The 143,130-nt window shown below is 48.7% G+C and overlaps 1 protein-coding gene across 2 annotated transcripts; it reads left to right on the plus strand.

Moving 5' to 3' along the window:
* The first annotated feature begins 1,293 nt into the window (after nt 1-1,293).
* On the plus strand, nt 1,294-116,073 carry AMOTL1 (angiomotin like 1). Of its 2 annotated transcripts, none has more exons than XM_079786952.1 (13): nt 1,294-1,697; nt 40,884-41,033; nt 46,996-47,920; nt 62,522-62,813; nt 71,247-71,391; nt 73,035-73,124; nt 92,307-92,452; nt 96,179-96,328; nt 101,221-101,411; nt 105,126-105,251; nt 105,880-106,106; nt 108,841-109,116; nt 109,971-116,073. In XM_079786952.1, exons 1-13 carry the CDS (start codon nt 1,577-1,579, stop codon nt 110,075-110,077), a joined length of 2,946 nt encoding a protein of 981 aa, XP_079643078.1. In that variant the 5' UTR covers nt 1,294-1,576; the 3' UTR covers nt 110,078-116,073. The 2 variants fall into 2 exon arrangements, with proteins under 2 accessions (XP_079643078.1, XP_079643079.1); XM_079786953.1 differs by lacking the exon at nt 1,294-1,697 and adding an exon at nt 19,048-19,279.
* Nucleotides 116,074-143,130: the final 27,057 nt, after the last annotated feature.

Raw genomic sequence — 143,130 nt, forward strand, 5'->3', positions numbered from 1 at the left:
TGATGTGCGCAAACATTCACCCAAGCACATTCGCTTCTTGGATTTGGGAGCTCAGATTGTCAGGAGTGGGGGGGAGGGGGGGAAGAAGATAGAGAGATAGCGAGGCAGCTCAAGAATGGCTGCTTCCCCATCAGCAATGCTGGCTAGAGAGGCTTCTCTCTGCCCCCCAAGGTCATTTATAAACCAAAAGCTGACCCTGGAAAAGCCAGAGGTGGCTGAGTGTTTGCACAATTACAGCGCATGGGCAGAGGTTCCGTGGCCTCAGGCTGCGGCAGCTGGTGATCTGATCACGTTGAGATTATAGAAGGCCCCAACAGGTTGCCCAGGCTGTTGACTCCAACTGTCCGTCTCCAATGACAAGGACAGAGAAGGGAAACCATTTTCCATGTTTGCTTCTACCTTCCTCTTAACTCCTTCTGCATCCCCTGCATCCGTGTGGGCGCTCTCTCTGGAGCACATCCCCAAAGCCCAGGGCCCTCCCAGGGAGGGTAGTCCGTTAGCCCTGGGGGAAAATACATAATACATCCTCCCCAGTTATTCTGGCCACTGACCCAGAGAGGAGATTCCCTCAATTGGACATGCATTCCTTTAGTACAACTCGGACGCTCAAACCATAACTTCTGCTTCTGCATTATGTATTTGAAACCGCCCAGCTCTTTATATAGTAGAAGGAACACTGCTCTGCTCCCCTCAGACACTCAGACAGACAGACAGACAGACAGACCATCACAGTGCTGTGCAGTCATCCATAAGTTACTTCCCAGGCTCAGTTTCCCTGCCTGTGAGTGGAGACATTACCTTCCCTGCTTGCACCAAGTGGTGTCTTAAGGGGACGAAATGTTTGGACCCAAGTTAAGAATTCAGGTCCATGAACACGGAGGGGGTGGGAGCATTTGAAGCTCCTCCTCCCTTGCGGCGAGACCTATTCAAGCTCTAAAAATCCTGCATGTCCGCACCGAGAAGCACAGACCAAACGATTTCCCAAGCATCGGAGTAGGGCAGACACAATATAAAAGAGCAGGAATCATTTCAGAACTGGGTATGCGCTAATTTTTAATAACATGGTCAAGGGGGTGGGAGAGGACCCCTCCAGCCCAGAGTTGGGAGGAAGCGCGCGCGCCGCTGCCCAGCGTGACGGCCGCGGTCGCCTAGCAACGGGCGGCGGGGATGCGCGCGGGGCGGCGGGCCGGGTGGGCGCGGGGAGCTCCCGCAGTCGCCGCCCACACCGCACGCCCTCCAGCCTCCCGGACTCCACGGGAAACTTTGGGGCTTCTCGGCACTGGGGCGTCGGCGCGAGGCCCGGCGGGCGCAGCGATGAGCCCCGCGGGCTGAGGGCGGAGGATGGGGTGGCGGCGCGCGCTGGGCCCGGGGACCGCGGGTCACACCCGGGGAAAGTTGGCGCGCACCTGCCCGCGGCTGGAGACGCTCGGTCCCGACCGAATTGCTCCCGGACTATCTTTGGCCATTTCTTCTCCCGCGTGGATGGGGCGGCCCGGACCCTGCGTGGCCCCGGGTTCGCGGATTCTGACCCCTGGGAGAGAAACCGCGCTTTTCTCGGAGACCTGCGCGGTAACTGATGCCTAATCGATCGGCGCTGAAGGGTTGCAATTCCATTTTTGTTTTGTTTTTTTTCCCTCTCCCTCCAGACAATGATTTTGTGGAAGCCTCTCCCGCGCCTTACAACCCGGAGGAGTTGGGTAAGTCCCCCTTTGCCTTCTTCTCTAATTCTGCACGAAAACCACGCGTTTCGGGGGGCGCCCAGACGAAATCCTTGGGGGTGGGGGCGGAGGGAAAGGGCCAGGGGACACTTCCTGTCTGCGTGTTCCTTCAGGGCGAGCACTGGCTTTTTCTGGGTGTGTGCTCCGGGGTGGAGGGGACAGGGTCCTCTGTGCGGTGGGGGCCAGAGGGCGGGGGCCACGCACAGCAAACTTCCTGACCTGGGGCCTCTGTCAGCATCCAGACTCATCCTGGCTGGAAGGGCGCGGCGGTGGCAGGTTCTGCTTAGCCACGTACCTGGCTAGTCCTTAACCTGAATTTAATGAAGTCCAGGACCGAAACCGGCGATCCAGTAATTAAATTCCAGGACCTGGGCGCTGCATCCCTTCCTGGTTTCTATTCCTCGTTTGGCCTGTAGGTGTCTGGAGATAGGGCATTTCATCCTCCTAGGCGGAGATTTGTGGTGGGTGAATCAGACACTTGTCAGACAGACTTCCTTATGTGAAGAGAAGGGTATTTGCACTGTCAGGAACCCCCTAAGTATTTCTGCCACCCAGTCTCACTTGGTGGCTTAGTGGTCGTGGTTTTTTGTTTTCTTGTGTGTTTTTTTTTCTGCTGCTGCTTCTCTTATTCTTTTCTTCTTTTTTCTCACTCTGTTTTAGTTTAGCTGCTAACGATCTGGGCTCTCAGGCCTGCCCTTGCTGTTCTCTTATCACTGGCTTAAAATTCTTGCCTTCCTACGGTGAATGACTGTTTAACAATGTTTATCCAGAGTGCCCTTCTCAGCCTTGGGTACTGAGTTTCCCTCTCAGCCTGGGGTCAAGTCCCACATCGCCTGAAGTAAAATTCCATCTCAGCCAAGCCTTGCATTGGTTTCTAGGTCTGGGTCAAGGATGGCATTCTGAGGCAGAGACCGGTACCTTGTTGTATTCAGATGTGTTTCTGACAGGTTGTGAGGCAATCCCATCTCTGTAAATGGAATCATAAATTAAGCGCGTGAGCAACACTAGCTTTTAAAGACAAACGACGGTGAATCCTTTTATGAAATGAAAATGACATCTGAACTATAGCTTTGCATGAAGTGATTTTTTTTTTTTTTGAGAAAGCGAACTCTTAGTGATTTGCTCCACGTGTGGATAATTGTATGCTAACGTCGCCAGCACTGGCACTCCGCAGTGTGACAGAAGCTGTTTGGTCCTTTTAAAGTATAGATAAGCATAAGCAGTGGCAAGAAGGGCATTCCTGCGCTGAGAAACCATGCTAAATCGTTTGCATTCACAGAATGATTTATGTTCCAGAAGGGCCCAGGTGTTTGACCCTCTTCCATCCCATCTCTCTCTCTGAGACTGACAGGACTGCCCAGCTGAGCCACTGATAAACAGGGGAGCCCTTCCAATTACCGGCAGAGAATAAGAAAACAACCTTTTTTCTCTACAGCTTTCCTGTGGGGCAAGTCCAGTTTCTCACGAGGAAATGAGAGTGTTAGAGGAATCATGAGGCTCTGGGCGTCCAGGGTGACAGGGAATATGAACACACGTCTGAGAGTCTGAGACCAGGGTTCTCGCCCTCACTCTGCTCCATCTTCCTTAGTAGATATGCTAACCAGCCTGTTTTCTCACTGTGGAAAAGCCGGGGTTGAGACAGGTGACCTCTAAGGTGTCGTCCAGTTCTAGCCTCCTGATAGGCTGCGAGGGGCCTGAAGCCAGGGGTGCCCGTAGCTATTGGGTATTTATTACTCACATTCTAGTGCCATGCTGTTTGGGAGCATGGTGTCCTCCGAAGGGTTATCCTCTCTCTGACAGAGCGGCTCACTGGATGGCACTGCATTGTTTCCATGCTATTCGGGTCAAAGAGGGAGCCGGGTTTCTCCCTTGGAAAGAATCGGGATAGGGTTTGGTGCTTGTCTTAGACACAACAGGAACAATGCCTCTTATAGCCGTCGATGAGCTTGTCAAGAAGTCATCCTTTCTGGAGCACAGAGGAGCACAGAGTCACCCCTCGCTAGAATATAAGGGTGGAGGGAGAGGTAAGTCATGAAAACTTAGTTCTATCACTGCACTTACTGTGACCTTGGGCAGGTGTCCAAAGTGCTCTTGGCCTCAGTATCTCAGCAACCCACTGGGAGACCTTGCATGGATGCTATAATGGTGCATGTCAAGCACCACGTGCTGTAAATGCAGGTATGCAGGAAGTATTTGTTGTTGTTGTCTTATTACCATTATTTGTTTGAAAGATATTTATTTCCCATGTGTGAAGGATGGAATAGTTCTTATAAATTGTCCCGCCTCGTAACCAAAACCATCTTTATTTCTACAGTTTTCTCAGCAGTGTCGCTAGTTCCCAAAAACAGGTGCTCAGGCAGAGCGGTCAGGTCAGTGTAATTGTTCAGTTATTTGTCCCTGAAGCAGCACATGGAACGAGGCCTTTGGTAACAGCCCCACCACTTGCTTGTGGCATGATCTGTAGTCTGTTTCACCTCCAAATTTTCATATCAGTCTCCCAGTGTACCACAGCTGGCTCCTTGAGGAATTCATTCTCAGATCACATAATGAAATTAAGTTACCAGAAAAGGGGTTTTTTGAAAAGGCATATATCTCTGGATGAATGCTATGTTGAAGGCTGCCCACGATAGAGAGTTCAGAAATATGGACTCCCTCCTGCAGCAGTTTCACTGGGTAAGGAGGCAAAGCCCACACCTCTTCAAAGCCTTTCTGTCGTCCCATCCACAGGTAGAAGTGATGGCCATCTCAGGAGGTCAGAGAGATGCCTAGGGAGTTGGTGTGAACCCAGTTGTGACCATGTCTGCCCCTGTCTAATAGCCTTGATCGACTCCCCACTACTTAGAGGATTGGTTTGGTGTAGAAGGACCCCCACCCTCTGCATTACCCCCACTCGCTATAACCTTCTGGTCATATTGAACTATGGGGAGGTCTCCAAAATCAGATCGGTTCCCTTTGTCTGTGGGCCTTTCCACCTCTCCGCTCCCCTCCCATGGCTGGTTCCTCCTCCTCCTTTGACACTAAGCCCACGTGTCATGTCCTGCTAGTGTTTCTCAAGCCTGCACAATCGAATGGGCAGAGCTATTAAAAGTCCTGACTCTGACCAACTGTACCAGAATCCTTGAAGTGTAGTCCCAAACACCAGTGTTTTATCAGCACGTGTGGTTTTTTAAAGTCATCCCCCCAGTGATTCCCATATGTAGCCAGAGTGTCCGATACCGCCCTTGATTGTGGCCCCCTCATTCTTCTTGGTAAATCTAGCAGCCACCACAGTGCCCGGCCCAGGTAAATCTTCAATAAATGCTTGTTGCACAAGTGAGTGAGGGAGTCGGCCTGGGATGCTGTGTCTTTTCATAGTGATGATACAGCTTTAAGATTGGCCTCTCTGCTCGTAGTGATGGTGCCTTGGGGACTGAATCCTTTGACCTGTGACCTCTCTCTCTCTCCTTTGTTCGTTTCTTAGGCTTATCCAATTTATCTTCTATTATTCTTAAAAATGGAAGTGTTAAAACCATGTTTAGTGCTTAAGAGCATGTAGGTTTGGTTTTTGCCCCACCTCTGATTTGCCTTACGACCATGGGCAGGGCACTTAATCCCTGTCCCTGCTTCCTAACCTGTAAAACCATGTGCTGGCTATGTTCTGATACTCTTGTAGACCCACTCACCACCCTTCAGCGCTCTGCTTTGTGCCCTGGAAACCTTACCTTCTGGAACGGGTCACCTTCTGGCTTGCAGTTGGATTTGGCCAGTGAGAGGCACTGGTGGGACATGGGAGGGTGGAGAGAAAGATGTCTCGCTGCTTATTCCCTTCCCTTCAGGAGGCTGTGTTATTCTAGGCCTCCGCTCCTCTAGAGTCACCCTCTCTTATGGCATCAGCTCTTGCTGGATTCTGGAACCTTCCTTTCCGACTGAGGGGTGGGAACAGCCCCGGGTGCTTCTTCATCACTTGTTTTCCCTTAACCCTGCCCTCCCCACACACACTTTTGTCAGCAGTCCCTTCTTCACTTTGTTCGGTCACTCCTCGTGGGCACACTATCCATTCTGATAGGGCCCTGACTGGTACGATGGGGATGAGAGCAGCACCAGCTTCCGAGCGTGGCTGTGAGGAGCAAATCATTTTAGGAGGAAGGCGCAAATGAAATAACCATCATTAGACATTTACTATGTTTTCATGTCCCTAGGCAAGTGCTCTGACACCTTCGGGCATGGTCAAAACCTTCTGAAAGATTTAGTTTTTAACATATAAGTTTTAAAAAGGTTGCCATTCATCTCCTCTTCCCCACCCAGTATTGGAAGGTTCTGCCAAGACCCAAGAGTTATGAAAAATCTGTTCCAAGTCAAATATATCCTGAATCCAAAGTTTCTTCCCTCCCATTCCTGGGGAGGAATAAGGAGAAAGGTCCTAGACTTACTCGGTGCCGGGCTCTTTACATGTGTAAACAGTCTGCTCAGCCTCCCAGCCTGGAGTTTAAAATCATGGCCCCTACATTAGTCCCGCCAAATATAATGATTTCTGAGCATGTGCCTGCCCATATTGCTAAGAAAGCAAGTCTTTCTTTAAGGCGATTCCCCAATTTTATGTCCAAGAATTCTCAGGGGGTGCTCCTTTGCATCCACGGAGTTAGTTCTGGCTGCTCCAGCCTTTCACCAGGGAAGCTGAGGCTCGTGGTCACCGTGACAACTGCTCCAAGTCCCCTCTTAAGAAACCAGTGACCACATGTCTCCGGACATCACTGCTGCTGCCCCAGCTCACACCAGAACCTGGAGGCTTGGCATTCGTCTGCTGGGAATCTGACTGGTTTCCCCTTGTCCTAACCTATGCTGGCCTCAGGGGTGAGGACACTGCTCTCCTCTGTACTCTTTCAGCCTCAGAATGGACCCAGGTCCTTCTAATTACTACACAAGCCTAGCCCCACTGAGAGTCTGGGGTCAGGTTGGCACCATGGGCAGCTCTGAGCCAGCCTCCAAACAGCCAGGGCCAGGCACCCCACCCCTGGACCCACCCCAGGTCTCACCACCCTTGGAAGCTATTTCTCCTGCCTTCCTCCCGCCGCAATCCCAGGACATAGCTTCCGAGAGGAAGGGAGTTTTCACCCCAGTTTAGCTTTTTCTCAGGGTGATTGACAGTGGAAAATTCAATTCCCTTCACAGGAAACCTCACCCTACGGCAGGGGTGTGGTCTGACCTCCAGGCTGCAACAAAACATTCACAGAACTGTTCACCATTGTCCTGGTTCCCTAAATCCCGGCAACTCAGTCTGTTCTATTATTGATCTTGTTGGGCATACTGCTCATTTCATCCTCAGAACAACTCAGTGAAGCCGCAGAAATGATTTTCACTTCATGGAGGAGGACACGGAGGGTCAGGAGGTTAAATTATCTGTCCAAATCATCTAACACAGCTGGTTAGAGGCAAAGTTTAGATTCAAAATATAATCTCTGGCTCCAGAGCCAATCGCAGCTTCCTGCGGAGGAGAATAGACAAGTGCCCTCCTCCCAGGGAGACCTGGTTGTGGGTTAAATACATAACATGCGAAAGTAACCAGCACAGAGCCTGGCAATATAGTATATGGCTGTTCAGTACATATACTTGTTGAATACGTGAATGGTAGGTACTCAAAAGATACAAATATTTTATTAGACCATCACACAGTGATCAATATGCGCTAAAGGAATTTTCTGTAATGGGATTTGAAGAAACAACCAGAAAGATTTCTCTGAGCTTCATTCACGTCCTGCTCTTCCTGCTCTGTACACCAGTGTAGAGTACCTGGGACAGGAAACCTCATAAGGCGCGGAGGTGATTTCTAGTTTCAGATTTCTCTCATTTCTAGTTTCAGATTTCTCTACTGACCTGCCCTAAATGATGCTGCTGCAAACATTGCAGCAGCATCATTTAGGGCAGGTCAGTAGAAGCCTGTAGAGAAATCTGGACGCATAACTGAAGGCAAGTGGACTCAGGCTCAGGTGTAAAATTCATCACGGCTCCCTAGATGTGTGTTTACAAAGTGATACTACACATTGCCCAGGAGGTGGAGTTTTTTTTCAGGGAGAGAATGGAGTAGGACAGGGAAAATAATACATTCTGAGGGTTAAATGCTTAGCTGCCTTGGCTAAGAAAAAAAGAGCAAGGGAGATAGGGAATAGTGGGATAAAACACACACACACACACACACACACACACACACACACACGCACGCGCGCGCGCGCGCGGTGCGCATGAATGCGAAAATGGAAAGGACATTTTCTTGCCAAAGCAATGTTTTTCCTAGAAGTCTAGAAAAAGACTGTGTCGAGTTATTCCTGGATCTTAAATACAATCACGACTACCTAGAAAGGATGGTATTTCTTCCCGTGTTAAGGACACTGGAGTCTAAAGGGTGTTAATGCGTAGCCTGGTCTGCTCAGGAGAACTGTGATTCTGGTTTCTGGGTCACATTCTTACTGGAAGATCATTCTGGAACGTGTCCTGTTTGTTTTTGTTTTCTCTCAAACTGGTTTGGCCCGGGGTGGGCCCATCAAAAGGATTCGATACCATTTGTTTCTCTCTCTCCCTGCTACCCTTTGCTCTTTTCTCCCCTCTTCTCTCTGGCCTCATCTCTCTCTCCCTGCCCCCTTTCTGTCTCTGGTCCCCCAGGTCAGTGTCCTTCCGCTTCCTCCTCTAGCTCCCTCCTTCCTTTTCCCATCTTCAGCTGGAATGTGGACAGAAAGGGCAGTGCTTGCCTTCCTGGGGCTCTCTGCCAGGAAATGGAACAGGTCAAATTATAAAAATGATTTAGAAAGAATGCTTTTTGGCAAAATGGGGAAACAGCTGTTCAGGGGTGGGTTTGCTGTCTCTCGCCGTCTGCTGCCTGCTGCAACGCCCTCCTTTGCAGGACTGCTAGATGTGACACTCCTCGCCAGGGCACCCCTGGGGTTATTTTCATGTCAAATATGCGTGTACAGTTATCGCTGCTTAGTCCTCCTCTCCCGGTGACCTTTGTACCCCCACATACAGAGTTGGCAAGATTTATTTTCAGCCTCTTCTCAGAGTGGACAGGCGCTGTAGCTGCTTTCAGGTCACTGTTTAATAGTCAGCACTTTATGGAAACTTCAGATTCTTTATTTTTTTTTCTGGAGGATATTCTTTCCATTGATTTTTAGAGAGAGTGGAGGGAGGGAGGGAAGAAAGAGAGAGAGAGAGAGAGAGAGAGAGAGAGAGAGAGAGAGAGAGAGAGAGAGAGAGAAACATTGATGTGAAAGAAATACATTGATTAGTTGCCTCCTGCATGTGTCCCAACTAGGGTAAGGGATCAAACCCGCAACCCAAGTACGAGGGCCGACGCTCTAACCATTGAGCACACCAGCCAGGTTCTTAAGAAAATAGAGAAAGGACCTGTGGGTGTGGAACCTTATCTGAAATGGACTCTAGGGAAAGCTCGGGGTTGAAGGGGACTGAATGATAGTCTACTGCTGGGACTTGTAACCTGCCAGGGCTCCTTTCTTTCTGTCCCCAAAGGTTTGCTGTTTCTGACTGTTGACCAAAAAGAAAAGTCCATTATTCTGGCCCTTCGTGGCTGACCAGCCAGAGAATTTAGATTATTCCATCCTTTTTAAAAAACATATTTTCCTTTTGGCTCTAAAAGCCATTTCCCCCAAAACTCAAAAGAGGGATTCCAGATTTCCCTATTTGCTGTAGACTGCGTTCTTTTTTTCTTTATATATTTTATTGCTTTTTAAAAGAGAGGAAGGGAGAGGGATAGAGAGTTAGAAACATCGATGAGAGAGAAACATCAATCAGCTGCCTCCTGCACACCTCCTACTGGGGATGTGCCCGCAACCAAGGTACATGCCCTTGACTAGAATCGAACCTGGGACCCTTCAGCCTGCAGGCCGACGCTCTATCCACTGAGCCAAACCGGTTAGGGCTAGACTGCGTTCTTGCTGGACACCTGCCACCTCCAGCCCCAGTGGAGGGTTGCAATGTTTAGGGTGAGTGCTGTAAGGGCAGTATGCAAGGAGGGCAGGGGGCCCCAGAGAAGAGGAACCTGACCCAGTCGTGGAGGTCCAGGGAGGCCAGGCAGGCTTCCTGGCGGAGAGCAATCGTCCCAGTGTGACCTGAAGAACAGAGGTCCATGGCATGAACAGCATCGTCTGCCTTAACAGCTGGCCTCAGCCACAGCAGCTCCTCCTCCAGGGGCCGTGTCACTGATAATGGAGTGCCAGTGAATGACACTGAATCTTCTGCCTCAGGCCAGTCTGGGGTTAACATGGAAATGCTACACAATGGGACTGTAACCGTATTAACTCCTTCCTGAAATGCGCATATCTTCACGGCTCAAGGAGTCTGTCCCACCAGTAAAAGGTCCTTACATCTGGCTAAGTGGGGTTCCATGGGAGAAAGCATGTGAATTTCACTCCTTCCCCATTAGGATCATCATTGTTGTTTGTACTGCTCTCAGCTCCTGGGAGCTGCCATTCCACACTGTTTACCACATGAGAGACTGAGGAACCCTCTCAAGCAGTATAGGGACATAGCCTAGCCTAGGAAGGTATTGTCAGAATTAGCAAACAAAAATACAGCATACCAGTTAAAGCTGAATTTGAGGTGAAAAGCAAATGATTGTTTGTAGTATATATGTGTCCCCTGCAACTTTTGGGATATACTAAACTAAAAACTTTTGTTGCTTATCTGAAATTCAAGTCCGACTGGGGGTTTATCTGGCAGCCCTGGGTGTGGGAGAATCTGGGCTGCTTTGCCCTTGCATGGCGTTTGGCTTGCTTTGTTAGGAGGTGAGTTCAAGCACGGCTCCGTTCCTGTCATCCGTACTCAGTCCCCATTGGACTCCATTCGGGTGCTTATGTCAATGAGATGCGATTGCTCATAGGTGTCTTATTTTATCACCTCACTAGAAAATGGATGCAAAAATTAACCCTTCTTGCAGCAGAAATCCTGGACAACTTCAGGGATTTGATGTGTACTCCATTTCATGTAACACGTACCACGGGCCAGTCCTTCTGGACTGGCTGCAGGACTTACAGAGTCTGCATATGGAGGTTTCCATTCCCTCTATTCTCTCTTGTAACCTGAAGCTGAAGTTTAATCTACTCCATTTGGAAGAGTCAGAGCATCTTGGCATTCTCATCCCCTGAACACCCAGGGTCCTCCTTCCTTAATGCATGGTCACTCAGCCTGTGCCAGGTCGTCACCAGAGGGGGTGTTGTGTGTATGTGGGAGGAGCCTCCTGAGAAAACCTGGTCTAGATCTGCAGTGACCATTCTTACAACACTTTCTGTGTCGGCAGCTGAACCCTGACTTCATATTCTTGAACCCAGTTCTCCATATTTGTGTTCTAGACCTTTAAAAAATTTTTCTTACCATGATCCAACATAAGGGTACATTTTACATTTAGACTCACATGTACAATTTTTAATATGAATACAACCAAAGGTGAAGTTTTGTGGAATAACAATTATACCCTTACTAGATGGGCTGCATCTGATGTTTTCTAATATGATTTATTTTATTTATTTAAAATGCTGTTCAATGATTTCCACTACTGGGTTGCCAACTGCTCTTTGAAAACAATGCTCTGGTGTGTTATATAGCGAATATAGAATAAGTTCATCCATAAGTTCATACAATCTGGCTATCAGATTGTATCTTAAACATCTCTTCTCCATGCTGGTTATCTTCCTAATATGCTCTGGTTTCTCCATCCATTCCCATCCTGCTCGACATCGGCTGACTGCCTGACAGTTGAGGAGTGTTTCCCTTTAATCTGGCACTGAAAATTGAGCACATGATCTCACTATATAACTTGACCAATACTTGGCATAATGGGGTCATCAGACTCCTTGATATCAAGCCTGCAACGACGTTACTATCACTCCATGAATTGATACCTATTAGCGATGGTTATTTAATTATTTTAAACTAGAGGCCCGGTGCCTGAAATTCCTACATGGGGTGCTGGGTGTCCCTCAGCTTGGCCTGTACCCTCTTGCAATCCGGTACCACTGGCTCCTAACCGCTGACCTGCCTGCCTGCCTGATTGCCCCTAACTGCTTGCCTGCCTACCTGATCACCCCTAACCACTCTGCTTGCCTGCCTGATCACCCCTAACTGCTCACCTGCCGCCTGATCACCCCTAACCGCCTCTGCCTCAGCCCCCACCTCCATGGCTTTGTCTGGAAGGACGTCCGGCATGACATCTGGAAGGTCATACAGCTGTCCGGTCTAATTAGCATATTATGCTTTTATTATTATAGATTTGCCTAAAATATACAATCTAGACCATTTCCCCCCTGTTTTGTCTATAACAATATCTGGAGATATTTTTCTTAATTGGGGCGGGGGTGGCGGTAAAATCAAGATGCCCATCATTCATATATCTTGGATTTACCTATTAAATATTCCAAAACGCAGGACATGTAAACAAAAAGAAACTGTGTGTCTAGCACAGTCTATCAGAACAATAATTAAAAGTCCTCTAATGTGACCATATTTTGAAAGAAAATGGATAATAAATTGGTAATAATAGCTAATAATTATAGTGTATATGCTGCGTGCTAAGCACTGTGCTGAGAGCTTTACATGCTATTGACTCATGAATTTCTCACAACCTTTAAGGTGGATACTGTTGTTAACTACTACTTATTAAAAGAAGGAAAACCAAGCTTTAGAAAGGTCAAGTGGGTTAACTAGTCAGATAACGAAAGAGTGGCAGAAGGGGCGTTGATCCCAGGCCCATCTGACTTCTCAGCCTGTGTTTTAAGGTACTTAACTGTGCCCCACAGACTGGACACCACCTCTGGTGGTTTAGAAAAAGAGGATGTTTGTTACATGCCTAGCATAGTGATTTTGTGGAGGCTTAATAGATCTTAGTCCCTTCCATAAGAAGGGAAAAACTTAGTAGACGTTCAGGTCCCTAGCAGCCCCCAAGAGTCTGTGAGTCCCTCCATCACTAGCTACACTAGGGTCAGGCCGCAGAGTGCTTTCCACTGGTTCACCCAGGCTGGACTCGGGGGAGCAGCTCTCCTGTCCAGGCGAGCTGAGGGGAGGAACTGCTTGCTTGTCAGGGAAAGTAATGCAGTGGTTAAAGCAGGCTTGAATCCTGCCTCTGTCACTCATAAGCCACCTGACCTCGGGAAAGTCACATAACCTCACCTAGACTTTTCCCTCATGTGTAAAACTTGGGTGATAATACCTACCTTTCAGGTACCGATAAAATGAGATCGTGTTTGAAATCACCTGGCACAGAGGAGACACTACTCTGTGCATGCTAGATCAGAACTGAGAACTGGGCTTTGACTCTTCTTCTCCTACAATGACTCTTGCCAATTGCCTTACTTAGGTTGGGATTCTGCGTTCATAGAAAGGTAGGTTCCCCCAAATGTTCTACACCAGTGGTGCTCCAAGTGTGACCCATGGACCAGCTGCATTAGGGTCATCTGGGAACTTGTTAGAAATGCATTTCTTGGGCCCCACCCTGACCTACTGAATCAGAAGCTGTGTGTCAACAAGCCCTTCTGGTGACTGATGCAGCTAAAGTTTAAGAACCACTGCCCTACTGCACTGGGGATCCTGGTCTCCCCCTTTTTTAATGGGGCTCCCTGGAAGCCTCTAGAGAGATTGCGTCTTTTGTATAAATATTGTGATCAAATGCATAGACTGTGGAGTTTACTTTCAGGTTGTTTCTATTTAATCCTTTTATATTTTACCCCCAGTTGGTCCTTTTCTGATGTTTCCTTTCTCACTTCCACTTGGTTTGAAACTCATCTGTATAAACCTTCTGTCATAAAGGTTGAATAGAAAGGGTCTATTCCCAGACACTGGATAAGGGAGACTGGTGCCATGGCTAAGGAATTCTTCCTGGGCCCATCCCTGGATCCTCGGTACCGGGTACCTGCAGGTCCTCTCTCCCTTTGCCTCCTTTGTTTCTAACACTCATTGAGCTCTTTCCTACTTCGAGATCTTTGCACCTGCTGTTTGCTCTCCCTTCTTCATCACCTTCCAGAAGCTTCCCTTCTCACCCCCTCTAAGAAGCCACCCTTCTCCTTTGTTAGTCTCGGTGATTGCTCCTTTTCTTCATCACACATGGACAAATTTGTATCATAGATTTATTTATATACATTTGGTAAGACAGAGCCCATACCATATTTGGGCAACTAGTGGAGTGCATTCAATGTAATTGATAATATTTTTTGAATGAATGAATGAATGAACCATTGTAGTGCTCACATAGTTTTGCCTTCTTTCAAACTGTATTGTGCTTTCCTTTTAGTTAATCCTTCTGTTTAGGACTTATTTTTTTCTGATTATTTCTAATTATTTCACTTTCTACCTTGGACTTTTCTGAAGACTGTTCTGCATTGTATGATATTGGCTCTATCACAGATACACAATAAGTACTTCCTGATTTCCAGATGAATAACATCATTTAAATTTTAACACCTCACCCCACTCTGAGTTTATGCTGTAAAACAAGTTTTTCTCCTGAACTGAACCATCCAGAGGAGCTGAAGCCACTAGGAATGGTGAGAGCTTCCCCATTTCTCTGTCTTTGGCATTTAAAGTACAAGACATGACGGTGTTAAGTGTATATTCTAGAAAGAACTGTTGTATAAGTTGTGGAGGGGCTATTCTTCTCACTGTTCCTTCTAGCTATGGGCAGAAAGGACATGTTTTCCGAATAAAACACCCAAGCATCCTTTTCAGAATGGCAACCACAAGGGATCTTAAGTATGAACATTCTGACCTAAGTTATGTCCAAGTATTGTGACAATCTTTATTTTTAATAGTGATCTTGTGTTACTGTTATTTTAGGAACTCAGTACGATCCCAGTTTTAGAAAAAAAAATTGTCTATATCATCTTTGGAAATAAGAGAGTAAAACATGATTAGTTTTTTGGCTGGTATTTTATAGTTTTTAAATTTATCTTTATTGTTGAAAGTATTACACATGTCAGCTTTTTTCCCCATTGACCCCCTCCACCCTGCACCCATGATTAGTTTTTTGCTCGTGAAAAGAGGGAAAGGGAGAAACTATTATAGTGTGATATACTACAGGATAAATGAAACCGAGGCTGCTTCTTATTAGTATGCAATTGGATTCACCCAATAACTCAGTAGAATGATCAATATGGTTAGAAGCTTGGGAGCCTGTAAACTAGGCAACATAAGTTAGTCAACTAACTCAGTTCTCAACCAGGGGCAGTTTGTCTCATAAGAGACATTTGGCAGTATCTGTGGGGGTATTATTAGTTACCACAACTTGGTTTGGGGTGGGGTGTTGCTACTTGGCATCTATTGGGCCTATGTTGTTAACATCCTATAATGCACAGATCAATCCTTCACAACAAAAAATTATCAACCCAAAATGTCAATAGTGCCAGGGCTGAGAAACCCTGAGATAATCAACCAAAAAGTATGACCTTCAATACTCCCAAGGTTTCTGTAGTAATAGTGGCAAGTACTAATTAAGATGCTTATCATTTATTAAATACCTGCTGTATGCCAGGCTCTTTATATTCACAGCTACTCCGTATTTCAGTCAGGAGCTGACCTCGGGTTCGTTTGGGACCAATGTCTCTACCTTCCTCTTTAGCTATTTGGTGTAGGTGCATTTTCCCTGGGCAAGTTCATACTTACTCTCTGTTTCTTATGTTTTATATAGAACAAATGGTGTGTTTAGTGCATATCAGTAATAAGTTCACAGGAGAAAGTCGTGAGGCAAGAAGAGACGGGTGTGTCACATGGGCATGAAGCTAATAGCATCCAGACAAACAGGCCGATCCATAGCTTACTAACTGAGCCAAACGCCTGTGTAGGTTGGTATAGACCCTGGCCCTTAGGAGGTATTTAATACATATTTGTTGGGAAGTTTGTTCATAACCAAAGAGTCTTTGGGTGAGTTTCAAACAGAGCAGGGTTTCCAGATTATCTGTTACAATACATCTAAATCCTCCTAGGAGCAGTTCCCTCATATCTAAAGCATCTGCAATTTCAGAACTACAGAGGTGTCTCACCTGTGTATCTTCCACTTGCCTTTCGCATGCTCCTCCTCTTCATTTGTCACTCTTCCATCTTCATTACTCTGGCCTGGCAAAAGCTCATCCCCTGCCCTTCCTCTTGTCAGAGCAATATCCTCCCTGCACCCTCTACTTCAGGCACTCCCAGTAGTCCCTGAATTCTGTTCCTGTCAGTAGTTTGCAAGATGAGGCAAGGCGTGTGTCAGAATCTCCAGAGGAGGCAAATGCCCATGTGACATGCCCATGCCTTTGCTAGTAATATCTTTCTCTCAGTACATGGATTTTTTGGAAACTTCTCCCTGCCTTCCCCCCTCCCTTCTCCAATCCTGCAAAATCGGTCACTCCTTTGTGCTCCCATAATGCTTTGTTGTAACCTGTAATATGGCAGCCATTTCACAGAGGAGGAAGCCGAGGATCTTGTTAGGTTACTCTCCATAGTTGGAAATAGGTGGAGCCAGGACTAGAACACAGGACTTACTCTAAAGGCCAAGTTCATTCTCCTTTCCCTGGATGCCTATTATCTTACCCTTCTTCCGGCCTCTGTGCTTGTCTGGTACATCCTGGTGCCTGCCCGGTTTGGAGACAGTTCTCTGAGCTGTCCCTGAGAACGCTGAAATCGTTCCATCATCACCTTCCTAACTTTCCTAGCGGTGAGTAAAAGACAACCCGTGTCACTTTAGAAAGGAAAGATGCTGACCTTTAGAGTGTTTGTGCAGATCCAAAGAAAACACAGATGCTGACTGGTTCACCTGGCTGAGAGTGAAGCTGCATTCAGTTTTTATTATTAACACACCTTCTTCCTATTTGGCCCATACTTTGGAATCTCCAGCCAAATATTATTGTAAAGTGGTATTCATGATCTTTTGCTAGTCAGACCCACAGTCTTTTTCTCAGGCCTTAGTTCCTGAACAATAGATTCAGATGTAATTGATGTAGAAGATAATTCACTTTCCATATTTGATGTAGTGATTATTAATAGTTGAAGTTAAGGTATATGGAGGGGGGGGGGGGATGGGCCTCCAGCAGGTCTTTCTGCCGATGCTGCCATGCATTTGACTTGTGTTATCCCTTGATATTCAATTAGGCTGGTCCACCTAATTGAATCAGAAGATTCCTGAGCCCACAAGCTGTGCCTGTCACTTCATCAGAAGTCGAGGCATCTGTAACTTTTGAGAATGGGACCAAATTCCTAAGTTTCCTGCCTTCCATGCCTTTAAACCTGCCCAGTTCTCTACTTCTCCAACCTCTTCCTCTTCTCCCTCCTTCTTTCCCTAATTTTTTGTTGTGGGCATGCCAGGTAAACCAATCTTCACAGCTTCATTTTTTCCCCTCTATACCTCTTTTCGGCTTCTCACCCAAGCTCTTCTTATTTCCTCTTGCTCAGCGGACAGTAAGTCTCTTAACATCTTTCTCAGACAAGTTTCCTCTCTCAGTCTCTCCCATGCTTCCATCATGGGTCCAATGACCCATTCTTCTAAGAACGGTTCATTCTCCCTACGACGCAGGTCCAAAATCTGGGATAGCTTGATTGCTTTGCTCTTTTTCCCAGGATAGCCATCTAGTCCTCGAAAAGAGTAAAATCTTGCTCCAAAGGTTTGGTATCTTTCTTCATTGTATTTGGTATCTTCAAAGACTTGGTTTCTACATGGTATCTCTTCCTTCCCATCTCCTTTGCCCCAACCTCTCAGGTCATTGCTTCTTACAACTATTTCCCAGATCCTCTCTGCCTTACAGGGCTATTGGAGGCTTGGTTGAAATAATAATGGCCAGTCTATGGTGAGCACTTACATGCATTGTGCTAAATATTCTACGTCTGTTACTGTATTCAGTCCTACAACCACCCTGTGAGGCTTAAGTGCTATTTTCATCACCGTGTAAACTGAGGTTTAGAGAAGTTAGGCAACTGGCCCAAGGTTACACAGATGGTGAGTGGTTGCACTATGACTCAATCCATGCCTGTTTTGTTCCCAGGGGTGCTTGTAACTTACAAATTCTGTTGCCTCCTAGGATACAATATGGTATCTAATAGAGGCCAATTAATAAATGTGAGTTTCCTTCCTTCCTGCCCTCCTTTTTCTGTCTGTTCTTTTCCAGTCTATGCTAAAAGGCTAGCTGCCTCTGAGCTCCACCACGCTTCAATGCTCTCCTTTCTCCTGCACTCAGAACTTCTCTCCACCTTTTCCAGGCACCTCCAGCCCTTGTGTTGTTGCCTTCCTGTTTTGTTTGCATATCTTGTCTTCTGAAATAAATCTTTGAAGGGCTTAGCTGCTTTTGTGTGCTACCAAGTACCAGGATAGCTGACTTTAAATAGAGTAGGCATTTGGTAAATAATGGTTAAATTACTGCATTTGGACTTTATCTGGAGAGGTTCCTGAGCTAGCCATCCTGGGAATCAGAAGACTAGATTGGAATCATCAGAAGATCACACAATCCAAGAGGAATGACTGAAGGGGAACAATTGCCACAATCCGGCAGGAATGCTCGAAGGGATCCTGGTCTAGTGAAAGGGCAGGGAAGGAGAGGAGAGGCACACCGGAGGTGTGCGTGCACGGACTCTTCCTGCGCAACCGCAGTCTCACCTGGCCTCTCGTCTTGGGAGCAGCAGAGCCGGCCTTTGAAAGCCAGGGAGAAATGTTACGGTGGGGCGGTTCCTTGTCTCCAGATCAAGGCTCCCAAGGCCTGCCCTGTATAATTGAATACGATGGGGTGGGTGAATAATGTTCCTTAGTAAGGCCTGGTTTAATAAGAGGTGGGGGAGAAGCAGCCACATTTTCCCAGAGTCACTGTCTTTGCCTCCACTGGGGCAGATAACGGCTTGGGGTTTGTGGCCACAGGATGTACAGTTTTCCCAGTACATTTCATAGCTAAGGCTGTAAGATCTGTTAGCAGCATGTCGTCCAATCTCAGCGTGTGACGGAAGCCCTGGGGCCTGGGGAATAATGCAAAGAGAAAAAAGTGTGTGGCCACTTTTCACCTGGAAATTCCACTTAAGAAAAAATCCTAAAGGGAACCTTAGCCTGGACTTAGAGGACCGATAAGAAACCGATATCTGCCTGGCGGAGTAGCCTGGTGGGAAGGAAGAGGAACTGGCCAGTCTGACATTAATTAAACCGCAGCGGGGGACAAAACAGGGCGGCTATCGCCTTCCTAACTCTGGGAGACATGTCAGCTGGCGCTTCAGGCCGTGGCAGCAGGCCGGCTCCCGGACCCGAGGACTGTGGAGCCGACTGTAGGCGGGCTCTAGGGCCCAGCGGCCGGGCGCCGGGGCGGGGTGGAGTGTAGGGTTACAGTGACGGGCCCGGACGACCCTCCCCGACGCTCTAGGACCCAGCAGCGGCGGTCGGGCTTGGGGCTGGAGGTGAAGCCCTGGCATTTCCCTGCTTCCTGTGTGAATGGGGCTGATTGTCGGGCGCCGCTTCCCCGCGCAGCCCCACGCCATGCCCTGCGCGCTGCCTGGCGGCCGCCTTTTCCCACCGCGGCACTGAACTAGCCATGATCGCCTCATGTGGAGGGCAAAGTTGCGCCGGGGAACTTGCGAGTCTGCGGTGAAAGGTAACCAGTCCCCGCTCGGGATGCGCCTCCGCGTCTTCCAGGTCTCCCACGAGAGGGACCCAGTGTTCCCCGCCCCCTGCTGCTCGAGGCTGGGTGCCCTCTGCGGGGGCTCGGGGCTGAGATAGCCTCGGCTCGGAGAGACTCGGGCAGCCGATTCGGTGCCAGGGGCCCGAGTGATCGCCACTGGAATCCTGCTCTCTTACCCAGATTTTTTTTTTAAAGAGCAGAACTCCGTCTCCGCGCCACCCTGTAGGCCCCCAGTGCCAGCGGGTTGGGTCCCAGAGCCCTGTTGCTCCGCGCCCCCTCGAAGACTGGGAAGTTGTGTCCGCCCGCGGGGCCCAGGACCCCGGGGTGCGGGGCGCGCCCGGACGCGGGGACTGGCCTTTCCGGAGGGGCCCTGCCATATGGCCGCACTCTCTGAGCCGCGCCCGCGCCCGGGTCTCCGGACTGCCGAGGCAGGAGGCGGAAAGGGGGTGGCGGGGGGCCGCTTCCCTCCGCGCGAGACAAAGGCGCGCACACCCGCCGGCCCGACGGGCTGCGCGCTCCCGGCCTGACCCTTCCTGCCGGCGGGGGAGTCGGCCCTGGCGGATGGGGGAGAGGAAGGGGTTGCGCCCCGGACGCCTAGGCTGGGATCGCGTTAGCTTCTTCTCTCCTTCTTTGTTCTCCCCAGTTTATTTGACAGAAGCCGGGGAGTTACATCTAGCTCTCCCTTGCTGTTCATGCCGCCTTGAAAAGAACCTGGTTTCTAGGGGGGAGGCGGGGGACCAAACTTTCCAAGATGAACTGTTTTTTACTTGGATTGTGACATTTGTGGCGGGAGGGAGATTGGCGCGTCGCCCGATGGATGACAGCCGAGTGGAGCCGAGGCCCTGCGCGTGGGCAGCGGCCTAACGTGCCCAGTAGTCAGCCCTGCTGGACTGACAGCCCCTGCACGCACCCACCTCGAGGGCCCCCGCCGCCTGGACTGAGCTGGCAGCGAAGGTGCCCGGTTTACTTACCCCTGGAGCCCCAGCCTGAGATTCCCGACTCCGCCTGCCCGCAGCTCCCTTGCCTCGCCACGCCTTGCTCTCTAGTATCTTGACGGGTGGAAGGGAAGACTTTCCCTTTCCAGTTTTGTTCGAAGGTTTTTTGCCTTTGTGGCTTCGGGGTTGGTTTACTGTCTCCAATTGGCAAATGCTTTGGAAAATGCCCAGCTTGCTGCATGTGGATCACCTGGGTGGACTGGGGTTTCAGCAGCCGGGGCCTCCGCATGCAGCCTCCGGAGGCTTTGTGGTTTGGACTAACATTTTGGGCGCCTGGGCCCTGAGCTCCCTTGCCATCGAGACACAGTGCGGACGACAGGGTTGCCCATGACCTAGGCATATCAGGAGAGTCGAGTTTTTGTAACTGCTGCTAAGTCCTGGGTGGTGGTGGTAGAGAGCCGTTTATGATACCCAGAGATGCCTCTGACTACGCCAAACAATGTTATTTGCCATAAGCAAGTAAAATCAGAATGGAGGGATATTAATAGCTACGATTCCAAAAAAAAAAAAAAAGTCCTTGCTTTTCGGGAAGTGAAAAGTCAGGGCTTGACAGAATGACCTCACTCAGCTGGTCCTGTGTAATATAATTAAAAAAAAATTTTTTTTTTCTTTTCTGTTTTAAGCTGGAAAAAAAAGAGAGAGAGAAAAGAATAGTCAGGGCTTGAAATGTTGAACAGTCATGGCTTTCTGCTTCCAAACTGCTGCCTGAGTCCCTGCCAAACTGACAGATTTCCTCTGGCTGCCCAGCACTCCTGGACACCCCTACTCCTGACTGCCCAGCACTCCTGGACACCCCTACTCCTGACTGCCCGGCACTCCTGGACACCCCTACTCCTGACTGCCCGGCACTCCTGGCGCCCACCACTTGTGGATTCTGGAAGCTCCCTGTGGTGGTCAGATCCAGGTTCACAATTAGGGGTCTGTCTAGATTGCAAACTCTTGAAGAATCTAGACCAGTGATTCCCAACGTAGGGCACAGGCCCCACAAGGGGGCAATTCGAAAATGGGTTATTAACAGTGAACTTTTTGCATTTCTTACGGTTCTAGGGGCCTCATATACAGTATATAAATATATATTGTGACATATTTATGCATTTCAGTTCTCTATAATATATGTTTTGAAACTTCATTTGCTATTTTTCATATCAGTTCATATTATTATTATTTTATAAATAATTTCTTAGTGATTTCTTCCTTAGTACTTCAACTGTCCTTTCATTCTTTTATTTTTCTCTTTCATGGATGCCATGTTCTTTGAAGCTTGTTAAGTTAATGGCCTTTTAGGCTTTCTCCTCATGAATAGGAGTTCACTTTTGAATAATAAGAATTATATGTCACATGAGGGGGCATCAGGATTTTAGACATGCCTAGGTAGGGCATGGCCCGAAAAGGTTGGGAACCACTGCTCTACACCAATGTGAAATTTATTTCCCATCACATTGCTCTGAGCAGTATAGTGCCTTTAGTATGACTGCTCTTTATGGGGCTTATGGGAACAATACTTAAATACACTTTGAACTGTTTACAGAGGCGTAAAGGATTGGAAGCCACTTATTTGACCAGAATGAAAAGGAGTAGGGCATAGAGTAGAAGGCTTTAAAGATGCTCTACTCTCCCTGGTGAGGTGTTGATGGGGGAGTGTTTAGTTTTTGGAGAGATACATTTTCAAGATAAGGAAACCCTTGTAACCTCTGCAAGTGGCTAGGAGGGGGAGAAGGTGCTGGACTTAGAAGGTCCATTCCCCCCTCCCCTTCTTTTTAAAGTGCACAGACGTCTTGGTCTTTTAAGTTCTGCGCAGAGGGAGGGTGAAGAATACTAATGTATGGAAGGGCACATGGAGATCAAAGCATTTAAAAATACATCTTTTCATGGAAGTTAATGGAGGACATTAGTTTAAATGATATTTTAAAGTGCTGTCCTTAAGAAAAGCACATGAATGCAGGAATGTGAGTGGTTTTATGGGCAGGCACACTGCTGATTAGACTTGAGAATGCCTGCCTTGGCCAGTTCGTCTGGAGGCATCTGCCTTTTTTTGGTCCACCCTTGTGCAGGAGTGTGGACCCAAGCCTGAGAGAGGTGGCTGAGCTCATTGAAATTAGATGGCAGTCTGGCTGGTGAGAATTCTGTTGAAAAGTACAGCCCCTCAGTACCAGTGCTGTTTTTACTTAGTATTTTGTGGAAGTGCTCTGAAAATGATAAAGTACTACAGTACTCCCCCATTACCTCCCAGTGGATGCCTGAAACTGCGGATAGTACTGAACGCTATGTATACTATGTTTTTCCTATATATACATCTCTATGATAAAGGTTAATTTATAAATTAGGCACAGTAAGAGATTAGCAATAACTAATAATAAAACAGAACAGTTATAACAATATACTGTAACTAGAGGCCTGGTGCATGAAATTCATGCACGGGTAGGGTCCCTAGGCCTGGCTGGCGATCAGGACCTATCAGGGCCTTCCTTCATTCTGTGCTGACCCCTGGTGGTCAGTGCACGTCATAGTGAGTGATCAAACTCCCAGTGTCCTGGTCAAACTCCTGAGGAGACACTTTGCATATTAGCCTTTTATATAGATAGATAGATAGATAGATAGATGATAAAAGTTATGTAAATCGCTTTGGGGCCATTATTAAGTAAAATAAGGGTTACCTGAGCACAAGCACTGAGATACCAGGACAGTTCATCTGATAACCCAGCCAGTTAAGTGACAAATGGGCAGGTAGTGTACACCCTGGATGAAGGGGCGGGTCACGTCCTGGGCCAGATGGAGTGGGATGGCGTGAGATTTTATCACACTGCTCATAACCGTGTGAAATGTTAAACTTATGAATTGCTGATTTCTGAAATTTTCCATTTAATATTTTTAGACTAAGGTTGACCTGAGGTTACTGGAACCTTGGAAAGCAAAACCATGGGCTACCGTATATAATGTAAGCCTTTTAAAGAAAAAATAATGACTATGAAACAAAGGAATTGCTAGTAAAAATTGTAAAAACCTGAGAGATTTTCCAGGCCCATAAATTAAAAGAAAGAAACTTTGTAAGACCTATTAGTATTTCTGATATGCACAATTCTTTGGAGAATTGTAATACCCCTCCCCCCACCCTGCCCAAATGTGGCTGCTGGCATTTTAAGTGCATGTGGAAGCTCAGGTCAGGAAATTCTCTAGTGTTTTGAATATTTTTCTCCTATTTTTTTTTCATTCATTTTTGTAGGCTCTTAAGTCCCAGAATCACTAGGCAATGGAATACTTGACAGGCAAGGCGTAGTTTGGAGGTCAAGTACGAGGACATCTTTGATTATAGGGTTTGTTGGAAGTAGTCTGGGGTTGTTGGAATTTTTGTTTGTTTGCTTAGCAATTAAAAAAAATTATTCTGTTGGTTTGACTTTGTTTTGTCTTGGAGGAAAAACAACATTTAGATGTTGGCCATTGTGGGTAGGTCAGTACACTACTTTTGCTGGCGGGAAGCTATGCCTGGGCTTGTTAGTGTGTTGGCACCATGCTGAGTTCTCTAACTTGGGAGGCCCTTGGCCTCCCTTCTTGTGAAACCTTAGGGTATGTTCATTCCTAGCACTTAGGACAGGACTCCTGGGCTCCCAGAGGGGCTCACACATCAGGCATCGGTTTTCCTTTTATGAGGGGGGTGTGGGGGAATAGCTCTAAGGCAGCGATTACCAACCAGTGTGCCGCGAGAATTTTAACACACGCAGTACCTGACTTTATGGTCAGGGGCACTGATCGCTTTTCCCTTAGATTGTCAAAAAACAAATGACAACAGCTAACACAACGGTAGCTGTCCAGTGTGAATGAATCAACTATACTTTTTTTGTGTGTGTTTTTTTTTTGTTAGCTCAGCAAAGAATATATTTTTTGGTGTGCTGCAGAATTTTAGTATTTCGTTTATGTGTGCCATGATATGAGAAAGGTTGTCAATCGATGCTCTAAGGTGTTAGGAAATATATCCCTGTTAAGACCCTAGGGAATTGGATTTACTTTTTAAAAAAATGAAGTCACGTAATCCTACTGTGTATGTTTAAATCTGTGTGTGGGACCTCCTTAGCCATTAGTGTAGCGGAACCAGGAAATTGACATTGGTACAATCCCCAGAGCATATTCAGATTTCCCCAGTTTAACATGCACACGTTTGTGTGTGTATATGTCTATGCAGCATTTTTACATGTGTAGATTTCCTGAAGCCACCACCGCAGTCAAGGTACAGAACTATTCCATCACCTCAAGGATCTCCCTGGTGCCAGCCCTTTATAGTAACATCCATCTCCCTTCCCCCCACGCCCCTTCTCTATAATTTTGAGAATGTTATATAAATAAAATCATGTGCTATGTGACCTTTAGACATTGGCTTTTTCTCTAAGCCCAATACCCTTGAGATCCAACCAAGCTGTTGCATTTTCAATAGGCCATTTCCTTTTATTGCTAAGCAGTATTTCATGGTATGTATGTGCCACAATTTAACCATTCACCTTATTGAAGGACATTCAGGTTGTTTCCAGTTTGGGGGTTCTTAATATTAGATAAATGCCGGGGAGTGTTATTGCTTGATTCCGTATGGTAAGTGTATGTTTAGTTTTTTGAGAAACTGACAAATCCTTTTCCACAGTTACCTGTATTATTTTACATTCCCATGAGCAATGTATGAGAGGGCCAGTTCCTTTGCATCCTCACCTGCATTTGCTTATTATTCTAGCTGCTCCCATGAGGGTTCTAGTCTATCGTGGTGTTAATTTGCAGCCCCTAATGGCTGCTGATGTTAAACATCTTTTCATGAACTTATTTGCCATCTGTAAGTCCTCTTTGGTGGAATGTCTGCTCTGTCTTGTGGCCATGTTCTAACTGGGTTGTTATTTTGTTTCACTATTGAGCTTTGAGAGTTCTTCATATGTTTTAGGTACTAATCCTTTGTCAGATATGTTGCTTCCACATTTTTTTCCCAGCATGCAGTTTGTCTTTTTGTCCTTTTAACAGGATGTTTTGCAGGAAAAAAAAGTGTTTAATTTTGATAAAGTTCACTTTGTTGATTTTTTTTTTTGGGGGGGGGGGGGTTGTGCGTTTGGTGTCACATCTAAGAACATTTTGCCTAGGTCTATACCCCAAAGATTTTCTCCTACGTTTTCTTCTAGAAGTTTCACAATTTTACGTTTTATAATCAAATTGTGGTTCACATTTACCCTCCTAAGAATTTGTATGTCTTCTGTCATTTATTATGTACTTAGTGCTCTGGAAGCTCACTGATGAGTGGGGTTGTGTGTGGACACTCCCGTGTGTTAAGGACCATATCGAGACCGGGTGATGAGCACTGAGCAGAGAGGGCTCACTTTGGTCCAGGTGGCCAGGCGGGCTTCCCTGGGCGTGCTGCCTGAGCACAGTGGGAGTAAAATTGGTTCTTGCCTTTGATCCAGTTTTTGGATATCTTTATTGCCACGGATTCTTCAGTGTGAGGGTCATCCTGGTTTCTGAGTACACGCTGAAGGATGTGGGTGTTGGTGACTTTTTTTTAATAGCATGTGGATACTTAAAAAATGCATAAAGAGTATGAATAAGGTTGAATAGATATAAAGTTTGGGTATATATTAAAATGTAAAAGGGGGTGGTATTTTGGACTGTTTAGGAAGAAATAGACCTAGTTTGCTTCCTGGTCCTGCCTCTTCCTTGCTCTGTAACCTCAGGGGATTTGATTTGCTGAAGCCTCGTGGATAAAATGGAGACAATAATAGTTCTTACCTCATGAAGTTGCATGAGGGTGAAATGAAATAATGCATATGCAGCACTTAGCACAGTGCTGGGCACATTGAAAGCATTCAATAAATGCCTGCTACGATGATGATGATGATGATGATGATGATGATGATGATGATGATAATTGCTATGATTAAACAGCAGAGAGACAAATGGTTTGATAATGTTATGTGTGTTCTCATATATCTCCTTTCCCTGAGAAACTGGAATCCCAGTTCCTACTCATAGAAGCTTACCTTTTCACAGTTGGAAACTTTGTGCCATGTACCAAATATTTATTGAATGAGGTTAGGAGCTAGAATACTCTATTCGCAATCTAGTACTGCCCATAAAATATGCCTCTTCCCCACCCATAAACCCAGATTTTTCTGAATAAAGAACGATTTCCTCTCTGCCCTGACCACAGGAGGTGGCGGGAGGTGTGTCTGCTGTTGTGAGCTGGTTCGGAGTTCATTGCCCGAGGTACAGAAAGCCGGGACTCCTGTCACCAGGGCACGTCCCAGACTTCACAGCTGGCAGCTCCCTTTCCTTTCCCTTGTTGACCAGGTTGTTTCTTTCCCAGAGGAAACGCATGAGGCCTTAGATGTACATTTCTCCAGCAGAGGCTCTCAGACGTGGGTGGGCATCAGAATTATTGGGAGGACTTACTTGAACACAGACAGCAGAGCCCCACCCCCAGAGTTTTTGTTTCAGATCTTGGATGGGGCCTGAGAATTTGCATTTCTAACAAGTACTCAAGTGGTGCTGCAGCTGCTGTAGCTCTGGGGAACGCACATTAAGAACCACTGTTTTAGAGCCCAGTCCTCTTTTAAATTGGACCCATACTAAAGTGCTTAAGTCTTTGAAATTGAGTCTATTCATGTTAACGATTGAGATGGAAATAAATTGATTGGTGTCTCAGGTTGATGCACATAACTATTCTCTCTTCTAATCACTCTTTTGTTCCTTCCCCCTTCCCAGCCCCATTTTTCCCCTCAATTGTCTTATGACCTCTCCTTACTTAGAAGACATGCCAAGTTAGGGTCTGTGGCTACCATATACAAACCATATTGCTTTATCTAGTCACTTAACCTCTGTGAAATAAATGTGTTTACTAAATTCTTATATCCCAAGGTTATTGTGAGGCTTACATGAGATACTGCATGTGAAAGGGCTATGTAAGAGGTAAAACGTGGTGCAAAATTAGTTTCTTATTATTTTGTGGGATCTCGATGTGCCTTTGGAACAGTGTCCAAAGGGACTTGGGGATGGACTTGCCTCTCCTGAGGTGAGTTTTATTGCTGCTGGGGAGACCTGGTAAAGAGGAATCTGCAGAGGGGTCCCGGAGAAGGCTCCTGGCTGGGCCGTTGGGCTGGGGGCTCAGAGTGCTTCTAAACGTATTTTGGAGGCACATTGATGTGTAGTGTAGTAATGACCAAAGAAAGAAGTGTTTGGTGCTGGAAAAGAGCCCAAGTAGATGCTGGACTATCAAGATATTCAGCTTCCTTGTAGTTGAGAAATAAAATTCTATCCTTTTTTTTTCTTTTCTTAAGTTCTAGGCCTACTCTGTCCACGGTAACCACTAGCCAGATGTGGTATTTAAATTACTTAAAAGTAGGAATTCAGGTCCTCTGTCACACCAGCCACAATTCAAGTACTGAATAGCCATTTCCACCATCGCAGCAAGTTTCATCGGCTGCTGCTCTTCTAGAGAGATATCAGCCCTGCTTACCTGGTGGCAGCATCACTGGGTTTCGTATGATGGGACAGGGACACCATTTTTGTGTGTGTTTTTATTGATTTTTGAGAGAGAGGAAGGGAGATGGAGAGAGAGAGAGAGAAGCATCGATGCAAGAATGAAACATCGTTTGGCTGCTTCTTGCATTCAAGCCCACAACCCGGGCATGTGCCCTTACCGAGAAACAAACCGGTGACCACTCGTGCACAGGGCGACGCTCAACCAACAGAGCCACACCGGCCGGGGCAGGACAGGGACACATTTATGAGTGAACTATATCCCTTATCTCTCCCTTGGAAGTCTGGTGTGGACCTGATTGGGAGGAATAACAAAGGATGGCTGCGCCAGCAGCTTGAACCTCATTTTGCCACTTCTGGTTTTGGAGGCTCATGTCACATGGAAGGTGGGTCTGCATGGCATTTGCGTTATGCTGGAGGTGGAGTTTACCAGGTTAACAGGCTGTTATCAAGGTATCTACCATTTCTAGTGATGGTTGAGGCTTTGGTTTAGTTCTGGGGACTCTCCCTGGGATCTGGTCCTTGAGAGAAGCAAATAGAAATGCTAGGGTGGGTTTAGCAGTAAGAGGTCCTTCTCAGGAGAGGTTCTGCGGCCAGCCTGGACTCCTCCACTTGGGTCTGGTCCGCGACTGAACCGGCCTTTGTCAGGGAGAGGCAGGGGGCTGCCCTGTCCACCTTGCCAGTTTGGGCTTGCTCAGATACCATCCCACACACCTCATGCTAACAGCTGCCTCCTCTGAAGTGTGCTGTAAACCGTAAAGTTCCTTTCCTTACTTGCCCCACACCCAGTCACTAGGTCCTTTGCAGAAAGTATGCAAAATACTTCTTGCATACTTCCCCTTCCTTTGCGTGTCTCTACAGCCCAACCTACCTCCGGGACTATTATGACAGCCACATAACAGGTCTCCCCAATTCTGTTCTCTCACACCTCTTCTGGTCTACTCTGTCCTCCCTTTTCCCCTCCTTGCCTCCACCTCCGCCCCCCCTCCTTTTCAGAACAGGCAGAGCAGGACAAGGATGATAGATATCCTGTCCTCCAGGCTCGCTTTGCTTCCTCGGTGTGAGGTGGGGCTTTGCACACGCCCAGTGGCCCCGTGCCAGGGTGGAAGGAAGGCATCTCACATTCAGCCATGCTCTGCTGTAAGGGCTTCTCTGGATGGTGTGACCCCCGAAAGCAGGTGAGAGGCAGGCCCTTCCTATATTGTGAAGGGCACAGAGAACCAAGTTTCTGATGAATGAACCCTCTCTACCTGGGGGCCTTGGGAAAGCAGAGAATAGGAAATTCTCTGTAAGGCCCTGTGTCCTGAGGAACTAGTCATGTCGGAAAAGGTTGGAAGATACAAGGGCAGACAAGATTGCTTGCATGGGGTGGGGGAGAAAGATGAGGAAAAACAGAAAAAGAGAGTAGGAAACACAAGCTTAAAGTAAGACACCTGGGAAAGTCAGGTAAACAGCATCACAAACCTTGAAGATTGTGGGAGTGTCAGATAATAAGCAGGAAGTTCATTAAAAGACACAATCCTGTCGGACTTACTTCCCATGGTGGTGACTGCTCTGGTAGAGCAAAAACGAATGGTGGTGGCATGAGAGTGAATCAGCTTCCTTTAGCTAACTTTTGGATTTGATCCTTTAAAATACTCATCAAAAAAAAAAAAAAATTAAGAATAGATGTCTAAAAAGTCTACTCTGATGTGGATAATCTTAGAGAAAAAAATATCTGAAATTTTAACTTTCTCCAACATAAATTCCAGGAATTTGGAAGAGGGTGGGGGGAAGCCTGAAGTAAATACAAATATTTACATTTTAATAGCATTTATTAAGTAACTAAGATCACTTTGTTAGTTTGGTAACATAAAATGGGTTATGTGTAATTAAGCTTGTTTATAAAGTGAACAGAATGTAATATTAAATTTAATAGTTTATTTAGGCAGCCATCACAAACATTCTAATTGAATTTATGTGAAATATTTTCACTTTCTGTTAAAGAAGGTACATGTTTGAGTATTAGGGAGCATGACATTGCTTATTTTTGGACAGAATATAAACCTTGGTACAGAAACAGTCACTGGTCAGTAAGTATCTGTTGAATGAGTAAGTCTGGATTGTACAAGTCAATACTGAGATGGAGAATTTGGGAAGAATGCAACAAAAAAGGATACAGTTTCTCTAGCGGACCTTTTCCCCTCCATCTGACGTTTTAAAGTCTGTCATACGCCTGGCACTGGACTAAATGTGGGGTGTATGTCCTTTGTGCCGATGGAACTTATATTTTAAAAGGGATGTAATGAAGTACGATGTTAGAAAACAGAAGGCAGATGAGCTGGTGTATTCCACTCTGAGAAGGCCAAGACAGGATTTATAACTGCTTTTCAAGTATTCTGTCTTCACTGTGAACTGACGAAGAGGAAATGGGTTTAAATTACAGATATGATTTCTAGAAGTATGGAAGGGTCCCTATCAGGGAGCTTGGGAGGATATGGAGATCAAAGATGCAGTCAATGAATTACTAGAAGTGTGGGAGTGTCTCATTCTAGAAATCCCTTTAAATTGGTTTCATATGCCTTAATGTGGTCCTGTCTGATTGTGGGACATGGACCAAATGGGCTAGTTGTGATGTGTTCTTCTGTGGAGCTTAATGAAGACCCCAGAGCCGAAAACCTAGATTCACTTCCCACCTGTGCCACTCACTGTTGTGGTTTTTTTTTTTTAATTTTTATTTATTGATGAGAGACAGAGAGACATGGATTTATTGTTCCACGTATTTCTACATTCATTGGTTGCTTCTTGTATGCACCCTGACCTGGGATCGAACCTGCAACCTTAGTGTATCAGGATAATGCTCTAACCAACTGAGCTACTTGGCCAGGGCTTCACTGGTTTTATATTCTTGGGCAAATTACTTAACTTGTCTGTCAAGTAGTCTCCTTGTTTGTTAAATAGAGATAATAGTAATGCCTACCTCAAAAGGTCATTATAAGGATTACATGGATTATGTGAGTTAAAACATGCAAATTGCTAAGAACAATATCTGAAGGAGTTATATGTGTTTACTATCACCATTGTCCCAGTTCCGGTTGCTGTGTAACAAATGGCCTCAAATCCTCGTAGCTTCAAACAACCATTTTATTATCTTACAGAATCTATGGGTCTGGGTGTCATGCATGGAACGGAGAAGCGACTTGTTTCTCTCCCTGAACCAGGGGCTTCGGTGGGAAGGAGGCTGGGGTGGACTGGATGGTTTGGGATTGGGTCCTCTGGCGGCTTCTTTATCCACATGTCTGGAACGGCTAGAAGGCTAGGTCTGTAGAAAGTGGACTTTCCGTGTGTCTTTGCCTCCTCAGAGCATCAAGCTAGTCATTTTGTTTAGCTGCTATAGATGTTCATTAAAAAGCAAACAAACTTAAAGCTCATCCATACAGCAGTGAAACTGATGCTCCTGTCAGTGATTTTTGTGCTGATTTGGACCTGAGATTCAGAATCTCCAAAAATTTTACATTATGTTCTGGTCACATTGATTCATACTTTTCCCCCAGAGAATTCTTCAGTTACCTGTTGCACTGGATACTAGAGAAATGTAATGGGTCTTCCAGTCAACTGATGATGCTCTATATCTTGAAGTGAGGCCAGCTGCTTTTATTCTTTTATTTTTCATCGTATTGGCCAGGCCATTATAAGACTCACTGGGGCCCCAGCCGGTGTTGCTCAGTGGTTGAGCATCAACCCATGAACCAACAGGTCACTGGTTCGGTTCCCGGTCAGAGCACATGCCCAGGTTGAGGGCTCGATCCCCAGTAGGGGGACATGCAGGAGGCAGCTGATCGATGTTTCTATTTCTATCTCTCTATCTTGCTCTCTCTAAAAATCAATAAAATCAATTTAAAGAAAAAAAAGACTCACTGGGGGATGAAAATAGTCTTTAAATTGCCACATATGTTATGATCCTGAAGGACTGGGCTTTCTCCCACCTTGGTACTAAAGGGTCAGTTTCTCCTCCATTGTCAGTGAAAGGGGATAGATTCACCACAGTCGGTGCAGAGAAGGGATTCAGGGTTCACACCTTGACCTTCATCCTGTTACATCACAGGTGGAATGAAAGTTATGGAACAAAGGTGCCAAGGAAAGGAGAGGTTTTTCTTATTTGTAGTGCTGGGTACAGTTGGTACAGTCACACTCCCGGTAACTACCCTGTTGTCCCCTTTGAAGGTGGAGCCTCCTGGCAGCTGAGGGTTTTCAGGTTCGAGTCCTGGTACCTTCTCCAGACCCACCTAACCCTAAACCTGAACACCAAGGTGGCCAGACAGGTTAGGAGTTTTGAAGAGCCTTGGGATAACACTATGTACTCTTTTATTTTGTTATTCCAGTAGGACCACAACGCTAAGCTTATTTTCAGAGAAATTGTGTCTTTAAGACTTTTCTCCTTTCAAATTCTTGGAAAATTGAAAATGTAATTTTAGTCTAGTTTGTCAGTCAGCTGAACAGTCTGACCTAAAAAAAACTCTAAAAGCCTTCATCTCTGATCTGCTTGAGCATCTGGCTATTTTTAAAAAGCTTACCGATTTGATCTTCTTTGGGAAGAGACTTTTATAGCAGCGATTCCCGTTCCATTTCCCCATAGAATTTACTGAGCACTTACTATGTGCAGGAACACTGTGATAGCCCATTCTGTTGTCTCATTTAATCTCCATAACAGCCGGACATAGTAGGTCCTATTATTACTCCCATTTACTGAAAAGGTAAGGGGCACCAAGAAGTTAACTCATTTGCTTAAGTTCACAAAGCTCGTAAATGGTCCACCCTGGATTCTTGCACTGTTTCAGAAACAGATTACCAAAACAAAAGGCACACATAGCCGCTTTTTCCATTTAGCAGATATTTTCTCCTCTGTCTTTTTTATTCGTCCAGTCCTTCTAATCCTCCAGTCTTTTGGCTTGACAGCATCATCCTCTTTCCTCTCCAGTCATCATGTCTCAACATTCTTGCCTTTGTTCCAAGGATTGCCTGACTTCCTGCTGGGCAAGTTACTAGCTTCTTTTCTCCCCACCTCCTCAAACTAATCTCGTGGAGACGTTTTGCTAGTGAAATATCATTGCAGGTTTGTATTCCTTTTTATAAAAATTCCTCAAGGGCAAGGAGATGCATTCATGTGCAGGTGTTTTCTGGAGGGGCCGCTCTCTCTCTCTTCAATACATTTTCTTTAATCAGTGGGTCCATTCACCTGACGAGCCGTGTTCAAGCTGTGCTTTACAACAGAGGGCCTCTGGGCCTTTGTCAGGTTTCACCATCTTCCTTTGCCTGGGCAGGGAGGTGACTCAGTTCTAACTGGTTTGCAGCCATTATCATCTTAAGTTTTGTAGGTCTTGGTCCCTTCCCCCTAGAAGAGGCTACATCACATGGAGCAGTGTTTCTCAAAGTGCCGTCTGTAGAACCTTGAAGGTTTCTGAGAACTAAAAGCTATCTTCATAACACTACTAAGACATCCCTGCCTTTTGCACTCTTACTGACATTTGCACTGAAGGTGGCAGGCAATGCTGGGTTGCCCGGGCGGAGTGGGATGAAACAGCACCTTTCTGTAAATGCAAGCATTTCATTGAAACTCCTAATTTTAATGTAAGAAATTAGTCAGGGAAAAGACGATTTAGGATTAAGTGAAGGATTCTTGAGGGCCTTTGGAAGGCATAGTGAAAAGACCTTCTTGTTGGAGGGGTGGTGCTGTGCCTTGTGCTGTGGCCCTGGGCATCACCTGACCAACGTGAGCCTAGTCCCCATCGCCAAGAAATGGGAACAGGGTGGTGATCACGAACGATAGCTTTATATCATCCCTGCACTTAATAGGCCCTCAGTAAATGGTAGCTCCTGCTCATATTGGTTGTACTCTTATTGCTATATGGATGTTTAGTTTCTTGGGAATATTGGTTGCTTTAAATTATGTAGTTCGTTTGGGAGCTGATGTTGACTTATGAGTTGGGTGAGTGTGATGAGAAGACATGAACTTGTCTCTTGAGAGTCCCAGTCCCTGTGAAACTGCTCCCTGATAGACATGGCGCTGTCACTTAGCTGTGACAACAGGTGCTGATGGGACCCAGGAAGCTGGAGGAGTCAGGGGCAGCGAGAGTGTCTGACCTCTCCTCTCCCTCCTTAGGGTGGGTGAGAGGCAGATGTTGTCATTTTACGTCTTGGGTTTATCTGAGGGCTTTCCATCCTGTTTGTTTTCCTTTGTTCAAAAAATATTAAGTACTTGCTGTTTACACACAGTGATGGAAGCATGTTTAAGCAATGGAGCTTACACACTAATAATAATTATGTGTGCCACGGCCACCCCAAAGAGTTCCCTTTTGGTCCTGGGATAGGTATAAATAAGTATGTTTAAAGATTATTTAAACCTCAGTTATTTAATAAATATAGGGCTTATTTGTTAAAACTTATCTGCATGAATGAGTCCTAGAGATCTCTTGTACAGCACAGTGCCTGTAGCTAACAATGCTTTATTATTGCTAAGAAGGTAGATGTTATGTTAAGTGTTCTTACACAAACACACCCAGATAATAAACAGGGTGGGAGGAGACGGTGGGAGGTGATGGTTATGTCTGTGGTCTTGATGGTGGTGATGGGCTCACGGGCTAATACTTTCATCCCCAGACTCATCGAGTTGGACGCATTAAACCTGTACAGCTTTTTACATGCTAGTCATACCTCAATAAAGTGGCTTTAAAAAAACTTACCTGAGGAGAAGAATCTCCAGAGTCTAGATACTTCTAGTTTTAGATAATTTAAGAACCAAATATCTCAACATGAAATATGAATTTTGGTATTGTGTGCAGTTTGAGTCAAGATATTTAAATAACCTTTGGATTTTATATTAAGCTCCAAATTTAAAAAATTATTACCTCTTTGTAGATAAAGCCCTTTTATTATGGACTAGAGGCCCGATGCATGAAATTCGTGCAACGGGCTCGGCCCTCGCAGCCCTGGCTTCGTCTGGAAGGTCGTCCGGATGGTCGTTCCGCTGTTCAGCCGTCCAGTCTAATTAGCATATTACACTTTTATTATTATAGACTAGGGGCCCGGTCCATGAAATTCGTGCACTGGGGAGGGGTCCCTCAGCCCAGCCTGGCCCCTGTCACATACTGGGAGCCATCAGGGGATGTCCTATGGATGGCTTAAGCCCACTCCCCATTGGGAGTGGACTTAAGCCGCAGTCTGGCTTCCCTTTGCTTGAGGCGACCGGGCTGATCAGGGGAAGGCGCCCGCCCCATCACCCCTCTGCTGCAGCCACTGCCAGTCACCACAGCCGCCCAGGTATTTTCATCAACACAGACCCCAGTCCCTTCACCATGAAAAAATGACAACTTTCTTTAAGCATTTTCAAGATGTGTCTTTCATAGAATATGACATTTCTTTATTTTTCTTTTTATCCTCACCTGAGGATATGTTTCCATTGATTTTTTTTCCCCTTCCCTCCGATCCCAAGCTCAGCCCCTTCCCAAGCCAAAAGCCTCCTCCCCAGGTTTAGGCTTGGGAAGGGGTCCCCCCCACCTCTGATCTCAGGCTCTGCCCCTTCTTAAGCCTAAAGCCTCTGCACCAGGTTTAGGCTTGGGAAGGGGCTCCCCCCAGCACTTCCTCAAGCCTAAAGCCTCTGCCCCAGGGTTTATGCTTGGGAAGGGGTCCCTCCCCACCCCCCCACCTCCAATAATAGGCTTGGCCCCTTCCCAAGCCTAAAGCCTCCGCCCCAGGTTTAGGCTTGGGAAGGGGTCTTTCCCCCCCATCCGCCTGGAACCTCCGATCACAGGCTTGGCCCCTTCCTAAGCCTAAAGCCTCCGCCCCAGGCTTTAAGCTTGCGAAGGGTTTCCCCCCAGCACCTCCCCAAGCCTAAAGCCTCCACCCCAGGATTTAGGCTTGGGAAGGGGTTGAACCTCCGATCACAGGCTCGGCCCTTTCCCAAGCCTAAAGCCTCCTCGCCAGGTTTAGGCTTGGGAAGGGGACCACCGCCCCTCCGATGGCAGGCTTGGCCCCTTCCCAAGCCTAAAGCCTATGCCTGATGGCCGGCTGGGAGTGAACTGGGTGCCAAGGGGGTTCCCCAGACCCAGGTATGTATGCAAATTAATCGCCATCTTGGTTGGGTTAATTTGCATACTTGCCCTGATTGGCTGGTGGGTGTGGCTTGTGTGTAGCAAAGGTGCGGTCAATTTGCATATTACTCTTTTATTAGGTAGGATACTTTCACTGTGTACTCCCTTTGATTCTGTGTGATTGGTAGGCCTGGGATGGCTCCTCTGTTTATGGTGAGGGAGTGCATGTCCTCTGAGGTCTCCGGGCTCTGCTCCTGCTTGCAGACCTGGGAAGGACGCAGGAGCCAAGGGCGGCAGAGGGCCCGGCTCTGAAGCCTGGCCCTGGGCAGGGTGGCCCAGGTGGAGTGGGCCGAAGCAGCACCTTTCCGTAAATGGAGGCTTGTGATCAGGCTGCAAAACCCCCGTGCGGTTACTGCAGCATCATGTACAAAGCCCCTGCAGGAACCGGATCACAGTGCACTTGTCATTCATCCGTTTTAGCTCGAGATGGCTGTTCCTTTCTTCCCAGTAGCTTTTACCAGCCTTGGTCTCCTGAGAAGTCTGAAAAAGACAAACTCACCTTTGGTTTAAGCTCTGTAGCATTAAGAATGTGTTCATAACTGGTTATTTAAAAATGTATCTTAATTCCATTAATAAATATTTATTGAGTGTCCATATTGTGCTCGAAACTGCTAGGTGCTGTGAACCTTTGTAGATGATTCATTGAATCAATAAATATGTATTGAGCACTTATGGTGATCTTATTTCTGCTAGAAACTGGAAATACAAAGATGAATAAGACAGAGTCCTTGCTGTTAATCAACTGAATGGTCAAGGAAAAAAACCGGAAGACATAGGCAATGTATTATTTTGTGGCATAATTGTTAGGGGAAGAAGGGTAGATGACTTCCGGGAGGAAGTGGCACTAGAGTAGAGCTTCTGAGGACGTGTTTCAGCATTTAGTGTGTGCCAAGCAAGCGTTTCCTCGACTCATAGGGGAGGAAGGCCCCCCAGATGGAGGAAACCTAGGAAGAGCTGCCAGTGTTTCTCTAGAGTTTGCGCAAAGGCAATAGACATGAGTTGCTATGGTTCAAGGCAGATTGTGTTGTCATGTGGTGCTTAATGTAAAAACAATGCTGTGTTCTTAGAATGGGAGTCAGCGGTTATGATCGGCGGCATACCACAGCACTCAGCCCTTACCCACCAACCGCCTCGTGTTTTGCAGCAGTCATTTGGCATAGGCTGGTGGTGCCGCCCTGGGAATGCTTGAAGATGGGCACCACACATGTGCGTGCTACTTTCTGCGAGCAGTGTATATGGTGCATGCCCTCTTACTACTTGCTGATGGAGAGCATGGCACTCTCCTCTGGGATGGTCTCTCTACTTCGTTTATAGACAAGGTCAAAGATCCCTCCAAATCCACTCTCTGAGAGCAGTTGACATGTAAGTGCGGAGTTGTGTGCTTCCGATCATCATCGCTGTGGCAGTTGAGGGGCGGAAGGACAGCTAGGAGAAGGTGTGGAGGCAAACTGAAGGGGTCAGTGGACTGGAGAGAGCCTTACAGTAGCTGTGGAGGGGACTGTGAAGCTAGAGGATGGCTTTGTTAGCCGGGAGTTGGAGAACGAGGGTGACCCGTTCACGGGATGCTGAGGGGACCAGCGAGACTGACGGCATCTAAAGGAGAGGTCTGGTTGTAGGCAGCCTTGGAAACCCAAGATCGGAACTTGAGGCTGCAGCCAGGGTGGTTATGTGCAAGCCAGTGGCATGTAAGGCCGGGTGATTTCCCAGTTGTGCGTGTTGGGTGATAGTGGGGTGTCAGTTTGAGTGTCCTACAGTGTTTACACCTAAAGGAAACTTCTGAGCCTGTTACGTTGGCCTGGTTACAGATTCAGGGTCCGATCTGAGGCACGTAACTAGTCATGGTGGAGGTGAGGCGGTTGAGCAGGTCACCAGGACTCATATTGTGCCCCTGACTCCCCAGAAAACTACTTCATTTTGCCTTAATTCATTTTTTTCCCTCCAACACTGAGGCCCTTGGTTTTTGCTACTGTTGAGTAAGGAAAAAAAGTCTTGTTCAGGGTCATATCACGTAAAGGCCTCTGGACACTTAGAAAGTAGCAGCATAAGACCATAATGGGAAAGAAGGATTTGGTGCTTTAGGAGCAAGCCAAAAGCAGTCACGCTCAGACGGAGAAGCAAAGAGTCTTCTTGCTGACAAATGACATGCAGATGTTGTAAAGAAAGGAAACCATTCGTGGTGACATGGGTCATAGTCAATATAGGGCTGAAATGTTGAACCCTCCAACTGGAATTTCCAGATTCCCCCCCTTTGTCAAGTGTGGTGCAGACAGATCTCGAGCTTTCCTGCGGGGCTGGGCCCCTCCCCCGAGGGAGAGCCCGCTGAGCGCTGACTCCTGTACGCTCACCTCAGCTTGCTGTCCATTGCGGTTGTCACTCTCCCCAGGCAGACAAGCTGTGTGAGTGGCCATCCTCAGACAAGGTGCTGGCTAGAAAGAAACAGGTGACTGCAGGCTCCTAAGCACAGAGGACCTTACATGGAAATAGTCTCTGTGAAGCCCCCAGAGGCAACACATGAGTGGATTACACACTGTTGAGCCCGCAGAGTCCTTGAGTGGCGCAGATTCCTTTAAAAGCTGGACCATTGCCCAGACAGAGTGGCTCAGTTGGTTGAGCATCGCCCTGTGCACCAAAAGGTTGCCGGTTTGATTCCCAGTCAGGGCACATACCTGGGTTGCGGGTTCAATCCCTGCTCAGGGCATGTATGGAAGGCAACCAACCGATGGATGTTTCTCTCTCACATCAATGTTCCTCTCTCTCTCTCTCTCTCTCTCTCTCTCTCTCTCTCTCTCTGCACTCTCTTTCCCTTCTCTCTAAGGATTTAAAAACAAAAACACAACAACAAAAAGAATGGAACCATTACTTAGTCCCTGGGCCCGAGCCATGTTATAGGGTGGGAGTGATACCCTGAGATTTCAGTGGTTTCCCCAGTCTCTTGCTCCCAAGTGTGGAGAATCAGGGTACATTGTAGTGACTGGGGATGGCTTATAGCACAGTTCTTAACTGGGCTCCATATTGAAATTGTATATCTTCTCTCTCTCTCTCTCTCTCTCTCTCTCTCTCTCTCTCTCTCTCCCTCCCTCCCTCCCTCCCTCCCTCCCCCCTTTATATACATATGCACATACACATATATCCTTAGTTAGGCCTCAATTTTATTCGCAATTTGCTCTCCGTTACCACTTAGAATTCTTAGTCCATCCCTGACCCTGATCTACTATATATAGTATAAAAAAACCCCACACACTCTTTTCTTGAAGTGTGTGGGTCCTCACTACCTCTCTGACTCTGATTTGGTGGGGAGTGGGACTCAAGGTGCAGAAACGTGTTTTTGTGTCTTGCTGTTTTGCCTGTGTGTGCTGTTCTCCGCTAGCAGAGGGCTTCTCACTTTGGCTGCACATAGGAGTCATTTGAGGAGCTTTATAAAATACGAGTGCGTGGGGCCTGTCCCCGGAGATCTGACTGAACAGGTCTGGGTGAGGCCTGGGTACTAGGCTTTTAAAAATTCCAGGTCATTCTAACGCATGGCCACGGTTGTACCTTGCCCGTCTGCAATTTTCCACCAACATTTTCCACCGGCCTGAAGTGGCAGCCAGGTCAGGATCTGCCTTTGGGTCTGGGCCATCACAATTCCTAATTTTAGCCCTAGGCTTTTAGATTTATAGATGGAGGGGACTAGGCCCAGAGAGTGAGTTTCTTTCCCAGGGTAGCCCCTGCAGGTTGGCCAAAGGGAGAACGCTGACAGGTAGCCGCCACACGCATTGGGACTGTAATTTTAGGCTCATCTTCATATACTCTCTCCTTCACACTTGGTTCATTTTCATTTTTAAGGTGAAAGTCACAAACGACATTATTTATGTTTAGCTCTATGGGATATTCTACTTGTAACACTGTTTTCCCTCCAGTCCAAACATGCCTGTGATGCATGTGAGCACACATACAAATATGTCATGAGGGAAGGAAACTCAGAAAGACTACGAGTACGTTCCCATCTGTGGCCTCAGAATAATGTTATTTCCTACTAGCTTCGGCCTCGTGGGAAAGGGGTAGATAGCAAACCTAAGCAATACATTTCAAATTACTAGTTTGAAGTGACTGCGGAGAAACATTTTTCTGACGATAGAACTATCTTTCAGGCAAGGACTTTAATTTTAAAAACTAGCAGGACTCTTTCCCCCAGAGTGAACTAAGTTCCTGTGCCAAGGAGAGCCATAAGCTGGGTGCCCACACAGGGAACCCAGTGCCGAGAGAGGACGGCGGGCCCCTCCTGCTGAGTGTTCCCACGATGTCTGTGCGGTATCCGTGTCGTGGCAGAGGTATCTCGTGTCCAGTGACTGGGATTGACACGGTGTCACGTTTAATTAGAGCAGGAAGCACACCCTGCTTTGTGTGCGAAGCAGATAAACTGGAGCAAAAGGCCAGTGTTTGGCAGAGGGCCAGAACCCACAGGCTGGTGCCCCGCTGCCGTAGGGGGCTCCAGAAACATTAGAGCAGGGCCAGTGCTCTGTCCTGGGCTGGGACGCACTCCTGCTAACACATGGCGAGAAGACCAGCCCTCTCTGTCCTTTATATTCCCAGAGTCCGCAGCTCTCCCCGTCCTGGAGCGCCTTTCCTGGCCTCTCCACCGCCCTGTCCTGTCCCCTCCTTGCCTGTTCAGAGCTTAGTGACCTGTCCACGGTCACAGGGGACTTGGTTCCTGTTGGCCGTGCTGCCGTTGTGTGCCAGTGTCCGAGCCTCCGCTCGGCGCGTCTTGAAGATTGTTGTTTTGACTTTGTGGGTCATTTGGTGGGTGGCCGGGTGAGTGATCATTCTGAATAGTAACTTTGGAATTTTATGAATCAAAAGGACAGAGCTCCCACTGCACGTTGAAATGTGGGAGCGTGCCTCGCGGGCTCTGGTGAGTCACACAGCGGGGAGGGAGAGGTGGACTTGGCGCTAACGGACACTTGGCTTTTTTCTCCCCCGCAGGTCCCCCTCCTGCTTGTTACAGTCCCAGTAGTCCCGCCCAGATTCTGGAAGACCCCAGCTACTTCTTCCCAGACTTCCCGCTCTACTCCGGGAGGCATGAAGCGCCTGCTTTGACGGTGGAGGCTGGCAGTACCATCAGGGAGAAAGTTGGTGAGTCCTTTTACTGGCACTCGTGGTGGGAACACAAAACGATCTTAAGTGTCTCATTTTTAGTGCTTTTGCATAATTTTTTCCCCTCTATGCTCATTTTAAAAAATCAGCATGTGGGATTATTGGTTGTCTCTTTATTGGCAGGTGCCTTATTTTTAATGTTTGTGCTATGGGTGTTAATAGACTATCTTACTATAACTTGTGATTCAGCAGAGAGAGAGTTCCTAGGTAGGTAGGAACTTAAGAATTATACCATTTATTCCCTAAATTTTCTCTAAGGAGTACCATTGGTACTCCTTCCTAGAATCTTTCCTTCTTTATTTCTTTCTACTTCACTTTAATCTTTTTGCAAATAACTCAGAAGTTCAGAAGAAATTCAAAACTATAGTAGGGAGGAAACTGTCTCCTTCGTAAAAAACTTCCTGCCTATTTTTGAGGACTTTTCAGGTAAAACTATGAGGGAATTTTTATTTTTAAATATATTTTTTTTATTGATTTCAGAGAAGAAGGGAGAGGAAGAGATAGAAACATCAATGAGAAAAGAGAATCATTGATTGGTTGCCTTCTGCCTGACCCCCACTGGGGATTGAGCCCGCAACCCAGGCATGTGCCCTTGACCGGAATCCAGCCAGGGACCCTTCAGTCTGCAGGCTGGCGCTCTATCCACTGAGCCAAACCAGCTAGGGCATATAAGGGAATTTTTAAAACCACTTTAGGGAAGGATCTCAGGGCCCAAATATGCTTATGCAAAGAGAATGTAATCGTTTTCATGCCTGATGAGACCCTATTTCTTTCATTATTCATCCAAAAAAATCATTTTCCTCTGGAAAATACATTTTTATTTTAATAGAATTTTTATTCATTTTATTAAAAAATGATTTTTATTTGATTCTGCTTGTTCCAGTAAGCCTTTCAGATCAGTTATCCTGAGGGTAAGGGCGTCCTTTTTACTCTCCTGCCCCCGCATCTGTCAGGAAGCCTGAATATAGCAGGTTTCAGTCAGTCTTTGTTTAGTGAGTGTGGCCCAGTTCAACCCACACTGATCACTCTTTCCATGGGTCGTTCACCACTTACTACGATTATTTGGCAGTTCATCTTGCGTGGAACTTCCATGATCTGTTTTTACTGTTTAAAATGTTTTGCTGTTGAACTTTGGATTTCTATTTCAGTTGCAGTTACCTGAAGGTAAGGACTAAGTTTGAATGTACTCCACGTGCAATCCTCTGAGGCAGACAGGAAGTCTGCCCAATTTACAGGGGAGAGAGGTTCAGAGAAGACAAGTAATTTGCCTGAGGTCCCAGGTGAGGTTCTGGGGAGACGGGGAGAGTGATATGGTCAGCGTTGAACTTCAGGAACCATCTGTAGAGCTCTGTAACTTACTCAGCCATTATTTCCCGAAGGCCTTCTGTGGATCAGAGCAGTATTCTAGGCGCTGGCAATGCAGCGTGTGAATTCAGCAAATAAACTCCCCACCCTCTGGTGCTTGGGTCTAGTAGAGGAAGACAGGTAATACATAGAATTTGGATTGGAAAGAGAAGAGGCCAGAGGTTAGAGATATTCGGAGGCTATTCAGGACATCTAAGCCACTGGTCAGGAGAGCCAGACCTGAGGAGTGGCCGAGGGCACGGGAGCTAGGGTCACAGTCTTTGCTACTGCAGGGACACTAAAGATGTCATCTACTGTCACCTTTCCTCATATTGTAATATCAAAGAGAATAAGTGGTATATAATCCTTGCCAATAGAAGACAGTAAACCTAATGGAAGGTGTCTATGTGCGTACTCATGTAAACGTGGGAGTATACGCATATTTATATATTTACTGGTAGCCCTGTGCACGAGTAGCTTGCTGCCGTTTGCCTCAGCTGGCCACCCACCCACTGCTGTTGGTAGCTCTCTGCTGCTCTTAGCTCGCTGCCATGCCCTCCTGTAGCTCTCCACCTCTTGTAGATTGGTTGTGATGTTATGGCATACGGATAATTAGCATATTCCTCTCTTATTATATAGGATAAGCCTATTACACCACTTTCATTTTTTTTCTCAATTCACTGTGGAATAAGAAAACCTAGCTTGGCAGTTGATTAAATGGAGGGAGCAAAGAAGACAGAAGGTCAGAAGTAAATCTAAAATTTCTATCAGGATGACTCATACGAGGATACCGTTTATAGGTTTAAAAAAAAGGCAACCTTGGGAAAGAAAGACTGCTTTTGGGGAAATGACGTGGTCTATGTATATATAGAAACACAGAGCCATCGTTGCATGGCATTGTAGAACTGAAGGCTGCTTAGCGATGATCTACTTCATCTTCTTCAGTTTACAGGTGAGACTGTTGAGGTAGGAGAGAGGGAGTGATTTGCTCAGGGTCATGCCAGTAGTAAGTGGTACAAATGTTACTATCACAATGCTACATGGTATCTTCAATATACTACTTACTAGTACTGTTGTGAAATGGGGTAAATTATATAAGGTTTCCCACACTTTGAACAATTATAAAGACAGTGTTAATTAAAATACATTTCATTTTTAAAATTGAGCTATAAGCTGTTAAAGTGTGTATACATTTTTTGACACCCTGTGTGCGTATGTGTGTATTTAATCTTTACCCAAGGATATGCTTTCATTGATTTGGAGAGAGAGAGGAATGGAGAGGGAGAGAAAAAGAGAGAGTGAAATATCGATCGGTTGCCTTCTGTCCACACCCTGACCAGGGGTCAAACCCATAGCCTAGGTATGTGCTCTGATTAAGAATCAAGCCCACAACTTTTTGGTGAATGGGACGATGCTCCAATCAATTGAGCCACCCAGCCAGGGCTAAATTTTATATTTCATGGAGCTTGTGTAGGTATCTTTTACTGGTTAAATGTTTGATCCCCCTCACTGGGTTGTGTGCCAGGGAGACCCAAATAAGAAGGCATGATCCTCACCTTTCAGGAGTTTAGAGTCTGTGTAGGTAAATAATTGCCATCTCCGGTGTTCACTGACCTACTGAGATCTGTGCCAGTGGAGTAGACATTGGAGGAGGGCTCGGGCCTGCTGGGCTGCAGCAGGCAAGGACTTCCTCAGAAAGTAGCTCTGGAGCCATCGCATGCAGCATGGCTAGGAATCCCCAGGAGGACATGGTGACATGCATCTTTCTAGGCAGAGGGACAAATGTGAGCAAAGGCTCAGAGGCCAGAGAGAGCCAGCATGTCTGGGATCTGTATGTTCTTAGGTGCGTTAGAGCTTAAACTCCAAGGGCTTGCCAGTGAGGGTGGGGTGGTGGTGGCCTGAAATGTTATTGGAAGGTAAGGCAGCACCCGCTACACCAAGCATGTCAAACTCAAAGGCTAACACGGGCCAAATAAACAAGGTTTAAGTGTATGTGGGCCTCAAAAAAACAAAAGCTTCAATTTTCATAGAAACATAGGTTTATTTCGATAGAGACATGCTGAATACAAAGGGCTGAAATAAATGAGTAATCGTTAACATAAAATAAGAGAACATTTTAATAAAAATTAATATTTTTTCTTGAACATGAACTTACCAGACACTGAATAACTGCATAAATTAATAAGCATAATGCAAATAAACCTATTTTTCTTGTTCTCCGAAAGCGAAATATTATTTCCTGTTGCGCACACCAAACAAGTTAGTCCAAGACTAATGATGTGGCAATCGGCTGCTAAAGTATTCGCTGCTAGTATTAGTGGAGAGAAATGGTGCGCCTGCGCATAAGGTGCGTAAGGGACATGAATGCAACAGGATTATAGTAATCAGTCATTAGCGAACGTTGTAGTGCATTATTAATTATCCTATATAATAAAAGCGTAATATACTAAGTCCGTGGTCGGCAAACTGAGGCTCGCGAGCCACATGCGGCTCTTTGGCCCCTTGAGTGTGGCTCTTCCGCAAAATACCATGGCCTGGGCGAGTCTACTTTGAAGAAGTGGCGTTAGAAGAAGTTTAAGTTTTAAAAATTTGGCTCTCAAAAGAAATTTCAATCGTTGTATTGTTGATATTTGGCTCTGTTGACTAATGAGTTTGCCGACCACTGCCTTAGCAGCTAAGTGTCTGACCGTTCATTCGACTGTTTGTTCGACCGTTCCATCAGTTGCTATGATGCGCACTAACCACCAGGAGGCAGACGCTCCAACCGGTAGGTTAGCTTGCTGCTGGGGTCCAGCTGATTGGGACTGGGCAAAATGGGCTGGACCCGCAGTCCCTCCCCGGTAGGCCAACCTCCCGCAGTCCCTCCCCAGTTGGCCAGCCCCTATTGGCCCAAACAGGCTGGGCAAGACGGCCCCGATAGTCGGCCAGGCCGAGGGACCTCACCGTGCACTGGGCCTCTAGTTATGTATAACAGGATATTGTAAAAATTAAGTTACGAAATTTTTATTAAAACGTTTCTCATATTTCGTTATATTGTCTAGGTCGCAAAAATATTCGTTGCGGGCCTCGAATTTGACATGCTTGTGCTACACCATGTTATAGAATGTCAGTTTCATCCTGTAACTAGTTACTGAGGAATTTTGTGGAGAGCATTGATGTGATTAGGTTTTCCTAGTGGAACAATCTTCCAGGGTAGCGTGGGAGACAGGTTGCTGCCTGAGGGGTGGGTTTGGAAATGGGAATGAGCCCAGTGTCGGAGAAATAGATGAGCAGGCTGTTGGAATGAATGGTCTGGGGATGAGACGCCAAGGGCTTATAAGTGTGGAATGAACACAGATCTTGTGCAATGAATCAGATCCTGGCTCTGTCTCTTCCTACCTCTGTGACATCTGAGATTTACCTTTTCTAAACCTCTCTTCTTATCTGTAAGACTGGGGGAATTAATATCTGCCTCATATGGAACAAAAGAGTATCTGGAGAGAATTTAGTGCAGTGGCATATCATATGCACTTTAAAATGGTTCTTGTGGTTGTATTGTGGTTATTAATAATCATCTTGGAGATTGGCATGGGAATAGAGAGGGTTGGGAGGGATATTTTGGGGGTAGAATTGACAAGCAGTCACTGACTAGGTGTTGGGATAAGGGAGAAGAAGGAATTTTGGAAAACTCAGGTTTCTAGCTTGGCAAAAATTAGACAAAGCAGGGATGCAGAGGGCTGGGTGGGTGAGTAGGCCTCTCGGGGTGAGGCGGACATGTGGAGTTTGAAGGACTCATGGACCATTGGCTGGCAGTTGTAGGTATGTGGGTCATGAGTCAGTCGTTGAAGATGAGCAGTGGATGTGATGGCCCCGAGATTCTGCTGAGTGAGGGTGGAAGAACACTGAGGGCAGAGCTGTGGCAAACACCGGAGTTGAGGGGCAGGTGGAGAAAAGGTAGGCCGGGAAGGAGTGGGCAGAGAGGCCGGAGCCAGGACCTGGGTGCCGAGTTAGGAGAGCATTTCAGGAAGTGGGCGATCACCATGCCATATGCTTCAGGGAGGGTTGGTTGTGTCGTGTGAGAGCTGGAAAATTCTCGCTGGGCTTGGTTAGTAGTCGGAGCAGGAGGGAGGGCAGTGCCTGGAGCATTTGGAAAGTGGAGACCGCAAGCGACCATTGCTTACTGAGGACAATTAGGAGAAAAGGGAAGGAGAGAGGAAAGGTGTTAGAGGTACATGCAGGGAAGGCCAAGGGAAGGAGGCTTCCTTTTTGTTTGGTTTTGGTTTCGTTTTTTTGCTTGTATTTTTTTAAGATGGAAAAGATGTGGCATGTTTATATGAAGAAGAGAGGGGGCCATGAGGGAGATTAAAGGAAAGGGCAGGGGTGAAGGATGGAGCAAGACCTAGGAGGAAGCAGGAGGCCAGAGAAGGGAGAGTATTAGAGACACTTAGAATTGGAGAAGTACTTCCATGAGAACCTGCAGGGTACATGGAGGTGGTGGTGGATTTAAAACCTTGTTACATGCTACTCCCGTTAGAATGTTAATTATTTACCACATACTAGCAGACTTATATTGCTGTGGAACAGCCTGATACCTTTTTCTCCTATGTTTACCTTATAGTTGAGGATCCTCTTTGTAACTTCCACTCCCCGAACTTCCTGAGGATCTCAGAGGTGGAAATGAGAGGTTCCGAGGATGCGGCAGCTGGAACAGTATTGCAGCGGCTGATCCAGGAACAACTGCGCTATGGCACCCCGACCGAGAACATGAACTTGCTGGCCATTCAGCACCAGGCCACAGGGAGTGCAGGACCAGCCCACCCGACAAACAGCTTTTCTTCCTCTGAAAACCTCACTCAAGAAGACCCACAAATGGTCTACCAGTCGGCACGCCAGGAACCGCAGGGTCAAGAACACCAGGTGGACAATACGGTGATGGAGAAACAGGTCCGGTCCACGCAGCCTCAGCAGAACAACGAGGAGCTGCCCACCTACGAGGAGGCCAAAGCGCAGTCCCAGTTCTTCAGGGGGCAGCAGCAGCAGCAGCCGCCGCAGCAGGGGGCCGTGGGTCACGGTTACTACATGGCGGGGGGCACCAGCCAGAAGGCCCGGACTGAGGGGAGGCCCACGGTGAGCCGTGCCAACAGCGGACAGGCGCATAAGGACGAGGCGCTGAAGGAACTTAAGCAGGGCCACGTCCGCTCGCTCAGTGAGAGAATCATGCAGCTGTCGCTGGAGAGGAATGGTGTTAAGCAGCACCTCCCTGGCTCAGGGAGTGGCAAGGGGTTCAAGGCGGGAGGGGGACCCTCCCCAGCCCAGCCTGCAGGTAAAGTGCTGGACCCCCGGGGTCCTCCACCCGAGTACCCCTTCAAGCCCAAGCAAATGATGTCCCCGGTCAGCAAGACCCAGGAGCACGGACTTTTCTACAGCGACCAGCACCCGGGCATGGTCCACGAGATGGTCAAGCCTTACCCTGCTCCTCAGCCCGCGAGAACGGAAGTGGCCGTCCTGAGGTACCAGCCACCCCCGGAGTATGGGGTAACAAGGTGATTATCAAGCTTAGCCCTTTCACTCGGCTTTTCAAAACCCAGCAATCAGGCTTTTAGCATTTGTCATTTTCAAGGCATGTTAGGTTTTTGTCAGCAGGGTTTTGTTTTTTTCCTTCTCTTGTGCATATTATTGAATAAGCCAGTTTTGGACCAAAATATGTCGAGTGGAACAGATCCGAGGGCAGTTGGGGATTTATGAGTGTAGAGGAGGAGCCTGAGTTGCTAGCCGTCCTTGGGCGCTCTGCCTGGTGGCCAGGCAAAGGAGGAATTTTCCTGGCTGGCTCTGTGGAGAGCGGCCAAACTCCTGGAACATATTATTACTACGGGTTTCACAGGGTGTTTCTTCATTGTAGGTTTTAAAGAAAAATGTAGTCTAAATGCTTGGAACGGTGGAGTTAAAGGGACCGTAGAAATCATATAGTCCCATCCCCATATTCCGCAGATGACAAGCTAAAGCCTGGAGAGATTAATAAATTTCCACAGTGCACACTCCGAGGCAGCTGGAGCTCGGATCAAGTGTCCTGATCGCCAGAGTCCTTTCCCTCCATTACCCTTAGTCGCTCTTCTGACTGGCGGATGGAGTCAGCAGCACTTACCGAGAGTGTATCCTGTGCAGCCCTGGTTCGGAGATAAGGAAATGGTCCTTCCTCTCGAGGACCTACAGCACTGTCTCCAGGGAGACGGGCATCTGAGCACATCATTGCAGTGCAGGGTGCTGTTTTAGGACAGGAGTGTGAGAGAGCGCTAGGATGACTCACAAGCGGAGGGAGTGGGGAGAGCGCCACAGGGACGTGACATCTGAGTTGGGTCTTCAGGGATTAATCAGAGTTTGGGGGTTAGAGGTGAAGGAGCAGGATGTACTATGCAGGGGGATTATCGCTTCTTCAGACGGTTTAGGAGGTTTTGTCTGAATTGAGCTGCCGTCCTGCAGAGCACTGGTGGGATAGGGTGTGGTAAGAGGTGGAAGAGGTGTTTGGACATGGAAGTTGAGGCCAGTGGGTGAAGGTCTTTAAGCGTCATACTCAGAAGTTTAGAATGTATCCATAAACAATTGTGGTTTTGGCCCTAGCCGGTTTGGCTCAGTGAATAGAGCGTCGGCCTGCGGACTAAAGGGTCCCAGGTTTGATTCCGGCCAAGGGCACATGCCCCTGTTGCGGGCTCCATCCCCCCTCCCCATTAGGGGGCGTGCAGGAGGCGGCCAATCAATGATTCTCTCTCATCATTGATGTTTCTATCTCTCTCCCTTCCTCTCTGAAATCAATGAAAAAATATATATTTTAAAAAATTGTGGTTTTGTTTGTGTTTTTTTAAATATATTTTTATTTATTTCAGAGATGAAAGGGCGGGGGGAGAGAGAGAAACATCAATGATGAGAGAGAATCATTGATCAGCTGCCTCCTGCATGCCCCCTACTGGGGATCGAGCCTACAACCCCCAGCATGTGCCCTGACTGGGAATCAAACTGTGACCTCCTAGTTCATCATCTGGGCCATAAACAATTGTTCTTAAGTAGAGACTATGCTGGTGTTTAATAAAAAGGCTGACTTCAATGGCAGTAAGGGCAAATTGGAGGGAAGAGAGAATGGAGGCCGTGAGGACCTCCGGGGACAGTTTCAATAGCCCAGATAGGAAATGGTGAGGGTGGCGTAGGTTTGAGACCATGGTCTAGGGCCGTGGTTGGCAAACTGTGGCTCGCGAGCCACATGCGGCTCTTTGGCCCCTTGAGTGTGGCTCTTCTACAAAATACCACGGCCTGGGCGAGTCTATTTTGAAGAAGTGGCGTTAGAAGAAGTTTAAGTTTAAAAAATTTGGCTCTCAGAAGAAATTTCAATCGTTGTACTGTTGATATTTGGCTCTGTTGACTAATGAGTTTGCCGACCACTGGTCTAGGGGAGCATGATATGCTAAGGGAGGAGGGGAAATAGAATGGACAGGATTTAGTGATTGTCTAGGTATGGAAGTTGAGGAATAGGGCAGTTGAAAATAAGGTGATTGGCAATCGCTCAGGAGGGAAATGGGGATTTGCCAGCATTTAGATGTTGCTGACTTTGCCTGCGGAGAGAGAGCATGGGGCATGAGGAGAGAAGACCAGCGGCCACGGCCTGTTTATTGGACAGTCTTCATTCTCACAAAGGACTTATTTATCTGTTTCTAAATCGAATGGGCTGAGGCTTCTCCTTGGTGTGCAGGGCATACCTCGGTCTACATCTTCTGAAAGGGAGTTACTGGCCTTGGCAGAGAGAGAGCTGGCCTGCCGTCCACTCGCCGCCCAGCTGCTGACACCTTCCCCCCGGAGGTCGGGAAAGCCAGCTGTTCAACAGTGTGCCAACATATAGACTCCTGACAGGCGCAGAACTCCTTCCTAGCGTGGGCACAGTCTGACCCCACTGGGGAATCCAGGATGGGGCTCCTGTTCTTACCCTTTCTCAGTTCCTTAGCCAAAGGAGAAATTTAAACTCAAAAACAATCAGGTTTGAAGAGGAAAATAAAGCAGTCTTCACGTCTCTGGTGTTTGTACCACATTGGCTGACCATAGCTGCTTAAAATAATCCATGGTGTTTTAGCCCATGAGGATGGTATCAGAGTTTGGTTTGGGACAGTTCACATTTTTCCCCTGAATGTTTAACTCAACCTCTAGAGCTCGACAGAAGGTGAAAATATCCCTAGGTGAAGTCTCCTTCCTTCCCTTTGGAGTCACTGTTTGTTAATAAGGCGATTGGCAATGCGTAAAGTGGACTGTTTTGCTTTTTCTTTACTTGGCAGTAGGTGTGATATAAGGTGGGAGGCATAGTAAGAGGAGGAGGAAAGCACTTCTTGGAGATCTACTCCTTATTTGTGGAAAGTGTCATTTGTCTCAAATTTGTGACGTCAGAAAGAAGAAGAAATGCATGAGGGATTTGAGCCAGTTGCCAGACTTGGCAGCCAGATTGACATGACATCAAAATGTCCCGGGAGACGTAACAGACAGGCCATTGAGGCTGGGCCCCAGCACCACAAGGCCCCTTTGTGAGCCTGGCCATGGCCAGCCAGCGTGGCTCCGGCGGCCCCGCCTTGGCTGAAGGGGTAAACAGAGTTGCCTCCACACCATTTCTGCTTCAGCTGCATTCGCTGTGGCCTGAGCTCCAGGGGCTGGATCTGAAACTCAACACTGAGTGATATACAAGTCATCCCTTCTGCTTACAGGGTTTTCTGTTTGTCATTAATGGTGATGGTTTAGAAAGCTGCAGGCTATTGGGGCAATACACCATAGACTCCTGGCGGAGGAGAGGCCTCTGAGTGAGATCGCTGGGTCCATATCCTTGCCTGGAGCTGCAGAAATGGGCTCAGTAGGTTGCGCATACTTATTCTCTCACCTGCTCTGATCTGCAAAGATGGACATGTGTGGTGGATTTTTGTAAAGCACATTAGGCTCCCTTAGTGGGAAGCGCCATGGAGGGGCCACTAGCGAAGGCCTAGTGCACACCTCGACTGTTGTTGTGGGTGAGCTCCTGGGGTTGGTGACGTGGAGACTGAGGTGAGCTCACCTTGCTGAGGTCGCTGGTGGGGCCCCGGGACCATGAGCCGACATGGATAGGGCTCCGGTTTGTTCCTGTGCCCTCTTCCCTTTCCTGCATCCTGAAAGCGGAAATGGGTAGGAATGAAGACAGGGTGAGAATGGGGCAGGTTGTTTATGGAGAGCTGTGTCTTTAAAAAAAAAAAAAAAAAAAAAAAGACAAGCATTTGGATATTGATTCTGACTCTCGCTTTGTGAAAATAGAGCACTTCCAGGGTGATGGATGAGTTGGCTCATGCTGGCTGTGCTGCTGACGGAAGTGAATGCATGAATGAACATCGGTGGACGGTCTGATTTTTATCAGAGCAGTTTGGAGTAGTCAAATGCATGTTTATTTTCCCAAAAAAATATCAACAGCGATATTTCCAAAGTGGAAACTAAAGATACTAAAAAAATCACTTAAAATATCCTACTTTTGTAATATGCCCACTGTTAACTTTTTTCCTATACAAATTAATTTTTTCACATGTTATAATCATAGACTATACTGAGTTTAGTATCTTAGCTTTTGTTGGATAGTATCTTATCATGTTTTTCCACAATGTTTGTTTCCATACCATCCTTTTATTTCTGCATTGCATAAAGCATATAATCTACATCACTTTATGAATAACGTTGTGAGCATCATCATGCATATCAAATTTTCCATATTTTGGTTTCATTCCTTAGGAATCCTTATTTAGAAATGAAATTATTGGGTAAATTGTAGTGAACATTTAATAAAAGACTTCTGATACTGGATAACTTTGCAAAAATATTACAGTGCCTGATCACTGTACTTTGACTAATACGGGTCAGTACAATTAGAAAAAGCTTTGCTAATTAGTGTTAACTCCTTATTTTAACTTGCAGTTATCAGCAAGGTTAAATTTGGGGAGGGTCTATTGCAGTAGTTAGATTGTTCTGATCTGGAACGTTGGTTCTGACACTTGCTCTGATTCCCAGTTTCCAGAACTCGGTTGCCACCCTTAGCAGGTAACAGTGGAGCACAGGTGGTGCTGGCAGGAGGCTGCACCTCCGAGCGCCTGCGGTGTGCCAGGCGCCTGGTGTGGGTTATCCTTAATCTTCCCAACACTTCTAAAGGGTGCATACTATTAATATCCCTGTTTTTACAGGTGGTACACCTTAGGCTTAGAGAGAGAGATTGAAGTAACTTAGTCACGGGCACCACCTGGGAAGTGCAGGAGCCAGGGTGCCCCCTCGGTCAGTTGTCACACACTGCGCCGCCCGTGAGTTCACACCGTATGGATGTGTGTCTACTCTGTGCTGCCGTGGATGCAAAGATTTGCGTTTTCACTTGGTGTCACCTACCTGGGTGAATTTCTAATCAGGTGTACATATCGCACCTGATGTCCAGCCTGCACTTTGTCTACCTCTGTTTTGTTCTTTGTCAGGAGGACCAGAATACTGATTAAGTATTCCGGACTTGCCTGGCCAGCGTGGCTTGTTGGGCATCGACCTATGAACCAGGAGGTCACTGCTTGATTACCAGTCAGGGCACATGCCCCGGTTGAGGGCTTGATCCCCAGTGTGGGGTGTGCAGGAGGCAGCCAATCAATGATTCTCTCTCATTGATGTTTCTATCTCTCCTTTCCTCTCTCTGAAATCAACAAAAACATTTAATTAAAAAGAAAAAAAGAGAAAAAGTCACTCCTTTTGGTAAAATGAGTGTTTTCTCCTCTCTGAGCCTCCCCATTGCCGTTTTCGCCCTTTCTCTGGGCTAAATCTAGCAGGTTTGACGTACTAGCTGCCTGGAAGCAGAGAGAAGAGTGGAGGCTGTTTATATTAATATTTTATTCATCTAGGAATATATGGATTTGCTTTCTAGCATGTAGATGGATACTTGATAAAAGCATGGAGAGAGGAAAGGAGAGATAGAAACATCAATGAGAGAGAATCATTGATTGGCTGCCTCCTGCACGCCCCCCACTGGGGATCAAGCCCGCAACCGGGGCATGTGCCCTGACTGGGAATCGAGCAGTGACCTCCTGGTTTATAGGTCAACGCCCAATGAGCCACGCTGCCCCGGCAAGTCCGGAATACTTAACCAGTATTCTGGTCCTCCTGAAAAAGAAAAAAAACAGAGGAGGCAGGGAGCAAAGGGGGACAGAGCCCCAGAGGACATGTGGCAAATTAGAAAGAATGCCTCTCTCTCCACAAGAAACCCATATCAACCCAACAGTGCTGCCAGAATGTAAATTAAATCGTGAACAAGCGTAAAGACATGTGCTAAAGGGCAGGGCGGACTCTTGGCGGGCCTGAGGTTTGGAACGAGCTGGAGAAAGCATGTTTGGTGATCCCGTCTTCCTTGAGTCAGAAATGGCTGGAGGAGGAAGGAGAATGTTTGCAGTAAGTGTACATTACCAAAGTGGGGGGTTATGATTTGCAGTTTATATAGTTGTGAAAATAAGTTGCTGTGTGGGGCCAAAAGGTAAGCCAGGCCCACAGCTATGGGATGAAAAACTATGCATTGTCCGTAACAAAATGAGGCCGTGGAGCCTTGTTTAAATTCCACCAGCTAAACATGTGTTTTGAATACCAGCATTAGAACTCAGGAGTTTCTCCAATTTTTAAGCTGAATTATAGCTGGGTGAGCCAAGTCAAATGCCCTGTTTATCCTGAAAAACAGCTCTGCAGTATGGGAATTTCAAAAGGCGAGGGTCAAGTTCAGGTTACTTTCTCAGGAAACCTAACGCAATTCCAGCTGTACTGAATTAAATGAGTGACTTCTCCAAACAGAGGATTATCAATATCCATCCTGCATGGCAATCGCATGACCATAGTTTACCCAAAAGTTGAGTCTTGATATGAACATTTGTCAGTTTTACGGTGTCCGCACAGCCAAAGGGAACACACTGGGAAGCTGTGGGTTTGAAGGTTCCAGGGGGTTGGAGTTCTGGCTCTTCCTCTTTGTGACAAATTGCATACGTTCTCTGAGCCTCAGTTTCCTTATCTGCAACTTGTTACAGCTCATTTTCCCTAAAACTAACCGATTTTCTTCCTTACATAAATAACACTTATTCGTTATAGAAAATTTAGAAGGACAGATAATTTCTATTCTTACCACCCCCCTAAAAAAAAAAAAAGCAGAAGAAGGAAAATAGAAATTGCCTATAGTCTCATTACCCAAAGATAACCACTGTTAAATACTCTGTTCATTATGTTACTTTGAGGGTCAGAAAAGTATAAGAAAATACTGTAAGTTGGAAAGCTCTATGTAATATGTATCTTTAGTGAGTGAGAAATCATAAAATTTAAACCTACTCATAGCCAAGAAGCCTTTTATTATTTCACCTCATTTTTTAATTCTTTTATTTCACTTTGTTTACTTTTCTCTGATTACTAAAACAACTATGCTGTTTTTGCTTATCTTTATTTTTCAATTTTCTATAATGTACATGTATTACTGAGATAATGAAGTGCTTTTTCAAATAGCCATACATGTTCACTATAGAAATTATATAAAGAATAGAAAAATATGAGAAACCAAAAGAAATCCATAATCCTGTTACTCTGAACTCTTGTCCTGGTTCCTTCTAGTCATTTTTCTATGCATTTCATTTTACACAGATGAAATCCTAATATGTATCATATCTTGGGAATTTAAAAAGAAACCTTTGCCAAGGAGTTCAGTAAAAGCTTGTTGAACTGAATTGTTAATGTTGATAAACTGAAAAAAGTTGTTTTGATTTTATTTCTCTATTAATAAGTTTCCTTTGGAAAATGTATTTAGCTGCTTGCATTTCTTTGTTCAAATTACCTGATCACATCTTTCATCTGTTTATCCATCTATTTATCTTGTCATGTTTTGAAAAAAATTTTTCAATCACACAAGCCATATTTATTAGCACAATGGCCTAATCTATAATAATAAAAGTGTAATATGCTAATTAGACTGGACAGCCAAACGACCTTCCGGACGTCATTCCGGAATCCTTTTGGACAAAGCTACGGTGGCGGGCACCAAGGTAGAGGTGGTTAGGGGTGATCAGGCAGGCAGGTGAGCAGTTGGGGGCGATCAGGCAGGCAGGCGAGTGGTTAGGGGTGATAGGGCAGGCAGAATGGTTAGGAGCCAGCAGTCCTGAATTGTGTGGGAGGGATGTCCTACTGCCAGTTTAGGCCCGATTCTGCAGGGATCAGGCCTAAACTGCAGTCAGACGTCCCCCGAGGGGTCCTAGATTGCTAGAGGGTGCAGGCCGGGCTGAGGGGACATCCCTCCTCCCCCGTGCACAAATTTTGTGTACCAGGCCTCTAGTTGTAGACAAACATCTAGATTAACACACTGATCACTACTGATGCTTGGGGACCTGGAGACAGCAGAGTGGGGACTGCTGGTCTATTTGCATAAATTGCTCTGATGCTCACTGGATTCTGGAATTATCTCTCCAAAATGAGGCCTTTGGTATACGGGCAGTGTGGTGCAAAGCAGTACTGTCTAATAGAAATATAATGTGAGCCATTGTCTAATTAAAAATTTTCTAGCAGCCACATTTTTAAAAAGTTAAACAGGTGAAATTAATTTTAAAACATGTTTTAGTTACCCATTTAAAAACATTTTTAAAACCCATTATATCTAAAACTTTATCACTTCGATAGGTAATCAACATAAAAAACTATTAATGAGCCCTAGCCATTTTGGCTCAGTGGATAGAGCATCAGCCTGTGGACCGAAGGGTTCCAGGTTCGATTCCAGCCAAGGGCACATGCCTGGGTTGCAGGCTTGATCCCCAGTGGGGGGTGTGCAGGAGGCAGCTGATCAATGATTCTTTCTCATCATTGATGTTTCTATCTCTCTCTCCCTTCCTCTCTGAAATCAATAAAAATAATATTTTTAAAAAATTACTTAAACTATTAATGAGATATTTACATTTTTGTACTAAGTGTTTACATATTGGCGTGTATTTGACTCTTCCTGCACATCTTGATTGAGACCATCCACACTTCAGGTGGTTGGTGACCACGTGTGGCTTGTGGCTCCTGTTTGGATAGCAGAGGTCTAGAAGAAGTGAGCATCTGTGTCCAAGAGAGAGTGTATGGACATCACCTTGAAGCTACGCTCTTGTTCTGCATTGCATTGCAAGAAAACTACAGGAGGGGAGCTTTTAAGGTCTCAGGTACGCTTTGCTTCCTCATTGAGGCTTTAGGATTTGGGATTGTGGTTCTCCATCACATAGAAAATTTAGAAGGACAGATAATTTCTACTCGCCCCCCCTCAAAGAAAAAGCAAAAGAAGGAAAATAGAGTACCAAGGGCAGTGTGTCTTGCCTTTTTCCTAATACCCATTGACAATGTGCAATAAAACAACATAGGCTAATGGTTATTAAATCCTTTCCTAAAGATAGACACTGTATAGCCCTAGTCGGTTTGTCTCAGTGGATAGGGCATCAGCCCGTGAACTGAAGGGTCCTGGGTTTGATTTCGGTCAAGGGAGTGTACCTCAGTTGCAGACTCGAGCTCCTGTCCTGGTTGGGGTGTGTGGGGGAGGCAACCAATTGATGTGTCTCTCTCACATCGATATTTCTCTCTGTGTGTCTCTTCCCCCTCCCTTCCACTCTCTCTCTAAAAAAAAAAAAAGACACTGTATGCAATGCTGTATGTGCATTATCTCACTTACTGCTTACAGCAACTCTACTCTATAGTTACATGGCTAGAAAGAAGCAGAACCAGAAGAAAAAAAAGAGAGACCCCATATTAAGGAACAGTGCTGTCCTATGTCAACATGGGAGAAAGCCTGGTAAGGTGAAGTGTGGTGGGTTCAAGACCCCCAGTTCAAAGCCCAGGTTTTTGCTTTTTTTAAAAAAAAAAACAACACACGTTTTTATTGATTTCAGAGAGTGGAAGAGAGAGGGAGCGAGAGAGAAAAACATCAATGATGAGAAGGAATCATCCATTGGCTGCCTCTTGCATGCCCCCTACTGGGGATCAAGCCCACAACCCGGGCATGTGCCCTGCCTGGGAATTGAACCGTGACCTCCTGGTTCATGGGTCGATGCTCAACCACTGAGCCACACTGGCTGGGCCATGTTTTTGCTTTGTCAAGACTGTGATATCTCTGGTTTGTGAATGTTCTGCGCCTTAGTTTGCATACTTTAAAAATAGGGCAATAATATATGACATGAGAGCAGTGAATGCCCAAGCTTGTGAGAATTAAATGACACAATGGATTTAAAGTGTTAGGCATGGAACATTTACACACAGGTATAATGTAAGTACATAATTTTAAATAAGCTTGTGTATGACTGCTTGTTAAGTGCAGAGAGGAGCAAATGGACTGTTGACTAGATGTCACAATGACCTTATTTCCCTAATCTAAATGACATCATCACCCTAGTTTTGAGCTGCATTTTGTGACCCCCAAATACAGTTGAAGGAGGGCAGTGGCAGGAGCTATATTATTATATTGGCAACTCCGTGGTCTGAGATTCTGCCTATATTATGCAGAACAGACATAAATGCCAGCGGTCTCTTCCTTAACAATACGATGTTGTGGGGATAGCCATCCTTTGAAAGCACATCAGGCACATGTGGTCTCCTGACTTGCTCTTGGGCTTGGGTCAAATCCATCGACAACATTAATGGGTATCAACTTAGTATTAAGTAATAACCTTTTACCCTCAAAAAAGCCATGCTAAAAATTAGGGAGAAAAGAAATACGTGTTTGAAAAATTAAGTGTTACATTTAAATAAAAATTCAAGAGAACAAAAAATTCAAATGACATAAGACCAATGGCAGTAGATTGTCGGGAGTGTGATTCAGGCACGGTTGTAAGCTCGGAGGAGAGACGTGGGCGCACATTATGGGGTTGGGCTGTGCGCAGCTTGGCCCACATTCACAGTGGAGGACCAGCCTACAGGGCTTCCCGGTATGGCCCCTATTCTGTCTCTTACATGTGCTCTCTAAAAGCTGACCCCTATTCTGTCTCTTACATGTGCTCTCTAAAAGCTGACCCCTATTCTGTCTCTTACATGTGCTCTCTAAAAGCTGGCCCCTATTCTGTCTCTTACATGTGCTCTCTAAAAGCTGACCCTATTCTGTCTCTTACATGTGCTCTCTAAAAGCTGTGATTCTTGTTTTCAACCCATCACGGTGGACTTGGGGAGAAGAGGCTTCAGCCCTGCTCAGACCTCTTCAAACAACTGGCTAGTTCATGGCAGATGGAAAAAGGTCACTTGCTGCGGTGTTCCAAGGCTCATTGATCCCTTGAGAAAGGGAACCGGACAGGTTGATGGCACCTGCCTCAGTTTTTTGTAATTTTTTTTTCAATTGATGAGAGAGAGAGAGAGAGAGAGAGAGAGAGAGAGAGAGAAATTGGTTGCCTCCCCCACATGCCCCCATCCGGACTCAAACCCACAACCTGGGTATCGAACGTGTCACCTTTTGGTGTAAGGAATAACCACTCCAACCAACTGACACACCTGCCAGGGCTACCTGCCCCCGTTTTTATAAGGATTCTGCAAGGTGATGAAATGTGGTGCCCGGCAGGTAGCATAGACCCTCAGGTTAGTTGAATGTTGTCTGGAGAGAAGACTTGAACCGGTGAAAGATGCTGACGTTGATTGTAAGAGAACCACTCAGGCCGGTTTCTAGCCTTCATGTTTCCCCCGGAGGATGTTGGAGCCTCAGGTGTCAGGGTGTGAATCGTGGACACGGTGGTGGCTCAGACTGGGCCACAGGAACCCAGGAGCAGAGGACCACAGGGGCTGCCTGCCCCCTCAGCTTTCACCAATACAGGGCAGTGGTGAGCTGCATAGACCCTGGAGTCAAAAAGCCAGGGCTTGGAGCTCCTTTATGTTCCTCATATCTCTGTGACAGAGTTACCATCCCGTGCTGTGCCCTTGTCATCTAAACAGAGAGACTGCGGTAGGTCAACATGAGACGGTGCATGTACCAGTAGCCGTGCAGACCACAGTGGTTGGACTGTAGTAAGTGCCCGGTAAATGTTAACCGTAACAGAGAAATTTTATTGGGCTTCTCATGAATGCCGCACTCAGCGCCAGGCTCCGAATTGGGGCTGTGGGATACAAATGATGATTATAGTAATGGTGATTACTAGCCAACACTTGTCCAAGGCTTACTTTGTGCATACTACCTTCTTAAGTCCTGTAACAGTGAGCTCAATGGCATCTAGTCCCAGGAAACGGAGACACGTGATACCGAATAAGCTAGCTCTCTGACTTCACAATCTAACGGGAAATAGGCTCACAAAGTGGACAATGGTGGCATGGAGTTCTGTTCGCAGGTAGTTTCTCAGTAAATGATGGTTCCGTCCCCCCTCTTCCCCTTTTCTCTATGTCCCCATTACTATAAAATACGTATCCCACTGGTGGCTGATCAGTAGCATTCTCTCTGGAAGTTGGGGATAGGTTCTTTCATAGCACACGGACGATCTCGTGTGAAATTTTCCTATTCTTTCCCAACACACTTTCCCCCTCATTTACTCTAAGCCCGAAGCTGGCTGAGTAGTGGGACCAAAAAATAGGGGTTTGCTCTCCTGCCTGCACTTCGTCCGTTATAACGTGGAGTTTATTGAATGTGTAACTGAGTTATCTGTGAGGCCAGTGTTCTCTGTTTAACAGAAGACTCCCCACTTTGGAAAAGCCTATTCTTTCCTGTCCCTTGAGCTTGGCAAAGCTGCATGGGTCGGAGGGAAGCCCTGGTGCTCCGAAAGCCAGGACTGTCGGCTCGCCTGGGTCCCTCAGCTCCCAGGAGACTGACACGTGTATCCCTTGCATTGGACGCAGCGTGAAGTGGGTGCTTAGGAGGTGGGAATGAGTCGAGGCAGTGTAACGTGTGGTTATTTTGTCTTTTGCCAAGGTAACCTCTTTCCATGAGACACGATCAGCAGGATTTAGCCGGCCTTCAGGAATGCACTCATTCAGGAACAGATCTGTGGTTTTGTGGGTTCACCCCAGACAGGAGTACCTGGAACCTGGGTGAAAGCTGGGCATTGTGAATGGCCCTCGGGGGCATTTCCCTCTTGGGATGGAGTTGGACCTCATACGCACAGACCTCCTCCCGCACACGGGCTGACACATATTACACATTTCCATCAAGATGCACACACGTTTCACTTCTAAAGAGATGACCGGATCGTTGTGTGATAGGGGAGGAGAGGGGAGTGAGGGCTTACATCTCCCACGGGCAGCATTCCTTTCTGAAATCGGAGGGTGGCTGGAAGGTGAAACTCACTTAAGGACTAAAGAATCACATCAGCTCCATGGTTCACCTTGCCTTGGGGAACCTGGATCCCAGCTATTTTCACAGGAAATGGAGGGGCTCCTGGATTGAAGGCGTGAGGAATCAGGTGGAGCCGCTGATGTTAGTTCCCTACCCAGGCAAGGCCTGTGGTCAGTATTCCGTTAGGATCTGCCAGGTTTATTCTGTGTCCATCTTTATGAATAGCTGGGTGTCCGTGTAGGGAGGGCTGAGGAGACCCTTGTCAAATTGTCTTCCAGAGTTTGACATTTAGCTGCCAGGAGTCAGCACTCAGAGGAATCCTGGCTACAAGAAATGCTTGTAAAATGTGAGATTTGGAGGCTGGCAGGGTCCAAAAACATTCCAGCAAGTATACTTGAAAATATAAGGCCAGACCACCTCCTGGGAAAATTGGGGGTAGTCCTGAGCTTTGGCTATGGATGGCCACAAGTAACAGGAGGTAACACAGGCTGACTGTTATGGGTTAGAAGTAGCTGGATCTCCAGAGGACCCAGCCCTTTGAGACAGAATGTTGATGATTTGGGGGTTCCCAGATTGAGACCTGAAGGTTGAGGGGGTCAGCAAGGAATCTCGTTTCCCCAAGTCCCTGCGGAAGAGAGGCAGTTGGGGAGCGAGACATTGAGGCTGTCTTTGCTGTGTTTATACCGGTAAAGGTTGTTGTTAGGAGGCCTTGGCTTAGGCTGAAAGCAAAGCCGATGGTTTTTATGAAACAGGTTAACAGGAGTGAGGAGGGGGGATTGTTAGGGAGTAGAGACAGGAAGTGGAAATTCATGATTTAAATGTAGAGCTAGACCCGGAATTCGAAAGATCAAGGGGACACCTCTATGTGTTCTTTTCAACCTGGCTAAAATTAGACTTGATTTCCAGACCTCCTCACCCCGGCAAATCAAAACACAAAAAAAGTAGTTCCTTCCCCAGGACTTCCCCCATTTCATTAAATGGTACCCCATTTGTGTGGATCCCAAAATCTAGGAGTAATTTCTTTTCTCACTTACTTTCCCCATCCATGATATATATAAAATCCATCCATTATTTCTCTTCTGCTACTACCCTGTGAGCCTTCGTCAGTTCCCACCCTGACCTCACCTCGGCCCCCTCCGCGGTCGCCTTTTGTCCATTCCTGCCACCGATGTGCCATCTGTACCAAAGTCAGGGTAAAGGCGGCTTTCCCGCTGGCCTCTGTTTACACCCTAGGGAACGGCGGGCCTTGGCTTGAGAAGGCCCTTGTCCATCCCTCTGGTCTTAGCTTTTACTGCTTTTGCTGGTCGTGCTTGCATCAGATCGCATTCTTCTACTCGATCTTGCCCACTCCCATCCCTACCCGAGCCCCGAGCACTAGCAGTTTCCTACCTGGAATACCCTTCCCCACTTCTCCCTCCCACAACCACTAGTCTGATATTCAGACTTCAACTCAAGCATCAGCTTCTCGCAGACTCCTCCCCTGACCTCTCAGTGTGAACTAGCCACTCAGTCATCCACTGTCCCACCACTCTGCTTGGTTTTTGGAGAGGACTCATTCCTCTTGAGTACCCGGCTTTGTTTGTTTATTGTTTGGTAGCTCGCCTGTCCCTCTCCCTGAGACTGTGAGCTTCGTGAGGAGGGCCTTATCTGTCCCGTTCACTGTACCCCCAGTGACCAGAGCAGTGCTGATTCGGAGGGAGGCAGTAAATCTGTGGCATGAAGGACTGAACCTGCTGTACTCAGCCAAGCACTGGGAAGTTCATTGATGACCTCTGGTCGTGGAAGCATCGATGTGCATATACTGTTGGGCCTTCCTTCCTCCTGCACCACTTCCCCGGGTCTGATTGCTGGTCTTGTTCCCTTGCAGCCGCCCATGCCAGCTTCCTTTCCCGTCAACAGTGCAGCAGCACAGCCCCATGTCCTCCCAGAACTCCTCGGTCAGCGGGCCTCTGCACTCCACCTCCTTGCCGCTGCCACTCCCGGTGACCCTGGCCGCCCCGCAGCCCCCGCCTGCCGCCTCCCCCAGCCAGCAGCTCGGTCCCGATGCCTTTGCGATTGTGGAGCGAGCCCAGCAGATGGTGGAGATACTAACAGAGGAGAACCGCGTGCTTCACCAGGAACTTCAGGGTTACTATGACAACGCTGACAAGCTCCACAAGGTATGTGACTTCCCAAGGGAAGCGGAGGGAGAAGGTTCTTTAAAAGGGACATAATTCTTAATATATATATATATATATATATATATATATATATATATATATATACGCATACACACACACACACACACACACACACACACACACACACTGAGTGGTCAGATTATTATGATCTCTGAACGCATAATAATCTGGCCACTCAGTGTAGACTGACCAGAGTTGAGATTTTAAAATAAGGTTTTTCCATGTATAAGAACTGCATTGTGGGTAGTTAGAAAGAAGCAGAGGACTTACTAGCCAGAGGCTGGGGGCCACTATCTCCTGGTCCCTTGACATATCAAGATTTGCAAGCTTTTGCCGAAACCGGTTTGGCTCAGTGGATAGAGCGTTGGCCTGCGGACTCAAGGGTCCCAGGTTCGATTCCGGTCAAGGGCATGTACCTTGGTTGTGGGCACGTCCCCAGTGGGGGGTGTGCAGGAGGCAGCTGGTCGATGTTTCTCTCTCATCGATGTTTCTAGCTCTCTATCCCTCTTTCTTCCTCTCTGTAAAAAATCAATAAAATATATTTAAAAAAAAAAAAGATTTGCAAGCTTTTCCTTATACATAAGTACACTGAGTGACCAGATTATTATGCGTTCAGAGATCATAATAATCTGGCCACTCAGTGTGTGTGTGTGTGTGTGTGTGTGTGTGTGTGTGTATAGAGAGAGAGAGAGACATCAATGATGAGAGAGAATTATTAATAGGCTTCCTCCTACCCTCACTGAGGATTGAGCCCGAAACCTGGCATGTGCCCTGATCAGGAATCAAACCATGACCTCCTGGTTCATAGGTCGACGCTCAACCACTGAGGCACACTGGCTGGGCAGGACAGAATTCTTTACCTGCTCGTGGGGGGTTGATTCGGTGACCCCTTGCCAGCAGTTAACTAGATCCCTTTTTGTGCCAGGTACTGTGTAAGGCTCAAAGGAGACAAAACATAAATATGACGTGGTGCCTGCCTACAGCTTACAGTCCAAAAGGGGAGAGTTACCTAAGCTCATACCCGCAGTGGCACTTCAGGGTCTCCAGTGGGGACAGCGGAGGTGGCCCTGGACTGGAGACTCAGAGGCTAAGGAGTATTTCCCCAGGTGGACAGTGTGGAAGAGGGAATGCCCAGCGTAGCACAGGGAATGAGTGGAGAGCAACAGGTTTCCATTACATCTGGGACTCTCAGGAGCCCTCTGATCACCATGCTAGTTTCCTTAGCTGTCTCTGCGAAAGCAGCTAGCCTATTCTCAGTGCTGCCTCAACGCTGAGGGTCGAGGTCGAGTTACTGTGTCCTCTCTCTGTGCTTGTGACTTGTCAGGTGGGAAGATGCTGTGTAATTCCAGCCTGTGTCGTATTGTGGGCATATTAGAGGGTATGGCAGCCTTCAGCCTTAGGGCTTGAACCTGAGAGCCTGAGTCGATAGGAAAACATCCAGCAAGGTCAGCACTCGAAATGCTGCAGGTAGAACAGAAGGCGTGAGGGGGGCAAAGGTAATGGGTGTTTTAAGGCAGCAGAGCCACGGGGCACTGGAGTTTCCTCTCTGCGGGCAAGGAGGCCTGTGTGGCAGAAGGCATCTTATAAGAGTCTAAGTCCCCGGCTCCGCCCTGGACCATCAGGGGCCTTTGTAAAGAGAAAGGGAGGGATATAAACCTTCCCAACCACAGGATCACGGTCACTGGGTTCTGTGTGAAAGGCAGTGCTCCTGGCTGGCCATTTGGTGGTCACTGTTTAGCACTGATCCCTCAGGGGAAGCCTGCCCGCGGTGCTGGTCAGGGTGTCAGCCCAGTCAGCTCCTCTGAGCTTTGAGGCTGGTGTAGACAGCTGGGAGCAGTGGGTTGGTGATAAATATGTGAATCTGCCCCAGCGCGTCTGTGCGGAGCTTCCACTGAAATGGTCTGGAGTCAAGACCAGGCTTGGCTCAGAGAGCTCTGGCTGCCTTTATTGGGGGGGGGAATGAGAGCCAGAAACACATGGGCTGCGTGCCGCCTCGCTCCGGGCACACCCGCAGGAGGCGGGAAACAGCCTGCGTCTCTGGCCTTGGCTGTGGTCGCTGCTCAGGCCCCAGCTTGCCTCTGACACCTCCCAGGGCACCGTCTAACACTGGAAAGCACCAGCTCAGCACTTCTGCGAAATAAGCGGTTCTTTCTTCTCCCTAATGGAGCTCTGTGGCACACGCGTCCAGACGCTACGCAGACCCACCTGAGGGCAGAGTTTGGTTCTGACACTTTTCACATGGGTGTTTTTACTCTGGAGGGAGCAGAGATTGGGAGGTTTTGATAGTCTCCAGTGACTTGTTTATTAATATATACTTTATTGACTTGTAACATGCATTTCTTTCTTGATTTTGATGCACATTTCTATTTTTTAAATTTATTTTTTAGAGAGAGAGAGGAAAGGGTGGGTGGGGGGAGAGAAAGAAAGAAACAGAAACATCAGTTTTGTTGTTCTACTTATTTATGCATTCATTTGGTTGATCCTTATATGTGCCCTGACCGAGGATCGTATCCACAACCTTAGTGTATCTGGACAACGCTCTAACCCAGTGGTCGGCAAACTCATTAGCCAACAGAGCCAAATATCAACAGTACAACGATTGAAATTTCTTTTGAGAGCCAAATTTTTTAAACTTAAACTTCTTCTAACGCCACTTCTTTAAAATAGACTCGCCCAGGCCGTGGTATTTTGTGGGAGAGCCACACTCAAGGGGCCAAAGAGCCCCATGTGGCTCGCAAGCCGCAGTTTGCCGACCACTGCTCTAACCAATTGAGCTACCTGGCTAGGGCTCACATTTCTATTTTGAAAAACAAAATTCATCTCCCAGTGACTCAGTTCCCTGCACAGGGGATGATTCTTAAACTTTGTGACCAAAAGGATTTTGATGACTTCTGAAAAAGGAGAAAAATAAAAGCTGTTTGCCTTCTGGAACCCAAAACTTCTCCAGTCCCTTGACGACCATCAATAGTTCTATAGATATTACCTTTCATTGATCTACCACACATCAAACTGGAAAGGCTCATATGTCAATTTAAAAGCTCAGATTTTGACAAATACTGGCCGTGCCCATCACTAGTTCTGCAGCCGTTCTCATCGACTTAGGACCACGCGCCGGAGGAGCCGGTGAGGTCTGTGACAGCATCCCCCGGCTGCGCGCCCAGCTCGTCCTGCCCCAGGCCTCCCTCGGCTCGGCCTCCCTGTTCAGGTGTCTCTCGGCCGCTGCGGAGGCCTCAGGTCTGGGAAGGGGACTGTCAGGTGGACGAGGTGACGACTTCGCTTCTCAGTGATGGGGACTGTCACTTTGAGGTGGAGCCACTGTGCTGACTGTAGGATGTGCTGCCCTGTGCCAGCAATAACATCCGGGCTGGATCCTCGCGCACTGGGCGTGCTCAGAGAGATTCAGTGGGAGGGCCGAACCGAAAACAGAAGAATGTTTGATTGCAGGCTTAGCCTGTGCACGCTGTGCCGGGAACGACCAAGCTCAGAGACGCCAGCGCACAGCCCAGACGGGGAGGCCCCTTCCAGAGGCACGCGGTGGCCATTTTCCCTGTTAGTGTTGGAATGAGGGTTGAGGACCCTCAGGAAGGGGGGTTGTTTCCTTTTACTCACTCATTGGCTTCGCTTTCCTCCCAGTTTCCCTGAAACAGAATCAGTGGACAGCACTTCCAGCAGGACCACGCTGTGTTTTGTCGAGTGGGTTGGCCTCAGAAGCCATCAGGGCGACAGACATTTGGAGGGAGAGGGCTGGACGGCACGCGAGGCATCGCCGGCTACCCCAGGCCTGCTGCTGGGAAGCCCCCCTCCTGTCAGCTCAGCAGTGGTGGCTCTGACCCGGCAGCCTGGGACTCAGCATTCCACACCTTGTGTGCCCAAGGTCGTCCTCGTCCCAGGCCTCCCCTTGGCTCGGCCTCACTGCTCAGTTGTCTGACCGGGCAATGCGGGACTTGGACAGTAGACCTGCCCTGGGTCCTGTGGGTCCCCGAGCTGTGCATAGGAAGGTGCTCAGGGGAAAAGCCAGTACCCAGAGCTTGGCAAGGCTGGGGTTTCCTCGGGGCCCTTGTCTGCCTATTGGCTTCATGGCGCCAGGGCTTTCCAGTCTGCTCGTGGCTCTGTTTCTGGGAGAATGAGTGCTTCTCTGTGAGTTCAAGGGCCCTGAACGACCTGGCCTAAGAGCTTGCTGACATCTGGGCTGGAAGGGAGGATGGAGCTGTGGAGGCAAACCCAGTATTCTCTTCGTGAGATCACACTCAGGCTCTGACCTGGCCCAGTTGGTGTTTAAATCAAAGCGAGTCTGTCCAGCCTGGTCTTCGTCTTTAACAAACGACAGGGAGGGCTTAAGATGCTCTGAACATGAGGGATTGAAGAAGCGGGTGTGGTTCTTGTTCTGAAGGAGTGTGCAATTAGAACTCAGAGAGCTTTGGACTTGGAATTCTGAGAATGGTTCTAGTCCAATTTCCCACCCCTTTGGAATCCTTGCGTCATGTCCTGAAAGGAGGTCATTTATTTATTTTTTACTTGAATGCTTCCAGGGATGAGAAACTCCCTACTGAGCATAGTACGCTTCTGGAAAATGTTAGGAAATTCTTATGTTGAATCAAAATCTGCATCTTTTTAACTTCCTACATATAGTCATCGTTCTGTCCTCTATGACTACAATAAAGGAGACTAATCTGTCTCCATTGTGACAGCTGACAAGTCTCACAGGAAGTGTCTTATTCTGAACTAAGACTCTTGCCCTTTCTCTCCTGGTAGCTACAAGCACATAACCAAATCCAATCCTTGATTGTTTCGTATTTGAGATTATAAACTAGGCTGTCAGAGGGATCCTGCAGTTGCCTTTCGTAGTGTGCAGAGAGAAGTTATTTTAATGAAAGGAAAGAATCCAGGATCAGGTGTCATTTCTCCGTGCCCAAGACTGTTTTCGAGGAGGTATAAACTTAAAGCTTAAATTTATTTTTTTCACTGGCAGGGCACAGTGCTAGGCCTATAGGCTGTTTCTGCCCTGAAGGAATTGACATTCAAATCAGTCACAAAAGGCATGTGCACATTTGAATTCAGTCGGGTGGATACAGCAGGTGAACATACAGTGGGAGTGCAGCCGAGGAGGGCTTCCTAGTTGTCCTGGGCGTGAAGCATTGGCACTCTGTTACAGTGGATGGTGGACACATCAGGTTGTGTGGTCCGCTCGGCTTGCATAGCGACTAGGTGATGCCCTTTGGTCGTGACAGTCACTGTCCCTGCCCATCTGTCCAAAAATAAAAGCCACCTTTTATAGGTGACATTAGCATAGCAGTGGTGGTATTTTGGAGCCATCTCTTTTGAAAACAAAATAGGTTAAAAGGAAAGAACATGATTTGTGATAGAGCGACGAACAGGATTCAGGACATGCTGTTCCGTCTGCTGCCGCATTACTGACAGTCATAATCTCTTTAGAAGAAACAGGCCTTATGGAAATGAGAGGCCGTGGAAGTATCAACTCTGGTATTAGGAGGCCTTGGAGAAGATAACCTAGTACCGACAGGAGCCCTAGTGTTCTCGACTCCGCCCTAGTCAGCTGCCACTAAAGAAACCCTGCAGCTCCCCAGCCTTTCCCCGTCCTCTCCTCGGATGTATCTTGGCTCTATTGTAGCTTCCTGGGGCACTAACCACATTCTCTCTCCTTTAAGTTTTGGCTTCCCGGCTCCTGGCATCACTGGCTTCAGTCTCTCCCACTGGCTCTTCTGCCGCCCCTACTCCTGCAGGGTTGGTGCTCCCCGTGGGTGGCCTCTCCTCTGCTGTTGCTCTCCCTAAGTGGTCTGCACTGTATGATTTCATGTCTTCTGCACCTGACACAGTTCCTTTCCTTACTTTCCCACCTGTACCTCCTCCTGCTCAGGGGAAATCCTCGCCAAGATGTTCTGCTGGCTCCCCAGACACGGTAACTCCAGCACTGGACTGGTTTTCTTTCTTTGCTAAACCTGTTGCTCTTAACAATCAACCATTGATCTTGGTCAGTCTTATTGCTCCATCTTCTAAGCAATGAATGTCTGTGCTGTCTTTGATATCTTTCTCCCTTCCGGTTCAGACCGTCACTAAGACCTGTCGATTCTACTCCTCAGGGTCTTTGGAATCTGTCCTTGTAGTTACCCTAGTTCACGCTTTGTCGTCGGTCATTGAGCTGTTTACGTTAGCTTCTTTCTTGGACTTCTTTTCTCCTGCCTTGTCTCCCCACCCCCACTCTCCAAGCCCATCCTGAGTTTATCTCTGTAAAACCTCAGGTAAGACCATGCTGCCCTTATGCTTGTATGGGGGTTTGTCCTCCCATAATTCTCCCTGGCCCATAAAGTCCTTCCACTTGGCCCTGGCTCGCAGCACTTGCCCCTCGCGCTCATCAGAGACATGCACTTGCATGGCGTGGCCTTGGCTCAGGTCCCATCTTCTGCCTCGGATGCCAACGCCCTTTGGCCTTTTCTTTTCTGCTTGGCAAATCCCTATTCATCCCTCAAGACTCATTTTCAATGGCATCTTCTCTGAAATCTTATCTAAAGAAACTCCTCTCAGCCCTGCAAAATGACCTTGTCTCCCGGCTCCGTCATGGCATTACACCACCACACCCCTTATAACTTTGTTTTATTGAAGTGGATGTGTCTGGGTGCAGCCAGCTCTAGACATTGAGTTCCTAAGACCAGGTATCCTTGGCACCCAGACACACAGTGAGTGTACAGTAGACACCTGTTAGGACATGTTTTGTTTATAGGAACCTCAGCAGGGACTTTTGATCAGGGCAAGTGGGGTGCCTGCCTCATGGTGACATAGCTCTCCAGTGGAGACCAAAACCATGGTGCAAGTCCCTTGGTGCCCAATGAGGGGCGCTAGTGCTCTCAACCCTGCCTTCCTTGCCTCTGATTCCGACTTAGCAGTTCTTCAAGGTTCTGTATTTGCAGGCACTCTTTATCCTTTCTCCTGCATTTATTTAGGTCACACAACACTAAAAAGGGGTTTATTGATAGCTACTTCAGAAACTCACTATAAGTTAGACTCCTGTTACCACAATTATAGCTACCAATTATAGATTTATATATGCCGCAGATTAAATGCTCTCCCAGTTACAGCTCTTGATTTAATGAAATACAAAAAAAGAACAAAAAAAATGGTTTAATCCCATATTTTCAACTCCTTCATACAAAGAGATTATCTGTGGTACATTTGTTTATAATTAGATTCAAGTCCATTAGTCCTTTATATAGATAGTTTCATAGAAAAAGGAGTAAAAATGCTAAGTAAAGCAGCATCTCCTCAAGTGGGTTTTATGTTCCTTTGGGGATGGGAACATAAAAGGAAGTTTTCTGGATGAGCACTGTATTTGGAGTCTGAAAATTTGGGTTCCAGTTGTGGTCCTTTAGTTGTTCTGTATTTAATATTTTCCCTTATGTTAACTGGGAATAATAATCTATATATATAAAATCCTAAGCAACCGGACGACCGGCCGGTAGCTATGATGCACACTGACCACTAGGGAACAGACGCTTAATGCAGGAGCTGCCCCCTGGTGGTCAGTGCGCTCCACAGCGGGAGCTCTGCTCAGCTGACCGATGGGGGCCAGATGCCAGGCTCATGGCTGGCAAGCACAACTGTGGTGGCACAAGCCTCTCCCACCTCCTCTGCAGCACTACCTAGCAGCAGCGGTGGCGGCAGGCACAGCGGGCTGGGATGAGCAGGAGTGGCGCGGTGCCGGCCCTGGCTCAGGCTCCTCCGGCCGCCTGCCGCTTCACGCACTACTACATCCCTCGAGGGGTCCCAGATTGCTAGAGGGTGCAGGCCAGGCTGAGGGACCCCACCAGTGCACGAATCCATGCACCGGGCCTCTAGTAACAGTTGTAAATTGCTAATAGTTGTAAAATGTAAGAGGCTTAAAGTTATGTTTAAACTCACCCTTTCTGGAATTGGTACAGAGAGATTTTTCCAAGGTGACATCAGATAGTCCAACCAGACTTGTGAGTCTGCTATTTGCAGGAACCTAATGTAGCCCTCAGAAGGCAGACAGGGGTGGGGGTGAAATCGATTACACCATTTGGTAAACATGAAACTTGAGATGCAGAAAAGGCCACATTGAAGATACAGCTTTCACACTTGGAATGTCAAAGAGTCAGTGTAGACTGGGCCAGTGTGGCTCAGTGGTTGAACGTCGATCTATGAACCAGGAGGTCACGGTTCGATTCCTACTCAGGGCATATGCCCAGGTTGTGGGCTCCATCCCCAGTAGGGGGTGTGCATGAGGCAGCTGATCAATGATTCTCTCTCATCATTGGTGTTTCTCTCTCTGTCTCCCTTCCTCTCTCTGAAATCAATATAAACATTTTTTTAAGAGTTGGTGTAACTAAGGCACCGATGGGAATGTCAGAGTCCCACTTTCATGTCACTTCTTTCTTGTAGTTTGAAAAAGAGCTTCAGAGGATTTCGGAAGCCTATGAGAGTCTGGTCAAGTCCACCACCAAGCGAGAGTCACTGGACAAGGCGATGAGAAACAAACTGGAGGGCGAGATTCGAAGACTTCACGACTTCAACAGGGACCTCCGAGGCATGTCAGCTTCCGTTCGTGTTTTCTCTCTATCCCAAAGCGCTGTGTGACCAACAGCCTGACTTCAGGTCCCGACTGTGTGAGATAACCTTGGGAAATTCCAACCACCTGGGAAAGGGCTCTCAGAGAGCAGAATTGTTCCTTTCTGCCTTGTAGGGTGTAGGTTTCAGCACTGAGCCTGAGAAGTGACAGCCTATATGCTAAGTGAGGGAGTAGGTGTGCAGCTGCTTCTTGCTTGAAAAGTCCCGACTGTGACTTGTGACTATGTGAGTGGCAACTTTGAAAAGACCAGTGTTAGATGCACAGCTCTTCCCACACATGCTGAGTCATTCGGTGGCATGCTGTAAAAGCCCATGCTGAACACTTGCTTGGTATAATATAGAAGACAGACTCGACATGTGTCCCTCTGGTGGAAAAATAAAGGTCGATAGGCTGATAGATGTGTAGCTATAATAATAAAAGTGTAATATGCTAATTAGACCGGATGATCTTCAGACGAAGCCAGGGCTGCGAGGGAAGCCCGGGTCCTGGGTCCCGGGTGCCAGCCAGCAGCCGGAGGGAAGCCCGGGTCCCGGGTGCCTGCAGGGAGCCATAGGGAAGCTGGTTCCAGCAGCCAGGGGACGGAATGCCTACTCTTGCACGAATTTCGTGCATCGGGCCTCTAGTATATGTATATACTTCCCAAAAACTAGGAGTCAACTGCTACAGGGTCTTGGCAACCTCCAACATGCAGAATGACTCAATGCATAAAATTTAACTTCACTTTCAGTCAGCCAAGCCATTTTTCACTTGCCTCGTATGTAGTCTCTAAATCAGTGATGGGCAACCTTTTGAGCTTGGTGTGTCAAACTTCGCCAAAAAACTGAGCATAGCTCGGGTAGTGTGTCACTTTGAGGAAAAAACTAACTCCAAGACTCTAGTCACAAATGTTTCATCCTCAGGAGCAGCAAATGTTTCATCCTCGGCATGCGGCCGCGTGTCATCAGAAATGGCTACGCGTGTCAGTGCTGACACGCGTGTCATAGGTTTGCCATCACTGCTCTAAATCTAACTTTTTCTATTATTACAAACCTTTTTATCTTGTATATTGTGTACATTCAATGAAGACCTATTAAGCCGAATTATTTAATTGAATACATGAAAATTTGCCAAGTGGTTTGAGCAAATGTAGAACTGTGTGAATTCTTCATCCATTAGGTCATTTTGACTTTTTTTGGTATTTAATTGTTGTTTTAATTTTGGGGGGTAGTTCCAAGATACAGGTAGCATTCGCAGGCTAAAACAGAGGGCTCATGGTCAGGGTTAGACTAGGGCTGGGTTTGGGGCCAAGGAGTCAACCCTTTGCAAGGACTTCAAATCAGAGGTTTGCTCATAGGCAGCAAAGCGCTTTTTCTTGGAATCTGTCCTTAGCTGCCTCCTGCTGGTGCACATCTTGGCATTCCATTGCACAAAGGCACAGCGTGGCATCTGAAGACTTCTTTTGACATTTTGGAATGTATTGTTCCTCCCCAAAAGTTGTTCAGCTTGGGGCTCCTGCCTGAGCATCTTTTCATACCCAGCTCTTGGCTCCCATGTCATTTCTCAGTTGATGATGACTTCGATCCGTATGCATTTCTTCATAATCCTTTTCTCTCTGTGCACAGATCGACTGGAGACTGCCAACAGGCAGCTGTCCAGCAGGGAGTACGACGGCCATGAAGACAGAGCTGTGGAGGGCCTGTATGCTTCTCAGAGTGAGTCTCCATGTTTATCCATCCCAAAGTTGGTATTTTTAAAACCCAGGGGCCTGAACAAAGAATCATGTTCATTTTAAGTAGGTTTTGTGCTGTGTGCTCTTTGGGTTTTAATTTAGCACATAAGCTGTTGGGCCTCCTAGGTCTGCCAGATATAACGCCGAAGTTATTAGGTATTATTTCAGTAACGTTTATTCTGACTTCCTGACCTGGGCCACTTGAAGGATTACATCATATATCTGCATATGTGACTCTCGTTGCCAAAAATCACTGAGCCCATGTCTGCCCAGAATGAAATAAACAGTGGCTTCCTGTGCCTCCAGATTATTGGGAGGATATTGTGTTAATTTCACCAAAGGCAAATGAGAGGATCAAATGGGTTTTGAGAAACCATCGGTCAGGGTTAGAATTTCTGCAAATTCATTGTACAGGTCAGAAATGTAAAAATACAACTTTCTTTTTTTAAGACTGTTTAGAAAACTGAATTCATTTATCTGGCATAAATCTCAACAACATGGTGAGTTAAGTGTTTACGAACTAAAGACAGTCAAGCAACAATGTCACTTATCTGACATTGACCATCCATGCGGGGTGGTGGTGGTGGTGATGGCGGTGGTGGTGGAATTCTGATGCCGGTCCTTCAATACAGCCCTGCATTTTCAAGGCGGGGAAATCATTGGTTAAATTTTCAAAGTGCAGTACTATTTAGTTGGGGTAAGCTCCTTTGTTTCCCCCACATTTACTCCTGATCGCACTCCAGGGATTAGTCTCAGCTTCATCTTTAAGTTTTGTTTTGGCGAATGGACACTATTGCTGTCCAGGGCTTTTGCATCAGAGCCTTTCTTGTCGTCGTGCAGCAGTTGGCCTGCCCTGTGCTCCAGGTTCCCATAGAGAGCTCCATCAGCATCTTGAATTATTTACTTTCCTACAGAATGTATCTCTTCCTGAGGGTACAGCAGATTTACCGCCTCCTCTGAGCTTTCCTTTGAAAAACAAGTCACCTGTGGTACCTGCATGTAGCACCTGGCTGTCGGATGATCAGCTGCCTGAGTAGAGTCGATGTCCTTGTGGTAGTTCTGTCAGCAATGTCGCTCTGCTGATCCTCTGCCTTCTTGTTGGGGGATATTATTCTCTCACTTAGTTCAGGCCAACATGGGAAATCCAGTTAGTTCCATCTGGTGAGCATTGGTTCTAGCCTCTTAGCCCAGGCTGTGGGCTCATGGAATAATAGGGTTTGGTGTTGGGTGAGTTCAGAAGATAAAACATTAACGATCCAGGTGAAGAGGCTCTTCTGGCATTATGGCAATGATTTGTTCTGTGTGAGCATGCTCCATTGTGCTCCAAAGGCAGAAACAGAGTCCAGAGGCATTTTTCAACTGCTTACAGGTGTCTCATTGTTGACGTGTGATATAATTGAATCTAGGCAAGGCATTTGAAGCAAGTTTGCTAACAGTGATATCTAACCAATGTTTTAATACCTGTCTCTACAGGACACTTTGTGCCATAGTCACGCTTCATAATTGTTTGCATTAGCTTTTGCTCTCCTAGTGTGGCGAAGAGATGGACTTGGTACGTTATTTCAAATTTACAGATAGGTATTTTTCTTAGTGAGTTGTAAGAACTCTTTATATATTAAGGAAATTAGCATGTCTCCTGCCATCTGTGTTGCCGCTACTTCCCCCACTTGTTTTTTTACCTTTGATGATAACGTCCTCTAGTTTATAGATTTTTTTAGTAACTATATTTATGCCTTCTAGATTTTATGTTATGCTCAGAAATGCTTCTTCCCACTCCAAGATTATAAAAAATATGCACCTATATATTTTTTCAAAGGTGTTTATGAATTTATTGTTTGCAAGACTTATATTTTAGAAGCTTGTTAGGAAGGAACAGTAGAAGAGACATTCATTAGGAACTAACCTGGAGGCAAGGAGACTAATAACAGGTATTTTAGTACCTGGGCAAGAGAGGTAGAGGTCTTAACTAAGACAGAAGTAGTAATGGAGAGTAGGGGAAGATAAACAAGTGACAGTTAGGGACTGGATGACGAACTGAATAAGGCAGTAAAAGAGAGACAGGAGTGTGACAAGGACAACCAGGAGGAACAGGTTGGGATTAGAGAATGAGTTGAAGTTTGAACACGTGGAGTCATCTGACACTGCGGCCCATAGCTAAGTGAGCAGGTATAATGGCAATTGGTGCAGACCCGCCCCGAAGGCTAGCGATGGGCGGTGCTTTCTGTCCGACTTTGATTTTAGCATGTGGGTACAGAATGGCAGGCATGAATTACTACCTCGCCTCAGAGTTATTCATGTGTTTCATTATCTATGTATCCTCTTGAAACTCTATTATTAAAGCACTTTCCAAATGCCTTGTAACCATAATTATTCACATTGCGCACTCCAGAGGAGCCACCCTTCTCAAATGAGTCTTTTGGAATGCTAGCCTTTGGCTGAGAGAAAGGCAGGCCCGCCAAGCCGAGTAGTGATTTCTCTGGGTGATGCCTAGCAAGGAGCTGAGGCTCGGGTGGGAAGCCTCTGACAAACACCTTGGCCAGTGGAAAAGTTAGAAGGGAAGTCAGAGAAGAGAATAACAAGTTTGGCTCTTTTGCTAGGTGTTCATGGGGAAGCTAGGCATTCCGTCCAAGAACACCCAAGGCACTCTCGCAGAATGAGCTGTCGGTAGGAGCTCTGTAACGCCCTCTTAGTTAATGGAAGGGGAAGGTCCTTCCTGGCCTGATTTCTAAATTTCCCTGCTGTCCAGGGCAGTTTTCCTTCAAAGACTGAACTCTGCTCTTTAGTTGGAGCCTGATGAAGGCCTTGGTGGAGTGCCTGGGCAGTCGCCGCTGAGCTGTGCAGGTTGGGGGAACATTAAACAGGGCGATTATTGTGCTCCTCTCAGTTAGGAGATGGCTCCATGTTAAAAAATCTCACTGGATTAAGTGCTTAGGACTTTGAGGACTGTGACAAATTGTTTTGTCTATCACATTGTGGTGTTGCATTCAGAGGTTTGTGTGTTTGTTTTCTGCTTTTGCTTGCTTGTTTGTTTTTTCAAATATTTTTGCAGCCAAATTGCTCCTGAAAAACAAGACATCCTATTTGGTCTGTCTGTGTGACACTAGGGTGTCTTTGTCCTTTAACTTCTTTAACTTACTGAGATTTCTGCTTCTATTCACTTATTTGTCACACACACGCACATGCACATACAGATAAGCATGCACATGCACACACACATACCAAGTCCTGGGAATGTCTGTCATCATTCACTTTTAGCACTGTCTTCTCAGTAAGTGAAACTTTTTAATCGTTTCTTTATAAAAAATTGGTGACTGCAGAATTTCCATCATCATCAGACCAGAAAGCCAAAAATAAAATATTAGATGTGGGGAAACTAGGTGGGTAGAGGGAATCTTATTAGTTTCTTGGGTTGAGTAGGAGCTGATTTGCTCTGGCGTGCTTGTGTAATTCCAGGATAAAACCAAGTTGTGTTCCAGGACACCCAAGAACTTACCTCCCACCCCTTTGGGGTTCTTTAGGCCATATGTGTTCAACATATTTGGTTAAAATTAAGTCTTTGTGAGTTGGATTATGGCTGTTAAAAGGTCTCTCTCAAAGAAAGAGAAATTTTTTTTGAGCATTCATTTATTTATTTAAATTGATGAGTAATGTGTGTAAATGAGTCAGAACTCATATATACTTTGGATTTTCCTCATAATTCCTATAGGTTTAAAAGTTAACAACAAAAGAATGTGTGGGACCACCTTGTTTTAAAAATAATAGTAATTTTCCCTGGCCCGTGTAGCTCAGTTGGTTGGGCGTCATCCCATGCACCGAAAGGTTGCCAGTTCGTTCGATCCCTGTCAGGACACAGTGGGAGATTAGCTGTTTCATGTTGCACTCTCACATCAATGTTTCTCTCTCTCTCTCTTCCTTTCTCTCTAAATATCAATAAAAATATTTTAGGAAAGTAATAGTAATTTAACATTTTCAGTGAATCTTGTAATCATCATCTTACCCTTGGATCTTATTTTAGATAATTTTATTTTCTGTCTCTTATAGAACGTAAAAGAGACTAAAATAATTTTCTATAAGAGAATCCCTCTGGCTATTTTTGTATTTCTATAAGGGCCCGTGTGAAGCAGAAATTACAGTGACGTAAACATGAATTCCGTTGACCTACATGGAGCACAAGGAGGTTACTCTGAATGCCCATTGGGTTTCATTGTACCTTGTGTGGGTTTCTCTCAGGCGTCGTCAGGGAGGAGGGGTTAGGTGTTGTCACATATGGGCCCACTGGTTTACCTCCTGTGGGCTGCCTGCGCTTGCAGCTCCTCCTGAGTCACTGCAAAGCTCCTACTACATACAGCACCTCCTCTCTGCATTCTGTAGGGGAACCCTTTAGTTGCATGGAACTCCTCCACTCGGTGGTTGAGTACCGACCTATGAACCAGGAGGTCATGGTTCGGTTCCAGGTCAGGGCATATGCCCGGGTTCTGGGTTCGATCCAGCTGTGCAGGAGTTAGCTGATCAGTGATTCTCTCTCATTGTTGATGTTTCTCTCTCCCTCTCCCTTCCTCTCTGAAATCGATAAAAATATATTTTAAAAAATCATTCTTTTTAGCTCAGTATTTCCTCATCATGTTGGGAGATATACCCAAGTTATTCTGTTATTTCAAGGCATTTGGCAAAATTATTTTTTTAAAAACTGCTATCAGAATAGGAGCAACTCAAGAATGCTTGAATTCTTCTTTGCCTGCCTTCTTCCCTCCTTCCTTTTTTTTCCAAGTAGGAGGATATCCAGGGAACCTTTCACTATGCGGCACTCTTCATGAAAATTGGTGTAATATAGTTGATCTCTGACTCCTTTGACTTCTCTTTTTCTCTGATGGAGATGTGTTGGAGTAACCGTTGGCTGTGGTATGGAAAGGTTTTTGGAGCAGTGGGCAGATGCTCACACTGGCCAATCCATGGACCATGCCAGACACCCAGACCCACCTGGGCAATGGGGAAGGAATTGTCCGTGGAGCCTGCCAAGGTGGTGTCATTTAAATCAAGAACATTTTCTTGCCTTAAGTTAACAGATCCTCTTTAAAGATGACCCCTACATTTAGTGGGACTGTGCAGTTCAAAGAAGTGAACGGTTTTGTAGGCATGGCCTCAAGCAAATAATTTTGGATCAGTTGCTGCATCTTCTAAGGCCTGGGCTCTCATTGACATGCTCCTGACCTGAAGGTAGATCCTGATCTCCCTGCACTTCCATTTCCTCTAAACAGAGGGATCAATTTGCTAATTCAGCCAGTAGAGCTCTGAGGAAGATACCAGAGATAGCAAGTGTGAAGAAGACTTTATAAAATACCTTTATTCTGCAACACTTCTTCCTGCTCCTTACATCTTTCCTCCTTCTATTTTAACACTCACCTTGTCTGGAAGGACCTGCCAGTTTTCAGGGTTGGGGAATGGTCCGTGTTCCCAGAGAATGCTGGCGTGGCTCAGCAAGCCTTCGCGGATTTGGGAAGCAGAGCATGTGAATGCTTAAGCCACTTGTTCAATCTTGACAGGCAGCACTGAGGAACTTCAAACCCACATGACAGCCAGAAGTGCCCCAGAGCTTCAGGGCATCTGTTTATGCTCCATCAAATCTTCTCCCCAAGTGGAATAGTCAGTGTGACTCAGTGAGGCTGGTTGTCTGTGCTTAAAGGCCCGGAGCTGGTTAAAGAACTGTCTCCCGGTCACGTGCTGGTATCAGGGCTCCAGCAAGTGCACATGACTTATGGTTGATTTATTGGCTTGGCTTTCCTGCTTGGAGATGGAATAGTCAAGTGTCTTAAACTTTATCACAGTCCCCGGTCCTGGCACTGCATGGCTAGTGGCATGGATGGAGTAAGCCCAGACTGGAAAGCATACTAGAGTTCATTCCCATTTCATGTGGCATCCGGGAGCCCTCACGTTCCCTGCCAGTTCAGAGCCGGGAAAATCCACATCCAGGTCTCAGCTTAGATGAAATGGCAGTTGCTCGGGAAAGCCCTGAGATAGGGCCGGGTCTTGCTTTTATATAATCCTGCAACACCCTGTACTTTTTCCTTTTTAAACACTCAGCACAACTGTGAATAAATAACTGTTGGCTGTGCCTGTTCTGTCTTCCCCGACTAAACTGCATGCACCAGGGGGCAGGGGCCCTGTCTGACACCCTCACCTTCGTGGTCCCATGTCATGTGTTTCCAGAACCTGGCACTTAGGGGCATTTCATAAATATTTGATGGGTATTGAATGACGTGATAGTCATTACTATTTATTCCAATAATGGGCTACTTCCTGTGAGCTAGCTGTGTTCCGGGCCACAGGGCGGCAAACGTTTTCTGTGAAGCGCCAGGTGGTACGTGATCTCAGGCCACAACCACGCAGCTCTGCCCTGTAGCCGAAAGCCCCACAGATGGTCTGTAAACAAGTGGGAGCGACCGAGTTCCAGTGAAACGTTATTTATGGAATCAGGCTGTGGGTGGACCTGGCCTGCAGGCCATGGTGGGCTGACCCCTGTTCCCGTCATGGAAGGAAGAGAAAGAAGGAACCTGAGCATAAGGAGGATGAATAAGAAAGAACTGCAGAAGTTCTCTAGATCTTACTTTGTAAATTGCTTAATTTATAAATTAGGATGCAATTGGTATTCTTTCCTGAGAGAGTTTCATGGTCATTTTATATATACACCTAGTGGCCAGATTATTATGATCTCTGAATGCATAATAACCTGGCCACTCAGTTTATATCTTATATAATAAAAGGTTAATATGCAAATTGTCCCCTCGACCAGGAGTTCGACCAGCAGGCAGGCCGGCCAACCGCCCATGTCCCCTCTCCCTGGCCAGGCTGGCCGGACCCCACCCATGCACGAATTCATGCACCAGGCTTCTAACTAACCATATATATATATATATATACACACACACACACACACACACACACACACACACACACACACACACTGAGTGGCCAGATTATTATGTGTTCAGAGATCATAATAATCTGGCCACTCAGTGTATATATTTCAGAGAGGAAGGGAGAGAGAGAAAAATCAACGATAAGAGAGAATCACTGATCGGCTGCCTCCTGCACGCCCCCTACCAGGTATCGAACCCGCAACCGGGAATTGAACCGTGACCTTCTGGTTTATAGGTTGATGCTCAACCATTGAGCCACACCAGCTGGGCTCATGGTCATCTTTTCCTGAAGCCCTAATCAGGTGAGCATACCATTTTCATTTTAGATAAACAGACACATGCAAATGTAGTCACAAACCTTAGTTATCCAGTTGGGATCCAAAATTGGCTAAAGTTGAAAGATAGGGCTGGGCAGGACTAGCCCTGGGGTTCGTAGTTAACTGCTGGATAGTGAGGTCTTTCGGGGTGCCTCTCAGCAGTGCCATGTGTCTTACCATAAGCGTCCTACTGTGAGATGAGGTCTGCAGATCTTAAATGCCAGGGTTGGGGAGGACCTTAAAGGTCACAAGTCTGGCCTCTTCAGTGCATGTGTCCTCTGAACTTGAGCTCATTAAGAGCCCATTTGATTGCCCCTGGGAATGACAGTTTCTCCAGAGGCTGATGGTTAAAAGTTTATCCTCGGGTGGAGTTGCAGGGTGGCTCCCGTTTGCTCCCCTTTAGGTCTCGGTTCAGGCTGGCCTGCTGTGGCCATTTTACAACAGTAACGGCTGCCAGCACTCATTGAGCACTTTGTGTGAGCCCCGCGCTCAGCTAGCCTCTGCGGGTGCATTGTCTCTATCTGGTGCGGGCGCTGAGGCACAGGAAGGTAGAGTAACTTGTCCCGGGTCATCAAGCTGGTGAGTAGAGCACGCGGGTTTTGAACTCAGGCCATTCTGAGGCCGGAGCCCAGAGTCATACTGAGATGCTTCGGGGAGCCACCCCTGTCCCGGGGAGGTGCAGAGACGTTTCGGGGAGCCACCCCTGTGCCGGGGAGGTGCAGAGATGTTTTGGGGAGACACCCCTGTGCCGGGGAGGTGCAGAGACGTTTTGGGGAGCCACCCCTGAGCCGGGGAGGTGGAGACACATGCTGATGTGAGAGGTGGCAGCTGTGGACTCCCAGTGGTGTTAGAATTCATTGAGCGTGGCCTTCATGTTTCACTGACGAAGAAACTGCAACCAAGAATGAGCGAATGGTTTGCCCTTAGTCGCCTCCGTTGGCTCTGGGGGTGATGAAACATTTCACATTTTACCCCTGGAAGTATCAGGGCAGTAAGTGAATGTTAAATAATTTTTGTACTAAAAGTCTTCTTTGGATTCAAATTATTTAGCCCTGTACTGTGACTTCGTAGTAATGTACCCATTTCTCCTCAGGTGAGTTCTAACTACTGGAGTTCACAATTTGTCCTTCTGATTTCTACATCTGTCTTTGAACCAGAGCCAATTATAGTAAAAGGCCTTGTTTGATAATCTAGTGTATCTCTTCAGATATAAAAACAAAATTGTTGAGACCAGAATAAAGTTTAGAGTCTTTAAAAAAAAACTTTTCTCAAAATGTCTGTGAAATTAAAGCTTTTGTTCTCTGATAAAAATAAGCAGAATGCAATGAGTGACTCTGTGATGTCGGTTCTGTCAGTTTGTTTTTAAAACTATTTTGGGCTCATGAATTGTAGTGAGGGCAGGCAGCTATATCTTAATGGAATGCAAAACGTTGAGGGACAAAGTGTTTGTTTTAAGTCCAGGAAATTTGGTTTTAGACCATTAAACATAAGCTTGCATCTGTTACTAATTTTCTTTTTTGCTTACAAAAGACTGGTCTTTTGCTTACAAAAAGACTGGTAGAAAAAAAAGAGGGGGAAAAACAGAGCAAGTTACAACAGTGATCATGGGAGGGGTTGCAGAAGTTAAAGAAAGGGAGAAAATATAATTGCAGGCAACACATTGCTTTCTCCCTGATCAACCCAAAATGAACTGCTTTTTTATCCACATATAACAATTTCCCCAGCATGAACTTCTATCTTTGGGCCAAGTTTGGGGGTTAAGCCATTCAAAGGGCCCATTTAAAAAACACAGTTCTGTAGGTGGGTATTATAATAATGACCCAACGCCTTATGTAAAACTAACCTATGAATATAATTAATAATACATACCGATAAATATCTAGGCATTTACTTAGATATATTTACATACAACAAAATAAATACTTACCGTACATATAATAAAGTAAATGTGCACATTCTAAGGGTGCAGTGTGGTGAAATGTAACCACCGCCACAGTCGAGGCGTAGCACCTGCCATGCCTGTGGGATGCTTCCTTTCCTCTCCACGTGAGCTGCACTCCCACCGTCTGTCTGCACAGGTTCACTCTTCACTGCCTTCAGATCGCTGCTCTTTGTTCTATGTCCAAGTTTTATGGTTGTTTCCTGCATGAGGAGCCAAATCGTCTGGTAGGGTCTTACTTTGTCATACCTGGAAAGAGAGGTGTCTGTTGTATATCTTTTTACATTAAGGAAAGAGAAGGCAATAAAAGGACCTGTTCTGTGGTGGTTATGGAAAGTTTAAGTCTTCAGGTTTGTTTTCTAATTAATTCCCGAATAGGTGTCTAGTCAGAACCATCTGCCCTGCGCATCCTGTTTTTATGTGGCATTATTAACTCGCTGCCCAGTTGGTTATTAAGCTGTCAGCAGTGATATGGAAGCCGCAGGACATTTTTATTTTAGGTAAAAAAGAAAATAAAGTGGAAGGTTGAGCAGTACATATGGAAGCTGAGCTGGATGAATGGGTGTGTATTCAGTCGAGCAAGTTTGCAAGCTACATAGGTAAAAAAAACAATGAAGTTTTACAAAAACTCAGTTACACCTCAATGTGTAAGTACAGTTTTTAGAAATAGAATGCAATAGGATATAGGTCAGAGAAAATTACTATATTCAAGACAACTTCTACTGATATTCAAATAAATACTTTACCAGATCTTACCTGCGATATATTTCTTTCGGTGCTACACACTCACTTTGGGGCCTAGATACTAAAGAGCAATAGGTAAATTTCATAACGTAACAAAAATACTATGTGAAGACCAAAATGTTTTCCTCTGTTAGGTCAACAGAAGAGTTGGCGGTTGGGCTTATTACTTTCAAAGGATAAGTGTCTGAAAACTGTCATTTAAAAAATTTTTTAGTTTAAAGACTGAGTTGGAATTTGGTCCTGTATCAACAGCATCCTCTTATTCGATAAGCTGTTGCCTACACTTGTTGCATCTCTTCATAAATGAGGCACTTCCACTATCTTAGATTCTCCGAATCCTACAGAGCCAGAAGGGTGCAGACAGGCGCTGAAGTGCGCCGCTGAGGGAGAACGGGACACGCCGACGCGCCTCTGCGCCTGGGATACAGGTTAGAGAAGCACTGCTCCCACCCGAAGCACTAGTACATGTGCGGGTCCTCCTGTCCAGGGGAGACCTGTCATTGAAGGGATCAGAAAAGCTTCCTGAGTGTGTGGCCTTTCGGGCAGGCCTTGGAAACGGACTCGTCTTTTAGAGTAATTTTGCCGCCACAGTACTATGTAAAAGGGGAAATGTCTATTTTCCTCCTTCATTGGGGCAACCAAGTTTGAATAAGCCTTCACACGTCAGGCTCACTTTCTCATATGGATTCATCTCCAGGAGATTTCTCCCCTGCATTTTTACAGGAGTCACTTCCACAACTTTTGTTCCTTTTTGTCATGTCTGATCCAGTGGCTCTGAAACTCGGAACACTCGTTTAAAAGAAAACTTACTTGGAAGCTCCGAATGTAAAATGCATAAGAGCTGAAGACCAATTTTGGTTCAGACAGGGGTGCGTTTTTTAGCTCCACCTCATTCCTGCCTGGCCCCAACATTGCTTCTCCCCCTCCCTTCCTTCTCTCTCTCCCAGGGCTCTGCAGGACAGTTTGGTTTGCACTCCTATCCTATATAATAAAAGAGTAATATGCAGATTGATCATCACTGCAACACACAATATAGCTGCCCCCATGTGGTCAAAGATCCTGCCCCCATGTGGACACAAGATGGCCACCACAAGATGGCCAGCAGGAGAGGGCAGTTGGGAGGCACCCGGCCTGCAAGGGAGGGCAGTTGGAGGTGATCAACCCTGCAGGAGAGGGCAGTTAGGGGTGACCAGGCCGGCAGAGGAGGGAAGTTGGGGGCAAACAGGCTGGCAGCAGAGTGGTTAGGGGGTGATAGGCTGGCAGGCAGAAGCGGTTAGGGGCAATCAAGAAGGCAGGCAGGCAAGCAGTTGGGAGCCAGCAGTCCTGGATTGTGAGAGGGATGTCCGACTGCCCATTTAGGCCCGATCCCACCTAAAGAGTGAGGGCGAGCAGATGTAAATGGGCAGTCGGACATCCCTTGAGGGGTCCCATATTGGAGAGGGTACAGGCTGGGCTGAGGGACAACCCCCCTGCGTGCACGAATTTCGTGCACCGGGCCTCTAGTTTTTAATATTCTTTATTACAAAACTCATTTAAAAACAGTTCTCTCTCCCAGCCACCTAAGACAAGCCCTCACTGGAGTGTACCTGTGTTGGTTAATAGACCTAGTCAGCCGCCCGCTCACAGCCTATGTCTCCAGTTGCCTGGCAGAACCTCGGCAACCTGCAATGGCCTACAGGGACCGTGGAGAGCTAAAGACCCTTTCCAGAAACAACAAGGTTCCTTACCTGAGAAACTTCATCCGCAAAACTTTAAAAGACATCAAAAAGCCAAGCCAGGGGCTCGTGGGTTAGCTTTGTATTATATTGCTTTTTCACTGCTGAGTTAATGAGTGTGTCGCCTTTCACGTGGTTTTGCATCACATAAGCCTCGTGTGAACAGATAACTCTTAAATGATATGGACAGTGCTGTGTTCGGTTTAGTTTGAGGGGTCTCTTTCTGGGTTCATCAGTTTGACTCTCAAACTGGGGTGAGGGAGTGAGGGCGAGCAGATGTGAAGAATGAGCTCTTGACTGTGGACTACCTTTGAGGCGGGATGAACCTAAATAGTGAAGTAAATGAAATTCTTTCCCATTGACGTCCCACTCCCACAACCTCAGAGAAAAGAAACCCCTTTTGGTGTCCACAAGATCGTCCAAATGGATCTGGCTCTTCAAGTAGGTTGTAGCCGCCCGTGGAGTGGACTCCTTGCCAGCATCTGTTCCGTATTACAAGATACGGTGCCAGGGAGCTCCGGGCCGAAGGATCCTTGAGGAAGGAGCAGGAGGAGAGATTTTAGGGAGAGATACTATGGCAAATAAGTGTCCTGACATCTTTTCATAAGAAAGAATCCACGCATCAGCATTGTGGAGAGGTTTCTAGTTACCAGAATTAATGCCATTAGTGTTGGTCAGCATTGTCTAAGGCTTTACCAAATACCAAGTCCTCTTGGTGGGGAAGGGAGTAGAGGTGTAAAGAAAAAAGGGGAGTGTCCTGGTGATGTTTTTATTACAAAAGGGAAAACCCGCTTGAGCTAGCTTAAGGCCAGAAGCAAGGACTGTTTTTGAAGTGCATGGCTGTGTGAGGGAGGCCCCAGGCAGGACGAGCAGGTAGGCCTCACAAGGCTGGGGGCCAGGGCTGGCATGTCTGAGAATTACGGTGTAGTTTGTACTTAAGAGTCTGTTTGTGTGTGTGTCTCTGTTTGTAACCTTCCCTCCACGGGCTCTCATCCACTTTTCTCCATCCATCTGCCTGATTCTTCATTTTCTACAGCACGGCGTTCTCTGTTCTCCAACGCACATGCTGGATGTGGCTGCTAGCCTGAGCGCCAGGTGGCCTGTCTGCATCACCACCTCTGCCAGGCTCCTACTGGCACGTCCCCAGACAAGAGACTCTGATTGGCCCAGCTTGGGTCACGTGGTCCTTCAGGTTTGACCACGTGTCAAATGGTGGGCAGGGGCAGATGAGAAGGGCTTTGCACTGCAGGCATGCCTACTTCCCAGAACTTTGTAATGCAGGGCTGCGGTCGATAGCTCTTCAAAACAGAGTGTCTCCTGAGCAGACATGTGACCATTGTCTGCTCCGAATGGATCTCCAGATTAGGAAGCACTTGCCTCTGGCAGGCCCTCTCCTGGTGAACCTCCAGTGCTGATGGGGGGCAAACAGACCCCTAAATACAAACAGACGGCCCCGGGCACTGTTGGCCACCTGCAACCTCAGCCTCCCTACCCAGCCTCTCCTTCATCTATGGCCTCTTCTCTGGTTACGTTCTTTGAGCTCTCTTCTTTCAGAGGGGCCCAGGGATTATACTCCCAACATCAGTCTCCTCTGTCATTGGCATTTTAGAGGTTTGTTGGATCGTACCTGCCTCTTCCCTTAATTCTATTCCCACCATTTCCTCTTCCCACATCCAAGGCCACCAGTACCTCCTTGAGAAATGCCAGAGAAATGACTGCAGAAGCAGGTGCCCAAATGTGCTCGTTGTGCGTTGCTGTGTGAGCATATGGGATTCAGAGCTTGAACAAGATTAGCTTAGTCTGTGTTTATGTGTATAGACTCTCTCTCTCTCTCTCTCTCTTTCTCTCTCTCTCTCTCTCTCTCTCTCTCTCTCTCTCTCTCTCACACACACACACACACACACACACACACAATCCAGGACAGATGTGAACCTGTAAAGAACCGGCCAGTTGAAAGGACCAACCTTGGTTCCAGTTGAAAGAAGAGAGGAGGGAGAGGAAGACCTGTCCTTTGCCTTCCGAGCATTCCAGGGCACGAGTCACCCTTTGGTCAGGCTGGCAGCAGCTGGACTCCTCTGTCCCTCCAGCTTTATTGAGCTTGGGGAAAACTCATCAAAAACCTTTACATGAGGAAAGGCCTAGAAATTGATTCCTACTTGAGAAGGGCCAGGTTGAAGCTTTGCCCTCCTCATGAGCTCCAGCTGTAAGTTGGAAACACTGAATTAAAAACTAGCAGTGCCGCCCTGGCCGGTGTTGCTCAGTGGTTTGGGCATCGTCCTGTGCACCGAAAGGTTGCCAGTTTGATCCCCAGTTGCGGGTGTGCAGGAGGCAGTCGATCAATGTTTCTTTCTCCTTCCCTCTCCCTTCCTCACCCTCTTGCTCTCTAAAAATCAATAAAAAATTGTTTTTTAAAAAAAACCCACAAAACTAGTAGCACAACACATGGTGCCTTGATACCCCACTGTTGGTCCCCACACATGCCCAGCCCAGCCCAGCCCACGGTATTTCTTGGCAGGTTACTAGGGCCCACCGTCCCGTGGTTCAGGCAGCAGTTACGCTTAGTGCTCAGATAGTAATTCAGAAACAGTTTCAACAGGCTGTCCACAGCGGGCCTTACCCAGAGCTGGCAAAGGGGCGGGTCAGATACAAAGGGAGCATCTTTGATTACTGGGCCCAGTTCTAGTTCCGTCCACTCTGCTTCTTCCTCACGCAAATAAACTAACCTCTGGGTAGAGATACAACAACTGCCATTGGCCTTGTGCCAGTGACATAGCCCATTGCACTTCCGTTTCCTCAGCTGTCACATGGAGTTGTGAGGATTAAGTGAAGTTCAGTTGTCAAGTTCGGGGCACGGTGCCTGGGATGTAGTGAGCCCCCGGTAATATATGTTAGCTGTTAGGTGGCAAGCCCAGTGGTAGGTATTTTGCAGAGAGTCCTTTTAATGCTCACAACAGTCCTGCAACATCGATCTTATGGGCTCCATCGGAAGAGATGGAGGCACAGAGGTGAAGCCATGTGTCCAAGGTGAGCCAGTCATGAAGGTGCCAGAACCACACCAGGCGGCCTGGCTACAAAGCCTGTGCCATCGCTGTGGTTTCCAGAGTAAACAGTGTATGAGCAGGCATCTCTGTGTCAGTGGGATCGGAGCCATCAGGCTAAACAACTCCTCGCTCCACGCAGTCCAGGGTAATTCAGATCCACTGAGTAAACAGACCATTCTGGGCAAGAGTTCCCTTGTGTCAACTTGCCTGTTCTAGGAATTCTCAATATACACACTGGAGCCCAACCAAAAATTCAGTGTGAGGCTGGTCTTTCTTGAGATCCCTCCCCAGGGGCTTAGCTCATGATAAACTGAAAGGACCTTCCGATGAGGTGGTTTCACTCAAGGGACTCTCCCTTGACATCTCCCAAGAGATGCCTTTTCAATGGCTCTGACATACCTCCGCCCCAAGTCTCCAGGGACTGAAAGAGGCACAGGTAGTCCACCTTATGGGCTCCCTGCTTTGACACCCCCTCCCCCTCTGCCCCCGGCCTGAGTTAGATGTCCTGTATGTTCTCATAGCATCCTGTGCCGATGCCCACCTTGCTTCCCACCCAAATGAGCACAGAACGCTGTCCTGCTCACCTGTAGTCCCAGGAATGATCACACTTTTCAGAACAACCACAGTAACCACAGCATTATGATAGTTGACATCTACCGGGCACTTCCTGTGTGCATTTTGAAGTAGGTACTGTTGTGATCCTCACTTTAAAAGCAAGGAAACTGGAGCTCAGAGAAGTGCTTTTGCTTCCAAAGTCACAAAACCATTAAGTAGTGGAGCTGGATCTGAACCCAGGCAGCTGGATTCTGGATCCATGCTTTTAACCAGGACTCTCTGATGTTTCCACATAGTAGAGGCTTAATTAATTGGTATTTGCAAGTGGATACAATGTGGGTGTAATTGCTGTATGTTGAGAAGTATGACATGACCCATGACATACTTAAATCTGTGCAATAGTGAGCTGTGTTATAGTTGAGCTCTTCTATACTTCCTGCTTCCATCCTGCCATTCTCTATCTCTGCACGCTTGCTCCGGGGAGGCGGTTAGAGCCATGCTTGTGACATGGCCTAGGTGAGAATGCGAGTTCTGGCTCTCCCATTGATGAGCATCACTTCTGTGGGCACGTTAGTTATCCTTTCTTAGCGTCATTTTCCTCAACTGGAAATGGGAATAATAGCGGTGCCTACCTCTTACAGTAAACCTAAAGGAATAACAACATAAAGGGAATAGCATGTCACCATTTTGGAACACAGTCATTCAACATACATGAGCAGTTTAGATATTGTTATTACTGTTGTCACAAATGGTTGTTTTTAAAACTTTATTAAAACTTTATTACTTCCTGCCGAAACCAGTTTGGCTCAGTGTATAGAGCGTTGGCCTGCGGACTCAAGGGTCCCAGGTTCGATTAAGGGTCCCAGGTTCGATTCCGGTCAAGGGCATGTACCTTGGTTGCGGGCACATCCCCAGTAGGGGGTGTGCAAGAGACAGCTGATCGATGTTTCTCTCTCATCGATGTTTCTAACTCTCTATCCCTCTTTCTTCCTCTCTGTAAAAAATCAATAAAATATGTTAAATTTAAAAAAAAAACTTTATTACTTCCTGTCAGTGGGTTGGGAGCTCTGAGCCAGGGCGGGGGATACTAAGTGGCACGCTTCAGTCTGAAGTCTAAAGTCACCAAACTCGGACAGTGTTTTCACCCATGAATTCCAGAGGCTACAAAGCATTTCCAGATATAATGGAGTCTTCACCCAGTCCCCACATCTTTGTCCTGTAGTGGACGCTCAGGTTCCAGCAGCCTGGGCGGAGAAGGGAACCAGATGTCCATGGTCTGTACCAGCCATCTGCTCTGTGGTGGCCGCACAGGTGGAGGGCACAGCTGTGTAACAAAGGCCTAATACCGTACATCTAGCAAGAGTTGCCATTTATTGTACAGTTGGCAATGAACTTCACACATGGTAGAAAGTCATTTATTCATTCAACATTTACTGAGCCAGGCAGTGTTCTAGGCTCAGGGAATCAACAATGACCCAAACAGATAAAGTGTTAGATGTCTAGGTTCTTTCAGACTTTGTATGCACTATCGCCATCCACAGGGTCGGCACAGCACTGCGACATAGTGTTATCATTCCCATTTGATGATGAGGGAGCTGAGGCTCTGAGAGGTCAGATACTGCACCTCGGAGCTGCCGAGTGATGAGCCTGGGATGTGAATCCAGTTCTTCCTGATGCCAAAGTCCACTCTTGAGCACAATGCGATACTGCCGATCAAGGAAAGAGCGAGTGCCAGAGCGTGTGTGTGTGTGTGTGTGTGTGTGTGTGTGTGTGTGTAAACAGCTGTCATTGGGACACAGCAATGATTGTGATCATCGATTTGCAAACTGCAAGAAGCCCTGGTTGTGGCTTCTAGTCTTGGGCTCAGTCTACCATTTTACTGCTTCTGGTCAAAATCAATGTGTCCTTGGCTGCCTTCAGCAGAGAGAACTCTTGGGCTGATGTTGATAAGCAGGTAGAAGCTCGGAGATCCAGTGGTTCATTCCCAGGCCTGCCTGCTGAGTAACTTCTGGGTGCCAGTGGGCACCGTGCCCGTTGAGATGATGTCCATGCCCAGGGAGCTGGGGCTCCAACGTCAGGGGCTGTGCACAGAAAGAGTGAAGTGTCCTGGTCCCCGGCTGCTCAGGGTGTGGATGGTGGGGCCCAGAGCCTGTTCCCCACGGACTGGGAAGGACATTTCAGAGGCAGCATTTCAAATGCCACTGAAGGCGGGAAAAGGGGTGGCTGGGCATCGCAGTGGAGCATAAAGAGCCCAAGAGGAGTGTTCTGTTCTAGGCGGGGTCCCTGGGGCCTCATTTTGTTTCCAGCGGATGCTACTGTTTCTCGGCAGCACGGCTACTACTTACTAGTAGCTTCCAGGGCTGCTCGCTCCTTCTGTCAGTCCCGAGGCTGTCGCATTGCACGCGGATCCCGTGGACATACCTCACAAGGCCAGGGCGGTGCAGGCAAGCAGGAAGCTCATGGCCATGGGACATCAGAGGCCTGGGATTCTGGCCCTGGCCCCGCCCCAGCGGGTGGGGACATCCGGGCCAAGTGCCTGCACTCCTGGGCTTTCCTTTTCTGACCCTTAAAGCGAAAGGGGTGCAACTGGATGGTGATGTTTCCTGTGATCTCTTCCCGCTCTAAGATTGTGTGTTTGTTACCTGGGTATTTGCAGCCTGAAAGTGTCCTTTTCATCCTCATGTCCTGCGGTCACATTTGCTGCTCCTTAAGCACAGCGTTTTTCCTCTTGCTTCACTGCCATACGGCTAGTCCTTACTGTTGACATCTGTTGTTAAATTAGTGTGTGACTATTGCAGGAAGTCATGAATGAATAAAGCCCCTGCACATGCTGGTATCGCGTGCAGACTGTGGTTCCCTGTGCTTCAGTGTGGGTTGAAGGAGGACAGAGATAACCAGTGTGGGCACATAAAAGCAATTTCTAACTATTGCTGCTGCTGCTTACTTATATGCTGCTTTCTAAAAATATGGAGTAGTGTGCATAGGGACTTGTAACCACCTTTTTTCAATAATGGGGATTTTCCCCCTCATGTTTCTAATATTCACTCATTTTAATGGTGGCATCCTGTCCTACAATAGGGCTCAGAGTAGTTTATTCAACCAACCCCTTAGTCTTACACATTCAGTCCACTCACGCGTTTCCATATTATAAAAAAAAACACGTATCTAACCATTCTAACTTATTTAAAAAATAAAATGTATTGCTTTGCCACAGGAAAAATGTTTTCACTAAATGATTCCGATCCCGTGACACCATCGGCCCTGCCCGCTTAGTGAGACGGGAGGTGGGACGCCTACAGGAGGGCGGGTGGACGTGCTGGGCACGGGCCAACACGATCTCCATCCGTTACTCCGTCAGGGAGAGGAAAGCCCTTGCCCTAAATCCAAAGCAATGCCCTTTTCTTTCCTGAACAGAAGAAGGGGAACATGTGGGGCCAGGTCCTGTGGGAACAGGATCCAGCCAGAGAAGGGAGGCCCGGCTGGGAGCGCCCTTCTGCTGTCTGGCCTCAGACCAAGAGCTTAGACTTCTGGACCGCGGCTTATTGTTCTGTGAATGAGAATATTAGTGCTGTTGTTAGTGTTGCCTGCCCTTTACCCCTGGTTTGGAAGATGGAAACTGGGGAGGTTGTAAGCATAACATGAAATCGTAGGTAAAAAGTGAATTTGCAGCCTTAGAGGAAATGTACAGAAGTGAGTTACGGGGAACGTGGGGTCACTGGTTCGTCTCTGGAACTGAGTGTGTCTATAGAGTTAACGTTGCTGTTTCAGAAAACCTTTACCTCACACACCACAGCTATTAAGAGGGAGCAAAAGCAGTAATTCGACCCTCTACTCTTTCCAAGCTTCTTGTTTTTAATATTTGCCAGATGTAGGCTGGCAGTGAGCCCAGAGGGGAACACTTTTTCTGATAGCTGTAGTTTTGTTTTTGTCTCCCTTCTAGACAAAGAATTCTTGAAGGAAAAGGAGAAGTTAGAAATGGAGTTAGCAGCAGTGAGGACTGCAAGCGAGGATCACCGGAGACACATTGAAATCCTGGACCAGGCTCTGAGCAATGCCCAGGCCAGGGTCATCAAGCTGGAAGAGGAGGTGAGACGGGGTGGGATGATTGGAGGGGGGCGGGGGGAGGCGGCAGAGCCCTGAGAGCCTCCATTTCCATTTTCTAACCCAGCACCCTCAAGTAGAGCCAACTCCAAGGAGTTGAGTTGGGGTGGAGGGAAAGGGGGGAATGTAGGAGATCTCCCAAATAAAAATTAATAAAAACGGAGTTGATCCAACCCAGAGCCAGGCAAAGTATGAAAGGCACACGTGAATACCATCAGCAGAGAGCTCACCCTCAGCCTGCAACCCCCCTGCCGCCCGCTGGTTGGCATGTGTTCAGGGCTAGAAATAAGTGGGAGGACTGGAAACCACTGGTTCCTGTACAGAAAACAGACTAACAATTTAAAAAAAATAGTTCAGTTACCCTGTCTTTGGACTTCTGATTGCATTAAAAAAGGCAAAAGTCCTCTGTGGGGTGGAGCAGGGGTGGCCTTCAGCAAGCCTGTCTCCAGTTTTCAGAAGTTGGCTCTGCCTGCAATGACCCCTCCCCCTCCACCCCCCAAATCCAGGAAAGTGATCCCACGACTGTGGAGGTAGAACGGCCCCTTCCGAGGTCCGAGCGAGGGGATTCAGGCTGTAGACAGTGTCAGGAAAGGAGGCGAGGTCTGGCCGGGTAGGCGGGAGCCATGTGGACAGTAGAAGCCCCAGTCTGGAGCACGCATGGCCCGGATGGTCTACGCAGAGTACTTTGCTTGCTGCCCGACGGGCAGAAAACAGTGCCGTGATTGGTTCAATGGTTGCTGCTGTTGTTGAAAATAAAAAGCTATTCCTCAGAAACATCTCCTGATGCCAGGTAACTCAGTGTCTCAGCAAACTTCAAGGTTAAAGCAGCTGAAGGGGAAGATTGTTAAGTCCTCCAGGGTCTTGTCCATTAGAAGCCTTTAAACCCTGTAAGTCCTGTGTGGAAACTACGGTGTGAATGCTAGCATGAGCCATCCCAGGGCAGCAGCCCCACGGCATCTTCCTTGTCACCACGGAGGAGCTCATCGGGTCGGAAACCAGGTGCCCAGAAAGTGGCCTCGGCCCTGAAGGACAGGGGGTCTGCTTTGAGGCCAGGACCCTTATTATCCTTATCACTGAAACCACTTAGTGAGGCTCCTTCTCCGTGTGAGGAACAAAGGAAAGTTATAAATTTTTAATCTTTTTTTTTTTTTTTAATTTCTGTGAAAGTAAAAGCTGTGAAGTCCTTGGAGACAGGTTCTTTCTGATCACCATTGTGGATCTTTTCTTGTCATTGTATCCATATAAGGTCTTTGATTTGTGTGTAGCCTCTCCAAAATGTCCATGTCTGGCTTCCAGACGCACTCCTTGTTCCTATTAGGGTTCCTTCTGAAGGGCCTTATTCAGTCCAGATGGCTCCTGTGTGTGCTTCCCACCCTCCCCAGGATGCTTAGGAGCTGGGACTCTCGGGCCAGACGGCGATGAGTGAGCTTCGTGACCCCAGGACGGATGTGTCAGCTCTGCGACCTTGAGCAGTCACTTGATCTCGTTCGTCCTCAGTTTCCTTAAACTGAGATAATAAAGGAGTGTGCCTTTCACTGTTATTGGGAGGGTTAAATGAGATACTACATATAAAGCACAAAGCTTGGCATGGTGGTGCTTTAAAAATGTTGGCTGATGTAATTATTGTTACTATCAACCATCTTCATCATAATATACTCCTTGCTAGGCTTCAGGTTGATGCAAAGGTAAATGAGAGCGATCCATGCCTTCGAGAATCTTGCAGTTGATTAGGGATAATATTCATTCATCCACTCAGCAAGTATTTACTGAGTACCTGCTGGATGCCAGGTGCTGTTCCAGGCACTGGGGACACACAGTGTGCACTCTGCCCAGCAGGGATCAAAGCTCTTCTAGTACCTACACACTGAGGAAATTGCATATAGTCTAGGATGGGTACGTGGTGTATGAATGGTACTCACAACATATTTGATCAGATGAGTCATCCATAACAGGAACCTGCAGTTAGTAGGTCCTCAAGTGCCTATTAAATCGAATCAAGCAATCAAAGGCGCAATGAATTAAAGAGCCACATGAAAATTGATCCCAAGAGCAGGTGTAAAAAAGGCTATAAAGTTGCTGTTTTGCCAGGCTGGTGTAGCTCAGTGGTTGAGCATCAACCTATGGGAACCAGAAGGTCACAGTTCAATTCCCAGTAAGGGCACATGCCCGGATTGCAGGCTCTATCCCCAGTAGGGGTTGTGTAGGAGGCAGCCAATCAATAATCCTCTCATCATTGATGTTTCTATCTCTCTCTCCTCTCCCTTCCTCTCTGAAATCAATAAAAATATATATTTTTTAAAATAATAAATAAAGTTGCTGTTTTTGCCGCTCCCCTTGAAAGATCGGAAGCACCTCCATTTTATTCCAGTGGCTCTGGCTAGGATACAGGCTTAGCTCAGGGCAGTGCAGCCTGCTAAGTGAGAACACCCCTCACAGCAGCTCTTAAATCCCAGCATGTTCCCCCTTGCCAGTGCAGTCAGGGGTTAAACCCAGGATCTGAGTCACCTGCAAGGCATTTGCATGCCCAGATGCAGAATGACAGGAAATGGCATCTGGTCTCCCCACTCAGGACCAGATTAGTAAGTGCCTCGGCCTGATTTTTGACACCAGCCACTTCCCAGAAAGTTAGAAACGTGCCTAGGATTCATGATCACGGCCCAAACTTGTCGCTGGAAGAAAACAAAGTCTGAGGATAAGAATTTGAAATTGTTCATCAGGATTCTCAGTCCATACTGGATGTGACGTTTCCAAAGGTCATTTTTACCTTAATTTCCATCTCCTCAGTGGTTGTGTTGGGTGTTCATGCCCTTCTGGCCTCTTCAGGGCTGTCAGCTACTCGTCTGTAGAGGCTCAAACCTTTAGAAGAAAGTTACTCCACAATTATCTAGAATGAGCAATTTTAATCTTCATTCAGACATACACCTGGGCACACGTGCATATAAACACACGCACGATTCTCTATTACAATAGTAATTTATAATTATGGAGAATTTGAAAAATACAGAAGAGAATAAAGAAGATGAGAAATGTCTATTCAGCCATACAGATAAACATGGTTAGTGCTTTTATTTTTATTTTTTATTGATTTTTTAATCCTCACCTGAGGATATTTTTTCCATTGAGAAGGAGAGAATGTTGATGTGAGAGAGAGACATCGATTTGTTGCTTCCTGCACTCCCCCCAACTGGGGTCAGGGATCAAACCCGCAATTGAGTTACATGCCCATGACCAGAAATCGGTCCGAAGGCCGATGCTCTAACCAGTGAGCCAAACTGACCAGGGCTGGTTAGTGCTTTTAAGTAGTTCCTTTCTGTCTTTTTTTCTTCCTAGATAGATAGACAGAGTTGTGATAATGTTGTATATAATTTTTTATTCTGGATTTTTCAGTTAACATTGTAGAGTAAGCATTTCCTCATAACATTAAAAACTCTTAACCCCATTCCCAATGCCAGCAAATGCTATAATTACTAAGCAGTAACTAAGGATTGAGCTCAGAGCTGTACCAATAACTGAAGGCAGCTGCCACAGTAGGGTCTTCGATTCCAAGCATCCCAGCCGCGTGAGGTACAACTGGCGGCCGTGTCTAACCCCTTTCTGTGCCAGCTCACGGGAGTGGGAGGGCACATGCACTGGTGGTTTAAGTCCGGTCTCCCTACACCCCGGTGCTGAGAACCGCTGGTCCGATCTGGGCTCCTTTCTCCCTCTGCTCAGTTACGAGAGAAGCAAGCCTACGTGGAGAAGGTGGAGAAGCTGCAGCAGGCGCTGACCCAGCTGCAGTCTGCATGTGAGAAGCGGGAGCAGATGGAGCGGAGACTTCGGACCTGGCTGGAGCGAGAGCTGGACGCCCTGCGGACCCAGCAGGTGCGGGGCTGGGGGAGGGGCCGGCAGATGGCAGGATGCGCACGAGGCTCCGCTCTCGGCACTGGGGAGGCCGGGGTCAAGGAGAACTCCCTGTCCTAGCGAGCCATCACAGCGGCCAGTGGAGGGCGGGCAGTCCACTCACTGGAGTGATGTCCTCACAGAAGGCGGCTGGGCATCGGGGAATGTGGCTTTAGTCGGCTTCACAGAGGCGGACATTTGAGTTGGACTTTGAAAGATGAGTTTTTTTGGGGGGGTTCTGGGGAGAACATCAGAAGTAGAGGAAGGGTATGTGTCAAGGAGAGAGGCAGTTCGGGACAGCGGGGTGCAGCTGGTGGGGGGAACGCCCAGTGGGGCGCTGGAGAGGTGAGGCCAGCAGTGGGAGGCATGTGGTCCCGGTGAGGGACTGGGCTTTGTCCTGTAACAGCAGGGCCAACGATGGGAGTTTTTCAGCCGGAGAGGAACGGGGTGCACGGGGCTGGGGAGAGAGTGCTCTGGTGGTGTCGGGAGGGTCTTGGGGGGCAGATGGCGACGTGAAGGAGGCCGGCCCGAGGTCTGTTGGTGTCATCAGCGGGGAGTGGCAGTGGGAATCCAGGGGGAGCGGGCAGGAGTGAGATTAGTAGGACTGACCATCAGTGCATGTCCCGAGGTAAAGGAGAGGAAGGAGTTCAGGGCGACCCCTGGAATGTTATATTGGCTGTAAGCTCCTGATCGTCTGCCTCGCCTTATCCTGGCGGCAGCAGCTAGCGTAACTCAGCTATGAATAAGCTCAAGTAGAATGCCCCAGCCCGGCTCCGTGCGCCTCGGCTAGGGGACAAGCCTGCAGGACGGCCCTGTGGCTGGACTGGGAGCCTCCCAGGCCGGCAGACTCCCGGCTCCAGCGAGCGCCTGGCCGTGGCCGGCGGCCAAGGCGGTGGGCAAAGCCCTCTCTGCAGCGATGAAGGGTGCGCCCTCAGTCGGGATCCAGGGAATGCAGGACGGCTCCGTGGAATTACCTACTGGACGGGGCACAGTGGTTGTGGGTGAAAGACTTGGAAACGCTTGAAAGCGCACACGCGGGCCGGCCCCGCCCTTTCTCATGCCGGCGCCCACGTTTCCCGGGCGTGTGTACTTGGCGGGCGGAGGAGGTGTCGGTGAGATCGCCCAGAACATTAAGGAACCCACCCGGCCGCCCACCATCTTGGCTTAGTTGGTGGCTCGTAAGGAAGGGTGAGTCTGTCTTTGGACTGCTGCCCCGTCCACCCTGGGCCTCCTTCCCCGGCCTGTGGGCCACCCTCCAGCTGTTCCCCATGTGCAGTTACTGAGGTCTGAGCCTCCCCACTGGGGAGCCGGCTTCTCGGATGCTGGCACCGGTGAGCCTCACGAACCCTTGGCTGGCAAAACGGGCACATCTCAAAACTCAGCGCTGCAAAGAATGTTTGTTTTCAGTTACTGTGCCCCCAGCCCCTACGGTTAGGTGACTTATCCTGGGACTTTCTATTTTGGATGCTGTGAAGCCAGACTCAACCCCGTTATCCTTGCTGTGTACCAAGGAGAAAAGTGAGGTTAGAATGATTTGAAAAATATTCCTTGCCACAGAGGACCGTTCACAGTGTGCACGCTCAGAGCCACGCACCCTCACGCCCGTTGCTTCCTCAGATGGGCAGAAACGCGTCCCTGCCGTGCCTGACGGCTGCTGGCAGATCTGGGCGTACCTGGGGAGGACAGAGGTTTCAGAATTGAGGCTCTCTGGGGAAATTACTTGGCTTGCATTTTGGATCTAGTTTTGGGGGCTGACAGCAGACTCCCTGCTGGTTATGGCTGACATGAGATCAAAAAGAGGGGAGACGATCTTTAGAGCTAAACAGAACTTTATCTCGGCATCTCTTTAAAAATAATACCAGGTTTTTTTAAATGAGCGTGTTAATCCGTCTCCTATGATATGAAAGACACTTAGGAGTTTCCTTGTTGTTTTTGCCTACTCATTAAAAAGATGAGTAATATTATTTATGTTTTCCTTTAATTCCTCTTTATTCTATCATTTTGTCAGTGAGCATACATTATTCTATAACCAAAAAAAGGTAAAAATTTTATTACAAATAAGTTCACCCCAAAACCTTGAGTTTCTAGCTAGTTCCATGTGGTATCCTATATAATATAAGGCTAATATGCAAATTGCCCCCTCGACTGGGAGTTTGACTGGGAGTTCCACAGGGAGTTCGACCAGGGGCAGGGCCAACCATCCATGGCCCCTCCCCCTGGATAGCCCCACTCCCAATCGGCCCCTCCCCTGGCCAATCAGGCCCCAATTGGGGTGGGCTGGACCGGACCCCACCTGTGCACGAATTCATGCACCGGGCCTCTAGTATACTATAAAGTTTGGTCAGGCTCCTGCCTGGAGCCTGTGGACAGTGTGGTGAGTGCAGGCCTGCTGGCCCTCAGCAGGGAGTCCACTCTAGTCCACTCCAGAGCCTGGGGTCCCCCAAGAAACTCAGCCTTTCTGGGAAAGGTACCCAGGGGCCTCGCTGATCAGCTTCCTCCTCATTCACTCTGCAGTGGCTCATGCATATACTTGCCTGGATGTGGCCAGGCCACTGGCACCCCGCTCCTCACTCCTGTGCTACAGAGGCATTTATCTGACCCTTGTAGGAAGGTCACACTGAGGTCACATGGTAACAGAGCTCCTGGCCATATCCCTCCTCAACAAAGCCACTCCCCATAGGGCGTTATTCTGAAGGGAACGTTGAGAGAGTAGCTCAGAGAACTTATTAAATCAAAACCCACACAGGGGCTCTGCCCTTAGACTGATGCCAGGACACAGCCGAACTTCTCCACCCACATCCTGAACAACACACAGCCCCCGCGTGAGCCGCAGTTAATCTTGTGAGGTGCCCTGGAACCTTCCCGACAGTGGGTAGACTGGAGGGGACAGAGCGGCATGGAGTCGTGAATTGATTCACAGGGTTAGACTGACCAAGGTGGATGACTCCTGCCTGCTCCTCCTACTAGGAAAGAGCCCTTGGGTAAGTGAGCTTTTTGAGCCTCAACTTCCTTGTCCCTAAAATGGGGCAAATACATTATGCTGATCTTACACGTATAATCTCAGATAAGAAAATCCACACAGTGCCCAGCACTGAGCAACTCGTTGAGAAAGAATAGCTATCATTGCTGTTTTATCATCGTGACCTTCAGAGTATGTGCAAGGCCTGGGGCATCCTGGCACCCTCTCCCCGATTCCTCCCTTGCTCCAGCTTTTCCAGTCCCACTGGGAAAGGTGACAGAAATGTGTTCACTGTGGTATTCCCCGCACATGGTGTACGTGCTCAGTAACTATTTGTTGGTCACCTGAATGGGCAGCAGAAGCTGGCCTGCCTGACCGTCGGCCCGTTTTCCTGGCTGACATGCTTGCCTGTCAGACTGTGCTATCCTTGAGTGTTGAAACTCATGCTTTTATTTTAATAACTCTTCATGATCTGAATCAGGTGCTCTATGCAGACTTGCCATGATCTCACGTGAGGTCAAAATGAATCAGCCAGCTGAGATGGGAACCTGAGGATTCCGAGAGAAACTGACCAGCTTAGCGAGGCTGTGGGATCTTTTTCTTGGACCGTTTCTGAGAGCAAGGGAGCTCTTGTTGTGCTGGACCTGATGTCCTCCTGCCGGAGGCCAGGTGCTGGCTACGGGAGTCCGGGACCTCCTGTGCAGGTGGATGAGGACAAGGTGCATGCCTTTGCTCTGTTCCTGACTAAATGTTAGCCACTGGCCAAGGTCCTAGAATAATTGGTATTTGTAGCTTTAAAAAATTGAACACAAACGTATGGTTTACGAAAGCCCGTGGGCCCACTGCTCTTTTCTCTCTGGCAGGATGAGACTCCATCAGGGCAGCTCGAGCTTGTGTGTGGTTCCGAGTGCCTCTCACCGTGCAACCAGCTCTGCATTTACAATCTGTGGCCCCTGGGAAACCGGAGAGGGCGTAGACTAGCTGGGATGAAGTCATTCTCCCTGAAGTCCGAACCTCTTCAAACCCCATCGTCCTCCAAGTCGCGCTGTTTAGAGGAAATAGGATGCCTGAGTTAAAAAGGGGGAAAATCTGAAATGTGAATATTCTCCTCTGTGAGCAGTCCAGATAAGACACCCGCTTTATTCCTTGTCTTACAGACCCGGGTGAAAAGAACGGGCTGAGCTTGCGTTACAGACTTTCTGGCAGCTCTTTACTTTGGCTAGCCCTTTAAAGTTATTAAATGCTTTCCTGTGCATTATCTTATTTGACTCTCAGGCCTCGAAGTGGGGCAGGTGTTCATTTGTTTCCCAGACGAGAGCTTTGCAGCCGGGAGAGCACGCGTGTCAGGGCTTCTCACTCCCAGTCCCTGGGCCTTTCCATTTTATCTCCCAGCCTCGGGAAGACAAACACCTGGAATCACTTCTGAGCACTCGGGAGAAAGTGCCCCAGACCAGAAGGCCAAGACTTAGTTACCGCTCTTGCTTTTGGTGTAAATGAACTGCAGGGTGTTGGGCAAGCCACTTCTTGTCATGCAGACCCGTGTGGACCGACAGACGTGGGTTTGAATCCTGACCCTGCTGTAGCTCAGAGACATGGAACAGTTCATTTAACCTCTCTGAAGCTTAGTTTTCTCCTCTGTGAAATTGGGATAATATTGTCTACTTATACGATAAAGTTACATGACAGTTCATCGAGACAGGAACTTGGTAGGTGAGGTAGCTTGGTGTTAGGATCTGCTAAGGTTGGTCATCCCTCCTGGAGAGGGAGCGAGAGTGGGATGGTAACGTGTGTGAACATGCTGGGGACCTGGGTAAACTCTGTGTGCTCCACGCGGGCAACTCTGCAGACACGGTCAGTGTGGTCTGCTTTATAGGCCCCCGTTTCGCATCAAGATGTTCTCCCTCTGCTTCTCTAGAAACATGGAAACGGCCCGCCAGCCAGCACGCTGGAATACAACGCCCCGGCCCTCATGGAGCTTGTGAGGGAGAAGGAGGAGCGGATCCTGGCCCTGGAGGCCGACATGACCAAGTGGGAGCAGAAGTACCTGGAGGAGAGCACCATCCGGCACTTTGCCATGAACGCCGCCGCCACCGCCGCAGCCGAGAGGTGAGGCCAGCCTGGGGTCCCTCGGGGTTTCACTCCGCTAGGTAAAGTGCATCCACACCGCGCGATACTATTCGGTCTTCCAAATGTGATGTGGGGAGAGTTTATTTCAACAACGGGTGTGTGACGGGGGCCGGACAAGAAGAGTTCATCCTCCTGACAGTCCTGAAGGAGGAATGCTATCGGCCTCGGTTTGCAGGTTTGCAGGTGAGGGAACGAGGCTGGGGAGGCGCCGCGGTTTATTCCGAGCCGCACTGCTCGTAAGTGGTGGGGCCACGTGGGAAGGAGACCTGTCTGCCTCCAAGCCTGATTCCACCGGGCTTGCAGTTGTTTTCTGCCGCTGTCTGTTAGGTCCTCGTTGCCTTCTTTCCTTTCTGTAGCGGACAACCTTATTCTTCTTTCAAAATGGGCTCAACACGTTCCATGATTCCCAGAATAATTCTGTGGAACGCGCCTGTTGTCTGGGTGAGCAGGTAGCGCCTTGGTTGCCGGCCGCTCACCTGCACGCCTGATCGCCGCACCGCTGGGGCGGCCGCGCATGCTCCCAGGCCTCTCTCACTGCCGCTCCCTCACCCCGCCTCCCACCGCTTTGCTCTTTGCCAGTAAGTTCCATTTAATTCCGAGTTGTTTAGAATTCACTGCAATTTAGGATTAGGCTAGTTGGAGGTCGTCCTTAAATTTCAAAGGTGCATCCATAAAATTGGGCTAGTCAGCCCCACGTTTCTTTGGGATGTGTTATTTCTTCTTTACTGAAGAAGAGGAGGCCCGTTGGGGTGGAGGGGGTACCTCGTAAGCTATCCATGGGCTCTCGAGTTCATCCTCCAGTAGAGGAGACCCGCCAGCAGCATGCTCACCTGATGCCTCCAGGACTGGGCAGAGGGCAGTGCCACCCATGGGGGCATAGATGCCTCCGCTGGGCGCCGCGGCACCCGCGCATCTGGGGAGACCTGCAGATTCACGGGGGGAATGGCCATTTGGGGATCAGGTTCTAGTGCCTGAGTGTTGTTCGTGCAGGTCTGTGCTCTGAGGGGAAACAGCCCACAGAACCCCATCCGAGCGAGCCCCCGGGGCTGGGGGTGGACATTTGAGACATGTGCTGAGAGGTGGAGGGAGTTGCAGCCCCCAGTTCAGTCTTCGTACCGTCTGGGTGAGAACATTGACGCTCTTGGAAGTATTTCTTGATGGTTACACAATTGGAATGTTTTTATTTTCCGCAATTTGCTTTGTAAGGTAATTAGTACCAGTGAATCCCCTCTCTATCCTGCGGAAGAGAACAAACCATCATGGCGTTACAAAGGGGCTTGGCTTCTTTGCCAGCTTGGGTCTGGGGCGTGGCTCTCGGTGATGCCCTGTGGTGTTTCATGGCGAGAGCATGGCATAGGGAGGCAGGACCCCACATGCGAGGCTCCCCCAGCTCTCGCCGCCTACAGATGTGTGATTCTGCAGAATCCTCTCCGAACATCACTCACTTCATTCAGAAATGACCTAATTTCTGACGTGGAAATTATAATTCTCGGCTGGTTGCAAGCAGGGAGCCAGACCCTGCTCCACTGGCTGAGGACACAAAAGCCCCATAGCAGTGTATGTGTTACTTTGGAAGCACCAGGGGCCTCTGTGTTGATTTATCGGATTAGATGCGTGTTTGGGATCCTGGGCCCGAAGATGACGAGTAGGACTGGAATGTAAAATCGGAAGTAGGGGGAATGAACAGGTCCGAAGCATGAGACCTCATGGGGGCATGGCAGGGGGAGACGTGCGTAGAACCCAAACTCCGTCAGCCGCTCACACCACATGAGCCCAGCCTTGTTCATCGCCCTCGTGCCAGGGCCCACGTCTCTTGCCCTAGAGAATAGGATGGACGGAACGAGGCCCTTTCCACCACTCCTCCCTTCCCCCTTCTTTGCTCCCATAGGTGTTTTTATTGAGCATCTAATAATTCTGTGGAAAACTCCTCTCCCCCTTACTGACCAGGCCTACCCACAATCTCAAGAAAAATCAGGTTTTTAGCTCCAATCTTGATGTTCTTTTAAAAGAGAACCTCTGTACTTTCAGCATTGCTTTTCTGTGGAACGAAAGATTTGGGGGAAGGTTGAAATTCTGAGCTCCTGTCCAGATGCTAACTGGCTGCGTATGCCTGGGTGAAAATGAGCATTTCTGGTCGTGAGTTTTGTGTCTTTCCAGCAATGCTTTTTAAACAAAGAAAGTGATTTTGGTGTACCAACTAGTTTTGCCATCTTGGTGCGAAATGAGGATGGTGGCACCTGCTGCACAAGTTGCTGTGAGACCGAACGAGATACCAGTGTAACGGGCTTTACTCAGGCCACGGCAGGAAAGAAATGCTCATTCGTTGATAGTTGCTTGTTGAAAAAGATAAAAAGAAGGGGCTCTTTTTTGCTGTTTTTGAGTGTCCTAGAGAAAAGCCATAAGATGTGAAATATGACTGCAGCCTTGGAATATGAAACATTTGGCTGGATCTTTCCTTACCAATTCAGTATTCACTGATCAGAGACATCACTGCGCCTTTTGGTCTAACATATATTTTGATCACTTAGATGGCAGGTATCTTATTTTTTTATTTTTTTATTTTATTGAGAGAAACAACAATTTTTGTTGTTCCACTTATTTGTGCATTCATTGATTGATTCTTTTTCTTAAGTATATTTTTTATTGATTTCAGATAAAAGGGGAGAGGGAGAGAGAAGCATCAATGATGAGAGAGAATCATTGATCAGCTGCTTCCTGAACACCCCCTACTGGGGATGGAGCCCACACCTGGGTATGTGCCCTGACTGGGAATCGAACCATGAAACCTCCTGGTTCATAGGTCAATGGCTCAATCACTGAGCCATGCTGGCCGGGTTCACCGGTTGATTCTTGTATGTGCCTTGACTGGGGATCAAACCCGCAACCTTAGTGTATCGGGACGGTGCTCTGACCAACTGAGCCACCCGGCCAGGGCACAGTTATCTTATTCTCACCAGCCGTCGTTAACTAGGAGTGATCAAGTTGCTGAAACCAGTGGCAGGAAGAGTTCTCTTCGACCAGTTGTTTTCCATCAGACACCTGCTTGCAGCTCCACATTTTAATCTCCCATGTCCGTCCCTCCTGTCCTGCCCCCCCCCCCCCCCGCCCCCAGCCACGCTGCACTTTCAAGGTCAGGGTGTGTCTTCATCTCTCGGCTGTGCTGCCGGCACGGCTGTCACCCGAGTGGACCTGAATCCCAGGCAGGGGCCCATGAAATGAGAAGTGAGCGAGGAAGCAAGCAGGATGGAGCTTTCAGCATGAGCCTCTCTGCCCAAGAGGACCAGTATCCGCTTTAAGTATTGACTGAGTCTCCATTTCACTGTAAAATACTGAAAAGGCTGCTGTGTGCGTAAGGAGCAGCCATAAAACTTCAACCCCGATTGAGAAAGTCAGGAAGGATAAGTAAGTGTGAAAGAGAGACCCTCACAACTAGAGTAATAGTATCCACGTGTCAGCAGGTGCAGCGTCCGTAGTCATAGCTGCCACAGAGCGTGATGCACGGAGGCGCTGGCAGAGGGCAGGGAATTGTTACTGTGGGATTTTATTTTGTTTTCCTTAGATACTGTCTTCATTCTACCAAGTTGGGGAGGGAACGTGGGGGAAGGAGTGTGTGGAGAGAGATGTTTCGCGCGGTGACCTCGCACGCCTCTCTGTGAGCGTTCGCATCACTCTGTGTGTGTCCTGTGTTGCCAGGGACACGACGATCATCAACCACTCGCGGAACGGCAGCTACGGCGAGGCCTCGCTGGAGGCCCACATCTGGCAGGAGGAGGAGGAGGTGGTGCAGGCCGCCAGGAGGTGTCAGGACATGGAGTACACGTAAGGACAGCCGCGTGCGCGGCCGTGACACCGCGCTCCACCCTGGCCACGCACCTCACGACCCCCGTGCCCGCATTTGGGCTCACACTCCAGCCCCAGCCCCTGCTCTGAACAGCTGACAGGCGCGGCAAGTTACACTCTCCAAGTTTGAAAAGAACGCGAGTGTTTTCTGATTCTCATTTTTGGCCTTGCCGGGGGAGGGGGGAGGATTAACTTCTCCCAGAAAACCTGTTCATCCTCTGTCTTTCTGAGAAAATAGGGACATTGACTTGTGGGGAAGGCTGACCCTGAGTGAGGCTTCCTGCTGCTCTCCCACCCACAGCAGGGACCAGGCCCTCGGAGCTGGCCTCTGAGCCGCTGCTGGGAGGCCACGCCTTTCGCACCTGTGTCCTCTGGTTCCCAGCAAGTCCCAGAGGCTCCCGAGGGGCCAGCGGAGGTGCACCCCTCTGATCTACCACCAGAGACCCAGCCTACACACTTTGCAGATTGTAAATGTTTGAGGACTTGACTGCGCCTCGTTCTCCATCCTGAATTCTAATTCAAGTCCCTGGGCAACCTGAAAAACGTTTCGCGTTTTCCTAGCCAGATGGAGTGTGATGATGACTGTTCTGTTCTGTTTGTTACACAGCATTAAAAATCTCCACGCCAAGATCATCGAGAGGGATGCCATGATTAAGGTCCTGCAGCAGCGATCCCGCAAAGATGCCGGGAAGGCGGACTCCTCGAGCCTGCGGCCCGCCCGCTCCGTCCCTTCCATTGCGGCGGCCACCGGGACACACTCCCGCCAGACCTCTCTTACCAGCAGCCAGTTAGCGGAGGAGAAGAAGGAAGAGAGGACCTGGAAGGGGAGCATAGGTGAGCCCCACGCCTCCGTCGGGCTGGGGTCTAGGGTCTGGAAGGCAAGAGCTGCACCAGCTTTGAGAGGCAACCTCATCTGGTGGGAAAAGTCCTGACACTTTGGTGGTGTCTGGCTCTGCCCCTCGTGGGACACAGAAATGCCGCTGAATATTTCCAAGTCTCAGTTTACTCATCTGTGAAATGGGGAGGATAGCCAATCATACTTGGGCTGTGAAAATTGAATGAGCGATGTGGAAGCAGCAGCTATACCGCCAGATAGGCTATGGGCCATGGGTTGACCCATGTGATTATCATCACGGTTGAAAGTGGAAGTGCCCGACCCTCTCCACATAGAATGGAAAAGCCCATAGACGTCAGGCCTCTGACCTTGGCTCTGCCCCCGACCAGTTGTAAGACTGCTCTGCCTCCGCTTCCGAGACTAGAAAGGCAGGGCGGTGCCTGTCCGGTTGCCCCTGGGCCGTGGTGAGAGCGAAATGAGAGAACGGGGCGGAGGCGCTTCGGAGGACGTGAGCGAGCATGAGAGGCTGGTGGTTGTGGTGCGGGTTGCATGGCTGTGGCACGGGCAGAGTTTTGAGAATTCTGCAGAGGTGGTGTTAGCCACGCATGGGTTTCCTGGGGCGAGGGCCAGCCTGTCGACGGCTCGCTGAGTCTGGAGAGGAAGCAGGCAGCATTCCCAGACACACGTCCTCCCCTCCGCCCCCCCCCCCCCCCCCCCCCCCGCACTCTGGCAGCTGCAGGGTCTGGCCTCCTTTGATGCATTTCCCTGGGTCAGAGTGTGTTTTCTTTATCTGTGGAGCCGAGAGCCAGTTTTTGTCAGCACAGAACCCCAGAGGAGCCTGGCGGCTGCTTCGTGCCAGAGGGGATACGAGCTTCCAGTATGAACCTGCCAGAGTTGGGGGATCCAGGCTCCCAGCCAGAATCGCCGTGTGAAGTGCCTCCACAGGTGGCCTCAGCAGCCCCTGCCCTCCCAGGACGTGCACTTCAAAGAGGACGCGGGTGGACAGCAGCGGGGATCATCAAAGGCGCACCCCCCCCCCCCCTCCCAGGACACTTAGCTCCCCACGCAGTTAGGGAGCCCGAGAGTCCGTTTGCGACATGCAGCCAGGCAGGCGTTTCTCTGGTCTCTGTGCCTGTGCCCCTGGCATCTGCATACCTACACCAGGCCTGGGAGCGGGCCGGTCTGCAGGAAGCATTGCTGTGTTCTCTGCACTGTGTTCCTCCCATTATTGCCATTGTCATTTGGTGTCCACGCGTCACCAAACCAGAGAGGCTCTCTGAGAGGCGGGGCGGAGGCAGCAGACACGTCCACGGCACAGTCCCCATGCTGCTTCCACCATCTCTTGCCCCACAGGCCCTGGAAGGAGGTGGGGGTGACAGTGTACGCCCTGCTGAGGGCGAGGGCGAGGGTGAGACGACCGGCCAGTGACCTAGTTCCACGAGAGCATCCCTGTCCGCCTGCAGCTGGTCAGGAGGGAAGAACACAGGTTGGCGTAGAGCTGGGCACAGCTGGGCTGGAATCCCATTTCTGCGCCTGCTTAGCTGTGAGGTGCTGACTTCTCCGAGCTGCCGTCTCCGTGTCTGTAAAGCAGCGGATAACACGGGGCCTGTCTCACAGCGCTGCTGTGAAATGCGAAGGGAGGCGACGTGTGGGAAGCCCCCCGGCCACTCGGAGCGAGGCCCCACCCGGGAGCTTGTTAGAGAAGCAGCCTCAGGCCCCACCCGCTGATAACAACACCGCCAAGCCACCAGGAGGCACGTTCCATCGGAGAACACAGCGGTGCACACCGAGCTGCTGTGTTGCTGTGAATGGGCACCTCCGACAGCCCTGGGAGGGACACTTTATGAATTGCTGGCTGGTCCGGCTGCGTGAACAAGCCGTTGGCTGTGCTGACCACATCTTCTATAGGCTAGTGTTCGGGAGTGCTGGCACGTTTCTGAATGTGTGCCATCTTTCATTATTTAAAATAAAGACGTAGCTGTCCTGCCCCGCGCTGCAGGGAGACGTTGAGGCGGAGAGAAAGCACTGCCCACCGTGCCTGCCTTTTCCCTCCAGCGCGTCCTCGCCCCGGCCCCCCGCCCGCCTACCCCGGGCCCCGAGCGAGAAGCGGCCGTGTGGCTCCTCCCAGGGGCCCGGCTGGTTTCCTGCTTCTCGGGGCCGTGGCTCTCAGCTGCTGGGTCTCCTTGGTGTGGGTCTGACCTGGAAACGAGGTTGTATCTGAGCCCGGCGCTGCGGGAGACCATCCAGTACCAAGACGGGGGTGCAATTGTGGGCCGTTCAGAAGCACCACAGGCCAGGGGGGCCCTGCCCAGGGCCAGGGAAACTCCGTTCTTCTAAAGCACACAACCACGACTCCAGGCCAGCCCTCCCCGGCCGTGCGTGAGGCCGAGCAAGCGTTGACTCCAGACAGCCTTGCAGGAACCCCCACCCCTCGACACTGGCTACCGGCTACCTCGTGCCACTTTAGAGTAATTTTATCCTCCTGTTTATCATATTAGGTTATAAGCAGTTTACAACTCCTTAAAAACAACCATAGATTTTTAGGGAGGGGACCAGGTCTTTTCCGTTTTTAAATTTCCTCAGTGCTTCTCCACTGGTCAGGCACATAGTCAGCGCTTATCGGTGCGTTTGGTGAGTGAATCAGTGAGTGAATACAGCAGTGCTGAGCCTTCTTGGCTCGGGCTTTTGTTTGTATGAAAGAACGGCACTGAAAAGCTGTGCTTCCGTCCGCAGGGCTGCTGCTGGGGAAGGAGCACCACGAGCACGCGTCCACCCCCGCGCTGCCTGCCCCGCCCGCCGCAGCGCCGGCCTCGACAGCGTCCGCCACGTCGGCCAGCAGCGCCCACGCCAAGACGGGCAGCAAAGACAGCAGCACCCAGACGGACAAGAGCACCGAACTCTTCTGGCCCAACATGGCCTCCTTGCCCACCCGTGGCCGGCTGAGTGTGACCCCTTCCAACAGCCCGGTCCTGAAACACCCAGCGGCCAAAGGAGCCGCAGAGAAACTGGGTGAGGTGTTCTGATGTTTGGCGCTGTAGGGAAACACCCTGGGGCTCTCTGGGCTGAGAGAGGGAGCCTTTGTGGAGCTGGGGAGGGGGCAGCTCCCACTTTGTGGGTGTTTTTTATGGCTATGGTTACCCTAATACACCTAGGCTGTGCGCTCGTATGGGATGAAGTGTGTGTAGACACTCCTCATTTATTGCTGTGCTTTGTAACCAGCCCTTTCCTACAAGGGGCAGAAATAGACGTGCTCCAAGGGGTGGGGGGGGGGGGGGGGGGCAGTACCAGGCACCAGGTGCCTCCGAGGCTGGGGTACCTAGACGGGGCCTGGCTTGTTAAGGATTCGGGGTCAGGGGTGCCTCCTTCCTGAAGGACAAGGCAGGTTTAACTGCAGAGGAGGGGGACTCGGGCACTGCATTCAGGCCGGTACTAATGGGTCACCCGAAAACATTTAGGAGAAGACAACTTGGGAGGAGTGAGCTTGCGATGAGTTCAGAAGCATCCGGGAAAGAGTAGACTTGGCTTTGTCGTGGGCACTAATCTTAGTCAGGGGGATAGGTCTCTTCAGGAATGCTTTTGAGAAAGTGTGGGGTTATTTGGGGCATAAATGAACTGCTCACCCTACAAAATATAGTAGACAAGTATGTACAGCATTGCCATTGTTCTGAGATTTGGTTCCTGGGGTGCACTTTCCCGAGGAAGACAGGGATGTGTGAGAAGTATCTGCCCCACGTGGGCCGGGCTTCGTGGCCTTGCCTGCACGCACTGGGGGCGAGGGTGGTGTCCGAAAGGGTTCCCCAGGGACACCCGGGGCGGCCCGCCCCTGAGGAGCGGGCTGCTGATGCTTCCCTTGTGTTCGGCAGAGAACTCTCCTGGCCACGGGAAGTCGCCTGACCACAAAGGCCGCGCCAGCAGCCTGCTGCACAAGCCCGAGTTCCCGGACACGGAGATGATGGAGGTCCTCATCTAGCGCCGTGCCCGGAGGAACGCCGTGCCGGGACAGTGACAAGCGGGGAGGAGCGCGGCAAAGGGAGCGGCACGAGCAAGAAGAGCGATCACGAAGGTGGTAGATGGAAACCAGGAATGATTTGAACGGATAAAGATTTCAGATTCGTAAGAACACTTTTTATAAATGTTTTTTTAAAAAAACCAGGAGACCTACACGAATGAAGACGGAGTGAACGCCATGGATTTTTATTGCATATGGTGGCAGAGAGACGACGCATGTAGGTTTGGAAACGAAGAAGAAATAGGAAGTGGAATTTTCCAATGTACAGAAAATGTATCTCTTGGGGAGGGTCTGTGTACACCCATTTTCTGGTTATAAACAGATAAACCTGAACCGGAATCTTCCTTGGAATACCCCCATTCTCCTTGCCCGTTAGCATCTGTTTGTTCAAGAACCTCCTAGAAATCTCTGGGAGCCCCTCTGGGTGTGATGTAAAACCACCTGCGCCACCCGGGGGTGTCTGTGAGTGTGTGTGGCTGTGAAGATGAGATGAAAATGTTGAGGGGCGACCTTCCGGTCCTCGTCTAATGACCTGCGTGGTTTGGATTTTGCAGGCGATTGTGGGGCTTCCTAGCTTGTGTGGACTCCAGGCAGTGTTTTCTGAACAGAATGGGAGCATTTTGATCTTGGTGCTCATCCTCCCCGACTCCCCTGACTTCATCTCTGTCTTTGCTTAGTTTTCTTTCATTTTACTCTTTTTTTTTTTTTCTTCATTTTTAAGTGAAACGCCGCAGAGTAGGTCTGGGATTCACGAGAGCAGTGTCTGAACTGTCACCACTCCTGCTGTGTTTCACAGTGGCCAGCGGGACAGAGCCCCAGGCTGGCCTCCTGGCTGCTGCCTCCCCGCAGCCGCTAATGCACGGCCGGTGTGAGGAGCGTGGGCCTGGCTTTTTTCTCCCTCACGTCAGCTCTTGCAGGAGCTTGGCGTTTCCTCCCCTTGGCTCTGCCGGGTAAGGCTTTGAGGACGGCATGCCAGGAAACGAGTGGCACTTGACTCGGGGCCTCTGGGACCGCCCCTGCGCCTGTCCCCTGTCCCCTGTCCCCTTCCTCGGACCTGTGGCTCCTGAGCACATTCCCCACTCTCCACTCGGCCATGAGCTGCTTTGTAACCTACAGCTTGGTCTGATTTTTTAGGGTTTTCAATTTAGGGCAAGTTATCCAAAGCGAGACGGGACTGTCATGTTCAAGAGCCGGGAGGGAGGGGGAGTGGCATGTCCCTGTGTGTGAAGGTCTCCATCTCACCCCTCGGATGGGAGGCTTTCCTCCCAGATCCAGGAGGTGCTGGGTCAGAACAGAGGAGCAGCTGCTCGAGCCCTGAGGCCGTTCTCCCGTCTCCGTCCGGGTGCGCATCGGCTGGACGCTGTTATTCCAGGTCACGCGCCTCAGGCTCAGTTCAGGGAAGAGAGGGAGGCCCAGGCTCGAGACCACCTCAGTGAAGCCTGGAGGCCGCCCTGCTCAGGAATTTTTGCTTGGCTGGCTTATTTGAGGGTTGGTTTTTAGAGTGTAACCTGGGTGGAGGTACAGCCTCCCCAAATTAAGGAGGTTGAAGGATGACAAGTGTAGGCCGGAGGGGAGGGAGGAACAGTGCTTTGCCCAGAGGGGCCTGGTGTCCGGTGTGACCTCCCAGCTGCTCTGCGTGGCCCTGAGCTTGCGCCTCCCGCTGGCCGCCTCCTTCGTCCCGGGTTACGCATCACTGAATATTGTGCAGCCCGGGGAGCCGCAGCGGCCCGGGCGAGGAGCTCCCCAAATGCCCTGGAACGTGAGGAGAGGGCGCGGAGGCCCCCTAGTGAGGAAAGGGTTGCTGTGCATGGGCAGAGGGTCCCCATTCCAGTCTCTGTTCTCATCACTTTTTATGGGTGATGAGGTTCAGTACATGGCAACTGACTCTCTTAAGGACATTTTGATGCCTGATTCATGTTGGGGATCCACCAGGAAGGAGAGAAAGTATCTAGAGATAGGAAGGCAAGCCGCCTCTGCCAGCCCCCACCCCGCCCACGTCTGGGCTACCCCAAACTTGGGCAGCTCCCCTGGAAGTGGGTGAGGGCGAGAGCCACAGCCCAGTTTGCCCCAGACCTGGTCTCCGTGCTCTAGCACACCTCCCTGGCACGCGCGGCACCAGACTGGCACGCATGCCCGTCGTGTTGTTGTCAGAATGCAAGCAGGGACATCACCACGTTCCAGTTGCGCTGTGGTCTTTGTGGATCTGTTTTCGCTTCTAACCTGTTCAGACTTCCATAACAAAAGGGACCTACAGCTTTAAAAAACGCTTTTATGGGAGATTTCCTGCCGAGCCAGAGCCCCTGGCACCCATCTTGGTAACCCTCTTGAAGCCGTGCTTGCGTGCTTATCCTCAACACCCACTCTATGTTCTGGGCAGTTTGCAATATGTTACCATGTGATTTTTCAGAAGAAATAATAGAATCTCTGGTTTTTAGTGCTGTGTGCTAGCGCCATGGTGATACCTTTCAGTGAGTCCGCAAGCCACCCGGGAGCAGGGCCACGTATATTCTCCTTATGTCACAGGAGGACACGGGGCCTCAGGGAGGCTGAGTCCCTTCCCAGAGCCTCACAGCCAGGATTACCCGGATCTGAACCATGAATGGAGAGGAGCTGTGCCTCCGTCTCAGGCTGGGCTGCCTCTGCTGGAGGGATAATTCCTGTCCTTCAGTGCCACATACATCTTGGTCCGCTCTCCCCCACGTCTGTGATGTGTATGCGTGTGCGTGTGTGTATGTGTGTGCACGGATACATGCAGCTGCCCCACTCTCAGGAGCTAAGAAACAGGACGAGGGTCCTAGCCGGTTTGCTCAGTGGGTAGAGCTTCGACCTGTTGACCAAAGGGTCCCGAGTTTGATTCCTGTCAAGGGCATGTGCCTTGGTTGCAGGCTCCTCCCCGGCCCAGGCCCTGGTCGAGGTTCATGCAGGAGGCAACCAATGGGTGTGTTTCTCTCACATCAGTGTTTCTCTCTATCTTTCCCTCTCTCTTCCACTCTCCCTAAAAATCAATGGAAAAATATCCTTGGGTGAGGATTTAGAAAAAGGAAAGAAAGAAACAGGAGTAGGCCCAGAGCGCCTAGCATTGCCCATCAACCCCAGGCATAGATGGAAATGTTTGTGTCCCGTTATAAGCGTGGCTACACATCCATCCAAGAAGGACGTGTGCGTTGCGCAGGGTCTGGACTTGGTGGGCAGTTCCCGGCGGTGTCTGATTGTGGAGCTCGCAGGCCCTATCGCCTGAAGGGCAAGGCTTGGCTCTGTGCGGAGGCGTGCAGAGCAGTTCGCTTCCTCCTGAGCGTGGGTGGCAGCTTCTGTGTGCCGCCCGGCCGGGGTGCTGCACGGACGAGGGGGTGCGGCCGGGTTCCAGCAGCTCACTTCAGGGCATGTGCATTTTTTCCTCTCCGTGTTGCGGTCAGCCGTTCCAAGCAGGCATGCAGGATGGGGCTCTGGCTGCAGACCCAGAGCAGCAGGGCCTCCCCTCTGCAGTCCTGCGGGCTCGCTCTCTGGGCTCCTGGGTGCACCTGACTGCACAGGGCGTGGGTCGGATATCCAGACGGTGGCTCCAGATGAGTTGTGAACGGGAGCAGCTCGGGGGTTCTGCTGCTCAGGGGAGAGGCTGTCAGGACGCCCCCTGCAGAGAAGCCCACCTTCCAGAGACCGGTTGGTTCTCTCCGGGCTTTGCCCTCAGCCACCTGGGTCCTCACCATGCAGTGGCCTTTACGCAGCGAGTGCTGCTGGGCGGACGAGCTCTCCCCGGGCAGCAGCCTTCTGAGCCCAATGTGAGCACAGCCGTCAGGGGAGGCCGCGTTCCCAGGAGGGTGAAGAGTGCATTGGGGTTTAAAAGGTGTCCAGGCAGGGAGCTGGCGCACATCCTATGGGGAGCTCCGTGGGCAAAGAGGTGTGTTTCCCAAAACCAGAGTCCTGCTGCGCCTGGGCACTGGCGCCAGTGGGGTGCGCTTCTGTGCCCTCCGAATGACCTTGCGCTCCTGAGCGAAGGCGCACGCGGTCGTGGCCAGCAGGAGCCCGCGGGGTTCTGAAATAGTGAAAGCTGTCAGTAGCCGGAGAGCATCCAGCCCACTGTTGGCTTCTTCCCATCCCAAACCTGAGGCTGTTGTGGTCTATGCCCGTGGTCAGCAAACTGCGGCTCGCAAGCCTCATGCGGCTCTTTGGCCCCTTGAGTGTGGCTCTTCCACAAAACACCACGGCCTGGGCGAGTCTATTTTGAAGAAGTGGCGTTAGAAGAAGTTTAAGTTTAAAAAATTTGGCTCTCAAAAGAAATTTCAATCGTTGTACTGTTGATATTTGGCTCTGTTGACAAATGAGTTTGCCGACCACTGGTCTATGCTTTATACATGTTGGCCTCCTTTTCTCCTTTCTGGTTAGTTCATCCGTGTGTTTAAAGCATCTTCATTCAGTGTGAGGAGGGAAATGGGTTTGCCTCTGACATGTGGCTCCATGGGAGATGGGCGGAGGAATTAAGAAGTTGCCAGGAAAAAAAAAAAAAAAAAGTTGCCAGAAGCTGATCCGCTGGGAGCAGGGAAGGGTCAGCATTTCAGTGCATGGATTTCCTCCGGAACCAACGAGCAGTTTCCTTCCCTTCCTTTAAGTGGCAAACCCTTCTCTAGTTCAGTCATTTGATGGTGTATAAAGACACATGTATATGTAGGTGCACACATGTGAGGTCTGACTGTAAAGTGGTGTGTCGGGTGTCTCTTCTTAAAATCCAGAAGATCCAAGTGTTTCCTCTCACCTCACCCTCCTCGGAAGGCAGCCCTTTGGGAGACTCTGTCCTGGTCACGGCCGCGCTGCCCAAGGAGAACTTGGCGTGAACGAACGCCTCATTGGTATGGCTTTGGGACTGGCGTGTTCATGTCATTATCCTTAGACATGCGAGAGCTTCATCCTTTTGAAGATGGACTTAGGTTTGGAAGTAATCCCAAGTCATTCACTCAGTTGGATAAATAAAGATGTGTGATTAAGGTAAGTCACACCATTTTAGCTTAAAAAAAAAAACAACACAACAAAACCCCTAAGATGTTCCTTGGAGTGAGTCTTTGGACTCCAAGAGCCCTTTAAAGTGACCCCTTCTAAGGAGGACAGCTGTCATGAGTCTGTGTAACTTCTAGTGGATCCATTTTTTTAATCTGTTCTCTCTCCATACCTTGTATGTGTTCCCATCTCCGCACACACGCAGATGTAAGCGCGTAGTCATTGGTTTAAACTCCAGTAGGTGCCCTGTAAAGCCGTGTATACTTAGCGCATGCTATTGTCATGTTATGCTCTGAGCGAGGTGTTTGTCATGAAACTTGGCTTTGTTGCAGAATTAAAATATTGTTCTCAATATAAATGAAGTACCTATACAGCCTTTTCGTGTGTCAGCCCCGGAAGCTTTGATGCCCAGCGGTGTGTTTACATGTGACTTTGCCTAGGATTCTGTTCACATCTAGGCGCCTGCCTGTAAGTATTTATTGCAGAACAGAATGTACGCAGATGTATCCACAGTGGTTTTCTTTGCGTGAAGGTGTTTTTTCCCTCTGAGGAGTGACAGTGGGACCTCCTCCTCCACGAGGCGCTTACAGAGCCCGGGGAATTCTGTGAGAAGGGCAGGTGCCTGCAGCGGCCTCGGCCAGGACGCGGACCGCACCGGTGCCTCCGCCTTTCCGTGCATGTCGCTGCGCTCGGTGGCAGCGTGCTGTGCTCTCCAGCAGACTCGGGTGCGACAGGTGGGCATGTCAGTCTGCCGGTCTATACGGACCTGGGCGTCCAGGGCTGCACGGCCAGATGGGTCTGTGTACCGCGTGGGGGGAGTCCAAGAACATGGAGTGTGTCCCCCAGAGAGTGCCGATACTGTTGGTCAGCCAAAGATTTTCCTGTTCTTTGCTGCTTAAACGTGTGCCTTAATATTGTATATAATAAAAGGATAAAATAGCCTTTCTTGCCCTCACACCTGCTCTTTTCTTTTCCAAAGAACGTGCGCCCGGGGTGCTCCGTAAGTGTGTGTTGAATTTCATCTCACTTTATTGCTGGGAGACAGCCTCCCTGGCTGTCTGGCTTCCTGTGGGCCCGGCTTCCACCAGCGGCTCTGGGTCTGACAAGGAAGTGAGTCACCCAGACCAGGGGAGGGAGCGTGCCGCCCACCCGTCCCGTCCCGGCTCCTCCACACCCACAAGGACAGAGGAAACACAGGAGCCGGGCGGGAGGCAGGGCCACTTTGATCGCTGCTGGGCTCCTCTTTGGGGGCTCCTGGGTCCAGAGCCTGCAGGGGCCGCTGTCACTCAGGAATTCATCTAAGCAGCCTGTGCCCAGAGTGTGGGGGACCTGCCTGCGCCCCAGGATGGACATAGAAGATGTACGTGCCTTGTTAGTGTCTTAGGGTCACAGGAAAGGGGGCGGGGCTTTGGCAGAAAGGTGTCCCGTGGGAACTGGTCAAATTCAGGCGGGAGCTCAGTGACTGATGCTGTGGAACGGAATAGACCCTGTGAGGGCCCTCAGGTGCAGGCTCCCCCCCCCCCCAGGGGACAGTGACCTCCAGGGGTCACCGCTGGGGAGGAGGAGGCGCCTTCTGTTTATTCTCCGAACAACCGTGCCTCCTCCAGCGGAGGGAGGGATGTGAGACGGCAGCGTATCTGAGCCCAGAGCTGTGCACTTGCAGGGGCAGGCGGAAGGTGCTGGGCGTCAGCAGAGCGCAAGCTCCTACCTGGTTGGGTTCTTACCTGTCCTGCCTCCTCCCAGGGCGATGCTCTGTGGGGACCCCCAGGCCTCTGCTGCATGCAGATGTGACTGGTGCAGCATCAGGACACACTGCAGTGCCCGGCCTCCCCTCCCAGGGCCCCTCCAGGAGGAGGTGGAAGCCTCGCTGCCTCTGGGGCTCAGCTGAGGACCCTCAAAGCTGGTGCCCACCTCTGCCATCTCCCTGCCCTGGCCAGCGCTTGCAGCTTGTGGGGGGCGCCCTGAGCTCCGGCCTTTCTCTTGGCTCCTTGTGCACCCCGGGAGAGGAGTCGCAGCCCCGCAGTTCTGTGCAGTTCTTCCAAGTGGTCACCCCTGTGGCTGTACCCTGAAGGCATGCTGGCCTCTGTCCCGAGTCCTGGGCTAGGACCTCTGCACTATAGAGGCGACGATGCCTTTGGATTGCCCAGGCTCTTGCTTGTGAGGACTGAGGTCCAAAAGGAGAAATAGTCCTAGCTGGTTTGACTCAGTGGATAGAGCATCATCCTGCGGACTGAAGGGTCCCGGGTTCAGACACATGCCCAGGTTGTGGGCTTAATCTCCAGTAGGGGGTGTGCAGGAGGCAGCCAATCAACAATTCTCTCTCATCATTGATGTTTCTATCTTTCTCCTCCCTTCCTCTCTGAAATTAATTATATGTATATCTACACTAATAGAAGAGAAACATGCAAATTGACCGTCACTTTGCAACGCCCACCAGCTAATCGGGAATGGGTATGCAAATTAACCCAACAAAGATGGCGGCAGCCCTGCCCCCCAGCCACTCTGGGCCTCTGGGCAGCACCCATGCAGGTGCGGAGTGGCCAGGTGGGGCGGGATGCCTGCTATGATGGGGAGGGTGGAGGGCGGAGGGAGCTACAGCAGCGGTGCTCTGGCTGGAGCAAAGACTGAGGTGAAGTGAAGGCCTGGGTCCCAGGTGCTGGAGGAAAACGGGTGCCGGCAGCCAGGGGAAGGAAGGCCTATTGCACGAATCTTCGTGCAACGGGCCTCTAGCATATATATATATATATGTGCATCGGGCCTCTAGTATATAAATATTTTTTTTTTAAGTTTTTAAAATAAGAAAAAAGAAGAAATTATTCAAGAGCTCTGAAATCCCTTTCTTATAAAAGAAAAAGTTTTAGGATGGTGACATATAATACTTCTGTCATGAAAGAACGTTGCTGTGTTATGGTTTCTGTCACCCTTTTATCAAGCCGGCCTGTGTATCCCATGTGCTTCCTTTGCCGCCCTGTTCCTGGCCAGCAGACGCCGACAGCATGTCCAGGTGAGCCTGCTCCCTTGACCAGTCTGTCCCCTTCCACACTTCCCCGTGGAGCCCGGCGGGAGGCCCTCCCCGTCTGGCGTGGGTTTCTGTCAAAGGGAGGCTCTTCTCCTGACGTGAGCCACGGTCCTATTGTCAGAAACTGATGATACGTAACTTGGCATCCAGATGGGTTTCACCCTCTGACTGTTGGAGGGAGGGAGGGAGGCCCTAACCTTGAGTTGGCTTTGGAACATTACTTCCCTTTAACAGCCCTGAGGGGGTGTTATCATCCTACCTCAGCCCTGAGCTGCAGATGAGCAAACAGCCTCACACGAGGGGCGGTGCGTCCTTGGGCTCCACCAACCCACCCAGGTCTGCTTACGGCCAAGCCCCTGCTCTCCCTACACTCTTTTGTGGCTGTGACTCTCCTGCGTTTTTATTTTTAATGGCTCACTAGCTCGCTTTTGTTTTTAATAATTCTAAAGAGAACTGATAGGCACGTGGCTCCCTGGGAAAAGTAACCTTTTGAGGCTCTTTTGGGGAATGTGCTCTTTCCAGCAGAAGGCCTGTCCTGGATGGACTGGACCAAAACCGGTGCTTTGTTTGTAAGATACAGATTTAATTTGGAGCAGCTGGACTGTTTATCGGCACAGGGTACACCTGGGGGGAGAAGGGACCCAGAGGCAGGCACTGTCCCAGGCCCGCTCTCAGGCTCCAGCGCGTGGCTCAGAGATGCTGTGTTTTTCAGTCAAATGAAATCCTTGGGTGGACGTGATAGGCACCGTAGGAGTGGGGTATTTGATGACTGGATGAGTCGACCCTCAGGATTCATTCTCTCAACCCTGGGAGAAGAGTTGTACTGTGCCTGCACACAGTAGGCCCTCCACCAGTGCCAGCCCCCAGGTCGTGGCATCTATTCCAGCCCTTGCCTCAGGCTGCCTCTTATCACATGAATGTCTGTCAGCTACTCTGTCTGGGAAGGAACACTGTCTGGTACCCAGAATAGATGCACATTGAAATTTGAGCTAAGCCCTGACTGATTTGGCTCAGTGGATAGAGCATCGGCCTGCGGACTGAAGGGTCCCGGGTTCGATTCCAGTCAAGGGCATGTACCTTGGTTATGGGCACATCCCCAGTAGGGGGTGTGCAGGAGGCAGCTGATTGGTGTTTCTCTCTCATCGATGTTTCTAACTCTCTATCCCTCTCCCTTCCTCTCTGTAAAAAAAATCAATAAAATTAATTTTTAAAAAAACACACACATTTGAGCTAAATGTAAATTATCCCAAGTTTCCTTGCATGTTCGGTGACTCTTCAGGGAAACAAAAGTAAAATCTTTTCTTAAATATGCAAGGAATGCACATTTGTTATAAAAAATAGTCAAATGATATAGAAGTCTACAAAATAGAAGCCACTCCTCTAAATTCCTAGGATTGTCCCAGCTGGTTTGGCTCAGTGGATAGAGCGTTGGCCATGGATTGAAGGGTCCCGGGTTCTATTCCGACCAAGGGCACATACCTCGGTTGCAGGCTCCATCCCTGGTCCTGGTTGGGGCACGTGTGGGAGGCAACCAATCCATGTATCTCTCTCACATCGATGTTTCTCTCTATCTCTCCCCCTCCCTCCAATGCTTTCTAAAAATCAATGGAAAAACATCCTCGGGTGAGGATTAACAATAAAAAATAATATATCTCTATTATGAACCATTGTTAACAATTGTATATAACCAAATAGATAGGTATACAGATATATATGGATGCATATTAGAAAATAAGACCACGCAACTTCCTACAACTTGCTTTTTCACGAGGGAGATTCCTCCACCGGCACATCTCTCTCTCTGCAGAAGAGGGGGTTCATGGAAATCCAGGGTGTGTCCCTCTGCTGCCACCCAGCTTCCCCGCAGCATTACCCAGGGGTTGAGAGCTAAGACCATGGAACTTGGGAGGTGTTCAGGTTTTGGGCTAAGAAAGAGGCCAAATTTTGCAACGTGTCAGGCGTGGCCAAGGCGCGGTCCCCAAGGTCCCCAGCGCATTGTGACATTTCCAGTTGCCTGTCCAAGCATGAATTGGTAACGAATGTCATGATGATGTTGGGGTCCCGAGGACCTGACAGTGCCATGGCCCAGCAGACGCTCGAGCCCACCCTGGCCAGGCCCGCCCTGTTTCCAGAAAACCTGTCAGCTCTAACCGAGGGGCTGGTTTTCCATTCAGCGTCCCAGCCTTTGGCCTAGAGAATAACACGTTTTCCTGGTGTAACCCAGCTCGATGCGCATCTGACTCTGTCCAGGCTGTGGATGGTATTTAGCCTCCCCTTGTCCCCAGCACTTCCATTTTGCAGAGTGTCCATCGGAGTTTTATAAATATTTAGCTTTAGGAACAGCCTGTAGACAGAAGCCCAGTTTGTGAGTCACTTGTCAGGTTGTTACTAAAAATCAATTATGTGCCCAGCACATTTCAGATGCTGGAGAGGAGCCATTCCCGCCCTGACAGAAGGGGAGTGGTGGTGGGGGGCGGGAGAGACTGAAGACTGAACACCTACTGTGTGCCAAGCATTTCCTATCAATCACTGCATTTGGTCCTCAGGAGAGCAAGTGCAGAGAGATGCAGAGAGATGAAGCAAATGACCCACCGTCCACACTTACCCAAGGAAGTGGCAGGGTAGCATGCAAGCCCTCGCTTAGCTGACTAAACACAAAGATTTCCCCACAATGCCATGCAGCCTCCATGTTTAAGTCTAATTGAGGTCACCTGGTACATACAGGAAACAATTTGCTCCTTGCCCCCTTCCCTCCCCCCGCCTCCCCCCCCCCCCCCCCCCCCCCCCCCCCCCCCCCGCCTCTCAGGGCTCCTCCCCTGCCCCAGGGCCCACTGCTGCCCTGGCCCAGCCTCCCCAGAACCACTGGGAGGGGCCTACACAGGACCCGGGGGTTTCCTGCCCTCTTCTCTCTCCAGGCTCCTTCCTTTCTCAATATGATTCTACCTGGAAGGAAGGTAGTTAGAGGCAGTAACTGTGTCTTCACTTTAAAAAAAATTTTTTTTAATGTCAGTAATTAAAACTTTTTCAATTTAAAAATTTAGTTTAAATTTTCACATGTCAATAGTTTATACAATACATAATAGTTTATACCTTAGTCCATAAAAATCCCCTTTCCCGTTTTTCCCTCTGCCGCATCATTCACCACTGAATACACACCCGTCACAGCTCGCCAGGCACGTGCAAACCAGAGGAGACACGGCAGACACCGGCCGCCGCTCCAGCCACCTGTGCCTCTCAGTCAGGACCGTCCGTGCCCGAAGGGAAAGACGAAAGGCCACTGTGTGAGGCTTCTGGTAACCAGCAAACAGAGCAGCGCTGCCCGCGACTGTTTCCTTAGAGTAATTCTGGGCAGTCACGAGCGGCCGATAAATGTGCAGCCTCCACTTAGTAACATCCCTCGCCCTGTGCATGCTGCCCTTTTTCTAAAGAGCCTCCGTATGTCTTCTATGCTCTGAGCATGGCCTAGGGATGGCTAGCATGATTTTTTTTTTTCCACAGCTGGGAGAAACCAGAAGAGAAAACGGGCACTTTCCCACGCTCCCGGTGAAATGCCAGCAGAGCCAGATTAGAGCTGGGCCCTCCTAGCACTCTCTGGGCAGCGTGGGCCATCTGTGCTGACGCTGAGGGCATCAGGACTTTCCAGAGCCCTGCACCCTCGCTGCCTGGTGATCAGGGCCCTGAGAGGGGGTGGGTGTGCTGTGGCTCAGTCGGCCGTCACCTAAGCGGAGCCTCCAGTCTGACTTGTGTGTCTAAAGAGCCAAGGGATTCCGCAAAGGCGCTGTTCTGGGCGGGGGAGCTGGGGTTCCTCCCGGTGGCAGAGCCGGGAGGGCTGGCCCCAGGACCGTGAGGTCACAGTGGGAAATGTCTGACTCTTCCCTTGAGAGCCTCAGAGCCCTGTGGCTGCACGGCTGAGCTGGGAATGGTCGTGGCAGCAGGACGGCAGGTGCAAACAGACCAGGACCTTCCCCGGGGGGACCAGGGCTGATGGCCAACGCAGGTCCCTTTTGCGGTGAGACATGGGGCTGGAGAAATGCCACTCACCACCATCTGGTGGAGACCACAGGCAACAGCTGGTTCTTCAGGATTCTCGGGATGTACACAGCATCACAGACAACTCGTGATGTAAATAATTCACACTAAGAATACACTTAAATATAATACACACACACACACACACACACACACACACACACACACACTACTTCAGCATACTCATATTGTGTTAAATGAAGGGTGTAAAGAGAAGTAAGATGCTGTACCTGCCCTTCCCCTCCAAGCTCATAGTCTGGGTGAAAAGACCATGTATAGTAAATGTCAAAATTATGGGTTGTACAGATTGTCCTGTTGGTCTAAAGCAGGGGTGGGACCCTATGGCCCACGGGCTGTAAAGGCCTGCGAAATCATTTGGTCTGGCCCTGCCAAAGCATTAGGGGTGAGTCGATCAAATGTTTGACCAAATATAGCAGGCTGATTTTTAAGTTGATAATTTGTATATAGCCCAAGAATCTTGCCTAATAATAGACAAACATATAAATTGACCATACCTCCGCTACGCCCACAGCCAATCAGAGTGAGCATGCAAATTAACCTAACAAAGATGGTGGTTAATTTGCATATGTACCTGGGTCCCAGGAAATCCTTGGCACCCAGGTCACTCTGAGCTGACCATTGGAGGAATGGGGGGGGGGGGGGGCTGCCCAAGCCTAAAGCCTCGAGCCAAGCTGGGGATCGGAGGGGCGGGGGCCCCCTTGCTCAAGCCTAAAGCCTCCGGCCGAGGCTTTGGGCTTGGGCAGGGGTCGAGCCTGTTATCGGAGGGAAGGGGGAAAAAAATCAATGAAACATATCCTCAGGTGAGAATAAAAAAAAAGAAAGAAAAAAAGAAATGTCATATCCTATGAAAGACACAACTTGAAAATGCCTAAAGAAAGTTGTCATTTTTTTCATGGTGAAGGGACTGGAGTCCGCATTGATGAAAATACCTTGGCGGCTGCAGTGACTGGCAGTGGCTGCAGCAGCGGGGTGATGGGGCTGGCACCTTCCCCTGATCAGCCCAGTAGCCTCCTGCAAAGAGAGGCCAGACTGTGGCTTAGGTCCACTCCCAACGGGAGCAGGCCTAAGCCATCAGTAGGACATCCCCTGAGGGCTCCCAGTATGTGAGAGGGGGCAGGCTAGGCTGAGGGACCCCTCCCCAGTGCACGAATTTCATGCACCGGGCCCCTAGTGATATTATAAACATCCAAATGGCCCTTGGCAGAAAAAAAGGTTCCCCACTCCTGGAAAGGAGAGGGGTCGAAAAGCAGGTGCCATGTAAGTAGAACTTGGATGACTGAGACAGTACTGAGGTTGGAGGGCAGAAGGAATAGCAGGCCATGCTCAGGCCACACGGCTTGGGTCTGCAGGGGCAGGTGGAGAAGAGGCTGGGGGCCCTTCAGGTCCCTGAGCTGCTGTGCAAAGAATATGGCCTTTGTCCTGTGGCACTAGGATGTTGAGAGCTGGAAAAGGTATATTTAAGCAAGAATGTGATCTGTCCGATGCTATGTTATAGAAAGATAACGGGGGGGGGGGGGGGAGGCTGCAGAGAGAGCGCGCTATTTGGAAGGGACAATATGGCATTGGGTGATTCTGTTTCTTTGGCCATGTGACAATTATCCCAATTAGAAGCATAAAACAGCCATTTATTTTGCTCAGAATTCTGCCATTTGGGCAGGGCTCGGTGTGGGTAATTCATCTCTGCTTGGCTCAGCTGGAGGAATGAGGGACTCAAAGGCTAGGGGAATCCTGGGGCATCTCCACCTGTGTGGTCTCTCCAGTGTGGCAGCCTCAGGGTGTCAAAGGCAGAGAGAGAGAGAGAGAAAGAGAGAGAGAGAGAGAGAGAGAGAGAGAAACAGAGAGAGATGCAGAAGACGTATTACCTTTTCTATGCCCTGGCCTCAGAGCAGCATCATTCTGCCACATCTAGACTGTTCTTCTATTCGTCAAGGCATTAACAAGGGCCTTCAGGATTCCAGTGGGTGGGGGCAGGCGGAGTAGTTTGTCTCTTCACATGGAAATGACGAGCTGCTAGAAGACCATGGGGGACTGGAAGTACTGCTGGTGCTGTGATCACTGTGGAACCTAAAATCTGCCACACTGAGCATGTGCCAACCCTCGCATCTAAAGATGCACATACATTTTCTTTCATTTCATTCTCCCCTCTCCCTCATATAAGGAAAGTATTACTGTGCCCACCTTTTATACACCAGGGAACTGGGACTTGGGGACGTTAAGGGGTCCACCTGAAATGACACAGCAAGCGGAGAGGGAGCCGGCTTCCGTGTGCAAGCCCCTCACCCTCTCCCACTTCCCGCTTCCACGTCAGCCACGGGAAGGAAAACACAGAGACGGACGAATTCAAAGGTCATTGTTCTGCCTGGAATGTTGTCACCACCAAAAAGGGCGGGAGATTTATGAGCTGAATAGGAGGCTAAATCAACAGAGCTTGCTGACCAATTGAATAGATGCTACACAGTATGACAAGCATTTCTGCAGTCATCGTTGCAAATACCAAGGAGTCATAGTTCACAGGTACTGATCACCCATCACGTGCCAGGCTCTGTGCTAAGCACTTTCTGTGCATTATCTAACTTAATTTTCACAATAACCCTACGAAACAGGCATTATTATTGTTGTTGGGCCTAAAAGCATTAATTAATATTCGAGAGGCCCTAGCTGGTGTGGCTCAGTTGGTTGTGGGTGGTCCCATGTGCGAAAGGTTGCCAGTTAGATTCCTGGCCTGGGCACATGCCCAGGTTGCTGGTTCGATCCCCAGTGGGGTGGTTGCAGGTTGCAACTCTCTCTCTCTCTCTCTCTCTCTCCATCTCCCTTCCTCTCTCTCTCTAAAAAAATAAAATAAATAAAATAAATAAATTAATTAATTAATTAAAAAATTTAAGTCCAGCCAGAGTTAATTTTAATATTGCATAGAGAAGCCCTCACCCCAGGGGGCCCCCTACTTCCCTGCCGTGATGCACGAACAGATGAGCTGATGGCCTCCCCTTGGTGAGTCCACTGGCCACAGAGTCGTTGAGGCCTCTCTCCAGAGCCAAGCTGATAGGGGTGGAAAGCAGCTCCGCTATTTACTAGCTGTGTGAGCTCAGGCCAGTCGCTTCATTGTGCCTCCTTGTCCGTATCTGTCTCAGGAGGACACAGCCCCTTTCTCGTGGAGGTTCCTAGGGGGAGTACGAGGCCAGCGGGCGGTGTCCGGGGCAGGCACAGATAAAGCACTCCCTGGCGTCAGCTAGTGGTAGGAGCGGGGCTGGTGCCCATGGCTCCGTGGGATCCACCAGCAGACCGGGAGTTCTCACGGTCCCGGGATTCGCACTGTTTTCTGCAGAGGGCCAGGAAGCATGTTTACATGTTCCTTGTTGGGGTGCAGGTGGGGTTCATCTGCCCAGCCACAGGCAGGCATGAACCAACCAATGAAATGGGGAGTGAGTTGGGGTGCAGAAGGAGGAATTTGCAGACACTGTGCAACATCATGGACGTTGGAAAGTGCAGAGAGCTGGCCCCACACCCAGGGGTGCCCCTGAGTCAGGGCCCAAACACCTGTACCCTGGTGAGGGCGGGAGCAAGAAGGAGCCGCCTGTGATTGTTGGCATCACCGTCAGCCAAACCCAGTCTGCTGTAAAGAGGAAGGAAGGGGCCCAGGGTCGTCCAGAAGGAGGCCCAGCATGGGAGGGACCTGCCTCAGACTGAATTAGCCCCTTTGCTCCCAGCCCCATCCAGCTCTGCATGCGGAGACGTGTCCTGGGCAGAGTGTCCTCCTGCTGCTGATAAAGCCGACAGAGGCTTCTCCTCAGACCAGCAGGCAGGGATGCCAGGACGCAGCCCACAGCCGGAATGGAGGCAGGGACGGAGCTCCCGGGCGGGCTCGCAGGCTGCACAGACGCTTCCACAGCTGCTTCTGGAAGAACGAAGAGAGAGTCAGGGCCCCAGAGCTCCAGGACAGCCTGCTCTTTGGTTTACACGCTGTGGGGGACACCGCTGTCCCGTCACCTGGAGAGCCCAGCACGTCCCCAGCCCACTCCCACCCCCCAACTGCCCTCCCTTCTTGGGGTGAGATGGGAGCTGCCACCCACATCCAGGCCACGCCTCCTGCCTGCTCCCCACCTCCCAGGCTTGCTCCTTGGGACGGTCCCCTTCACCTCTGATGACACAGGGGTCTGTGTGGGACCCTTCAGCCAGAGCCCCCCGGCATTCTGCACTCCTCCAGGCCGGCTTGCAGCTTGTACCAGGCTGCACTCCTGCTCCGGTGGCAGGGGGTCTGATGGGCAGGTGCCCAGAGCTATGGGAGCAGAGCTGAGGCAGGAGCAGAGAGGAGCGAGGAGAGCATCCCGGCTGAGCTGCCGCCGTTCCTGTGGTCCCTGGCCCAGGGGCACGCCTGTCCTCGTGATTTGGTGGTTTGGTTCTGTGAGCCAAAGCATCTCTCCTCTTGCAAAAGCCGGAGAGCTGGGTCCTTCTGGTCCCCCATTCCTCAGTCCTGCGTTATTCGAACACCAGAGTCCCATGTCCCATAGGAAGGACAGTTAGAAAACACCCCGGCCCAACCCTGCAGGCTTCCTACAGCCTTCCATCCGAACGCCTCCAAGCCAGACTGCCCTGTGACGTCACCGAGGACCCACTGTGAGACCTGCTGGGATCATCCTCCGTTGGGCCCAGATTGGAGAATGCCCCTCCCCTCTTTCTATACTGTCAACCGCAGGTCTTCTCGTAGCTGAATCTGCTTTTTGTTCCTTTCCTGTACTTTTTGAAATACAAACATCAACATTAAAGACGACAGATATGCCTGGATTTAAAACACAGCCTTCCTGATAGGGATTGTGTGTCAAGAAATTCTCCCTTACTTCCCACGGTGCATTGCAAAACTTCCGTGGACACACAGCTCTCAAAGAATACATCAGTTCCATGTTCTGAACCCTCAGTCACTCCCATTTCTCACCTCCCTCAGGAGAGCAAGTGGGGGCTTTGGCCTCTCTGACATTCGTCTGCATGCCTGTGCGTTATCTTTCATCTTTCCCACCAGGATTCCAGGCGGCTCACAGCGAGGTACGCACACACAGAACGGTTAATAAAATAAAAACAAGAGCCCTAGCCGGTTTGGCTCAGTGGATGGAGCATCAGCCTGTGGACTGGAGGGTCCCGGGTTCGATTCCGGTCAAGGGCACGTGCACGGGTTGCAAGCTTGATCCCCGGTAGGAGATGTGCAGGAGGCAGCCAATCAAGGATTCCCTCTCATCATTGATGTTTCTGTCTCTCTTTCCCTCTCCCTTCCTCTCCGAAATAATTTATATATATAAATTATTTTTAAAAATAAATAAAAACAAGAGACCCTTGATAAGTGTGACTCTAAGTTCCCAGTTGCAGCTCTTTTTTAATAACGCTGAAGATCCCTGACAGAGGGTAGTTTTGAAATTCCAGTCCCTCAGCCTCAGCCCAGTCCTGGGAGGCAGGACAGGCTGCACACTCCATGTCAACAAAGCCTTGCTGGGCCTCGCCCACCCCTCCCCCACTCCCTCTCCAATGCCTCGGACCCTCCTCCAGGGCACAGCTGGCAGCATGGCCGCCCGTCCAAACCCCCTGCCTGCCTGACTCCTGAGCCCCTCCACTCAGCGTGTTTGCATCACGGCTGGGGACCACCGAGCTCCAGGAAGCCACCGCTTTTGTAGAGAGTGGTAAGCAAGCCTGCTCTTTGCCATGGAGACGTTACCTCATCCCCCAAGGGGGCTTACTGCAACTACAACCCCGAGAAACCACCGTCTGTGTAAGGAGCCGTCAGGGGCTGGTACTCTGGGCACACCCCGTAGGAATGTGCGGGGGCGGGGGAGGGCGCTCAGTGCCCAGGACAGATCGGCTCCCGGACATCCTTCCTGCTGAGGAGTTGGGGCGGGATGCCTGCGTGGGCCTCGGTGAGAATAGGGCTCCCTTTCCGCAGTGTCCAGGCTCCGAGGGCTGCCGCCAGGACTGCAGAGGGGTTCTGGGCTCCAGGCCCGCATTCCCAGCCTCGCCCTCCGGTCCACCTCTCTGACTGCTGGCCTGACATCCAATAGCCCGGAGCCGTAGGTAAACGTTGTGGTGCCCTCACTGCCTGGCACCATGCCAAGCCCTCTCTTCGTGTTATTTTGTTTAATCCTCACAACGACCTTTGGAAAAGTGTCACCCTCCACCACCACTGACAGATGAAGAAACCGGGGCCCAGAGAAGCTAGGGAACTGGCTCTGCCATTTCGGAGTGACCTGGCTGAGTGATCTGGGGCAGGTCGCTGGGCTCTGGGGCTCAGCCTCCAATAGAATGGAGGCAGTGTTTCTCCCCCACCCCCATGCCCCCATCAACCTGTTCACCGGTCGGAAAGACATGTCGCTTAAGACCCGGGGGGAGAGATTTTCCTCTTAGGATACGTTGGAAATACTAATATTCAGAGACCAGGGCCTTGTCCCAGGAGGATATGCAAACCGGCCTGCCTCCCCCCTCAGCCACAGGAAGGACAATGGGAATAATGCTCTTAAAGTCCTCCTGTGTTTTTCTTGTCTCAGTAGAAGTGTTGGGTTAATCATTGAGTCTTGTCTTCAGTTTCCTCTGCTCCACCCTTTTCAGGGATGTATTCCTTCCATAAATCCTACTGCACCCCCACCTTGCTCCTCTTCCCATTACTCCCCTATTCTTTTTTTTTCTCCAAGTTAAATTTTTTATATCTAATAAGGGAGGGGTCAGGGGAGACAGATATTGTTTCCACTAGGAAACCATAAGGAGGATGATAACAATATAAAAATCATTTTATGTATGTTCAATCAATAACAACTAGATGATATAAAAACAAGGTTCACACAGCATCAATTTGTGAGCACACAAGCCTTGATGTCGTCTTGGGATAGCTGTTTGCCTCCGGGGTCAGCGACTTCTCCTCCTTGAGGTCTTTGATCTCCGCTGCACACAGATGGGTGTCAGAGATATACTCCCCTATTCTTTCTTCCGCCTGTTCAAGCCCGCTTTCAGAAATTATTGCCTCTGAATCACTAGGTAAAAAACAAACACACACAAACCATTGAATCTAAGCAGTGCTTTCTGACCTCAGGGAAAGGTCTTTTGGAGCCAGTGCCTGTATGTGACATGAAAATATCACCAAGAAGTTGGCCATCTGTTCCACCTTCGAAAAGCATCTAAGAAATGACTCCGTGTCAGAGCTTGCGGCTCTGTCAGCAGCGCCCTCTAGTGGCCGTCCATGGGAATGGCCACCCTTCTCTATTGGATCCCAACTTGGCAATTCTGCGGCTCTGATACTAGCTCCTGGCATTTAAACTCTAACCCTTTCTGCAGTCATGGCAATGAGGTGAGACGTGATTTGGGCCTGGCAGTCATCCTTTGATGCCTGCCGGGTGAGAATGTCACCCTCCTCGGATTTGTTCAGGAGCCCCTCTCTGGGGCTCCTCTCTGAGCCACCGTTTCCTTATCTGTAAGATGAGATTTATAGGGCATGTGCCTGTCTCTCTCAGGATCAAAGAGGTGGTAAGGAACAGGAGAGATAAACCGCATCCATAAATAAAGGCAGTGGTGGTTCTGATAGGCTACCCATTACAGAGGCCACTAGTCACAATTTAAATCAATTTAAATTAAATTAAAATTTGGTACATTTCAAGTGCTCAGTAGTCACCTGTGGCTACCACATTAGACAGGGAAGCTCTAGAACATAGCTCTCATCACAGAAAGTTCCACTGGACAGCCTAGCGAGTTGATTTGAAGAAGAAGCTTTACATTTCCAAATTCTCTGCTCCCCGAAGAAGAAAGCACTTGCTCAGGAGGAAGATGCCTTAGATCACAATCACCCGGGTGTACTCTACAGGCCTCAATGACCTAAAGGATTTACACCTCTCGGCCCATGCGTCAGGTACAAAACCATCTTCCATTTACTCTGGGACAAGACCAGAGTGCTTAGGTCACACAGCCAGGAATTAAAGCAGGTTTAATGCTGGGATCTGTACTCTTTTCCGTTGCATTGTAGCCAGCTCTCGACTGCTCTCATCCAGCAGCTCTGGCTCCTAGAAGGTGCTTGCGATACCGCCGTTTCAGACGACCAAAAGGTATTTCTCATGTGTATTGGGTTTTCATCCCCTGCTCCTGGCTCACGGCTTCCAAAGGCTTGGAATTTCCTGAGTGATAAGAGCCATGGGTGCATCTCTTGGTATATGTACTTGGTCTTTTCTCCTCGTTCCTGAAATCAGAACCATGAAGAGAAATGGGAGTCTGTTATTCATAACAAGCCCCTCTCCACCACAAGTGGGTTTATGTTAATGCTGTGGCTTGGAAAGCTCCTAAGGATGGGAGCTGGTTGCCAAGGAAACCAACCATGAATACAGGATTGGACCTTTCAGTCCTATCAGTCAAAACCCCCCTCTTCCCCCTACCCCCCCACCCCCCACCCCCCCCACCCCCCCGCAACCTACTAGGAAGGGGAGAAAGGCTGGAGTATGAATTGATCACTAACAGTGAATGAGTTAACCATGCCTGTGTAACGGAGCCTCCCTAAAAACCCAGAGGAGGAGGTTGGGAGAACTTCCATGGCAGGGAACCAGAACGCTGCCTCGCGCCAGGCCTCCAGCTCCATGCGGACAGACGCCCCTTTGTTCCGGACCTCGCCGTGTCTCTGTCATCTGGCTGTTGGTTCATATCCTTTAATATCCTTTGTAATAATCAGTAATCTAGCTGTTAAACAGGGGTCCTGAGTTCTGTGAACTATTCATAAATTAATCAAACCCGAGGAGGGGCTCAGGGGAACCTCTGATTTATAGCCAGTCGGTCAGAAGCACAGGCAGCAACCTGGACTTAGGACTGGTGTCTGGAGTGGGGTGGGGCAGATGGGAGGAGGCAGTCTTCGAGGACAGACTGGACCCTCAAGCGGGATGGCATCTGAGGCTACCTCTAGAGAGGCAGTGTCAGAATTTAGTTAGATTATAGGACACCCAGCTGGTGTTCCAAGAACTGCTTGGTGGTGTGCAGAAACACACCCACCCCACTCCCCCACCCCCCTCCCAATACACCCACATTGGAATGGGTCCGGGGATTTTTAATGCATTTGGGGTATTTCAGAAAGCATAGGAGGTAAGCTCCCTGACCTTTACCACTGGGTCTTTGCTGACACAGCAGTGGATTGGCTGCCTCAGTCTCCTCTTCTTACCCCTGACAGCAGTCTCAGAAGACGGGCTATGGGGTCAGAGAGACCCGGGTTCAAACCTTGATTTGATGTTCCTACAAGCTTTGGGCAACTTAACCTCTCAACTTTCATCTTCATGTATCTGTTTGGGGATAACATTTGTCTCTTGGGGTTGCTGCTGGCAACCTGCAGCCTAATTACTCAGAGGAGCCATGTCAGGCTCCTGGCACAGGCCTGGCCCATACTGAGCACTCAGGAAATGTCAGGTATGATTATTGCTGTAACAGAGGGAAATGCTCAGCCTCTCTGACTCCTTGTTCAAGCCTGTTTTGTTCCCAGAGCCTCCAGGTTAATAGCTTCTGCTTAGTCTTGCACACAGACATGCTAATCATTAGACTCTAATGATTAGCTGTAATTTTGCTTCATATCTGTCATTTTGCTACTGTTATGAATCGTATTATAAATATCTGTGTTTTCCGATGGTCTTAGGTGACCCTGCTAGCAGTTCTCTGAACCACTGCTGTAGAGCCTAAGACCATCGGAAAACACAGATATTTACATTACGATTCATTAACAGTAGCAAAATTACAGTTATGAAATAGCAACAAAAATAATTTTATGGTTGGGGGTCACCACAACATGAGGAACTGTATTAAAGGGTCACGTCATTAGAAAGGTTGAGAACCACTGCATTAGAGGAATTCTGCTTGTAGATTGAGCTGTACAAAGACAGCCCCTTAGCAGAAAGTGCCTCTCCTTGGGAGGTAAGGGACGTATGTGTTAAAATAATGATTATTTATCAGAGACGTGCAGAAACCTAGAGTCTAGACTCACATCAACTAGAGTCAACAGACTAGGTACGGAGAAGTTTTACAATCTTCCTCGAACCCCTGCTGGTGCCCAGGTGTCTGCAGTTGTCAACTACCTCTTGCCCCCCGCATTTTCCCCTTCCTTTGGCAGAAAAGAAGGCTGCATTCTGTACTTTCTTAAGATGGTTCTTTAGGACACTAGTCTGCCAGGAACTTGGCTTATTGGCTTTCCAAATAAAGTTGCTCCCCTTGCTCAGATTCTTTGGCACTTGACTAATTGGCTGTTGTGTGGCAAGCGACATGAGCTTGGACTTGGTTGCATTACTGATTTTGCTCTATAGAGATTTGGCTAGTCTGCCTGCAGAGGAAAAATGGCACAGGAAAGAGCGGAGCGCAGAGAGAGATGGAGAGAGAGGTTTTACCTCTCTGCACTGATATCCCACAGCTACTAAGAAAGAGAATCCAGGCAGCCTCTTTTTGGCTGCAGGTTTCTTATGGAAAATGCACCTAAAATGGCCCCAGAGAGGCCCTTGGCTATTTCAGAAAGTACTAGTAATTGCTGGAAGGCTTCCTATATATATATATCACTCCTCAGGCCCTGCATACCCCACGGAACACCAGTTTCCATTCAGCGTTCAGCTTTTATGAGAGGGCAGCTTCCTAGAACAGGTAACATCGAAACCAAGGACAAACTGCCAGGGGAAAAGGTGGGGGGGGGGGCGGCGGGGGGGGGGTAACTAGTGGAGGAAATGGCCTGCGTGAAAGCTTGGAGGAGCCCCAGGCAGAGCTCAAGGGAAGGATGCGGGTGGAGCTGAGACTGGGAAAGGAGAAAGGGGCCCTGTGAGCCACATTCGTGGGTCTGGACTTCACCCTAAAAGCCTGGGAGATACGCTTACAGACAGGTGATAGGGTGTCTGCCTTGGCCTCTGGGTGCGCCAGTAGGTTGGCAGATGAGGATGAGTGAGACTCCGAGGGATGGAAGCCCTGCTGGCAGAGCGTGGGTCTCCAGCAAGTGGCTCGGATGAAGGGGCTTCCTGAGGACCATTCCTCCCTCCACACGGGGTGCAGGCTGGCCAGACCTCCCTCTCAGGGAGCAGGCAAGGCCCCTGTGGCTGAGGAAGACCCGACAGCCTCCACCTTAGCACTCGAGGAAGAAATCCAACTCCTCCACAGTGACAACGCACCACCCATCCTACTTCATCTGCATCCTCATCCGTTTCCCTCTTCTCATATCATGTTGAAGCAGATCCCAGACATTAGGTCTAGAGCTTAACCACACATTACACACTATGCTAGATATCAGAAGAGCAAACTCGGGGAGTTACAAAGGTGCCAGACTCTCTTGCTTTCTTCCTGCCCCAGAACTAGTCCCAGCTGGTCATCTTCATGGCTGAGGGCCTTCCCCGGGGGGGGGGGGGGGGGGGGAGCCATTTCCTTGGGCCCCGTCCCAGCAAAGGAATGGTCTCTTGTGTGTCTTCACGGAACAGTGCCCAGGAGGAAAGGGAAAGTGAGAGAGCTCTCGTAACAGTCACTCCAGCCCCTCTGAGGTTCCGCTGACCGGGAAGGCAAGGAGAGGTGCATCTGAACTGAGCTCTCTGGGCCAATAAGAAAGAGGGTGACGGGGCGGGTGGGGGCAGCATTGGGGGAAAGATGCTGCCCTCGTTGGTGGGACAGTCCTCTCTGCCTTTCATCTGGTTTTCCCACTTAAGCTTGATTAGAGGAGGTGAGGGGAAGGGAGGGCAGGCTCTCCAGGAACCTGGGCAAGTTCAGTTTAGTTGTAGTCCAGGGTCCTGGCTTCTCCAAAGAGGCAGGCGTGATGCAGGGCCTTGGACACACTGCAGATCACGTAGGAGTGGTTAGAGCAGGGGTGAGGAAGCTTTTTGCTGCCAAGGGCCATTTGGATATTTATAACATCATTCGAAGGCCTTACAAAATTATCAACTTAAGAATTAGCCTGCTAGTTTATAATACCAAGCACAGGCAAGTGCTGCACATCTTGTCTCAGTAAGTTTCATCAAGTAACATTTTGAAACAGGAAAGCATGTTGCTTGACCTCATTTAAAAATATATATATATATATATATATATATATATATATATATATATATATATATATATTTCATTGATCTTTTACAGAGAGGAAGGGAGAGTTAGAAACATCGGTGAGAAAAAAACATCCATCAGCTGCCTCCTGCACACCCCCTACTGGGGATGTGCCCGCAACCAAGGTACATGCCCTTGACTGGAATTGAACCTGGGACCCTTCAGTCCACAGGCTGACGCTCTATCCACTGAGCCAAACCAGTCAGGGTTTGACCTCATTTTGTACACTTGAGTTGTTCTATTAAAAGTGGAACCTCTTACAGACTTCAAGCATTTTATCCTTGTCATTGTCAAGAATGAACAAGTAGTTGGGTTTGTGGCAGGCAGTGAGGTAAGCAATCCTTTCACATTTTCCTCAACTTAAAAGTGAAGGATTCGTAGGGCCCATGTAGATCCCTGGAAAGAGGACCTGGTGTGGGTGCCTGGGGAAGAGCTCCTGTTTCACCTGGCGAGAGGGTTGACTATGAGTTCAGACCAAGAAGGTGTTCTCTTGCTGCAAGATCCCGGCCCCTGGCTGAGTGTGCTGGAGGGAGGATCTTGAACAGAAACTTCCTTTCCTGTTACTATTCCACACAAAGTTAAAATGACGAAATATATACCGGGAAATTGCTTTCTTTTAACAACAGAGCAGATCCTTCAGTTTTGCAGATTTTTAAGTAAAATCATATTGAACTTAAACATTAAAATAAAATAGCCTGCTATATTTGGTCAAATTTTTTTTTTTTTTATATCCTCACCCGAGGATATCTTTCCATTGATTTTAGAGAGAGTGGGAGAGAGAGGGAAAGACAGAGAGAAACTTCGATCTGAGAGAAACACATTGATTAGTTGTGGGCCGGGCTGGGGAGGAGCCTGCAACCGAGGCACATGCCCTGGACCGGAATCAAACCTGGGACCCGTCAGTCCTCAGGCCGAGGCTTTAGCCACTGAGCCAACCTGGGGTAGGGCTGGTCAAACCTTTAATTAACTCACCCTTAATGTCTTGGCAGGGCCAGACTAAGTAATTTCATGGGCCGGATGTTCCCCACCCTTGTGTTAGAGCCTCATCTCAGGAACTTGCCTGACAATAAGAATCACTGGCGTGCTTATTTTATGCACAGATTACTGAGCATCTCTCCTGGAAAATCTAATTCAATAGATCAGTATTGGACCCCAGAAACTATTTTAAAATATTTTCCTGGTGATCTTTATCTTCAGAAGAGTTTGAGAATCCTAAAAAAAAAGCCATTGATTTTTTTTTTAAGTTGTTAGGAGGGGGTGACACAATCAGGTCTGCAATTCAGGGGGGGAAAGTGATTTGGAAGGAGAACCCAAGGGACCATGGGCTTGCTCTAGAGCAGTAGTGACGGCGATGGAGAGAAAACTTGGTGATAGATGGACATGGGGCTGGAAGAAGAGAGGACTGTGCTGGAGATGACAGATGGGTCTGGCTTGTGGTAGCTGGACAATTGGCAGGGCATTGGCTAAGACAAGTAACACTGCAAAAAATTAAATAAAGGAGCCTGTATTCATTTGAATGGGTTGAGGTTAAGATGCCACTGAAATATTTATTTTATTAATTTTTTAAAATATATTTTTTATTGATTGCAGAAAGAGATAGAAACATCAATGACAAGACAGAATCATTGATTAGCTGCCTCTTGCATGCCCCCTACTGGGGATCGAGCCTGCAACCTGGGCATGTGCCCTTGACGGGAATCGAATCCAGGACCCTTCAGTCCACAGGCTGATACTCTATGCACTGAGCAAAACCAGCTAGGGCTGCCACTGAAATATCTAAGTGAAGATATCAAAGAAGTAATTGAATAAATACATCTAGAAATCAGAGGAGATATCTGGGCTGGGGATAGAAATATATTGGTCATTTGTTTGTAGGTTGGAGTTAAAACTCTAGGTGTGCTTGAGATCGTTGGGGGACAGCACATGAAGTAAGTATTAAAGAGGACTTAGGCTGAAGCCTTTAAGAACTCCATAGTAAGAACTGAGTAAAGAAGTTGAGCCTTCCCTGGAGACAGAGAAGGAAAAACCAAAATGGTAGAAGGAAAACCAGAAGTGAGTGGTGCTTCAGGAGCCAAGAATGGACCTGTGTTTTTGAAGGTCCCTGTGGCCTTTGGATGATGGATGATGGGAGTCAGGGAGATGGGTCAGTATGCTTCTTATATTCTAAATACTGACTTCCTTCAGCCACAGCCAATAAGTAGCCTGAGCCTCTGTGACTCCCCTTCCAGCTCCGTTTCCCGGATGTAACTGAGTCTGCTGCCCAAATAAGAGACTCCTAGCAATCCAACTACTGTTTAGTGAATTGCTCAAAAGAATTCTTGATCTTGTGTTTCTGCTCTCTTTGTTTCTTTCAAACACAATTTTCTACATTAAGCCCATTTAAAAATAGTTATATCTATTGGAAAATGAGGACTAGAGAGTAGCAGGCTCCTTTTGCTTTAAACCTCTACTAGCTTGTTAATTCACATGGAATAGTAGCAATTACGTTTTCAAAGATCTTCCCAGTTTCAAACTACATTTGAAATCCCCATGCAGTGAGGATGAATCAGTTAACCTGAAAAGTAGGGACAAAGTCACATTTTGTTGAAAAGGAACCATTTTTTTAGCTCCAGCTGCTGCATTTAAGAACATCTGATGCCCCCAAAAAGAAAAAGGCTCCTGAGGAGTGGGGCAGTGCCAAGAAGTCTGGGAAACTTCTTCCCCCGTGGCTGCAGCAGACACCGTTGGTGAGGATCTTCGTCAGCATTTTGTAGGAGGCAGTTTTCAGAGGCATTGTTCGGTCATTCAGTAAATATTTATGGAGCACCTATGTTAATCCAGGCATTGGGCAAGGCACTGGGATGATTAAAGACATCTCCACATTCCTTTTTTTTTTTTAATCTTTATTGTTGAAAGTATTACCTATGTCCCCTTTTTTCCCCCATTTATCCCCTCCAGCCAGCCCCTGCCCCCGCCCCAGACCTTCACCACCCTGTTGTCTGTGTCCCTGGGTTATGCATATATGCATGCATACAGGGTCTTTTTCCAACATTCCCTTTAAATGTATGACTGTGCAGTTGCAAACAGGAACTGATTTTTGAACAATTATGATTGAAAGCATCAGCATAGCTATGGCTGCAAATCTTTGAGGATCCTGAGACTAAAACTGCCTCACAGATCCACCATGAGTGCCGGAAGTCCCCTCTGTTGGACTGGAATGTACCAGAATGGGGTCAGGACTGGTGAGGGTGACCCAGAAATAGGACAACTGAAGGACAGTGCAGACATGGACGAAGCTTTGGGAGAGATGGATTTGGGGGTAAATCAGGGCACAGCTGGGTGTAAGCAGAGGTACCGGGTGTGGGTGTGGGGGCCTCTGAATTGTGGGTGTCTCATTTTTCACTACTGAAAAGCAGACAGCTTGGGGGGTCCAGCCCTTTCCCCGGGTGCTCTTCCTGCAGGGTTTTCTCTGGCTCTGGGTAGAGTGTGGGGCCTGTCCTGAGATCTGCAGACTCATTCATTCACCATATAATTTGTTACCATACAGTGAACACCTACTCAAGGCAGCACAGGTGGACACCTGAGCCCGTCTGCCCGGGCTAAAGGCCTGGCTTGTCTACTTTACTAACTGTGCAAATTTGATTATGTTCCTTAAACTCTTTGTGCCTCCGCTTCCACACCTGTATAATGGACATAATAATAGCGCCCACCAGGTCACAGGCTCTGCCTGCCTGAGTGCCTGCCGGATGTGTAGAGCGGGATGGGCCCAGAGGTGCCCAGAGGTGCACATGGTGTACCTGTCCTCGGAGGCAGGCGGCTCACAGCTCTGCAGCAGAGCCAACTCGAAGCCAACACTGAAATATAAGTCAGAGGAGCTCATATCTCGAGACAAGGAAACAGCATCTTGAGAGGATCCTCAGCTTGATGGGCTGTTTCTTTTTCTAACATTTTTAAAAGTGTCTGTTATTCCCTGTAGTTTCTGTGATGTTATTTGCTGAAGCACCGCAGTCTAGAAAAAGCCACTCCTAGTTCAAGCCCCTTATTTCACCGCGAAAGTAACTGAGGCCCAGGGAGGTAGAGTGAAGAGCCGAGTCAGCGGTTTTTATGGTAGAACTGAGTCCCAGACCACTGCCCTTTTCCGTTATTCCAAACGGCGTTCGAAGTGCTGGATCCCTGATGTGTAGGGCTCCGAATTCCCCTTCACAGCCATCCGTCAGTTAGGGTGCGATGTTGGTAGGAGGTAGGTATTTGAGAGCAGTAGGACGTCTATAACCCTCCTCTGGACTCAGAGCTTTCCTCGGCGCCCCAGGAAGAGCCTTTTCCCAGCCTTCTAAGGACAGAGAGGGCCCCGGAGAGGAAGGGGCCGTACTTCCGTGTGCCACCCTGGAAGACACGCAGAACTGCGTTTAGCAACCACAAAGGCCGGGCACCCGTGCTGTTTCATTATTAGTTATTAGCGCCTGCAGTGGCCCAGGCACTTTGCCAGACATTGGAGATGCCAAAGGGAACAAGACAGTCATAGACCCTGCTTTCACAGGGCAGTGTTCCCGACACGGGGCAATGTCTGCAGATGCTTTTGATTATCATGACTCGGGAGGAGGTGGCTACAGGGATGCTGCTCAACATCCTACAGTGCATAGGAGAACCCCCACAACAAGAGTTATCAGGCCCAAAATCTCAACAGTGCTGAGGCTGAGAAGGCGGGTCATTGAGCATAAAGCCTAAAGAAGTAGTTAAGATAAAGTATCATGAGCATGATGGTAGAGGAAGCTCAAGGCACTGTGAGAACCTATCATGTGAGAACTTAACCTAGAGATCAGGGCAGGCCTCTGAGAGTAGGGAGTGTTTAAACTACATCCTCGAAGGTAAGTGGGAGGTGACAACACCAGGAAGGTGGGGCTGGAGACCCAGAAAATAGGGGGCGTACAAAGACCTGGAGGAGAAATAGACCTCTTTCAGGGAATCGAGAGACTTAGTATGGCTGGAGCAGTCTGAAAGTGGAAGCCACACAAGATGACTCACGGAGGTCTTGTAAGACCTCCCATCAATATGCAGTAGGTGCTCACCCGGTGCGATGCCCTGTTCTTATGCCAGGGAGCCCTACCTGAACCTAAGGAGCTTCTAGTCTAGAGAAGTGAGGGATTTGGCTTTCATCCCTTGGGGCAATGGGAAGCCATGGAAAGGCTGTTACCTAGGAGATGACAGAGTAAGATCAGCGTTTAGGAAAGGACACAGAGGGTGGACTTGAGGGCAGCAAGAGTGCAGGCAGGGGGACCAGTCGGAGGTTGTGACCGAAGTCAAGAAGGCAGATGAAGATGGACTGAACTAGGAGAGACGTGCTTGTGGGAGAAAGACAGATTCCAGAGAGATGAGGTATATACGTGTATGTGCATGGTTAATGGTTTTATTTATTTATTTATTTGTTTATTTATTAAATGTATTTCTTTATTGATTTCAGAGAGGAAGGGAGAAGGAGAGATAGAGACATCAATGATGAGAGAGAATCATTGATTGGCTGCCTCCTGCATGCCCCCTACTGGGGATCGAGCCCGAAACCCAGGCATGTGCCCTTGGCCAGAATCGAACCTGGGACCCTTCAGTCCACAGGCTGACGCTCTATCCACTGAGCCAAGCCAGCCAGGGCAATGGTTTTAAATTACACTAAAATACAGAATGGAACTATCTGTTCTCTGACTTCATGGCCACCCCGATGTAGACCATAGGGAGTTGATCGGTTTGTTAATGAGTATTGAGCACAGTTACCTTCCTTGCTGTTCTATGTTCCTTTCCAGCTGTTTGCATGGGCTGGGAAAGCTAGTTGAGACTACTGACCATGGCTGGTGCTGTCAAAAGCTGAGGGTCAGGCCCTTCCCCTCCCCCAGGCGTCCTCCTTTCCCTGCTGCAACACAGCCTTACTCCTTGCACGGAGAGGGTCCTGCTTTTAGATGCCGGGTGCACAGAGTGTAGAGATGATGATCATTCATGGGTGGGCCCTTGTTTTCTGGTCCCTTTGCTTCCGTGACAATGGCTGGTGCCTTTCCTGAAAATCAGTCTCATGAGTTTCCCAATGCCACTGTGACAAATTACCACAAACTTAGTGGCTTAAAACATCACCCATTTAGCCCTAGCTGGTTTGGCTCAGTGGATAGAGTGTTGTCCTGTGGACTGAAGGGTCCAGGGTTTGATTCGGGTCAAGGGCATATGCCTGGGTTGCAGGCTCGATCCCCAGTAAGGGGCATGCAGGAGGCAGCCAATCAGTGATTCAGTCTCATCATTGATGTTTTTATCTCTCTCTCCCTCTCCTTTCCTCTCTGCAATAATATATATAAATTTTTTTAAATCACCCTTACAGTTCTAGAGGTCAGATGTCTAAAATCAAGGCCCAAGAGGCTGGACTGGGGCTGCATTCCTGCTGGAGCTCTAGGGAAGAATCCATTTTCTTGCCCTTTCTAGTTTATAGAGGTTGCTTGGATTCCTCCGCACAGGGGCCCTGCTTTTATTTCTTATTTCTTTATTTTCCTCTGCCTCCACTGTCACATAATCTTCTCTGACTCTGGTCCTCTTGCCTTCCTCTTATAAGGACCCTGGTGATGACACTGGGCCACCAAGATAATCTGGGATAATCTCCCCATCTTAACATCCTTCACGGAATCACATCTGCAAAGTACCTTTGGCCAAGGTAACATGTAACATACTTATCAGTTCCCAGCAGTCACAGCATTAGAGCCAGCTCAGTGATGGCTTCCCGGTTTAGTTAATTTAGGGATTAGGGATTAGGACATGAACATTTGGGGGCAGGCATTATTCAGCCTACCACAGGCCCCACACAGCTGCTGCTTCCTTGTCCACTGCTGTGAGGACCCCCCCCACCCCCCACCCACCTGCTGGTGCGTAAGCCCAACTGGTTCTTCTCATCCCTCCACAGTCTCGCCCTGCGTGAGCTCTTTCAGTTCCCACCAACATGCTTGACTGTTTTCAACACAGGCTTCCAGTCTCATATTCACATTATGCCAGGGTGCTGAGTTCGGGTGCAGCCTCATACTCCATTTATATATTCCAGAATTAAAGAGGAGGCTGGAATCTGGCATGTCTTAATATTTAGGAATCTTCTATACTATGCTAATATGCTAATTAGACTGGGAGACCTTCCGGACGTCCTTCTGGACAAAGCCATGGTGGCAGGGCCAAGGCAGAGGCGGTTAGGGGCGATCAGGCTGGCGGGGGGGGGGGGGCGGGGGGAGCAGTTGGGGGTGAGCAGTCTGGAAGGCGGGGACAGTTTGGGGTGAGCAGGCTGGCAAGGGGGCAGTTGGGGGGCGAGCAGGCCAGCAGGCAGGTAAGTGGTTAGGAGCCAGTGGTCCCAGATTGCGAGAGGGATGTCCAACTGCCGGCAGTCAGACATTCCCCGAGGGGTCCCAGATTGGAGAGGGTGCAGGCTGGGCTGAGGGACACCACCACACCCCCCCCATGCATGAATTTCGTGCACCGGGCCACTAGTATATATATATAAAAGACAAAAAGAAAATCAACCTCTCCGACTTAAAATGATCAGTTATGCTTATGTTAAGATGCCATTGTTGTCATGGTGACCAGAGGCTAGCAAGAGCAATTCTCTCACCTCTTGTTCTTTTTCCACCCCTCTGTGTATTTCCTGAGCAAATCTCCTTTGTATTCATTTATGGATATCTCAGGGCATTCTCCCACCTAAAGAAAATCCTCTTTCTGCTTTCAGGGAGTGGGCATCTCTGTGGCCAGCAAATCCAGCTCCAAGAACTAATAGGGCATGAGTTGGCACAGCTTGACCTGCCTCCTTCAGGAAAAGAAGGAATCGGCTGATGTGGTCTCAATGAATAAATAATAAGCATCCTGCTGTCCTGTCTCTGCATGCTGTGAGTGGCAATGCCTGCAACAGGGAAAGACAGAGAAGGGATCCAGGGAGAACAGTGCTGATCCAGGGCCAGACAGAGCAGGAGCCACTGAAGCCACTTGTTAGACCCTCTCTTCCTCTCTCCTTTCCAAGATGACACATCTAGCTCCATGATCACAGCACCTCCTACCACCAGTACCCCCTGCATCATGGTCTGAGGTCCAATCAAGGCCCAAGAGGCTGGACTGAAGGCAGTGAGGTATACGATCTAGGATGAAAGATGATTTTTTTTTTTGTTAACAGCTGTGTGACCTCAGGCAGTGCAATCTCCCAATCACAGCTTCCCCATCTGTAAACTGGGATCAAGATCTCTGCCCTGCCTGCCCTGGGGTCCTTGTGAGGATCAGATTAGATCACTGGTGAGAAGATACATTGTGAACTCCACATGGGACTGCAAACATGATGATGATGAGGAGGAGGAGGAGGAGGAGGAGGAAGAGGAGAAGGAGGAGGAGGAGGAGGACAATGATGAACATGTCATGAAATTGGAATATGCCATTGTATGGATATATCACACTTTGTTTACTCATTCACCTATTGAAGGACATTTCAGTTGCTTCCAACCTTAAAGCTGCTATAAATATTCACATGCAGGTTGTGTGGATAAAAGTTTTCAACTCATTTGGGTAAATATTTAGAGGCATTATGATTGTCAGATCATATGGTAAGCTTATGTTTAGCTTTGTAGGAAGCTGCCAAATTGTCTTCTAAAGTAACTCTGCCATATTGCTTTCCCACCAGCAATGAATGAGTGTTTCTGCTGTGTCATATCCTCACGAGCATCTGCTGTTTTCAGTGTTTTGGATTTTAGCCATTCTAATAGATCTGCAGCGCTATCTGCTTTTAACTTGCAATTCCCTTATGACATATGACAATGAGCTTTTTTTTTTTTTTTTGTATGTTATTTGCCAACTGGATGTCTTCTTTGGTGAGGTGTCTGTTTAGGTTTTTTAGCCATTTTAAAATTAGTTTGTTTTCTTACTGTTGAATGTTAAGAGTTCTTTGCATATTTTG

This window comes from Cnephaeus nilssonii (assembly GCF_951640355.1).
Source record: "Cnephaeus nilssonii genome assembly, chromosome: 13".
NCBI lineage: Eukaryota > Metazoa > Chordata > Mammalia > Chiroptera > Vespertilionidae > Cnephaeus > Cnephaeus nilssonii.

Excerpts from the sequence above, each read along its gene's own strand:
- AMOTL1 (XM_079786952.1), top strand. The coding sequence starts at position 1,577 with ATGCCTAATCGATCGGCGCTGAAGGGTTGCAATTCCATTTTTGTTTTG. Across the intron at positions 71,392-73,034 it reads CTTCAACAGGGACCTCCGAG|ATCGACTGGAGACTGCCAAC; the intron begins GCATGTCAGCTT and ends CTCTGTGCACAG. Across the intron at positions 96,329-101,220 it reads ACGCCCTGCGGACCCAGCAG|AAACATGGAAACGGCCCGCC; the intron begins GTGCGGGGCTGG and ends CTGCTTCTCTAG.